Source organism: Schistocerca serialis, chromosome 7 (assembly GCF_023864345.2).
Source record: "Schistocerca serialis cubense isolate TAMUIC-IGC-003099 chromosome 7, iqSchSeri2.2, whole genome shotgun sequence".
NCBI lineage: Eukaryota > Metazoa > Arthropoda > Insecta > Orthoptera > Acrididae > Schistocerca > Schistocerca serialis.
This window is the reverse complement of record NC_064644.1, coordinates 18762413-18906591: the sequence shown is the minus strand read 5'-3', so window position 1 is coordinate 18906591 and position 144179 is coordinate 18762413. Positions and strand designations below refer to the sequence as shown.

Below are 144179 nucleotides of genomic sequence, written 5' to 3'. Positions count from 1 at the left end.
GATACGACTTGCACAAAACGCATCAATACCAACGGCAAAGAACACAAAAAACGCTCACCAATGCCATGGACCTACGAACTCGAGGGACTCAAAAAAGAGGCCAGACACAAGCGAAAATTGTATCAAAGGATGATACCACGTAAAGACAGACGTATATACTTGAAGTATATACGTTTGTCTTTATATGGTATCATAGTATATAGACATGCACGAGAATTATGAAGACAGACCCTACACAAGACGCGCAAACAAGAATGGGAAGGATTTGTAACAACACAAATAGAGAAAAATATATAGGAGGAATCACACAAAAAACTGACGGAGAAGGTAAGAACCCCACTAATTGTGGGAATGCTAAGGCAGTATGACGGCACGATGAAGAGGGGAAGGAGGAATACAGCGGAGCTTCATCTGTGTAAACTGTTCTCTGACGACGTCATCGATACAAACACACTAAGAGAAAACCTACACACGCCTTACAACACTGGAACGGTCACCAGTCCTCTCGCTCAAGAAGAGGCTACGCTGGCAATCTCAGAGCTCAAAAACAAAAACGCACCTGGACCAGACGACATCCACTTGGAATCACTGAAAAAACTAGCACTAATCCCCCTCGTAACAGTGTTACTAAACGATGCCTTACAGCGATATACGTATGGTATGGAAAGGCTCCAAAGCAGTCATTAAGAAATCAGCAGACAGGGATCCCTCTAATCCGAAGACTTACAGGCCAATACGCATAATAAACACCCTAGCAAAGATCCAGGAGAAGCTACTGTGTAAGCGCTTGCAAACCGACAGAGCTCTAAGGGACATGAGCCAACACCAATTCGGCTTCAGAACCGGCAAATCAATAAATGATGCCATCAACCATGCCCCACACATAGTCAATACTACAATCCAGAAACAGGCCACGGCAATAATGATTGATACTGCCGGCTCATTCGATGACGTCCGGTGGAAAGCAGCGTTTGAAACGTTAAGCCATCTGGAGGCACCGCAATCACTGTAAAAGTGTTTCCTAGACTACCGTAAAGACTGAGCTGTCGAAAGGCAGATAGACAGCCGGAAAGTAATTAAAAGATTAAGTGTAGATCTTCTGGGACATAACAAGAGAACCCCTCGTACAACTTCTAGATTGGGATGTCAGTTAGGATTGTTGCCCACCCATTGTTTGTAGTCACTGCTGACAAGAGCCTAGCTCGAAGAGAAAGCCTGTGGAACACCATTAAAAATTACACAATGGAGTCACAACAACAAACTTAGGATAGCTGAACACAAAAAGGAATCTTTCAGTTAAAATAAATGAGCACATGTTTCGCGCTATCTTCGGGTAGACATAGATGAGAAATTGAATTTCAATGCACACATAAGACTAACAACAGGCAAACCAGAAAAAAATTCATAAACTAAATAAATACTTCATAAAGTGAACGAACATTTTTGCTGTGACTGGCGGTCAACAGCTCAAAGAAAGTATTGTGAGGTATTCACCGCCAGTCAGAATCGGTGATGGCCCTAAAAAATCTTTACAAGTTTCTTAAAAAATATTCGTATTTCAACCTTAAATTATTGTTATTTTTAAAAAAAGTATTATTCTTTGTCAAATGTTGTAGATAAAAACGAAATAAAGAACTACGAAAAGATGACAGAAGAAAACTATAAAATGTAGGAGTTATTTTAAAACAACAGGTAACACATCTTTAATTTTTCAACAAACAAATAAACAATTCTTTACTGACTGCTTCCCCATAATATTCGTATGGACCGCGGCAGGAGCCTTGTTCTGGGCGAGGGTTGCACCCAATTCTCTGGGCAACGAGCTGTCTTCAAGAAGCTACGAGGACAATGAAGTATGCGACGGCACTTGTCTTCCTCACATGCGAGTCCATCTGGGAGGAATATGTATCTCCGGGCCAGCCGAGCAGGTGATGGCACGGTTGGAGCACAACCGATCGGCGCCGTGTGGCCGTTGACAGTGTTCTGACGCAGCTGTCGTCGACGCAGCCGGGATGCGAACCGATGACCATTGGCTGACGGCCTCGCCACCATGTCGCCTCGACTCCTCCACCGTCTCCACGAGACCGCGAGCCGCTGATCCTGGCGCCACGTCGACGCCCTAGGTACGAACTTAGGTGCCCCCAAGCACCGCGCAGCTGGGGTCCGACGGTGTCATACGCAGCGCCCCAACCGTCGGTCCCGGTTTCGTTGTCCCGCTAGGCTGCCCTGCTGCGGCCAGCCGCCATCCTGACCCAGCGACAACGGGCTGCTCGGAATGCGTGGCACCCAAGGCCACTCGTACCGGGCTGCCTCTGCGATGAGCGCTTAGAGCCGAGCGCCCATACCTGGCTGCAGGAATCGGCGCCCGTAGCCTCTGACCTGCTTAGGGCCCTACCGCCCTGGGATGCTATGGCGGCGCTGCTGGCAGAGACGCCAGACAGAAGCATGGGACGCAATGGAGCCTCCCGCACCGTCGTCTACCTGAGCGTGGTGGCTGTGCCGCGGGGTTCTGCCGGCGGCGCTGCCATTAGAACAGCGGCCTACGGCGGCTGCCGCGCCGAGGCGCCAGCACAGCCGCCCAGCGCCACTTACTGCCCACCCGTACCTACTTCTGTCCGCCCACGTGAGCGCTAAGGATAGTTTTGACATCGAGTCTTTTACCTGCGATATTCATTTGAATCAACAACTTGAGACACTACATCTCACAACTGTTCAAACAGCGGGAAAAAAAAGCGCTAAGGATAGTTTTGACACCGAATCTTTTATCTGCGATATTCATTTCAATCAGCAATTTGGGACACTCCATGTGAGAACTATTCAAACAGCGAAATGGAAAAAAAATGTGTTGGGAATTACGAGGGCCATAAATGAAGTTCAGTTCGAAGAATAAATCTCTCCACATTACAGTCACGTTCTAACTAATTACAATAACGCACTTTCTGGACTCTGGTTGGCTGGAGATCTTTGAAGTTATCGATCCTCAATTTCCTCAAAGCGTGTTCCAGATGCTCCACTCCAGTCACAACAGCTTTACAGCTCAGACCAAGCTCGTTTACTATCCGGGCTATGTAATTTTTCCTCGTAACCTACTTCCAGACCGAAATACTATAGCTTCCTCTCCTTCCTGCAGCAAGTGATGCTAATAGGCCAGATACAGACGCGCTAGAATTGTTTTAAGAAGAAAGATACGTACACAAATGAGACACGTTCCCCACTTCTTGTCTCAAACACTTGTAAATTTTCTTTCAGTTCGTAATAACATATTGTTCAAATAATCACTGAAAAGCACTTCTACCTATACTTCGCAGTTACGACTAAAACTGTAAATATCACTGCAGACAACATACAATTCGCTACCGTGTACACAGGTCACGAAAATATTTTTCACTGCTGAGATTACTTTTCTTAAAACGCTGACCTTTTTCGTCGGTTAATCTCGGTAGATCTCCACTAGCTCGTCAAATGACCAGAATGACATTCTCAGGATACTTGAAAACATAGCGCTGTGATTTCTTAAATCATTAAACGCGTGTCAAATAACGCGTTAATGTCACCATCAGCAATGAAGGGATGTACCCAGAATTTCTTGTTCTGCATTCCCTTTTCATTTAGAAATTGCACACAAAGCTTGTCGCTCTCGTTCTGAGCGGAGACTGAAGGCACTGCTCCGGTTTGTCTGCTGGCGTCTCGTACTGACAGACCTGAGCGCTGCCGGCAGACCAGCCGTGGCGCCTCAGTGTGGCAGGGCGCCCACTGCGGGCCCGCAGCACTACGTCTGTTTATGATTAAGGGGCGTAAGACGTCAAACGGGCCGACTTTGAGCAGGAGAGGCATCACAGGACATTTTAATTTCCACTGTCTATACTTTCACAAAAAAAAAATCATAAAACTTTGTCAGCATGACCAGGAAGGATTCAGAATTCACACTCATAGCAGTGGTAGATCCAAAACATAACAAAATAATTTTTTTTTTACGTGTGAAACTTCATCTTTTTTCACTTATTAAGAGCTTCATTTGTTGCTATAGGTACAGTTTTCTTCATAAGTTACAGAGATTCTTCGGTGAATTTTGCACAGCATACATACCATACTCACAGGTGTATGAAACTCTAGAATTTATTTAATTTATGAAAAAACGAATGAACTGTTATATTTTAAACTTCATGTTTAGGAAAAACAAAAATTTTATAGTTAATTACCTCTATTTTTACCACAGTTTTTAATAAATTGAGAAAATTCTAGAGTTGTATATACCTTTAAGTATGGTTTGTATGCTGTGCACAATTCATCGAAGAATCTCTCTTACTTATGAAAAAAAAGTGTACCTATAGCAACAAATATTGCCATTAGTAAGTGAAAAGAAAAATGATGAAATTTCACATGTAAAAAAAATTACTTCGTCATGTTTTCAAACTTCCTCTACTATGAGCGTGAATTCTGAATCCTTCCCGGTCATGCTGACAAAGTTCTATGAATTTATATGTAAAAGTATAGACAGTGGAAATTAAAATGTCCTGTGGTGCCTCTCCTGCTCCAAGTCGGCCCGTTCGACGTCCTACCCCCTTGGCTGACTACATCCTCTACTTCTCCACCCAACTCCAGTAGAGAAAGCACCGACCCAGTCCAGTTTTCCCGACATCATCACACCACCGATCCAATCATTTAATTTTGTTTCCGTTAACTGAGTTCATTTCAGTGAGCAGAACGCCGTGTCTCGAGAGTGGACCAGCACTCTGCGACGCAGCAGCGGCCGAACAGGCCGGTAGGCGGGCGTCACGGCCGCGAATAGCGCCGGCGATTGCCCAGTTCCGCCGGGCCGGCGGCGCTCGTTACCCCTGGCTCGGGGCGCCCAGCCCGCAGGAAATAACGCCCCGGCGACACAGACGCCCGCCTGCGGGCCAAATTGCTCCAGTCGAGCGCGGGCGGCCGCCGGTTGCGACGGCGAATCCCACGCACCGGCACCCACTCAGCGCAGACACGCCCTGCTGTCGTGTCGGCCAGTTTAACGGCTCTACGGGCCGGCCCACTCGTGCAAACAAAGGCGGGCACTTCTTTTGGTGGACTTCGACAATACGGAACAGAAGAAAACCACGTAACGACATCACACAGGGTCATCCCGCTTCTCTCATGCTGCACAGTACCAGCACATTTCGCCTTTTCCACATTGTAAGGCACGTCATGTGCATTGCCAACTACATATACAGGTTGTTACAAAAAGGTACGGCCAAACTTTCAGGAAACATTCCTCACACACAAAGAAAGAAAATATGTTATGTGGACATGTGTCCGGAAACGCTTAATTTCCATGTTAGAGCTCATTTTAGTTTCATTCCAACGTGATCAAATTGTAAATTTTCACAGTCAACATGTGTGGGCTGACGAGAATCCGCACGCAATTGTGCAATCACGTCATCAACACAGATTTTCTGTGAACGTTTGGGCAGGCATTGTTGGTGTTGTCTTGATTGGGCCCCATGTTCTTGCACCCACGCTCAATGGAGCACGTTATCATGATTTCATACGGGATACTCTACCTGTAATGCTAGAACACGTGCCTTTACAAGTACGGCACAACATGTGGTTCATGCACGATGGAGCTCCTGCACATTTCAGTCAAAGTGTTCATACGATTCTCAACAACAGATTCGGTGACCGATGGATTGGTAGAGGCGGACCAATTCCATGGCCTCCACGCTCTCCTGACCTCAACCCTCTCGACTTTCATTTATGGGGGCATTAGAAAGCTCTTGTCTACGCAACCCCGGTACCAAAAGTAGAGACTCTTTCGTGCTCGTGTTGTGGACGGCTGTGATACAATACGCCATTCTCCAGGGCTGCATCAGCGCATCAGGGATTCCATGCGACGGAGGGTGGATGCATGTATCCTCGCTAACGGAGGACATTTTGAACATTTCCTGTAACAAAGTGTTTGAAGTCACGCTGGTACGTTCTGTTGCTATGTGTTTCCATTCCATGATTAATGTGATTTGAAGATAAGTAATAAAATGAGTTCTAACATGGAAAGTAAGCGTTTCCGGACACATGTCCACATAACATATTTTCTTTCTTTGTGTGTGAGGAATGTTTCCTGAAAGTTTGGTCGTACCTTTTTGTAACACCCTGTATACTGCGTAAATCGCCTACAGCGCGTGGTGAAGGGTACAGCGTACCAATATTACCAATTTGCTTTCTAATTTCATTCGCTTATTGCGCCAGCCAAAACTGACTATATCCCTACGTACCTGCCTCTACACTGACCTGCCAGAACATTATGACCACCGACCTACTGTCAACAGAAACCCGCCGACGCGATAGCAACCCCGGCTGAAGAGGAATGACTGCTACTCAGACACACGCACGGTTCATGTAGAATCAGTGAGCATGCTGTCCGTGTGTAGAATGGGGAAGGCGCGCGATGTATCTGAGTCTGACGGAGGGCACACTGCCATGACTCGGAGGCTCGGCGCGAGCATTTCGGAAACTGCGCGACTTGTCGGGTGTTCGAGGAGTGCTGTGGTGAACGTCTTCAATAAGTGGGGAAGCAACGTCCGGGCATCGTCGGGTTGTGCGGCCACCCCCCATGACAGACGTCTGACATCGTAGAGTGGGCAGACTGTTTAAACAGGACTGGCGGCGAACAGTGGTGGAACTAACATCAAGGTTTCATGCTGGTCGGAGTAAAAGTGTGTGTCAATACACAGCGCACCGAACACTCCTAACGATCGGCCTCCGCAGCCAATGTTTACACCACGACGTCGGCAACTACGACTGAAATGTGGACGTGACCGTCGGCACTGGGCGTTGGCGCTGTGACAGAGCGTTGCATGCTCTCACGAATCTCAATACCTTAATCATCATGTTAATAGGAGGGCGCGAACCCGTCGTCTTCCACGGGAGTAGCTCCTTGACACCTGTACTGCGGGACGGAGACAAACTGACGGCGGCTCCCTTATGCTCTGGGGAACATTCACACGGGCATCCATGGGTCAAGTGGGGCTCGCGCAGGGCACCACGGCGGCCGGCACTGGTTGCAGACCACGTAACCCCTCCATGACGATCTCGTTTCCCCACGGCAGAGACATTTTTCAACAACACAATGCGCCATGTCACAATGTCAGGAGTGTGATGCAATGTTTCGAAGAACACAGTGTCGAGTTCCAATTGATGTGCTGGTCCCCCAGCTTGCTAGATCTGAACCCGATCCGAACACACGTGGGATGTGACAATGTGGCGTCGGAGCTCATCGCCCTTGTCCGCGAAATTTACGGGAATTAGGTGACCCGTGTGTGCCAGCTCCCTCCAGTGACCTATTGCTTCCCTCATTGCTTCCGTGCCACGGCGCGTCGCCGCTGCTGTCCGTGCCAAAGACTGACATTCCGGCTTTTAGCCAGGTGGTCATAATGTTCTGGCTGATCACTGGATTTCCATGATTCCTAACCGATTACACGATTTTTGTAGCTCAGCTGTCGTACGGTCTTCTTAAAAGTAGGGTCTCTGAATTTCCGCACATGGGTTTCGTAAGAACTGTGTCGTTTTTCTTGTGCGTATTCCCAACTTAGTTACCCGAGCTTTTATATCGGCTATAGAGACCTTCCACGTTCCTAGCAGCGCTCCTCTGAAATCGTTGTATACATGCTGTCACACATAGTTGACTCAAGAGTATACAACTGTTATATTTTCGTAAAAAATGCCTTATGCTTTTTGTGTCCCGCCTGGAAGGCGGCGCGTCGGTCTGCTCACGGAAAACTGAAAGGTTGGCCTAATGAAGGACGTCAGTAGGAGCAGGAAAAAGGTAACACACGTCGGTACTGCAGTATGAATTTAAATCAACTTCACTCTACCAAGAAGAATACATAACTTTGCAATGAGGTGCGAAGTGTCCCGGCCGTCTGCTCTTCATCAAATGGGCCGAATCTGCAGCGGAGCTCGTAGATCTGCACAGCACCGACTAGAGGACGCTGTCGTCGGTGTCTGCCGTAGTGCCAACCTAATAACTTGCCGTGGCATCGTTGCTATCGATACCTCAATGCTGATTGCATGTATGTACATATATTATTTCATGTAATATTATTATTACATCATTACTGCGAAACATCGTTATTAGCAAACGCTATGCATTACGTATAAGATACTGCCGATGATGGGCGAACGTACGAAAGTAGCCCGGTAAAATACACTACTACTAACAAGCAGCTTACGTCAAACAATTATTGTTAAATGAAAATTAAAAAAAAAAAAAAACATACAAAAGGCTTTTACTGCCTGAACCGCAATTTACATTGCACAATTAAAATTTGATGACTAGTTTCGGTTGTGTACAACAACTATCTTCAGCTCGTTCAAATCGTATGCAGATGAAAACGCATCGAACAACATCAACGGTGAACATCACGTAAACCATCCATTTGTATTAAAAAGAAAAGAACAACCATACTACGACAATACTGATCTTAACAGCATCATAAAGGCGAGTCAGGTCCGTAACCCATGATCTCGCGAAACGTAGGTCAAAAAATGGGGGTGCAGTTGTGTAAGTAAAATTTTATCACTCATCATAATATGCATTTGTAAAACGGCTAATGCAATGAGAAAGCTTTGTTCACTTGCGACAAGAATTAAAAACTGCTGTTACCATTTCATAAAGCTTTCTCACTGTATTACCCGCTTTAGAAATGCATGTAATGGATCATGTTTGGCGGCTGACAGCAAAGTAGCACATCGGATAAAAATTCACGCCCCCTCCTTAATGCCTTGAAACCACCGCCTGCAGCCTTCGCAATGGCCGCAATCTGACGAGTAATCTCTTCAGCTATGTCATACCCAGCGGACGCCACTGGTCGGTAATTATACCCGGAAAGCTACCACATTGCGGGTATGCTGACTGCCACGTTTCATCTGCTACTGCAAATAGTGCCAAGTAGTTTCTACTCCACTGACATCGGATGATTTCGCCAGATGCTGTAGGCGGCTTCAACGTTCGTTAAAAGAGGTATACACGCAGGCTGCCCAGCGAGCGCAGTTGTTGTCATCTAGAAAGACGGGGGTGTCGACAGCGTACTCATCATCAACGTGTGGAAGTAAGGGCTACACCTGGTCACCGAGTACCTTGAAATGAACATCATGATTAATGTTCAGGGTAACCTGAATAACTGAGCCTAAGCCGTGGTGTGAGAAACACCCCACTGGAGGCGAGCATCTTTATGTACGACTCAACAACAGCCTTTCGCGAGGCACTCGTCTAGAAGTGTCCACTAGACGTAGTCGATCGGAAGCTGTTTCAGATAGACCTACATTCCCCGTCAGCAGAAATTCCTGTCGGTTTTGAGACCAGTGGTCATTGACAAGGCCTGACACTCGCCTCTGGTCCCTAACAGCTACGACCTTCCTTTCCGACGACTGTTCTGAGGTCGTGTTACATGGCTGTGTGTGATACACTATTCCTTGTAGACAGGTTGGACATTCCATATTGATACAATACTAAATAGACTAACTTCACTAATGGAGTTATCACTAACAAGTCCTTACACGGTAACTACTTTCTGCTCTCCTGGCACGTTCCCACGACAACACATCTTATTGCGGCGATGGGTGAACGTATCAACCGTAACTCAGTCCGAAGCTCGTGGTCCGGCGGCTGGCGTTACTGCCTCTGGTTCACGAGGTCTCGGGTCCGTTTCCCGGACGGGATGGGGATTTTCTCTGCCTGGGGACTGGGTGTTTGTGTTGTTATCATCATCATCATCATCACCGTCATCACATCACCGTCATCACATCACCGTCATCACATCACCGTCATCACATCACCGTCATCACATCACCGTCATCACATCACCGTCATCACATCACCGTCATCACATCACCGTCATCACATCACCGTCATCACATCACCGTCATCACATCACCGTCATCACATCACCGTCATCGTCGTCCGTGACAGTGGCTGGACTGGCTTGTGAACAAATTGGACTGTTCCATCATCTTTCGGGCGTGCACTCGGGACAGCGACAATTCTTCTTGCGATATTTCGGCTAGAAACCTCCCAGCCATCTTCAAGGCGAGTCAGAGACTGAGTTCGTAGCGTTTGCGCGTGCCTATTTATACAGAGTCACGTGATAAATAGGCACGCGCAAACGCTACGAACGCAGTCTCTGACTCGCCTTGAAGATGGCTGGGAGGTTTCTAGCCGAAATATCGCAAGAAGAATTGTCGCTGTCCCGAGTGCACGCGCAAAAGATGATGGAACATTATGTCCGCCGGGAAAACTTCAAGAATCAAATTGGACTATGTTAAAACTGGGACTTTGTATGGGCGCTGATAACCGCGCAGTTGTGCATCCCACAAACCAAACATCACAGTATCATGACAGTGGAGTTTTACAGGAGGGTAGTTCCTAAGGGCGACGACCGCAGAGTGATGAAACTATGTGAAGCCAACGTTTAACTTCCGGCGTATCCCGGTTTAGAAGCCTTTTGTGTACTACACACTTTAACGGCTCAAAAATGAAGGATTAAAGCCTTCCACCACGCTCGGCCTTTTATAACAGAGGCGTGACAAAAAAGCTGACTGGCGCCACCCTTTGTCAGGCGGTATTCCTGGGGTCTCTGGGGTGGCTCTGTTGATGGACGAGGGGCGCACCGATATTCCCAGCGGCCGCAGCCCTGAAGCACGGCACACGCTTCAGCGAGAAAACCACTGGCAGAGGTTCCGTGTGGCGCATCAGGTAACAACAGCCTGGGTTAACTCGTCTCCCCTGCAGTATTTCTTTATGAACTAACTAATCTGTACAAGATAGTAACTGTTTCATTTTTAAAGGATTACAGATTCTTCTACAACTTCTTTCATGACAAGTTAACAACAACACGATCACTGTATAACGTTTCCACGTTCATTATCAAATGTTTTGGCATTATTGTTATAATTACTGTTTCGTTAGTCGGTTGTCTAAGGACCACGATAAGCTTTTCAAATCCTTAGGACACTTCTCGTTTGCTGGTGTCTCATTTCCTGATCCTCTCAATATCACCTAATTTAATTCGACCACATTCCATTATCCTCGTTTTGTTTTGTTGTTGATCTTGTACCCTCCTTTCAAGACACTGTCCGCTCGGTTCAACTGCTCTTCCACGTCCTCTGCTGTCTCTGACAGAATTACAACGTCATCGGCGAACCTCAAAGTTTTTATTTCTTCTCCATGGATTTTTATTTCTTCTCCATGGATTTTAATTTCTACTCCAAATTTTTCTTTTTTTTCCTTTATTGCTTGCTCAATATAAATATTGAATAACATCGGTCATAGGCTACAACTATGTCTTACTCCCTTCTCAATGACTGCTTCCCTTTCATGCCCCTCGACTCTTACAACTGCCACCTGGTTTCTATAGAAATTGTAAACTGCCTTTCGCGCCATGTATTTTAACCTTGTCACCTTTAGAATCTGCAAGAGAGTATTCCTGCCAACAATGTCAAAAGTTTTCTCTACGTCTACAAACGCTAGAAAAGTAGATTTGCCTTTCCTTAATCTATTTTCTATGAGAAGTCGTAGAGTCAGTATTGTCTCGCGTGTTCCTACATTTCTCCGGAATCCAAACTGATCTTCCCCGAGGTTGGGTTCTATCGGTATTTTTTCCATTCGTCTGTAAAGAATTCGTGTAGTATTTTGTAGCCGTGATTTATTAAACTGATAGTTCGGTAATTTTCACGCCTGCTTTCTTTGGAATAGCAACTGTTATATTCTTTTTGAGGTCTAAGGGGGTATTTCGCCTGTCTCGTACATATTGCTAACAGCAAGCATAAACGTTCACAAAACGAAGAAAAAACATTATAACAAGTACATGCAAAGATGCTACTGAGAAAAGAGAGATCACTGAAACTACAAAAAAGCATCCCGCTTCTGAGACAGATTGCGCGCACCATTTCCACTCATTTTGGTAAGGTGGAAAATCCACTATACCAGCAGATGCTGCACAATCGAGAAAGTAACGCTTGCAGGAAGAAAATATGCTTCATACCAATGAACATGTAAATAACTGCAGCCAACAGACCATGCTAGTAGTGCGACAGAGTTGTTAGCAATGGATATAATTATTTGCGCGTGATAGATGTCACACGCTGAATGTAACACAGAAACAGGTCGCGGACGACGCGTTATAGAGGGCTAGGACCTGCGGAAGGACACACAATCGATTCGTCTCAATGGGAAAAAAGTCTAGGATCCAGACAGCACAGTTAATCGATTAGCAAGCGAGTACTGTAGCATGCGACCTTCAATGCTCTAGGTTAACAAGTAGTGAGTGCAGCCGCTCTGCGCGTTACGAAGTAATAATTTCAGTGCTCTTCGCCTAGACGCAGATATTAAACACTCTACAGTATCAGAGTGAATAGGACGGAACGTACGACCGAGTAGCCCGAACCAAGAGCCACGGAATGCCGGCAAGTGACGTTGCGTTTCTTTCAGCGCTGAACACAGAGTTCAGCGTCAATAGGCAAACCGTAGACGTATGGTGCATTCAACGAAGAGGATTAATCCGGTGTTACTTGTTAGACACCGGCATTGCGCATGACTTCTGCAAGTGTCCTAAGGGATCAAATCACAGGTGTACATGGCCGTAATCCTGAGTTCTTTTTCTTTTGCTTCTGCGTGAGCGTCCCGATAAATCCCCCAACAAATAGAACTGCCAGTCCAAGCGCTGAGCGTTGAACGCGGTCCGATAAACTTCTTGCTTCTTGTTTTGGTATTTCTCTCTGCTGTGCGAGACTCTCGGCACTCCACCCTCCCTCCCCCTCCACCCGCCCCCCCCTTCCCCCACCACCGCTACGGCAAACAAACTCAGAAACCATCAACTACAAGAGGGTCCGCTGGAATGTAAACACTATAACAAGCTAATCCATCGTGTTAACTCTTACATGCCGAGGGTTTTTAAGCGGCCGTTAGCCATCTCGTTTTAAACCACCCACGTATTTGTTATGGAATTTGATTCCTTAACAATTTACTGCAGAAAGAAACAGCCAACATAGTCAGTTGTGCTCAATTTCGTTCATGACATGCAAGTAGCACATTGTGCTAGCACTCGGTATGGACCGAGATCAAGATGCTTGTTGAGAATTAGTAGAAGAAACATGTAAACAAATAATGGATATGAAATGAATGGCCTAGACTGTAGATGCATGGAAAACAAACTCAAGTTGGCAAGCTTGTAGTCAAGCGAATGGGTGGTAGCTTGACCAATGAAATTCTTGGATTGCAAGGGTCAACTAAATATCGGTATTATGATGATTATGTGGCTTGTGGAATGATCAGCTGTGCGTTCATCAGTGCCCGTACAAAGTCCCAATTTTTACTCAGTCCAATTTGTTATACAGTCCAATCTAACCACAGTCACGAACGATGATGATGGTGGTGGTGATGATGAAATGAGGAGGACAACACACACACCCAGTCACCGGGCACAGAAAATCCCCAACACACCCAGGATCGAACCCGGGACACTGTGATCCAGAGGCAGCAACGCTAGCCACTAGACCACGAGCTGCGGAGTGAATATCGATATGATGACCTGTTGGTACGCGGGCAAACGAGATTGCAAGACATGCTGGAGCAACATGGGGGCGTAAATGACTTCACAGGCTTTCCTGGTGTAATAATGCTTGGTACTCTCCTCGGGTTTGCTGGATGATCCTAAAAATCAACGTCACTCGATATTTCGGTGATACATCTGTCCGCCATCTTGCAGAGAACGTTGCTGCTGCGGCGTCTGGCTGAAAACAGCTGCCATGGGCGCAAATCGTCGCCCTATATAGGACTGCGTGCTGTAGACGGCGCATGCGCTATCCTCTACTGAGACCGTCTGGGGCCTTCGGTACCACCACAGCTGAAGCACTGTGTGTGGCACTTGGAGTATTCCCGATAGACCTCACAATAAGATACAGGGCGGCGGCGTACTGGCTAAAGATGGGGAGACAAAACCAGTTTCGGAAGATCACTACTGCACCAATACAAAAAATACGCCAACTAAAGACGTGGCGATTTGATACCTTGCAGGTTGAGTGGGACAACAGTGATAAGGTCCGGAGACTATATAATTTCTTCCCCAACATAAAGGAAAGACTAAAACTTCGACATATTGATCCCAGCAGCGGTATGGTACACTTCCTAACGGGACACCGCCCTTCTTCCATGCACTTGAACCACTAAGTCTCTGGCGGACACATAGGTGCACATGTGGCGAATAAAGTTCTCCTCAACATATCGTCTTTTTCTGCGGACAATACACAAACATAAGACACACACTACACATCGATACATCAAACATTGAACAAATAATCAAAGACATGATTTACAACGATGAACAATGGCCATCCATTAATAAACTGAGGACATCTCCAAAACCATACAGACAGAATACCTGATGACAAGACAACACAGTATATGCAATGACGACGTGAAGTTCACAGGTTGGACGGTGGCGAGGCTGCATCTGAAGACATCTCATCGGACAGTAGCGTAAACACTACTAGCGACTATACAATGTGTAAACCCATCTAGCTGCCTACCAGAAAGTCAACTGGTCCGGTCCCACCAGGTCAGCAGTCGGGAAGGGGCTTAATGCCAGGTAGCTCTTGGAGGGAGCTATGCCTCCTGGTAAGCAGCGTGGTGCAGCCTGGCCAAAAGGATCTTAATTGTGGTTCCTCTGTACAGAGCGCGGGAGTAGATCGGGGAAAACCACTGGACAGGCTGAGTTGTTTGCGCAGCTAGGAGGAGCTAACAACCGCATTTTTGCCCAGTGGCAGTAGTTCCTGTCGTAGTTTTGTAAATAGATTGGTATATATGTTAAGAGTAGAAGTTACATATAGTTTTGCTAGAGAATTAGCAAAGTCAAGGGTACGAACAGAAATTGGGAGCGGCCGTCACGGACATGAAGTCCTTCCGAGACCCTCACCGCCGCTCCAAATCTGTGATGGGACACTTTCTCTTCTCGTTTCTTTCCACTTCTCTCTATCCATCTTTGCTTCTCATAGTTAATAGAATTCTTGTTCATTGTTTTATGGTTTTCAATTTGTATTTGTTATGTTATAATTATTATTTGTTTCATGGTAATAGATTTGTATTTGTTTATCTATAATTGTTATTATTTGAAAAGTTTTCAGTGAGCTGAAAAAAAGAAAAAAGCCCGCCTCCACGTGGCGGGACACGGGCAACGGTGGTAGTGGAGTCGGGAGCCGAGGTAGTGCTACACTAACGCCTCGGATCCCAGAACCCAGTCACAGCGGCCAAGTGGCGTTCACAGACCCACCATAAGCTATCAGAGGGTGGGTCATTAAACAAAAGCAGCAAGGCAAAAAGAAAAAGTGTCCACTACAGGGTTCCTATGGAAAATGGTTACTCTGAGAAGCAGATTCGTGGGGCTATGCAATTTCGACAATCCCCGGAAGTGCACAAAGAGAAGCATAGATTTGTAACCTTTGTTTCTTATGCTGTGGACATGTCTTTCAACACTGGAAGAATTCTAGCGAGTTTTAACATTACGAATGTTCCGTCAACCTGCCTAGATTAGGACACTATCCGGCTCTGTCGAAGATAATTTGCAGCTTAGGAAGCCTAGCACATACAAACTTCCATGTAAATGAGGGAAGACTTACATCAGCTGTTCGGTTTGCAGAGATGTGCGGAACATCGCTGTCACACGCGGATACAACAGCCTGGACAATCAGCTGTAGCGGAACGTTTTTTAAACGGGGTACGGGATGAAATTTGACGAGACTGACAGCTGCCTGTACTTTCGTGTTTTGGGATAGTGTCTATAAAGTGGCAACTTACATCAGGTTGGCAGATAATTTTATTAATAAAGACAAAGAGTTTTCCCCTTACCAGGGCGTGGAACCCTGTGCCATCTCGCAACAAAACACAACGCTCTTTGGTGCGGCAGACCCGAGTGTTTGAAGACAGTCTTAAGAGTGCGCTAAATGGATGGCGCCGTTACCAGCCCAGACTTCGGGCAGCGACTGTGATGGATGGCGCATGCGCCGTGTACGGTTCGGAGGCCTATATAGGACGACGATTCGCAGGGTTGGCATCAGTTTTCAGCGGTACGCCGCAGTAGCAGCGTTCTCGAAAGTTCGAATCATGTTCATTTTAGGATCCGGGAGCAGACCCGAGGGAGACTATCACGGGAGCATATAGTTGGGGAGCGACGCATGCATGTCCAATGGCTGATAACGATGCTGTCGTAGTAGTAGTAGATGGCGGCACAGTCTTTGTGTTTTACATTTCTTGTTAGGCAGAACACTTCCACGCCGAAACCACATTGCTTGAAACTTGACGAAGTACGCCACTTCAGTATCTGCAATGAAATATTCGCGTCGATAATGTCAGGAAGTTCATTTTTGGCATTCAACTGTCCGAGCTTTATACCAGCCAATAAGCAGCCTGACCAACGCTACGAAATCAAATTTAGCGTCAGTAGGCAGTGAAGCGTAGAAACGATCATTCGAGTTTTCAGAATGGGCTTATGGGGATAACGTTTTATAAAGCGCGTGAGTTGTTAGGCGTCGGCGTGGCTTAACTGCTTTTTCGGGACGCTGAAAGCAGATTAAACATGCTGCCTGCATAAAGCGATGGACATGTAGCGAACGTGAATCATCCTGGCAGGCCCGATAGTCGTCTGACAAGAAGGATTAGCATTAGTGTGACTTAATTCTTTGATGTGGTCCAATACAAGAGAATGAGAAATGTTTATAATTTCCACAGATTATTTCAAAACCTCTACCAAACAAATTCATATTTAAAGTTTGAAAATTTTCCCTTTCAAAAACGTTTTTATTGCTATAGCCAATCTGCATTTTATGTCCCCTCTACTTCAGCCGCCATCATCAATTTTGCAACGCAAACCACAAACTTACAGACTGCTTCTCATCTCTCATTTCGTAGTTTATCAGGATCATCTGATTTAATTCGATTTCATTTGAATGTGCAACGGACACACGGAAGGTAAATTTATTGGAAGGAAGCAAAATTTACCCACAGGGGAGGTGGCTGACAAATATTTTAGTTATTATCAATTCTTGAATATTGCCGACAGTCTGGAACCCTTACGTGGTTGGATTAATGGGAGATACGGGGAAGACTCACACAAGGGTTACGCTATTGGTCACGAGTTTGTTTCACCAGCAGTGTAGCGGCACTGTGCAAGCATGTTACCCACTATAATCGCCGATATTGATGGTTACATCAGCGCATCTTGCTTCGCAATCGTTTGGCGCGCAATTGGTAACCGTTGGAGCCAAGTGAATGAAGACTTAGTTGGTGGTTGAGTGGCTCCAGCGACGGAACTGCCAAGGAATCGGATCGCGAAAAAAATGTTAATTTTGTAACAAAAATATATTCGCACATAACGTGACAGTAACGGTGATTCGCGGAATCTGCAAAGTCGAATCGGAAGGCAAGAAATCCGCGTGAATCTCCTGTGTCGTGTGAATGCAGTACTGGATTAAATAGCCTACACTGCCACGAACGCCGATCTTGGTGGATTACAGTGGATGTAACGTCAAGAAATGTCTATCATAGTGTGTGAGCAATGCAGCCTTGTGAAGAGTTGAAGTTAACAATATACTTAAGTTCTACCACATTCGTGTTTATACTAAAATTCTATCGCACTCGTATTAAGTCAAGTGGTTGTGTAGCACTCCTTTATCCCCTCTCTAGTTACCGGTTCATGGTATAAACATTTCAGCTTCGTTGCAGTGCAGTGGTACCAGGGAAGAAGCGAACGTCGACTGTGGGTGCAGGTGAGTGGTATCAGGTATGTATCTCCGCTCGCCCCACCCCAAGCTTATTTGTTCCTTTCCCACTGAAATAATCCACGCAAGTCAATGTGGGATACACAACAGGTAGTACTATTGGAGTCCAGACAAGCCTCACTTGTCGTGGCTCGAGCCGCGACTCGCCTCCTGATAAACCGTGTCTTCGTAAGTGTGAGGCGTGGCCGGTCTCACTGCTTCTGCCTGCATGTTCGCGGGGTGAAGTAAACTGACCGACTATTCACTCCATGAGGGATTCGAAATGTGCTGGTAGACTGGTAGTCAGTGTTCCGCAATAATGCAAGTTAACTAGGTATCACAACATGTTCCGAAAGTAAAGCTGGCAGATCAAATTGAAAAATTACCGAAAACTGCCTGGCGAAAGGATTTGCAGAGCTAATCGTGAACTCAACAAGACACATAGCAAACAATAAAAATATATTTATTATTGCTAGTTACAGCTTTTTGTTTTTGATAAAATTCGTTGCAAACTTGAAATTAAAACGAGTGCCTAATTCAGTTTTCATCATATCGACACTCAATTTGTTTCTAGCATCAAACTATGTATGTTCCACGTGACTGAATCCATCGAGGCATTGCTGCATGGACCTGCCATTATCCTCGTGATAATTTATTTTACATAAGCCGTTTCTTTTTCGTTTAAAAAAGTTACTCACGAAAAAGAGTACACGCTTAGCTTTGCAACTGGCTGGCAACAGCGCACCAAATGTTTATTGACTTGATTTTGTAAATGAAATAAATTACTGATATGAATGGAGTTCTAAGAATACCGAACCAGTCTTCTTTGGTGCTGAACACCGAATACAATGAAATATAGAACAGCTCGGTAAAAAACCGAACACCTGGCAACCCAGTATGAAAGACAAACTTCATTTTTACAGGAATTAAAACTAAATTAAGAATAAAACGTAACAGTATAGGAAAATGTCGAGCATGCTCCATGCTGACGGTCTCGCATCATTCTCGCAATTGTCGCTAATCTGTTGTCCGCACTCTCAAGCACAACTTTCTTTCTCCGCTTCCGGAATTTCGAAATCTTCGTCCTTTATGTGGTTCGACGCATTGTCCAGCACCATACACTATAAAATAACGAAAGGCACGCTGTGGCGAATAATTTTTGTTTGGTGGACTGGAAAACGCCGTTTCATCTTCCCGAAACAGCATTGAATTATAACGTTTTCCTTGCACTTGTAGGTGCCAGAAGCACTGTTGCAATTCCAGAACCCTGATCTCCGAGATGGAGTGCGTTTGCACAGCTGCCGGCTATAACTGTGTGTACATCGAAATTTCCATTATGCCTTGTCTCGTGTAGCGATGCACGCCGGTTTATGTTGACGCTAACGAACCATTCAGCTGAACTTCCGAAGTAAGAGTGATTTCAGGTGTGCCGCAGGGGAGTGTCGTAGGACCGTCGCTATTCACAATATACATAAATGACCTTGTGTGTAACATTGGAAGTTCACTGAGGCTTTTTGCGGATGATGCTGTAGAATATCGAGAGGTTGTAACAATGGAAAATTGGGGTGTAAAAGTAGACTGCCTCCAAGTGGTACACCCCGGGCAATGCCGAAAGGTAGCTAAAAGTCTACCACTATCGTGGCGCTGCAGTATGAGTGTGAGCTCATCTCGCGGCCTAAGAGTGCAAATGGAAGCAAACAATAAAATGAATGGGTTTTCTCAAAACCCAATGACAAGAGACCCCGGCCCATCAGTCCGAGTACTGCAAATTAAAATAGAAGGTATAAGTAGGACTAAATGTGATATCCTCTCAAGACTAGCTCGGAATAACAATATACATGTCATACTGGTCCAAGAAACGCACGTAAACCACGAGTCAGATCCCATGAAAAGGGGTCTCATAAGTGGATACACCGTTGCTGGAGCTATTCACCACGAAAACTATGAATCTGCTACATACGTGCGTAGTGACATTGATAACTGGGCTCCAATAAAAGTAAGTTCTTCGGATAACATATTTTTAATAGAAACACTAGTAATTAACCTCACAATAGTCAATGTATATAAGCCTCCTAACATCCAATGGCCAAAAGAAGCACTCCCTGAAACAAAATACCCTACCCTCTTAATGGGCGATTTCAACAGTCACCACAGTTTATGGGGCTATAGTGAAAACGATGATAATGGTCAAGCCCTACTTGAGTGGGCAGATATTGAAGACCTGCAACTAATATATAATGCTAAAGAGAGACACACCTTCTGGTCAGCTAGATGGCAACACGGTTTCAACCCAGACCTGTGCTTTGTTAGTAGAGACCACAAGGGTAAAGGTTACCCATCAAGCAGGAAAGTATTAACTAACTTCCCACACAGCCAGCATAGACCTGTCATTGCCCACATTGGAATACAAGTCCCTCTTATAAAATCAGCTCCAAAACCAAGATGGAATTTCGAAAAGGCTGATTGGGAGTCATACGCAAAACGTGCCGATGCCACTGTACGGTGGATAAAGCCAATTATTAACAACTATGAACAATTTAGTAAAGCTCTTACTGCATCAGCTAAGAAAACTATACCACGCGGTTTCAGGAAAGAATATACACCTGCCTGGAATGAAACAACTGAACGCCTCTATAACGAGTTCAAAGAACCGGGAAACAGGGAAGTAGCAGAGGAACTTATCGAGTCACTTGACAGCGCCCGAAGAGAAAAGTGGAAAAAAACCGTGGAAGGTATAGACTTTAGAAAGTCCAGTCGAAAAGCGTGGGCACTACTCAGGAAACTAGGATCTGGTGCATACAATCCCTGTGAAAGAGCAAAAACCACTCCCAATGCAATTGCAGGCCGTATAGCCAATATGTCCAGGGCACCTCTTGACAAAGAAATCGCCAGAAACATTAAGAAACTAATTAAAACACGGTGGAGACAAGCTACTGAAAGATCACATCCTGCAGCACCTTTCACAGTGGAAGAACTGAAAACGGCTATCTCGAACATCAAAACTAGGAAGGCAGCTGGGCCTGATGAGTTATACCCAGAATTTATTAAGTATAGTGGGAAAAATGTCATCAACTGGCTCGCGAACTTCTATAATAACATCCTTGAAGAAAGCCGAGTGCCTAAGATATTCAAAAGATCTAAAGTACTGCCAATATTAAAATCTGGGAAAACACCAGACAAGCCTGAACATTTTAGACCAATCTCTCTCCTGAGCACCTGCTTCAAACTCTTGGAGAGACTTTTGTATAATCGTATTGGGACGACTTTGAAAGAAAGAATCCCCATCGAGCAGGCTGGTTTTCGACCACAACGTAACTGTTGCGACCAAGTACTGGCTTTAACAACACATATCGAGAACAGTTATGAACGGAAACTTAGAACAGCTGTTGCTTTTGTAGATTTAACCGCTGCATACGATACCGCGTGGAGGCATGGTCTTCTTAGCACGATACTTGAGATTATCCCTTACCAGACCTTGTACAAATTACTAAGTGATATGCTCAGCAATTTGAAGTTCATCTAGAAGGAAAGAAGAGTCGAACCATTGTTTCAAACAACGGCTTACCACAGGGTTCTGTATTGGCACCATTACTTTTCAATGTGTACATAGGCGACATACCAACAACAAATGCGCGGAAGTTCTGTTACGCAGATGACATGGCACTGGCTGTGCAACATGAAAGTTTTGAACAGTGTGAAAACTCCCTCAACCAAGACCTCGGAGTAATGGGTAAATATTTCAGATCTTTGAGATTAATTCCTAACCCAATAAAGTCAGAAGTTACAGTGTTTCATTTAAACAACCAACAGGCAACCCGATCCCTTGACGTTACCTTTGCTGGTAGAAAGTTAAAGCATAACCCAAACCCAAAATATCTTGGTATTAAATTGGATAGATCGCTTACATTCAAACCACACCTAATAGATACTGCTGATAAGATACGTACAAGAAATAAAATTATTCAAAAGCTCGCCAATACTAGCTGGGGAACTGATGTACATACTCTGAAGATTTCTTCTGTAGCGCTGGTATACTCTATTGCGGAGTATTGCAGCCCTGTTTGGCTTAACAGCAGCCACACGTCTGAAGTTGATACTCAAGTAAACAATACCATGAGAACCATAACTGGGACCATTAAGTCCACCCCACTACCTTGGCTTCCTGTTCTCTGCAGTATAGCTCCACCACATCTTAGGCGGCAAACCGCCTTAGTTAAGGAATGGCGTAAAATCTCCTCCAATACCAACCTTCCAATCCATCAGGACATTGCCCCAAATCTTTCCCGACTAAGATCTAGAAGACCACCATGGAGAACAGCTCAAATCCTTATGGCTACGTCTTACGATGCTATGGATTCATGGAAAAATGAATGGTCTCAGACTGGACTATCTAAGAACTGCAATGAAATATCACCTGGTGGAAACCTACCTGGTACAGACCTGCCAAGAAGAACTTGGGTTATACTCAATAGACTCAGAACTGGTCATGGCAAAAGTGGCGAGATGCTCTGTAGATGGGGCATTCGAGATTCACCACAGAGCGATTGTGGACATCCAGAGCAAACGATCCAGCACATCATTCAGGAATGCCCTAAACGTGCGTTTAAAGCATCCATTCGAGAACTTTATACAGCCTCCCCTGCAGCCGTCGAGTGGATGGAAAACGTAGACATAGAACTTTAAAGAGACTCTATAGATTCCATATGTGTGATTGCTGAATGACCTTATAGCAACCATTTCTATATGATAATTTTATCTTATCTTTGACAAGATACCTTATTGTAACAACCTGTGTATGCCTACTTTATCCTTAACTGAATGTCCATAAGACGAGACATTATTTATGTGTTATAATGTATGTTGCCCCCCCCCCCCCCCCCCATGAACCATGGACCCTGCCGTTGGTGGGGAGGCTTGCGTGCCTCAGCGATACAGATAGCCGTACCGTAGGTGCAACCACAATGGAGGGGTATCTGTTGAGAGGCCAGACAAACGTGTGGTTCCTGAAGAGGGGCAGCAGCCTTTTCAGTAGTTGCAAGGGCAACAGTCTGGATGATTGACTGATCTGGCCTTGTAACAATAACCAAAACGGCCTTGCTGTGCTGGTACTGCGAACGGCTGAAAGCAAGGGGAAACTACAGCCGTAATTTTTCCCGAGGGCATGCAGCTTTACTGTATGATTACATGATGATGGCGTCCTCTTGGGTAAAATATTCCGGAGGTAAAATAGTCCCCCATTCGGATCTCCGGGCGGGGACTACTCAAGAGGATGTCGCTAGCAGGAGAAAGAAAACTGGCGTTCTACGGATCGGAGCGTGGAATGTCAGATCCCTTAATCGGGCAGGTAGGTTAGAAAATTTAAAAAGGGAAATGGATAGGTTAAAGTTAGATATAGTGGGAATTAGTGAAGTTCGGTGGCAGGAGGAAAAAGACTTCTGGTCAGGTGACTACAGGGTTATAAACACAAAATCAAATAGGGGTAATGCAGGAGTAGGTTTAATAATGAATAGGAAAATAGGAATGCGGGTAAGCTACTACAAACAGCATAGTGAACGCATTATTGTGGCCAAGATAGATACGAAGCCCACACCCACTACAGTAGTACAAGTTTATATGCCAACTAGCTCTGCAGATGACGAAGAAATTGAAGAAATGTATGATGAAATAAAAGAAATTATTCAGATTGTGAAGGGAGACGAAAATTTAATAGTCATGGGTGACTGGAATTCGAGTGTAGGAAAAGGGAGAGAAGGAAACATAGTAGGTGAATATGGATTGGTGGACAGAAATGAAAGAGGAAGCCGCCTGGTAGAATTTTGCACAGAGCACAACATAATCATAACTAACACTTGGTTTAAGAATCATGAAAGAAGGTTGTATACATGGAAGAACCCTGGAGATACTAAAAGGTATCAGATAGATTATATAATGGTAAGACAGAGATTTAGGAACCAGGTTTTAAATTGTAAGACATTTCCAGGGGCAGATGTGGACTCTGACCACAATCTATTGGTTATGACCCGTAGATTAAAACTGAAGAAACTGCAAAAAGGTGGGAATTTAAGGAAATGGGACCTGGATAAACTGAAAGAACCAGAGGTTGTACAGAGATTCAGGGAGAGCATAAGGGAGCAATTGACAGGAATGGGGGAAATAAATACAGTAGAAGAAGAATGGGTAGCTTTGAGGGATGAAGTAGTGAAGGCAGCAGAGGATCAAGTAGGTAAAAAGACGAGGGCTAGTAGAAATCCTTGGGTAACAGAAGAAATATTGAATTTAATTGATGAAAGGAGAAAATATAAAAATACAGTAAGTGAAACAGGCAAAAAGGAATACAAACGTCTCAAAAATGAGATCGACAGGAAGTGCAAAATGGCTAAGCAGGGATGGCTAGAGGAAAAATGTAAGGATGTAGAGGCCTATCTCACTAGGGGTAAGATAGATACCGCCTACAGGAAAATTAAAGAGACCTTTGGAGATAAGAGAACGACTGGTATGAATATCAAGAGCTCAGATGGAAACCCAGTTCTAAGCAAAGAAGGGAAAGCAGAAAGGTGGAAGGAGTATATTGAGGGTCTATACAAGGGCGAAGTACTTGAGGACAATATTATGGAAATGGAAGAGGATGTAGATGAAGATGAAATGGGAGATACGATACTGCGTGAAGAGTTTGACAGAGCACTGTAAGACCTGAGTCGAAACAAGGCCCCCGGAGTAGACAATATTCCATTGGAACTACTGACGGCCGTGGGAGAGCCAGTCCTGACAAAACTCTACCATCTGGTGAGCAAGATGTATGAAACAGGCGAAATACCCTCAGACTTCAAGAAGAATATAATAATTCCAATCCCAAAGAAAGCAGGTGTTGACAGATGTGAAAATTACCGAACTATCAGCTTAATAAGTCACAGCTGCAAAATACTAACACGAATTCTTTATAGACGAATGGAAAAACTAGTAGAAGCCAACCTCGGGGAAGATCAGTTTGGATTCCGTAGAAACACTGGAACGCGTGAGGCAATACTGACCTTACGACGTATCTTAGAAGAAAGATTAAGGAAAGGCAAACCTACGTTTCTAGCATTTGTAGACTTAGAGAAAGCTTTTGACAATGTTGACTGGAATACTCTCTTTCAAATTCTGAAGGTGGCAGGGGTAAAATACAGAGAGCGAAAGGCTATTTACAATTTGTACAGAAACCAGATGGCAGTTATAAGAGTCGAGGGACATGAAAGGGAAGCAGTGGTTGGGAAGGGAGTAAGACAGGGTTGTTGCCTCTCCCCGATGTTGTTCAATCTGTATATTGAGCAAGCAGTAAATGAAACAAAAGGAAAATTCGGGGTAGGTATTAAAATTCATGGAGAAGAAATAAAAACTTTGAGGTTCGCCGATGACATTGTGATTCTGTCAGAGACAGCAAAGGACTTGGAAGAGCAGTTGAATGGAATGGACAGTGTCTTGAAAGGAGGATATAAGATGAACATCAACAAAAGCAAAACAAGGATAATGGAATGTAGTCTAATTAAGTCGGGTGATGCTGAGGGAATTAGATTAGGAAATGAGGCACTTAAAGTAGTAAAGGAGTTTTGCTATTTGGGGAGCAAAATAACTGATGATGGTCGAAGTAGAGAGGATATAAAATGTAGGCTGGCAATGGCAAGGAAAGCGTTTCTGAAGAAGAGAAATTTGTTAACATCCAGTATTGATTTAAGTGTCAGGAAGTCATTTCTGAAAGTATTCGTATGGAGTGTAGCCATGTATGGAAGTGAAACATGGACGATAAATAGTTTGGACAAGAAGAGAATAGAAGCTTTCGAAATGTGGTGCTACAGAAGAATGCTGAAGATTAGATGGGTAGATCACATAACTAATTAGGAGGTATTGAATAGGATTGGGGAGAAGAGAAGTTTGTGGCACAACTTGACCAGAAGAAGGGATCGGTTGGTAGGACATGTTCTGAGGCATCAAGGGATCACCAATTTAGTATTGGAGGGCAGCGTGGAGGGTAAAAATCGTAGAGGGAGACCAAGAGATGAATACACTAAGCAGATTCAGAAGGATGTAGGTTGCAGTAGGTACTGGGAGATGAAAAAGCTTGCACAGGATAGAGTGGCATGGAGAGCTGCATCAAACCAGTCTCAGGACTGAAGACCACAACAACAACAACAACAATGTATGTTGATTTTATCTTTATCTGTCTGTATGTATTTAAACATGAAACCATTTGTACTTGAAAACCACATACGCTAAATAAATAAATAAATGGAAAATTGTACTGAAATGCAGGAGGATCTGCAACGAATTGACGCATGGTGCTGGGAATGGCAACTGAATCTCAGTGTAGACAAGTGTAATGTGCTGCGAATACATAGAAAGGAAGATCCTTTATCATTTAGCTACAATATAGCAGATCAGCAACTGGAAGCAGTTAATTCCATAAATTATCTGGGAGTAGACATTAGGAGTGATTTAAAATGGAATGATCATATAAAGTTGATCGTCGGTAAAGCAGATGCCAGACAGAGTCATTGGAAGAATCCGAAGGAAATGCAATCCGAAAACAAAGGAAGCAGGTTACAGTACGCTTGTTCGCCCACTGCTTGAACACTGCTCACCGGTGTGGGCTCCGTACCAGATATGGTTGATAGAAGAGATAGAGAAGATCCAACGGAGAGCAGCGCGCTTCGTTAGAGGATCATTCAGTAATCGCGAAAGTGTTACGGAGATGATAGATAAGCACCAGTGGAAGACTCTGCAAGAGAGACGCTCAGTAGCTCGGTACGGGCTTTTGTTGAAGTTTCGAGAACATACCTTCACCGTTGAGTCAAGCAGTATATTGCTCCCTCCTACGTATATCTCGCGAAGAGACCATGAGTATAAAATCAGAAAGATTAGAGCTCACACAGAGGCATACCGACAATCTTTCTTTCCACGAACAATGCGAGACTTGAACAGAAGGGAGAACCGATAGATGTACTTAAGGTACCCTCCGCCACACACCGTCAGGTGGCTTGCGGAGTATGTATGGATGTAGATGTAGAACTGCAAGTAGTTTGAAGGTTAGGTCTGGCAGTTCTTTTTCTGTGATGTATTCGCAGCCATGTACGTGCGGATTTTTTATGTTTTGCATTCAGTGTTCCCCATGTCGTTTCTGTTATTTAGACAAACAAATAATCTGGAAGTAATTTTATGTATTCTTTCGTTAACGAGTGTCGATACTTACGCTTTTGGGTTCCACAGTCGCGCCGTATTTCGTAACAATTTCTTCTTCGTGAAGGGAACACCATCACCTACTGTGCAATGACGCCCATGCACGCCAGCTCAAATTTCAGCAGCTTGTAGGCATGTCAGCTTGCGCCGATGCTGCAATCTGAACTGTTAACATTTGCCTACTTGCACAATGACAACGAGGGGGCTAATGTTTGCCGTCAAAACTGGACTACTGGCCCTTTCCTCTTACCAGGCCCATAGCGAGTGATAGCCTATGATGATGCTGAACGATGACTATTGCTTCAACGTAAGAAACTCGTTAGTTCGAGCTACTTTCTGGACAGAATCGCCTACTCGTCGTCCGTGCGCGTTACGTGCTTGCGTGTAAATCAACCGCCAATAAGTCGTGAATGGGGCATGACGTCAATGAGACACTACTGTGCGGTGTGTCGTGTTATAAAATGCTGAATATGGTACAGGCTGCGCATGTGCAGAAGCATGGGGCAAGTGGCATTATCTGTTAATAACAGAAAACCTATTCTAGTCGAGCTCACTTGTGTTACAGCATTGGCTTTTGTGACTTAATCTTTATTCTGTTGTTTGCTTGGTTTACGTGACACATTGAAAAGGTTGCACGAGGGCCTGATATTTTGTCTACTAGTATTCTCCCACAAGAGATGTGAAATATCTGAAAGTAAAAATGTATTTTCGTCTTAGAATACCTGCACGGAAAGAAATCCTACACCACGCATAAGTAATAAGTGAATTTATTTTAATGGAAATTGTTCGGAGAGTGAAAAATTATCTATTGAAGGCGAAAATAGTTTTCATTGTGACTATTTTAAATAAGATATCCACGATAAAGTAAAACGGCTCTATCTACAGCCCTCTTAATACTGTCTGATATTTCTGTATGTATGTAGTTTCTCTTACAGATAAATGTAGAAGTTCTGAAATGTTTGGACAAGAAGTCTTTCAGTTCTCAGGAGTACAGATAATTTATCTTGCGACCCTTGTCAAGAACATCTATCATGAATTTAGATTTGGTCTCTAATAAACTCTTATCGTTCCTTGTTCCTACATTGTGTTGGTATAGTTCGGTCTTTCGTAAAAAGATTAGTCCCTCGCAACTTCACCTTCACCTGCAACCTGCCAAACTGCATAGCAGCCAGAACTCACAACAGACGCAATTTTATGGGCTGGCGTCCAAACGAGAACTACACTCCTGACAGAAGACTCACAAGGAGACCATTACAATCTCATTTTTGTGATTTTTTAAAAATATTTCTGTTATATGAAGTTCAGAATTCAAATGTAAATTTCACGAACCAGTTCGATGCAACTCTCAAAAATTCTCGAGCAAATCTACTTTTTGAGTGTATTTAATACCGTAAATTAAGATAGAGTTTTCGTCAGGCTACATTTTTCTGCAGTAGAATGCTTTATTCCCATGTGGACAGCTCGGTACGATTCTTGGCTGTGGTAAAGTCTTTTAAACATGTGTGTGTTCTACGAGCATTTCCGTGAGCGTAAAATACGTATAGATGGAAAAATCGGTAGCCCTCGAGGCTGGTAATCGCTGATTGACTAGTGCGAGTCTCGCTTCGGTTTTTTTTTTTTTTTTTTTTCTCGTTCAGTTCGAATACCTATGTCATTTAAATTTACAATTCTTCAAATATATGCTATTTAATATATATATATATATATCGGACTATTCTGCAGCATGTTGTTTCACAGCATACTATTCAGTGTCATAGACACTGCTACAATCTAGAGATGTATTAAATACGTATGTAGAGGAAATGCCGCCTTTTGTTTATGTCCTACTCTCCCACAGGGGGAGGTCTCGTATTTATCATAATATGTGGAAGTTTAGGTCAGCGCGAGGGGCGTGCTCGGATAGCCGAAGTTGCTAAGGCGACCACTCGCTTAAAGCGGCAAATCCAGGTTCGAGTGAAAGCCAGGCACAAATTTTCACACGTCGCTAATACGTTGTGTAGCTGAAAACTAACCGTATTCGGAGTTCCGATTATGTTTCTTCTGTTATAAATGTCATTTTTATAAAAATGCACGATGTTACTCCTAACATCATATGACGCAAAAACTCAGTTCTGATTGCAATTCTAAATTCCTAATTATCGATCTTTTATAAAAAATTGTCAGTAAAGATAGTTAAATTAAAAAAACATTGAAAATTAAAAGTTTTTCATCTTTTGTATCTTGTGTTTAAAAAATGCACGTAGAACGTACACGTTTGTTTAAAAATTTACCACAGGGCATATTGAACATGGGCGGACCGCGATAGAAACATGCATTCTAGCACAGAGCCACGCTTCTTGTCGAAAACTCGTCCTTTCTTTAGGCCAGGCATGGGCAAACTTTCGTGGCCAAAGGGCCTAATTCATATATTTACTTATTGAATCTCGCGGGCAGCCTTGTCACGTGACGCAACAGCAGCGCTCTTAGCGGATGAAACCAACACTATGGTGTTCGTAACGCACCGATATTAACGACGCCCCTTTACCGACATGCCACACCAACAAATTATGCCTCAAACCGTGTGTTTCTGAGACTATGATCACTACATCTTCAGATGTTTACATTTATTTACGTGTTATGAAAATTGTTTCTTTACTTAGGAGATTTTATAATAGTTACAAAATTCTGAAGCGCCTAGCTCTCTCTCACACGAAATTCTTCCGCAGACCGGACTGAAACCAGTCACGGGCTGGACCGTGCTTCAGGGTACTAAAGGCGCTACGAAAAACTTCAAAAGTAGATGTTCTCGAGAATTTTTAGGATTTGCATCGCCATGCTTTGTGGAATGATATTTGAATTCTGAGCTTCACGTACCTCAAATTTAAAAACTTACGAAACTCCAATAGCCGTTTGGTCTCATTGCCAGTACAGGACAAGCACTCGACTGAGACACCAATGTCGCTCGTGTAAATGGGGTCTTGGGAAGACGGAACGGTACGCAGAAAGTTATGTCCGTAGCGCGAATATACACTGAAACGACAAAAGTCATGGGATATCGCCACACACACACACACACACACACACACACACACACACACACACACACACACACACCCATTGTCAGAAAAGTTCCAGGACAGGTTTCTTTTTATTTCTGAGTTTGAAATTCTTAAAAGAAACAAATATTTTTATGTTACACCGTATGTGTGCTTTCTTGATATGACCTTGCCATGTTTCCGCGCAAACTCGATATGTACTTTAAAGACGTCGTGTTTTCTAGTGGCAGAAACGGTTTCGCGAAGGCAGGGATTCAATGCAGGACGATCCCGGACCTGGTCGCCCGTCAACAGCACATACCGATGCAAACGTGGAGCATGTAAGACACTTATTGCAAGATGACCGTCATGTAACTGTGCGTGCGGTATCAGAAGAATCTAATTTGAATCGTGATGTGTCTCATAAGATTTTACGCGAAGATTTAGGGAATGGAAATTTAATGCAAAACTTGTCCCTCACACGCTAACAGGCGAACAGAAAGAGAGAAAACGAAAAATGTCTGCTCAACTACTGCTTAGACCCACACCCAAATCCACGTTTTTGTCAAAGATAAGGAGGATAAAAGTTTGTGCTACCAGTGTGGTCCTCACATGAAACGCCACAGTGTTCAATTGCAGATCCTGGATCACCAGCCTCGAAAAAAGTCAAACGACAACCTTAGAGAACAAATACAATGTTGATCGCATTCTTTGACAGTGAAGGATTAGTTCACTATGAGTATGTTCCTTCAGGTGAAGTAATGAACCAGACTCTTTACGGCGAAGTCTTGAAACGTTTGCGGCATGCAATTCGACGCCGCCGCCCTGATCTGTGGCGTTCTCAGGCCTTGTACTTACAGCATGACTACGCAAGACCCCATACTGCTCTATCTGTTACCAAGTATCTGGCCACACGTTCTGTTTTTGCATCCAGCATCCGCCATACTCGCCCGACCTCTCACCTTGCGATTTTTTCCAGTTTCCGCGAGTGAAAAGCGATTGAAAGGAACGCTTGATCAGCATATCGCAAGAAGCCAACGCGCTGTGACAAATGAGCTTAAAAGCATCGCAGTTGAAAATTTCCATGCTTGCTTTTAATACGTCCATAAACGTTGACAATTATGTACAGATAGCCAAGGGGACTACTTGATTGGAGCTGGATCATTACTTGGTAAGTGCACGTTTCTATTTTTTTTTCAACTTGTCTGGAAGTTTTGTGACAAAGGGGTATACAGATGGCGATAGTATCGCGTACACAAGGCATAAAAGGACAGTGAACTGGCGAAGCTTTCATTTGTATTCAGGACGACGTGAAACAGTTTCTAACGTGATTTGGCCGCACGACGGGATTTAACACACTTCGAAGGAGCAATGGTACTCGGAGCTACACGCATGGGACATTCCATTTTGGAAATCTTAGAGGAATTTAATACTCCGAGATCCACAGCATCAACTGCGTGCCGAAAATACCGAACTTCCGGCATTTCCTCTCAACGCGGACGGCGCAGTGTCAGACTGACTTCACTTAACGGCCAAGAGCAGCGCCGTTTTGCGTAGAGTTGCCAGTGGTAACGGACAAACAACAATGCGTGAAATGACAGCAGGAATCAGTGTGGGGGTACGACGAAAGAATCCTTTAGGGCAGTGCGGCGAAATTTGGCATTGATAGGCTATGACAAAAGACACCGACGCGAATGCCTCAGCTAACATCACGAGATCGCTGCAGCGCATTCCCCGGACTCGTGACCACACCGGTTGGACTCTAGACGACTGGAAAAAACGTATCCTGGTCAGATGGGCCCCGATTTCTATAAAGCCACGGGCCCTATTTGTCAACAAGGCGCTGTGCAAATTAGCAGCGGCTTCACAATGCTGTGGACTGTGTTTACGTGGAATGGACTAGGTCCTCTGGTCCAGCTGAATTGATCACTGAATGGAAACGGTTACGTTCGGCTACTTGGAGATCATTTGCTGGTTGCCCTTCATGGGCTTCATGTTCCCAAACAACACTGGGATTCATTGCTGCTGTTGTGCTCTTCAGTCAAGAGACTGGTTTGATGCAGCTCTCCTGTGCAAACTTCTTCATCTCCCAGTACCTACTGCAACCTACATCCTTCTGAATCTGTTTAGTGTATTCATCTCTTGGTCTCCCTCTACGATTTTTACCCTCCACGCTGCCCTCCAATACTATATTGGTGATCCCTCGATGTCTCAGAACATGTCCTACCAACCGATCCCTTCTTCTAGTCAAGTTGTGCCACAAACTTCTCTTCTCCCCAATTCTATTCAATACTTCCTCATTAGTTATGTGATCTACCCATCTAATCTTCAGCATTCTTCTGTAGCACCACATTTCGAAAGCTTCTATTCTCTTCTTGTCCAAACTATTTATCGTCCACGTTTCACTTCCATACACGGCCTCACTGCATACAAATACTTTCAGAAACGACTTCCTCACACTTACTACTGGATGTTAACAAATTTTGCTTTTGTTGATGTTCATCTTATATCCTTCTTTCAAGACTCTGTCCATTCTGTTCAACTGCTCTTCCAAGTCCTTTGCTGTCTCCGACAGAATTACAATGTCATCGGCGAACCTCAACGTTTTTATTTCTTCTCCATGAATTTTAATACCTACTCCGAATTTTTCTTTTGTTTCCTTTACTGCTTGCTCAATATACAAATTGAATAACATCGGGGATAGGCTACAACGCTTGCCTTCCCAACTACTGCTTCCGTTTCATGTCCCTCGACTCTTATAACTGCCATCTGGTTTCTGTACAAATTGTAAATAGCCTTTCGATCGCTGTATTTGACGCAACATTGCCAAAAGCTTTCTCTAAGTCTACAAATGCTAGAAACGTAGGTTTGCCCTTCCTTAATCTATTTTCTAAGATAAGTCGTAGGGTCAGTATTGCCTCCCGTGTTCCAGCATTTCTACGGAATCCAAAGTGATCTTACCTGAGGTCGGCTTCTACCAGTCTTTCCATTAATCTGTAAAGAATTCGTGTTAGTATTTTGCAACCGTGGCTCATTAAACAGATAGTTCGGTAATTTTCACATCTGACAACACCTGCTTTCTTTGGGATTGGAATTATTATATGGGTGACAATGTGCCATGTTACCTGGCCACATGATTGTTCTGAAGAACGTTCTGGTGAATTTAAGCGCGTGATTTCGCCACGCACATAGGCAGACATGAACCCCACCAAATATTTATGGGATATTATCTGAAGATCAGTTCGTACACGAAATCCTGCACCGGCAACACTTCCGCAATTATGGACGGCTATAGGGGCAACACGTCTCAACATTCCTCCAGGGGCCTTCGAAGGAATTGCCGAGTCGTTGCGACGACGCGTTGCTGCGCTACGCCGGACAAAAGGACGTCCGACACGGCATCAGGAGGTATCCCGTGGCTTTTGTCACCTCACCTCAGTGTATATTTGGTCGTCTATTACGCCACTTTGCTGCAGTGGCCTACTAGCCACCAGCCTACGTTATGGCGACTTAACGATCTCGGGCTGCGTGGTGAGGAATTATTGACGAGGCGCCACGTAAGCAGGTGGGACGGGGTCGGGGACAGGGACGGGTCAGGTGACGCAGCAGGCGAAGCCCGCGCGCTGCCGACACGTCAGGTGGCGTGGCGTGGCGTGGCGGCCTTTCCGCTTCCGGCACTCGCCAGCGCTGCGCACCCAGCCTGCCAGTCCAGCCATTCAGCGCGCCGTATCGCCCACGCGACCCGCCCGCGGCGCTGCAAGGCCGATAGCCGCGGCAACCTGCCGGCGCGGCGCCGTCCGCTCGCAGACTGCCTGCCGGGCTCTGAGCTCCGGCGGTTGTCTGCCCCGTGCACGGACTGCCACGCAAGTGCTCAGTCGGTCGCTATGTTTCCCCTAGACTGACGAGGGGACCCTCCATACTGTAAAAGGATTTTGATGCGCTTCAGATATGTTGGAGAGGCACTTACCCTAAGTACCTGGCTATCCGGTTTTTTAGCGACGGGCCTCGGTTTTTGAGAATTTCGATTTTGAAGTTCATTGCGTGCTTTGTATACCTGTAACATTACATACATTCCGAGCAAGTCAGCGTAGCGCAGCGGTAAAGGTTCACGGCTACCGCACTGGAGGTATCGTATTCGAATTCAGCTCATGTTTTTTTTTCAAAATCGACTGAATTTTTCAATTTTATTTCAAATAATATCAACAAACAATGTAAGGTGTTCGAAATTTTAAAGATATACTCAGTTATTGATTTTTGCAAGTATTCATTCTGTTTGTGGTTCGCAGATGCAGTTCCAAACGTCCGTACAACGGTTGCTTCGTGTATTACCTGAAATCGATCTCCGCCCATTATCGTCCCATCTCCCGTGAATACCGTTAGACGTAACCCAGCTCCTAGTTGCGGCCAATGAGGATGCGAGTTGCATTCCTTTACGTTCGCATCTAACTACAGCGTCAGTTGCTCGCAAAGAGTCTCTAGTGCCGTGTGTTAGAAAAATTCTGTGAAATGGGAGAACCAAGTGTTTCTGCAGTAGTGCAGCCAAAAGAAGATCCACAAGTAGTGGAGTTGAACGAAGAATCAAAAGGCGATATCATAAATGCCATTAGATACGCCGAAAATCTACTCCGGGAGCAGGATTCGAACACGGTACCTCCAGCGCGGTAGCCGTGAACCTTTACCGCTGCGCTACGCTGACTTGCTCGGAAGGAATGTAATGTTACAGGTATACAAAGCACGCAATGAACTTCAAAATCGATTTTCCCAAAAACCAAGGCCCGTAGCTACAAAACCGGATAGCCAGGTACTCAGGGTAAGTGCTTCTTCAACATATTCGAAGCGCATCAAGATCCGTGATTTACAGTATGGAGGGTTCCCTTGTGAGAGCCGCTCCAGTCTGTGTCCGGTATATGCGAACAATACTCTACTCAACTACGATATTATTGCACTTGGCCGTTATCGGAAACACGGGGTGACCGTACAGTACACAAGTTCAGTGGTGACTCAGGAAAACGTATTGCACTATCAACGGTTTCACGTCAGTTGCACATATACCAACAAGCCCGATTACTGACTCACGATAGGCCGACGGAAGAGCCCTCCCTCACTTCCAGGTTAGATAATACTGTGATCGACTAATACATGACGATTTACATCCATTATCCAATTAAAATTACTTCATAGTCGGCACTTGACGTGCTGGACCTAGTTTCCTCCAATCAGAGCGATCAACATCACGCCCGAGCCGTTCACCGTTACCTAATTGCCACAACAATTGCTCAGTTCACTTTCAATTCCTTTTCCGGCATTCCTTATTGATGTGTCTGGACCCCAAATTATGGGTCCGGCACTTTTATTTCGTATTTCATGACACATGATAACCACGTCACAAACAAACAAAAACACAGACACAACGATGCTAATGAAATACACACGTTTCAAACGTAGCTCAAACGAACACTACTAGATACTTCCGCACAAGGCGCGATTCAGTGTCACACGTAATCATAAACACAGAAAGAGTCTTACATTAGATAAGCTTCGCACGACGTTGCGTGATTCCGAATTTTCGAAGAGTGCAATTCACCGTTGCGATTAGGTCACAACAGTCATGGATGCAACTACACTCCTCGAAATTGAAATAAGAACACCGTGAATTCATTGTCCCAGGAAGGGGAAACTTTATTGACACATTCCTGGGGTCAGATACATCACATGATCACACTGACAGAACCACAGGCACATAGACACAGGCAACAGAGCATGCACAATGTCGGCACTAGTACAGTGTATATCCACCTTTCGCAGCAATGCAGGCTGCTATTCTCCCATGGAGACGATCGTAGAGATGCTGGATGTAGTCCTGTGGAACAGCTTGCCATGCCATTTCCACCTGGCGCCTCAGTTGGACCAGCGTTCGTGCTTGACTTGCAGACCGCGTGAGACGACGCTTCATCCAGTCCCACACATGCTCAATGGGGGACAGATCCGGAGATCTTGCTGGCCAGGGTAGTTGACTTACACCTTCTAGAGCACGTTGGGTGGCACGGGATACATGCGGACGTGCATTGTCCTGTTGGAACAGCAAGTTCCCTTGCCGGTCTAGGAATGGTAGAACGATGGGTTCGATGACGGTTTGGATGTACCGTGCACTATTCAGTGTCCCCTCGACGATCACCAGTGGTGTACGGCCAGTGTAGGAGATCGCTCCCCACACCATGATGCCGGGTGTTGGCCCTGTGTGCCTCGGTCGTATGCAGTCCTGATTGTGGCGCTCACCTGCACGGCGCCAAACACGCATACGACCACCATTGGCACCAAGGCAGAAGCGACTCTCATCGCTGAAGACGACACGTCTCCATTCGTCCCTCCATTCACGCCTGTCGCGACACCACTGGAGGCGGGCTGCACGATGTTGGGGCGTGAGCGGAAGACGGCCTAACGGTGTGCGGGACCGTAGCCCACCTTCATGGAGACGGTTGCGAATGGTCCTCGCCGATACCCCAGGAGCAACAGTGTCCCTAATTTGCTGGGAAGTGGCGGTGCGGTCCCCTACGGCACTGCGTAGGATCCTACGGTCTTGGCGTGCATCCGTGCGTCGCTGCGGTCCGGTCCCAGGTCGACGGGCACGTGCACCTTCCGCCGACCACTGGCGACAACATCGATGTACTGTGGAGACCTCACGCCCCACGTGTTGAGCAATTCGGCGGTACGTCCACCCGGCCTCCCGCATGCCCACTATACGCCCTCGCTCAAAGTCCGTCAACTGCACATACGGTTCACGTCCACGCTGTCGCGGCATGCTACCAGTGTTAAAGACTGCGATGGAGCCATTCGACGGCCAACACCGCGGTTCCTGGTGTGTCCGCTGTGCCGTGCGTGTGATCATTGCTTGTACAGCCCTCTCGCAGTGTCCGGAGCAAGTATGGTGGGTCTGACACACCGGTGTCAATGTGTTCTTTTTTCCATTTCCAGGAGTGTATTTAACTCAACATTTTGACATATCCCAATGGTTAGCGTACTAACACGGCGTGTAAAAAGGTGGTAGGTTCGAATCTCGTCAAATATTACTTATCTTCTTTTTAAATCTAGTCAAAAGAACTTCCAGCATGCTGTAGTAGCCCTGGGTCAGTAACTTCTGTTGATCAGTAGAACGAAACACCGGTCCAAAGCTGCAAATTTTACTTCTTTATTCACTCTATGACTGGTTTCGGGCCGAAACCTATTGTCAAATCATCGTACCATAGTCAAAAATGGAATTTCCGAAGATGTGAAAACGATGTCAGAAATGTGCAACGAACAGTCACAACGCAAACAAAGATCTGTTAGCGTTGTAACTATTCGTTGCACATTTTTGACAACATTGGACTTGTTTTTCGTTCTGCTAATCAAAAGAGTTATTTTTATTCAATTAATTGGTTTAAATATATTTTTTTTATTTCTAATTCTTTGCGTAGTCTTCATCATTATACTGACTTTTTTATTTGCTCTTATTTTTCTTCCGATCGTTCTTTTTTCGTTTGGAATCTGCCTGTGTTGCCTGTGATCTGTAACCAAGTGCCAACCACGACAGCTCATGGGTTCGTAAAAAGGCAGCTCGTGTGGCTAGTGAGTGGATAGTTTTAGGTAACCAATGAGAGGGAGAAATCACAGTTTGCTTTTACCGCTCAAACTGAACTTGTCCCGTCTTGACTTTGCTTGTAAAGGCTACCTTTAATTTCCGTGAACAAAGCAATGGTGATTTTAGTTCTGCCGCAACTGATGACCGCCGTTTTCTCGGATACATCCACATCACGAGATTGTGTTTAGCTTAGGACACGAGTTTAAAGTCAGGCCTACAAACCGAGTCGTCTGTCCCAGTTCAGTCACTGGTACTTACAATCAGCTGTCGGCAAAGCGTCTCGCATTTCCGACACACACCGCGGCGGCCTTCCAACACAGCATTTCCGAAGCGTCCCGCTGTGCTGGTGTATCACGTACAACCGAGCACCCGGCAGCCGATGTTGCAACACTGTATCGTCACGTGACACGTCACCTATCATGTAATTTTAAGCAGGATATACGTCTACACTCATACTCTGCAAAGTACTCTGAACCGCGAAGTGCTTGGCAGACGTTACTTTCCACAGTACCAGTCGCGGTCTCTTCACGTTCCATTCGCGTATGAAGCGCGGGAAGAATTATTGCTTCTGTGCATGCAGTAATTCTTATGATCTTATCCTCACGAACCCTATGTGAGCGATACGTATGGGGTCATCGTTTAAGGCTGATTCTTGGAACTCTGGTAATACAATTTCTCGGGATAGTTTACGTCTTTCTCAGATAGTCTTCCAGTTCAGTTCCTTCATTATCTCTCTGACACTTTCCCACGGCTCAAACAAACCTTGACCATACATGCTGCCCTTCTCTGTAAAACTACAATATCCCTTGTTAGTCCTATCTGGTATGGGTCCAATTTCTAGAACCGATCGCACACGTGATTTGTAAGCCTCCTTTATAGACTGAATGCACTTCCCCAGTATTCTACCAATGCAGTGAAGTCTACCACCTGCTTTACCCATGACAGAGTAAGTGATCATTCCATTTCGTATCCCTAAAAAGTGTTTTACATCCAGGTATTTGTATCAGTTGGCCTATTCCAACAGTGACTCACTGCTATTATAGGATACTACGTTTTTTTCGATTTGTGAAGTGCACAATTTTACACTTCTGAACATTTACAGTAAGCTGGCGAACTTTGCACCACTTTGACATATTATGAAGCTCTGACTGAACATTTGCACAATTTTTTTCAGACGATACTTCATTACTGGTAACTCCATCATATGCAAAACTCTGATGTTACTATTGTCTGCACGTTCATTAATATATAATATTAACAGCAAGGGCCTCAACACACTCCTCTTGGCAACACCCGAATTACTTCTACATCTGACGCTGACTCTCCATCCAAGATAAAATGACGCGCCCCCCCTACCAAAAAGTCCTGAATCCAGTCACAAATTTCACTTGGTATACCGTATGATCGTACTTTTGACAATAAGGGTAGGTGTGCTACTGAGTCGTATGCTGTTCGGAAATTGAGAAGTACTGCATCTACCTGACTGCCTTGATATTAAGCTTTCAGTGTGTCATGCGAGAAAAGTGCGAGTTGGGTTTCACATGATCGACGACTTCGAAATCCATGCTGGTTGGCATGGAAGAGGACATTCTGTTCGAGCTACCTCGTTACGTTTGAGCTCAGAATATTTTCTAAGATTCTACAACAAATCGATGTCAAGGATACTGGACAGTAGTTTTGTTGATCACTTCTTCTACCCATCTTGTAGATGGGAGATACCTGTGCCTCCTTCCAACTACTGAGTAAGATTTCTCTTCCCCGAGTGATCTATGACAGATTGTAACCAGAAGAGGGGCTAACTCAGCCGCAAATTAAACAAATAATCTGATAGGAATTTCATCAGACCCTGGAGCTTTGTTCAATTTTAACTATTTCAGATGTTTCTCAACACCACTGACACTAATCCTGATTTCAGTCATCTTTTCATTGGTACGAGGATTAAACTGGGGCAATTCTCCAGGGTTTTCCTTTCGAAAGGAACATTTCAGAACAGAGTTAAGCATTTCAGCTTTTGCTTTGGTATCTTCAATTTCAGTTCCCGTCTCATCGCCAGGGACTGCACGCTTACTTTGGTGCTACAAACAGCCTTTACATACGACCACAGTTTCTATGGGTTTTGATAATATTCTGTTATGGTAGTCACTGAAGGCTTCACGCGTTGCCCTCTTTACAACCACAGTTTCTATGGGTTTTGATAATATTCTGCTACGGTAGTCACTGAAGGCTTCACGCATTGCCCTCTTTACAACCAGGCATGTTTCATTCAGCATCTCTGTCTCTACTGTCCTATGCTTAGTTTTACACCTATTATGCATAGTCTCCGTTTCTTTAGAAATATCTTTACAGTGATTGTATACAATGGATTCGGGAACGAGTAGCACGCAACTGACCTACCGGCCTCTGCGCATACGTGGCGCGCGTTTGCGCAACTCGTTGGTGAAACTACACAATTTCGGCTTCTCCCAACTTTGGCGATAGCAGCAGCATTGCGGTTAGGTGTTTCGGTAGAGTGTAACCAAACTGAAATATGAATTGAGGAACGGAAGGAATTGTTCGCTTTTTGAATATCTGTGCTACGGGTGTTTGTGGACTCTTAATGGGTTGACAACAAAAACAAGCAGCGACATGTCACTGCACTTACGGCCGCCATATGCGATCTGAACATTGATGGGTCGGCAATATCTGAGCTGCACAGTAAAATTAATACAATTAGGAGTACATATACCAATTAACAAAGAAACATACAAGCAAGCAAAACATTTGGCTGTGGAACAGCCTACGTATGCAGGACTTGGCTGATTATTTCTGAAGGAAAATTGTCGACAGGAGGAATGATTACGAAGTCTGGAAAGCTGAATTCATTATTCAATATTCGTTTATTTAAAACGTCTATTCATTTATTTAAACGTCGTAGCAGTGCTCCCCATTCACACATTGTAGTACCCATGTCTGAAGTAACAGCTTAGTTCTTCCACTACAATTTCTTTCAGCGAGGTCGCTGAGCAGTCGAAAGACGACGTCTTTATCCATTCATTATGCAAAACACGTTTCTTACTGCTTTTGTTTTGTGCAGCGATTAACACCGCCATACTCGTGCAGTTTTCATTTTGGACAGGACTATGGCGCGCACACACAAAACGATGAAACTGAAATGTACACTGGACGAGCGGTTCTAGGCGCTACAGTCTGGAACCGCGCGACCGCTACGGTCGCATGTTCGAATCCTGCCTCGGGCATGGATGTGTGTGATGTCCTTAGGTTAGTTAGGTTTAAGTAGTTCTAAGTTCTAGGGGACTGATGACCTAAGATGTTAAGTCCCAAAGTGCTCAGAGCCATTTTTTTTTTTTAAGTGTACACTGGTGCGTAACTTGTTTCACTCAATGAGTGGCGCAACTCAGTGTCGCCGTGTGAACTAGCCTTCACCGTGTACTTTTTTCTACATCTAATCGTATGCGCAGGGTACTGTATTCCATATTTTGAGAGGTGGTCGTATATAACAAAACAAGACAAAAATGACCTGTAAACATGGACTCTAAAAAGCACACCTTCAGAGCTATGAGCATTTGTTCTTCTTCGCTAATGTGAAACACGTCTTTTCTACTGCAAAGTCTTTCCTATTACCAACGATATACAGAACGCCGTAAAGAAATGAGGACGCATTCCTCTGTTATTGTCCATGCAGCGTGAAAAGAACATCTGTTTTGTGTTTTGATACTTTGTGAAATTCTTTTACACTGTAGGTTTATCTTTCCACTAGCCGGCATAATGGAAAGCTATTATTCCAGACGGGAAATGGCCGACATGATTTTCTGTTGTTGTTGATGTGGTCTTCAGTCCTGAGACTGGTTTGATGCAGCTCTCCATGCTAATCTATCCTGTGCAAGCTCCTTCATCTCCCAGTACCTACTGCAACCTACATCCTTCTGAATCTGTTAAGTGTATTCGTCTCTTGGTCTCCCTCTACGATTTTTTCCCTCCAAGCTGCCCTCCAATGCTAAATTTGTGATCCTTTGATGCCTCAGGACATGTCTTCTAGTCAAGTTGTGCCACAAACTTCTCTTCTCCCCAATCCTATTCAATACCTCCTCATTAGTTACGTCATCTACCGACCTAATCTTCAACATTCTTCTGTAGCACCACATTTCGAAAGCTTCTATTCTCTTCTTGTCCAAACTAGTTATCGTCCATGTTTCACTTCCATACATGGCTATACTCCATACAAATACTTTCACAAACGACTTCCTGACATTTAAATCTATACTCGATGTTAACAAATTTCTCTTCTTCAGAACCGCTTTCCTTGACATTGCCAGTCTACATTTTATATCCTCTCTATTTCGACCATCATCAGTTACTTTGCTCCCCAAATAGCAAAACTCCTTTACTTCTTTCAGTGTCGCATTTCCTAATCTACTACCCTCAGCATCTCACGACTTAATTCGACTTCATTCCATTATCCTCGTTTTGCTTTTGTTGATGTTCATCTTATATCCTCCTTTCAAGACCCTGTCCATTCCGTTCAACTGCTCTTCCAAGTCTTTTGCTGCCTCTGACAGAATTACAATGTCATCGGCGAACCTCAAAGTTTTTATTTCTTCTCCCTGGATTTTAATACCTACTCCGAATTTTTCTTTTGTTTGCTTTACTGCTTGCTCAGTATACAGATTGAATAACATCGGGGAGAGGCTACAACCCTGTCTCACTCCCTTGCCAACCACTGCCTCCCTTTCATGCCCCTCGGCTCTTATAACTGCCATCTGGTTTCTGTACAAATTGTAAATAGCCATTCGCTCCCTGTATTTTACCCCTTCCACTTTTAGAATTTGAAACAGAGTATTCCAGTCAACATTATCAAAAGCTTTCTCTAAGTCTAAAAATGCTAGAAACGTAGGTTTTCCTTTCCTTAATCTTTCTTCTAAGATAAGTCGTAAGGTCAGTATTGGCACACGTGTTCCAACATTTCTACGGAATCCAAACTGATCTTCCACGAGGTCGGCTTCTACCAGTTTTTCCATTCGTCTGTAAATAATTCGTGTTAGTATTTTGCAGCTGTGGCTTATTAACTGATAGTTCGGTAATTTTCACATCTGTCAACACATGCTTTCTTTGTCATTAGAATTATTATATTCTTCTTGAAGTCTGAGGGTATTTCGCCTGTCTCGTACATCTTGCTCACCAGATGGTAGAGTTTTGTCAGGACTGGCTCTCCCAAGGCCGTCAGTAGTTCTAATGGAATGTTGTCTACTCCCGGGGCCTTGTTTCGACTCAGGTCTTTCAGTGCTCTGTCAAACTCTTCACGCAGTATCGTATCTCCCATTTCATCTTCATCTACATCCTCTTCCATTTCCATAATATTGTCCTCAAGTACATCGCCCTTGTATAGACCCTCTATATACTCCTTCCACCTTTCTGCTTACCCCTCTTTGCTTAGAACTGGGTTTCCATCTGAGCTCTTGATATTCATGCAAGTGGCTCCCTTTCCTACAAAGGTCTCTTTAATTTTCCTGTAGGCAGTATGTATCTTACCCCTAGTGAGATAAGCCTCCACATCCTTACATTTGTCCTCTAGCCATGCCTGCTTAGCCATTTTGCACTTCCTGTCGATCTCATTTTTGAGACGTTTGTATTCCTTTTTGCCTGCTTCATTTACTTCATTTTTATACTTTGTCCTTTCATCAATTAAATTCAATATTTCTTCTGTTACCCAAGGATTTCTACTAGCCCTCGTCTTTTTACCTACTTGATCCTCTGCTGCCTTCACTACTTCATCCCTCAGAGCTACCCATTCTTCTTCTACTGTATTTCTTTCCCCCATTCCTGTCAATTGTTCCCTTATGCTCTCCCTGAAACTCTGTACAACCTCTGGTTCTTTCAGTTTATCCAGGTCCCATCTCCTTAAATTCCCACCTTTTTGCAATTTCTTCAGTTTTAATCTACAGTTCATAACCAATACATTGTGGTCAGAGTCCACATCTGCCCCTGGAAATGTCCTACAATTTAAAACCTGGTTCCTAAATCTCTGTCTTACCATTACATAATCTGATACCTTTTAGTATTTTCTGTTATATTCTGGCAAATGTAAGCAACCGTCCACCTCGTGTCGCGTATGCTGAAACATATCCGAAACGAAGGGTATATAATACTACCTGCACAATTACTCAGCCGCCTTTTTCAGAGGCTAGTAGATTCTGGCTCCGTAGCTCCAACAACGGCGGATGGCTGACACACTCCGTAAGCATTCGTACTCCCGTTATGGGGACCCGTGCACAAATGACCCACACTAAATTCACGCATTGGTTGAGACTCAGAGAACTTAGTAACTTCCAACAAAGTTTACCCACATTTTCAAACCCTTTCTGAACTCTTTCTCGCTGAGGCCCCTTACAACATGGCGAAAGGAGAAAATTTTATCGCCTACTACATTTTCACTGTTTATTTTCTAAAAACTCAGCGCAAGCAACACGTTTTAACTTCGTATTTAGTATTTCGTTAATACTAACTGTATTCTCAATATATTTTGCAGGCGGTATACACACATACCACTGAATGTACCTGCAAAATTATATAGCACGATACATCGTTCAGGCGATATGACGCCACAAACACAGAGACGAATGCAAAACTGGCTTTTGCTTAAAACGGAGAGCAAATTATCCGAAGTATACTCATCTAGTGTTTGATAATGAGAGCACTTAGCGACTTTTAGCATACTTTAAACCTAATTTCAAAGCATGAGTACATGCATCAGGAGCTCAAGGATCATCAGTTAGGGGCTGGATACTTACAACGGGGAACTTCAGGATGCGGAAGAACAAAACGAAGATACAGATATGCCAGAATTTAAGAGTGTCACTGAAGCTTCCTTACAGTTCTGCAAAATTTTGTAGAAGTCTTTTTCTCTTGAATGTTACAACTGAAAACGATAATAAAGAATCTGCTTACTGTCACTGTAAACAACTCACTCACTCTCTCTCTCTCTCTCTCTCTCTCTCTCTCTCTCTCTGCACGCGCGCGCGGGTTTGTGCGTGTGTGTGTGTGTGTGTGTGTGTGTGTGTGTGTGTGTGTGTTTTCTTTCTCTGCAGCGGAGTACTCGCTGTTTTGAGACTAAACTGTGTGCCGAACCAGGACTCTAACCCGAATCTTGCCATTCGTGGGCAGCGGTCTAACGTACTGAGCTATCCAGGCACGGCTGTAACGTAGGGTTGTCGGTCGCGCCTGGGTAGCTCAATCGGAAAGAGCACTGCCCGCGAAACTTAAGGTCCGGGGTTCGTGTCCCGATCTCTAATCTGCAAGGAAGTTTCAGCTCATTTTATTTTGTTATTATTTTACCCACAGAGTTTATTTATTGATCTTAATTTAATAATGTTTAAACAGTTGATCATAAAATGCACTGACTGGAAAAAAAAACGCAGCACCAAGGAGGAGGTGTGCAACATAAATGGTATATGTTAGGCGTGTTTATACGTCTGAAAGATGATAGCTATTCAAATTTCGCACCAGTCTCTGAAGAGTGGCCGCTAGTTGCGTCACTACGTGGAGGCAAACCAGGTCTGCTTTAAATACACGCGTCGTGGCGTTAGTTAGCTTTGAGACTGGGCGTGGTGAGCTGATGTTAGTCAAGAATACCTTTAAGGTGACAAAGACGCCATTATCAACACGTCACTGAGTTTGAACGAGGTCCTTTAATAGGGCTACGAGAAGCTGGCGCAATACTGCGATACCGCAGAAAGACTTGGAAGGAATGTAACCAATGTACCTAAGGGTTGGCAGCGGTGGTCACGAGAGTGTACGCACGCAGAAAGACTGGGCTCCGAACGGCGACGTGGCAGTACCGAAAGGGCTCTGGTGCATCGTACTGCATTTGCAGTAGCAATTTGGGCATCAGTTGGCTTCACAATGGCACAACGGACTGTTACAAAGTGGAAGACGCCCTGTACCGAGCACTCCACTGACCCCAAACCACCGTCATTTGCGACCTCGGCAGTGTTAAGCGAGAGCTCACTGTAGGGCAGGAAAGAGGTCTGTTGTGTCTTCTGACGCAAGCTGGTTCTGCCGCAGTGGCAGTGATGGCTGTGTATTGGTTACAAGAACGCCAGTAGAGGGACTGCAACCAACCTGTCTACGTCTACATGCTAGACACACTGGACCTACACCTGGAGTTGTGGTCTGGGGTGCAATTTCGTACGACAGCAGGAGCACTCTCTTTGATATCCCACGCACCCTGACTGCAAATTTTTGCGTCAATATGGTTATTCGACCTACTGTGCTGCCATTCATGAACAGCATTCCAGGGGTGTTTTCCGAGAGGATAACGCTCGCCAACATGCCGCTGTTGTAAGGCAACATGCTCTGAAGTGTGTCGACATGTTGCCTCCGCCTGCTAGACCACCAGATCTGTCTCCAATCGAGCGCCTATGCGACAAGAACCCCAACGTCACCGTCAGGCAGCGTTAACCGTCCCTGTATTGGCCGACGGTGTGCAACAGGTATGGAATCCCACCCCACAAACATCAACCAATACCTGTACAACACAATGGATGCACATTTGCGTCCTTGCATTCAACATTCTGGCGATTACAACGGTTATTAATGTACCAGCTTACAACAGTTATTAATGTACCAGGATTGCATGTTTGCAATGGTTCACCTCGCACGTACATCAACCTATGATCCTGCAACGTTAATCGCTTAACTATCTTTTCTAGAGAAAATTTATTCCCAAAATTTCGTCGCCCTGCATTAATTATTTTTTGGTGTTGTGGTTTTTTCCCGTCAGTGTATCTCGATTCTGAATAGAACAGGTATTAGGTCTACCTCATACACACACTTGAATTCATCAGGTTATCTTCCATTCAGAAGGCTGTTGCGCTCAGCGACTGTTATATTGACTTGTAAATAGTAGATTTCAGCTATCAGTCGCCCTTCTTAACTTTTTTAAAAAATTTATTGGCAGTTCTAGATTTCAGCTAGAAACTGGTCCCATTATCAACGCACTATCTTTTTTTATCAATGCATGTCATGCCTGTTGGTCGCGCTTCATCCACAGTTCACTGAATATGCCAGATTACAAATACAAAGTTCTGGATTTCGATGACCGGTTAGTACTAGGAATTCTGAATTGTGACTTCTCGCTTCTTTCAGCCCTGGCAATGGTTAATGTGAAACGCTCCTAATTGCATCGAGATTGAAAGTCAGCTGCAGGTCCTTCTGTAACTGGATAGATAAGCAAATGTCTGAGGAAGACGAAGGCGTACCTCCTCTATTACAATCATACCTATATTGAAGCACTGCGGTGTTCTAAGCGACGTTCGAGTTGACGGCAGCTTTATTACCGTAAGACTCGTCGTATTCTCCAAGTATGGATCCATCGTGAGTTTCGTCAGAAGTGCCTCCCACATGCATAAATGGTTCTAGGCAATTCCGTCGAAACCCCCACCAATCCAATACGCTGCCTCCACTGTTTTCCGCCAACAGCTGTGAACTACTGCTCCCTCCGGTACGTCTCGCCGGTAACGCTAGCGTCCACCTATATTAGTTCGACTTGGTAGAGGAACACAAGCGTTCCTCAACCAGTAACAACTCCCAAACCTTTCCGTCAGGGCTACGTCGTCGCATCGATGCGGAACACCTCAAGTCTGTTTTCCCGAAATACCCTAAACAAACCGATTCGCTGAACTGATGACGAACTCACCAACCTGGCTGCCTCTGCATTATACATACAGCGAGCTGTTCGATTGTAGCCAGTCGATTTGGCCACACGCCATCTGGTCGTCGACGCCGCCGGACACCACTGCGACGGTTATTCGCAGTGCTCTCATTTGCCCACTGGCGGAGGCACGCTTGAATTCCGCCGTTTCAGAAAAAGACTGAACAACCCCCCCCCCCCCCCCCGCCCCTACCACGCCCTAATCGCGTACCGAGAACACCCACTTCTTGGAACGCAGGTGAATTTCTTCCCTTACCAGTGAGCTCCTTGCGTACCGAGACAGCCCTTTAGTACCCGTATCGGTTTACGCAACGGTTTCCTATGTGCGATAATTTCCCGCAACGTGCTGGGTAAAACGCGTGTGACGCAGCGCTCCCCACCTGCGCGACGCTAAACGCAGCAGGCCGCTTTCCTGGGGCGCGGGCAACGCAGTGGTGCTAGTGGAAACGCTTACATGCTGCGGGAGGAGTACGTCCCACACGTCGCAGCGATTTGCTTTGTTCGGGGAGTGGGGAAAGTCGAACTGAGCAGCAGCGACACAGTAGCTAATTCTTCAGATCTAATTACTGAAACAATTCGCTGACGGCTTCTCTGCTTCAGATGATCAGCAGCGTATCGAGTTGGTATCCAAACACCATATTTCGTGGAACATGGTTGACACCGAGCTTGAAATACCAAATGCAAAGGGGGTTAACTTGGGCAGAAATTGCAAGAAAAATGAATGAGACATGTAAAAAGAAATGTATTTGACTATGTCCAATGTAATACGTTGGTAAATATATTTGTACTGAGCCTTTAACAACAGACATCATGAGTTAGGGGTTGTTATTGTGGTCAGTAGTGTGAAAGACGATTAGAATTCGGCCCGTCGAAGTGCTCAGTAAATGGGCTTCTCTCACAGTGAATTCCCCAGCTTTGGCGTAACCGATGACACGAATCAAGGGTATCATTGGTTTCTGGCGTCTGAGTTATAAGGTCGCGGGAAGTGGCATTCCTCCGCATCGTCGAGCAATTGTTTTGTTACTCAAATGTTATACGCTCGTTCTTCTTCACGATGTAAGACCATTTGTGAGACTGCTTTGCGCTCCCTGAGTACTCCTTTCAATAAGATACAGTCTTCCTCCTCTTCCCTAACTTACGTGTACTTCCGGAGAGCCAAAATTGACAGGTTTTTAGACCGATCGCTGCGCTGCAAGTTCTCCCTTTGCTACCTTCAGTACTACTGCCACGGCCGCGCGGGATTAGTCGAGCGGTTTAAGGCGCTGCAGTCACGGACTGTGCGGCTGGTCCTTGCTGAGGTTCGAGTCCTCCCTCGGGCATGGGTGTGTGTGTGTGTTTTTTCTTAGGGTAATTTAGGTTAAGTACTGTGTAAGCTTAGGGACTGATGACCTTAGCAGTTAAGTCCCATAAGATATCACACACATTTGAACATTTTTTACTACTGTCACGCCGCACGTGCTTGGAACTCGCGTAGCGCCAATGAACCACACAACACTGTAGCACCCGACGACTTCCATCAAACCGAAAAAAATAAATTCAGACCTTTCCGAAACTTTTTGTCCCTGTGACCCCCACAAAAATGTAGAATAGAAAAAGTTTGTCGCTTACTACATGTCGGATATTGGTCTGCTAAAAGTTCGGTGTCATACATGAGACTTTAATTTATTACTTTACTGTTACTGACTTTGTTGGCTAGGAAGTTCGCACACGTTATCGACATGTACTACTGAAGCCAACTATAAAATTGTGTTGTACGATAGAGAGTTTAGCGGACACGGCGTGATACATATTTCGCAGCGCGAAAAATCAAGTTTTCTTTTAAAAGCTTAAACATTCCTCTATTTCAATACCACAAAATTTTCATTGAACTGAAACAAGGTGTCAGGAGGTAGTTCTCGTATCAGTCTAGCACGTACATTTGTCAAATTGTAAGAAAACACCACTTTCCTTTTACGGACGTTCTGCTGCGGCCCGCACCGCGCCTAGGAAAGCGTCCTGAGACCCGCATTGGTCAGCGAAAGACGCAATCGCATTCCGCAGCACGCTGCGATAAATTTCCGCACCTGGGAAAACGTAGCGTCAGTCACGCCGCCTTCCCGCCACCCCGCCTTACATTGCACTAATACCGCGTAATGCCGCCTCTAGCCTTGATAATGCCGTCAATTCGTCGAGGAATAGAGTACAAGTTTTTTCAGGCACGCCACATCAGGCTGTAGCCACACACTGATGAGTACATACCGCAGAACATACCGGGAATGACTACTGCTACCTGCCACCGGATGTTCCAAATAATCCCAGACATTTAACATCGGGTGAACCAGCGGGCCAGTCGAGGTATCACAGGGTGCCGGAGCGTTCCCGTAACAAGGTATGTCAGCCCTATGGCCACGGCTGTCATGATCTGGAAAGATGGGATTGACCAGTTCAAACTCATCATTGAAAAAGCAACACTTGGTCAACAAGAACGCTGAAATTATCATTCTCGTTTGACGTACACGCTAATTGGAACGAGATGGCTAAAGTCAAGATAGGAAGTCCATCACGGAACCACCTCTGGCCTGAATTCACTACACACGCTGTACGTTAAACGCCTCACGCTGTGATGACTGTGTACACTCGACGCATTGCATCATTTGAAAATCGCGACTCGCTGTTCCTCTTAAAACACTTCATATATAATGAGCAGCTCATTATAAAGTGCAATCGCGAAGGAGAATATGCAAGATCAAACACTATGGAGAAAAGCGCAATGGCATTCCCATGTTACATAATTACAGAAACAGCAAAGAATTCAGCACAATGTCAGAATGAAGTTTGAAATGTTGTCCATAGTGAAAGTTTTGAATGTGGGCATTTGCAAGGTTATCATCATAAACAAATTGCGACTAAAGTCTACATAATGAAAGAAGATTATGAGCATAATATCTGTGTTACTATTTTACGTAGCCAAGGGTTTCGTACTACAACCCATCATAAGAAAGGCCTATAAAACTCATTTTCTTACTACAATGTCAACCACTCTAATTTCGAAGTTGGACAAATCTATTAAATACTCTGCTTTAGTTTTAAACTCGGACAAATCCCACTGAAACAAGCACAGACAACTCCTAAATTTATTCACAAAAAATCTAGTACTGTTATTCTCTCAGTGACAAAAAATTAACTAAAATCTACTTGCTTGATAGGTTCTCGGGACTTACGCCGGATAACATTGTAGAAGCCGCACAATATTTCAGCGAGACAACTGCCCGCCATCTTCAGGTGCTACTCTCGCGTCGCTGAGAAACGCGCCAATTTATATGCTGGCTTTCTAGAACAGCGCAGGCGCTGTTCTAGAAAGCTAGAAATCTACTTTTAAGGCATCGTAATCACCACCGGAAAAAATTCAGTATATACACACATTCAGCAGATATACATGTCTATACATTAGTGTTTGGTTTCTCCTGTGAAAATTGGAGTTGTCTGACAACGAGCTCCATTATTCAGAAAGAATACACGTCAGTAAACGGCGGAGGGCACCTTCTCGGGCAACGCCGTCCCCCACCCCCGGAATGTGGAGGACAATTGATTCAATATAGAATTTTTAGAATTCTGACACACTATTCGACGTGATTGCCCGAGATTCTGATAAATATCTTGTTTAGCCAATATAGTATTACGTCACTGACAGCTCTCAGACAACACTGGGGCTTTAGCAACTACTGTATGCAATGGCACTTTTAGAGTTTTGCTCTCTCACCCCGCCATCAGCCTAAATTTCTGTGGATGTCCACGTCAGAAAGTCACTCGAATTTGTTTACAGCAAAACCTAATTAACTGAAGCAGTTTTGTTTGGCCACCGATGGGCGCCCCATTGAAGGTTAAGATCTGATAAGGTATTCAATTTGTATTTGTGGCGTCTGGGGGTGAAGGAATTTTAAAAACAGGTCACAAGAAAGATTAGCGGGATGCTTCTCCATGCAAATCGTTGTCGCCGTCCGTCTTCTTTAATATGTTTAGCGAGAACAAGAATGTAGTACACTGGATCCGCGCCAATATCATCAGTTTCGTTTTTCGCCTCATTCCTGGCGGCAGCGTGAAAGAATGGGTGTTGTAAATCTCCGGAGGTGACCTCATTCCTCTTATCTTGTCTTTACGATCCTTTGGAAGTATTGCACCACTAACGTAACCAAAGCCGCTTCTGTCTTCAGGAGCAACACAGCGTGCCCTAGACCCGTATCGAAATGCGGCGTATCCTGTGCTTAACCTACAATGCCACCGATGCGCCTTCCCCTGACTGGCGGCAACATACAGGCCGTGAAAACCTGATGGCGTCACACGCAGCGGACAGCGCGTTATGCTTATGTCTTCGCTTGAAGCACGTTGGCAACTGAAGAGAATTACTGAAAACTGAGTAGTGACGTTCAAAGCCAAACGCAAATATGTGCAGCGAAGTATCCACAAGCCACAATACACCCGCAAGATTATCATAAACAGAAACGGTTTGCATTGTCTCCGTGTTTATCTCGTAACAACGGGCAGCGGCGACAAAGTGTGGAATCATTCTCTAGGTCCAGTCACGAGGAAGAAGAAACAATGAAATACCACATCGCTGAAGCAAAACAGGAGAACATGCGTCACCCATTTACAACATGAAGCTTTCCCAATAGCTGTTCCTGTATTCTCATTATACCACGGATCGTGGCTACTGTGAGCGATGCGCTAAATCCATTAGACCCAGAGAGAAACTTAGTGATATCCTTGTTTGGCAAATTTGTAAAATACGGATATCTTTAGAGGTTTAACTGGAGAAAAAAACCTTTTATATCTGCGTACACACTGTCCTGTTCCATTTGCGTATTGGTCGACGGAAAGAAATACAGTCTATATGGCTCTTTAAGTGCCCTAATCTTGGTTATTCTCATTAGAGACGGGCAAAGTCGTTCATCCTTGGAAGCTAGTTCACTGCTGATCGCTCTTTTTTCGGAACCGTTCATTTTTACTCGTTCACCGTTCATTTGTGGTTGGTATATGGTTCTTATGAAAAACTGAAAATTAGTAGCATAGGTGACTGAAGATGGAATGCGCCAAGAGGGAGCACTTTCATCCCCCCCGGAGTACAGTGTTTTTATTCATAACAGAACTCTCACACACTTGTAATTTTCGTGATTCTGCAAAACATCTCGTTTAGCCAACTGTAGCGTTATGTGGCTGATCGCACTGAAATAATATAAGGTGGCGCACGAAAATCCGGCCCGAGTACAGACTGCTCGCGAATTACCCAAGATTTGTTGACCGCTACAAGTAGAATAGATAAAGATAGGCAGTGAAGAAATAACAAATAAGCTAATGCAAACAACTTCGAAACAATAGATGACGACTGGTAAGCGACAATGGGGAGTCTAGTACTCGGGGCCGATTTTTTTTGCGCCATCCTGTACCACTGAAATAATATTGGAGGCGTTATCATATTCTCTTTACAAAATGTGACACCATACACTCGATTACGAAGCACGGGCTTCATCCGATTGTTAGTCGGTCTGCCTTCCATAACAATGAACATGCTCTTTTACCTTGGATCAAAAAAAGACGGAAAATGGCCACTCGAGTGCGCCGTGCCGACTTCCTTTGGATGTGTAATAAGTAAAAAATCTTGCGTTTTTACAAGTACTTTTTTTGTTGTTCATCCAAATAGCGAAGTAAGCTGATATGCCGTTTTGTTACCTGAATTGATGTATATATTACATACTACGTAATTTTTATGTAATTTACGTAATTATAAAATACATTTTAATTACCGGTCGTAGACGCTGAATAGAATACGAAAAGAACCAGAAGTTAAGAGTTCAAAAAAAGTTTGAAACAGATCTAGAATGGGCGTGCAAAGCGAACGAAACGAGCAACTCGATACTGAACTACGAGCAGTCGGCAGTGGAATTGCGACGAGTGGCCACGCGGAGGCGGACGAGTCCGGCCCAGCGAGACCGAGACAGAGACAGACGGGAACGGGACCGGGACCGACCGTTTCCCGCTCCCGGGAACTAGAAGTAGAAGTAGAAAGCGGCGACCGAAGCGAACTATGAAAGACCGTTCCTTACAAGGGAACCTCCCCATCGAACCCCCCTTAGATTTGGTTATAAGTTGACACAGTGTATAGGTCTCGAAAAACTGAACACAGATCAAGCGAGAAAACAGGAAGAAGTTGTGTGGAACTATGAAAAAAATAAGCAAAATATACAAACTGAGTAGTCCATGCGCAAGATATGCAACATCAAGGATAAAATAAGCGCAGCAGCGCCGTGGTCCCGTGGTTAGCGTGAGCAGCTGTGGAACGAGAAGTCTTTGGTTCAAGTCTTCCCTTGAGCGAAAAGTTTAATTTTTTATTTTCAGACAATTATCAAAGTTCAGGCACTCACACATAATCAACTCGCTCTTCAGAATTCCAGGACATGTTCAGATTTGCTTGGACATACGCAGGATTTGACGGTCTACACACGTAAAAATTTGAAAACGTTAAAAACATATGTTTTGACAGAGCATAGGGAAAACTGTGCGACTGTGAAACTGTTGCATTCATTTGTTGCAGTTTATGTGACAAACTCTTATGTTTTCATCACTTTTTGGGAGTGATTATCACATCCACAAGAAAACCTAAATCGGGCAAGGTAGAAGAATCTTTTTACCCATTCGCCAAGTGTACAAGTTAGGTGGGTCGACAACATATTCCTGTCATGTGACGCACATGCCGTCACCAGTGTCGTATAGAATATATCACACGTGTTTTCCTGTGGAGGAATCGGTTGACCTATGACTTTGCGATCCAATGTTTTCGGTTCCCATTGGATAGGCACGTCCTTTCATCAACTAATCGAACGGTTTTGAGGTGCGGTCGCAAAACACAGACACTAAACTTATTACAGTGGACAGAGACGTCAATGAACGAACGGAAAGATCATAACTTTGCCAAAATAAAGAAAGTAAATTTTTCGAACGAGGGAGACTTGAACCAAGGACCTCTTCTTCCGCAGCTGCTCACGCTAACCACGAGACCACGGCGCTGCTGGGGTCACAGTATTCTTGACGTTGAATATCTTCTACATCGACTACTCAGATTGTATATTCTGTTTACTTTTTTCATAATTCCACACAACTTCTTCCTGTTTTCTTGATTGGTCTGTGTTCAGTTTTTCAAGGCCTACCCACTGTGCCAACTTATAACTAAATCTGAGGGGGGTGCGTGGGGAGGTTCCCTTGTTAGAAGTCGTTCCTGGCTCGTTCCGTTCATCTCGGTGAACCGTTCCTTTGGACCCGTTAGTTCGCGAACGACCCATCTCTAATTCTCATGATACCTCAGCGAGATATGGAATAGTGATAGCATGGCGGAGAAACAAGTCTTTTTCGGATACTGTGTCCCTAAATTACCACAACAGGTTTTCACGAGAAGTACGTGTTTTCTCCCAAGGGTTACAATTTGAGCTCCCCAAGCATTTCGGTTACTTTAGTAAGCTATAGCGATCTGTTACGACCCATCAACGCGTTTCTGAATCCATTTTTGTCTACTGTCATGCCTGCTTGATAATTGCTCCAAATATTGGAACCGACTCATACGAATATTTGCATACAAGGAACTGCCATTACTCTTCTGAGGCGATGGGTGTTGTCAGAACTTTGATTCCCAGAGCACATAACATCGCTCGCGAGGGCAGTCTGCAGGATGAGCTTCGATACTGTAATGGAATTCTTGAAGCAAACGAGTACGGTTCACGAGACATACGTTAAGTCATTACTGATAAAACCGAAGGTGAGCTCAAGGATTGAGGGAGATGACAGAAATTCAACTCCATGGCTACGTTACCATATGTGGGAAGCCCGTCATCAAAAATAGGTCATAACCCCACGAAGCACAAAATGAAAGTGATTTTTCGCCCTCCACAGAAGGCAGCAACCATTTTCTGGGTTTCGCAAAAGATGCAGCAATGCTCCGTACGGCTGAGGTTTACAAGATCCCTTGCAACTGTCATACATCAGACAAACAACACGCACTGTCCATGAAAGATGCATAGAACACCAAAAGTACACACGGCATGTACAGCCCAATAGATCGGCTGTGGCGGCGTGCTGTATCGACACCCGTCAATTAATGGCAATGGTTCCCGACCTACAGCTGGGTCGGCCTAAGCTGATCGCTGACATTTACTACGGGTCGGGCGCGGCAGCTTCGCGGTCCTACCTCAACCAGTAACGTCACGCGATTCCGTAAACGTCTCCACGGCAACGCCTCAGTGTTGTCACAACTCTGACGGCTACTGCCCCCAGCCGCTAGCGCTTAGCAGTTGACAGCTGGCAACATCGCTGAGTGCTGTTAGGAATCATATTACACAGTATGCCGTCTGCGCTATGGGGTAATTACCCCTAAGGGATAAAATGAAATGTTGTGACGGGTAAAACCAAAAGGCTTCAACTGAGTTTCACGAAACTAAATTATTTTTTAAAAATCACTATTTCCTGAGACTGTAATACTACTTACATAAATTGCCAATAACTACTTTTTTATTTCTAATACTAGTATTACCGCATGAAACCATATGATGGCGGTTACAGATTGTGAAACGAATGTATCAACATCTTCCTCATACAGACCACCCACTATGCACATATTTCGTACCATCCCTCCATGACAAAAAGATTAAGACGCATATATCACATGCGCTTTATATCTTTTGAAAATGGTTTCTCTGAGTTATAGACATCTCCCACAACAGGCCAGACATTGCTACATTATTCGCTTCGCAACAATTAACGAACTAAATGGCATTATTATTATTATTATTATTATTATTATTATTATTATTAGTGGCAGTGGTTCATTGAATCCTCTGCCAGACAATTGTGAATAGCAGAATAATCACGTAGAAGTAGAGTAGTCACACACAAAGCGTTGGCGGCCTGAAGTCCCAATTTCTGCCATTTCAGAAGTAAAGAGTCTAGCAATCAAGTGATTTACAAACAGTAGGAATACTGTACACATTTTAACTTGCTTGATTTTAAATGGTGATGCAAGTGTCGCTAGAAGAGGGGCGGTGCAGAGGGAGGATATTTTGTTAAAGCTCTCGACCGTCATCGTGGACAGTTAGCTTTCTTTTCTGAGGTGGGGTTGTGGGTAGCACTCATGATGCACTGAGGATTGCTTTTCTACCCTTTAAAAACAGATTATTAGAAGTAAGCAGTACCAATTTGTCTCACTGACTGCATTAGTTCGTGATTTAATGAAATAAAAGCAAAGTATCATTTATCTTCAGCGTTCTAAAAATAAAAATGTTGAAAGGAAATACTTTCTAGTTTTAAATCTAGTTCGGCGCTTATGTCGACGATAATGTGTGTTGAGGAACTGGGGGTGGGGGGCAGGGGGTACTGGTAATATCCGATTTCACTCAGGGGTAATGGGAGGCTGCGAACCACTGCTGTATGCGGTGCGACAGTGTCGATATTCGAGCGTCGCCTTAATCTTTTGGGATTCGGTGGTGAAGGAAATAGAAGAAATCCTTTTGGCGAAGAATGTTATTAACCGAGATAATAGTTTCATCTTTGACGAAGTATGGCATCTGCCGCTGTCTTCAATGAACTCTCAAGCCCGTCGCTACAGTGCAGCAACCAATGATACATCCATATCCCAGCACTGATCCATCAACTGCTGACAGGTTCAGTTTATGCAGCTTTACTACTAGACCTGATTCGTGTACCAGTCATAACTGGACAAGCTACGTCAAAAATACATAGGTGAGTCGTTTAAAGTTTTTCAGGTAATATATAAATACCATTGTTCACAGTAAGGACACACACTGATCCGCCAAACCATTATGACCATCTGCGTAATAACTTGTCTGTCCGTCTTCGGAACGAAATACATCACTGACTCTGCGTAGCAGGGATCCGACAGCTCGTTGGTAGGTATGTGGCATTAGATGTCAACGCACAGGTCATGTAATTTTCCTAAATAACGGGCCGCTGATTTGCATACACGGTATTGGCGCCCGATAGTGACCCAGATGGGTTCCACAGGATTTACACCAGGCGAATTTAGTTGCCGAGACATCAACGCGATTTCACTACAATTCTCCTCAAACCACTGTAGCACGGTTTTGGCTCCGAGACATGGGCAATTATGTTGCTGAAAGATGACGTCGACATTGGAGGAGACATCAAGCATGATGGGATGCAGGTGGCTGGCAGCTGCCAGCAAGCACACGAGAATGCGTCCCACAGGATACTGCTGCTCCCACCAGCCTGCGTCTGTGGCACACTGCATGTTACTAGCCGCCGTTGACCTAACGGCGTTTGTGAAAATGACGATAGACCTAGTGTGGCAAAAATGACATTCACCCGAAGAGCAGACACGTTTCTACTGATCGACAATCGAATCCCGGCGGTCCCGTGCCCACTGCAATCGTAATTGACGATGTCGTTGGGGCCGGCCAGAGCGGCCGAGCGGTTCTAGGCGCTACAGTCTGGAACCGCGCGACCGCTACGGTCGCAGATTCGAATCCTGCCTCGGGCATGAATGTGTGTGATGTCCTTAGGTTGTTAGATTTAAGTAGTTCTACGTTCTAGGGGACTGATGACCTTAGAAGTTGAGTCCCGTAATGCTCAAGAGCCATTTGAACCATTTGATGTCGTTGGGTCAACAAGTGAAGACGTAGGGATGGTCTGCTGCGGAGTTCCATGTTCAACAATGTACGATGAACAGTGTGTTCCGAAATGCTTGTGCGTGCACCTGCATTATGCTCTTTCGGCAGAGATGCCACACATCACCATGTGTCCTACCTCAGAAAGTAGACACACCTTCGAATCCAAAGTTCTGTGAAGAGTCATGGAAGTGTCCTCCTACCTCTTTCCATGGATGCTAACTACAGTAGCACGTGCACATTCAACCAGCTTCTCCGTTTTCGAGATACTCTTTCACAGGCTCTGCTTGATAATAAACTACCCTTTGTCAACGTCACTGATCTCCATAGATTTCCCCATTTGCAGCACGTATCTTCCCTAGGGCGATCCCTCGTCCGCCTCTGCTCCGCTTCCATAGCTTTGTTACCTTAAGCCCGCAGCGGCACTAGACGGCGTGCAACGTCGCGGTGGGCAGTGTCGTAATGTTTTGGCTTATGATTGTGTTGTTGTTGTTGTGGTCTTCAGTCCTGAGACTGGTTTGATGCAGCTCTCCATGCTACTCTATCCTGTGCAAGCATTTTCATCTCCCAGTACCTACTGCAACCTACATCCTTCTGAATATTTTTAGTGTATTCATCTCTTCGTCTCCCTCTACGATTTTTACCCTCCACGCTGCCCTCCAATACTAAATTGGTGATCCCTTGATGCCTCAGAACATGTCCTACAAACCGATCCCTTCTTCTGGTCACATTGTGCCACAAACTTCTCTTCTCCCCAATCCTATTCAATACCTCCTCATTAGTTATGTGATCTACCCATCTAATCTTCAGTATTCTTCTGTAGCACCACATTTCGAATGCTTCTAGTCTCTTCTTGTCTAAACTATTTATCATCCATGTTTCACTTCCACACATGGCTACACTCCATACAAATACTTTCAGAAACTACTTCCAGACACTTAAATCTATACTCGATGTTAACAAATTTCCCTTCTTCAGAAACGCTTTCCTTGCCATTGCCAGTCTACATTTTATATCCTCTCTACTTCGACCATTATCAGTTAATTTAATCCCCAAATATCAAAATTCCTTTACTATTTTAAGTGTCTCATTTCCTAATCTAATTCCCTCAGCATCACCCGACTTAATTCGACTACATTCCATTATCCTCGTTTTGCTTTTGTTGATGTTCATCTTATATCCTCCTTTCAAGACACTATCCATTCCGTTCAACTGCTCTTCCAAGTCCTTTGCTGTCTCTGACAGAATTACAATGTCATCGGCAAACCTCAAAGTTTTAATTTCTTCTCCATGGATTTTAATACCTACTCCAAATTTTTCTTATGTTTCCTTCACTGCTTCCTCAATATACAGATTGAATAACATCAGGGAGAGGCTACAACCCTGTCTTACTCCCTTCCCAACCACTGCTTCCCTTTCATGTCCCTCGACTCTTATAACTGCCATCTGGTTTCTGTACAAATTGTAAATAGCCTTTCGCTCCCTGTATTTTACCCCTGCCACCTTCAGAATTTGAAAGAGAGTATTCCAGCCAACATTGTCAAAAGCTTTCTCTAAGTCTACAAATGCTAGAAACGTAGGCTTGCCTTTCCTTAATCTTTCTTCTAAGATAAGTCGTAAGGTCAGTATTGCCTCACGTGTTCCAATATTTCTACGGAATCCAAACCGATCTTCCCTGAGGTCGGCTTCTACCAGTTTTTCTATTCGTCTGTAAAGAATTCGCGTTAGTATTTTGCATCCATGACTTATTAAACTGATAGTTCGGTAATTTTCACATCTGTCAGCACCTGCTTTCTTTGGGATTGGAATTATTATATTCTTCTTGAAGTCTGAGGGTATTTCACTTCCTCACCAGATGGTCGAGTTTTGTCAGAACTGGCTCTCCCAAGGCAGTCAGTAGTTGTAATGGAATGTTGTCTACTCCCGGGGACTTGTTTCGTCTCAGGTCTTTCAGTGCTCTGTCAAACTCTTCACGCAGTATCGTATCTCCCATTCATCTTCATCTACATCCTCTTCCATTTCCATAATATTGTCCTCAAGTACATCGCCCTTGTATAGACCCTCTATATACTCCTTCCATCTTTCTGCTTTCCCTTCTTTGCTTAGAACTGGGTTTCCATCTGAGCCCTGAATAATTTCTTTTATCTCATCATACATTTCATCAATTGCTTCATCATCTGCAGAGCTAGTTGGCATATAAACTTGTAGTACTGTAGTAGGCATGGGCTTCGTGTCTATCTTGGCCATAATAATGCGTTCACTATGCTGTTGGTAGTAGCTTACCCACATTCCTATTTTTTATTCATTATTAAACCTGCTCCTGCATTACCCCTATTTGATTTTGTATTTATAACCCTGTATTCACCTGACAAAAAGTCTTGTTCCTCCTGCCACCGTTGTTGTTGTTGTGGTCTTCAGTCCTCTTTTCTCCAAAGGTCTCTTTAATTTTCCTGTAAGCAGTATCTATCTTACCCCTAGTGGGATAAGCCTCTACATCCTTACATTTGTCCTCTAACCATCCCTGCTTAGCCACTTTGTACTTCCTGTCGATCTCATTTTTGAGACGTTTGTAGTCCTTTTTGACTGTTTCATTTACTGCATTTTTATATTTTCTCCTTTCATCAATTAAATTAAATATTTCTTCTGTTACCCAAGGATTTCTGCTAGTCCTCGTCTTTTTACCTATTTGATCCTCTGCTGCCTTCACTACTTCATCTCTCAAAGCTACCCATTCTTCTTCTACTGCATTTCTTTCCCCCATTCCTGTCAATTGTTCCCTTGTGCTCTCCCTGAAACTCTGTACAACCTCTGGTTCTTTCAGTTCATCCAGGTCCCATCTCCTTAAATTCCCACCTTTTCGCAGTTTCTTCAGTTTTAATCTACAGTTCATAACCAATAGATTGTGGTCAGAGTCCACATCTGCCCATGGAAATTTCTTACAATTTAAAACCTGGTTCCTAAATCTCTGTTTTACCATTATATAATCTATCTGAAACTTGTCATTATCTCCAGGCTTCTTCCATGTATACAACCTTCTTTTATGATTCTTGAACGAAGTGTTGGCTATGATTAAGTTATGCTCTGTGCAATATTCTACCAGGCGGCTTCCTCTTTCATTTCTTAACCCCAATCCATATTCACCTACTACGTTTCCTTCTCTCCCTTTTCCTACTGTCGAATTCCAGTCACCCATGACTATTTAATTTTCGTCTCCCTTCACTATCTGAATAATTTCTTTTATTTCATCATACATTTCTTCAATTTCTTCGTCATCTGCAGAGCTAGTTGGCATATAAACTTGTACTACTGTAGTAGGTGTGGGCTTCGTGTCTATCTTGGCCACAATAATGCGTTCACTATGCTGTTTGTAGTAGCTTACCCGTATCTTATTTTTTATTCATTATTAAACCTACTCCTGCATTACCCCTATTTGCTTTTGTATTTATAACCCTGTAATCACCTGACCAGAAGTCTTGTTCCTCCTGCCACCGAACTTCACTAATTCCCACTATATCTAACTTTAACCTATCCATTTCCCTTTTTAAATTTTCTAACCTACCTGCCCGATTAAGGGATCTGACATTCCACGCTCCGATCCGTAGAACGCCAGTTTTCTTTCTCCTGATAACGACATCCTCTTGAGTAGTCCCCGCCCGGAGATCCGAATGGGGGACTATTTTACCTCCGGAATATTTTACCCAAGAGGACGCCATCATCATTTAACCATACAGTAAAGCTGCATGCCCTCAGGATAAATTACAGCTGTAGTTTCCCCTTGCTTTCAGCCGTTCGCAGTACCAGCACAGCCAGGCCGTTTTGGTTAGTGTTACAAGGCCAGATCAGTCAATCATCCAGACTGTTGCCCCTACAACAACTGAAAAGGCTGCTGCCTCTGTTCAGGAATCACACGTTTGTCTGGCCTCTAAAGAGATACCCCTCCGTTGTGGTTGTACCTACGGTACGGCTATCTGTATCGCTGAGGCACGCAAGCCTCCCCACCAACGGCAAGGTCCATGGTTCTTGGGGGGGATGATTGTGTATACCACATTAAACCAATCAGATCACTTTGGTCACTCTTCAAAAATTGTTAATGGAGTATAACTGGTGCTGTTTCAAGTCCTATGCAATTTTCCATTTGAATAATCCTGGCAGCAGACGCTGCACTTCTGGAGGCAATGTGTTGCCCCCAGAACTTTTTTAGAGCACTCATAGGTCCTTGCCGCCGAACATCATCTCTGGTGGCTGTTAGTGTTGCAAGGCCAGATCAGTCAATCATCCAGACTGTTGCCCCTGCAACTACTGGAAAGGCTGCTGCCCCTGTTCAGGAACCACACGTTTGTCTGGCCTAAATGAACAGTGGCACGGTCGGCGGGTTTAAAAGGCCGGAGCGAGCGTTGTAGCTTCCTCCTCCGAGTTGTGGTGTAACCCTCAGTCTACGTGGTCCCGGTTGGCCCGCGTCGGAGTACGCTGCCGTCGTGTGGGGGAAAGCTGCTTCAGCCCGCACTAAGCTTGTCCAGACGGCTGCACAGTTTTTTTCCCCCCTACCCTACAGGTCGACGTGCACCTCCCGTACGACTACTGTATTTCACCAGCTTCACGTGGATGCCAGCATCCCCGTCCTGAACGAGCGCTTCCGTCAAACTGCCCGTCTTTTCTGACAACATATTCATTCGACAACTAGGAAATCGGGTTCATCTTTGGGTGATCCCGTGATGGCTAGACTTTTTGTGGGCGCGAGGACATGTGCAGCATCTGAGGAAAACTTCTTGAACGACTCCATACAGTGATGCCCATCCACAATGTGATGTCTCAAATGAACGTCCCACGCTGCCAGGACCGCAGGAACAGCACCGGACTGCTTACCCCGTGTAGCATCATTCCCGAGGAGGGCTTGCCCTCCCTCCCTACCTACCTTACCTACGTACCTACCAACCAACCTCCCTACCTACCTACTTACTTACTTTCCTTCCTTCGTGAGTGTAGTTTCCGTCACTCGATTCTATCCGAAGGTGGGCGAAAATATACGGCCGAAATATCAGGAGAAGAAATAATGTTTCAGCGGTTGCACGTCCGAAATCTTATTGGTCATTGGAACAATACTCTGGAATTTTTCGCACTAGAGCCTTGAATGGTATTTCCACTACAGATGCACTGTACTTTCCCAGAACCCTTCAAACAAAACCAAGTCTCCCATTCGCCAAATTAATGCAACTGTTTTTACATGATGGCCCCATTTCATGCCGCCTCTTGCATGAAAAGGTTCCCAGCGGTGGGATCGACTTTTTGAAAGCATCTATACAGAGACGTAGTTTAAGGTCCCACGTATCACAGCCTGCAGCCGTTCAACCTGGTGGACCCTCTTTTGCGAGTAATCAACGAAAATATTTCTACTCCATTGTGACTTCATTTTAACCACTGTATTGACTTTTTTATTTGGTCTCATTTTTCTTCCTATTGTATTTTCTTTGTTCAAGAGATTACAATTATTTTTATGTATTAATTTCGATTTAACTTCTTCCGTTCCATCATCTACTTTATTCCGTGTTACTGGATTAATTATTTTCATTCCTCATTTTGTTTGCATTTCGTTTTACTCTTAATTCCTTCTTTCGATTAAATGTTCATCTGCATTATTTTGATAATAGTGCAATAAAGAGTTCACGTTATAAATGTTTGTGTGGTGTCACCGCCAGACACCACACTTGCTAGGTGGTAGCCTTTAAATCGGCCGCGGTCCGGTAGTATACGTCGGACCCGCGTGTCGCCACTGTCAGTGATAGCAGACCGAGCGCCACCACACGGCAGGTCTAGAGAGACGTACTAGCACTCGCCCCAGTTGTACAGCCGACTTAGCTAGCCACAGTTCACTGACAAATAAGCTCTCAGTTGCCGAGACAATAGTTAGCACAGTCTTCAGCTAAGTTATTTGCTACGACCTAGCAAGGCGCCGTATTCAATTGATATTTCTTATATGAAGCATGTATGGTCAAGAGCGATGTTATACAATTATGGATTAAAGTTAAGTATTCCAGAAGCTACGTACTTTTCTTTATAGCATTCATTACGTAATCTGTTTCAGACCTCACGCCAGCCTGCGTGAGTTTAAGCGCGTGCCTTTCGGCTTCCTCTCATTTTGTCTAGGCTGTCTTGTCTAGACACAACAGTTTGTATGACGATTACAGTCCAAAAGATGTACGTCTTGTAACGAAAGACACATTTCTGACACTTCACAGTCAATATAAATAGATTGTGTCGTGTTTTGTTTTCTAACCGACAGATCGGCATTTTTAAATTTTTAAATATTATGATAAATAAATATTAATTAAAACAAATGTACAAAGATTCCACGTGGAAAGCGAATGACGAGAAGAAAAAATTAGAGCAACTGAAAAAGTTAACACGGTTATTAAAAGTGTAACAAAGGAACAAAACAAAAATACAATTACGACAATTAACTGAATAGAAGTAATAATGAAAGATTCGAGCCCACAACCTTCTGCATGTTAACCAGTACGCTTCACAACCAGTATACATCACGATATAGATGGTTTCCAAAAGTCGATCCCACCGCTGGGGACCTCTCCTCGTCAATACTATCCCTAAATACTTTCACTATGCGACGTGCTGAAGATGCTCACTACCGATCTTGTAGTCGGCTATTACACGGTTCTTTTACCCTGCTAGACACATTATCTTACATTTATCCTCATTTAAAGAGAGCTGTCACCCAATACACCACGTGCGAGTTTCGACCAGCTTACCATCGTCCAACGACGACGGTTCCCCGTAGACAAAAGCATGTCAGCGAACAGCCTTACAGCGCTTACGATTCCGTCTGATAAACTGTTTGTGGGTATTGGGAACATGGGAGATACTAAGAAGCATCCTTGGGGCCCCACAAGATGTTAATTTCGTTCCTGTGAAACATTCACCGTTCACTACACTTTGTTGGTGCCTATTAATCAAATAGTCATCGAGCCAATAACATGTTACTGAAGATACTCCTTGTGTTCCTGTCTTGGTTAACAGCACATTCTTTCACGGTAAAATCTCTCAAGAAATCCTGATGACCAGTCCTAGCTGAATACGAGCTATCCTCGCTGAAAACTCTGCTAACTTCCCGCCCGACAGCAACAATTAAGTTCTTGAGCAATCTTCGATGGATACTCAGCTAACTTCGCACCCGACAGCAATAATTTAGTCACGCAGAGTAGCAGTGGAAAAATTGATGTCGAGAATCTTGCTGAAATAAAGGTACTCGGTATGGTTTGGAAGAGTAACTTGCAAACATCTACTATGCTTGCAGTGTGTGAGCCCAGAAAACTTACTCGTGAGATTGAGAAGCGCCGGTCGTCATGTGACCAAGGACGCAGTCTGTCTGTCGGACAATTCCTCTACTAGTCAAAATATCTCAGCAGCGGGTTCGCTTTCAGTTCGCAGGCACTGCCGTAGGAGCCGATCGCCGCCTCCATCGGAAAGAGTGGAAAAAGAGAATGGAAGCAGGAAGCAGTTAGTGTCCGGTCGGCGAAGAACCCATTAAAACGGCGAGTCTCGTTGTACGCTGGTACAGCCACGTGTGACGTCACTGTGCTCGCTGTATCGACGACGACAGCGGCCGTTTACCGACCTTTGTGGTCGTTCGAGACGCTAAACTGCGGCAGCCATTTTGCAAACGAATTAAAGGAGCGGCGCACTATATCTTCAACTGGCATATTCACTGCAATTCTGGAAGCTATTGGTGTCTTCATTTTCTATGGAAGTATGAATGTGCCAATCATTGGATAAAAAGACCCCACAATAGGCTACCTAAAAGGGTATTAGCTGTTGTTCAAGTATGGTCAACGTGGCTCAGTCAGTTAATTTCAGATGTAAGGTGTCAGAGATCCCGTGGCCGAAACTACCGAGAAAATGACTTTTCTTTTTCAAAAACGAGAAAACTGGCGCCAAGCAGCAGCGTTGTACGGAGATTTTCAATGTCTGTCATCAGGGATAATACAGGTGACAGCCTGACTCATTCGCCGTGAGCGATCGGGGAAGTCATTAGCAACACCTAGTGTTAAATTTGACTTCTCATTTCGTTTCTGTGTACAAGATATGTGTAGCATTTTTGCTGAAAATATGTAACCAAAGAGCTTTTCTTTTTTGTAATGCCAATTACTCATCACAATCTTAAAATGACTAATGACAATGTATGTAAGCAAAGTAGTCTACTCTGAAAACGAAAAATAACGTCTCCTCTTTAGACGTAGAAGGGCACATCATGCCAGAGATTATTTTTCCAGGTAGTTTAATATCTTCGTCCTATTTTAGGACGAAGTCTACCTGTACAGAATTCTTCAATTCAGTACACATCAACATTTAGAAACTGCGATTGAAGTACTGTTGCAAATTTGAAATGTGTTTGAAGGGTCAGATGGGTATCGTTAACAAATCTTTGCATTTTACTGATGCAAAGAACTATTTGCAAATATTGTCAGCTTAGTACAATCACTTGAAATTGGCATTTGGGAAAAATGCTCCTTGTCACCTATTTTCAGCAAAAATGCTGTACCTATCATGTAAACAGAAACGAAATCAGAAGTTAAATTTAACATTAAATGTGACTAATAACTTCCCTGATGTCACACACCGAATACGTCAGCCCGGCACCTGTCTTTCTCCCTGGTGAGATCGAAAATCTCAGTGTATTTTTGGTAGTTTCGAACACGGGACCTCTGTCATCGTACATCTGCAATTAACTGAGCTCCAGTGACTATGCTGTGACAAAAAGCCAATTTTACCATTTACATAACCTACTGTGGGGTCTTTTTCCCAATGTTAGCAGGTACATACTTCCCAAGAAAATACCGACATCAATAGCTTTCAAAATTGCAGAGACTGTACCAGTTGAGGATATAATGAGTCCCTTCTTTAATTCGTCTGTAAAAATGATTTCCGCAGTTTGGCGTCTCGAAAGATCACGAAAGTTGTCTTCGACACAGTGTGTATATATCAACATCATAATAACGTCACAGGTGACTGCGCCAAGAATGGACAAGGTAACAAGTCGTATCCTTTCCAGAGGAACCATCCCGGCAGTGGTCTCATCGGTTTAGGCGAATCACGGAGAAACGAAGTCTGGCTTTCCGGATAGAGCTTTGAGCCTCGCGCCTTGTGAATGCATGTCCACTGACGCCTCGCTAAGGTAGCTTAATTTGAGGTCAACTGCCCGCTGTAATTTCTGGAGATACATATAGCTCCAGAAAAACTTCGCACTGCCTCCTGAAAAATCGAATCTGTATTATGTATGCCGGCCAAGTGTTTTCAAACAAACAGGTTAACAAACTGTAATACCGGAGCAAACAGAGATGCATTTTTAATCTTCTGGTTAACAGGTCAATTTTATACTACAACTGTACAGCAATTTTTTCGCGAAGAAAGTATCACTTATTACATTTTAAAAGTGGAACAACATACATTCTTGAACATGAAGCTGTTACGTAAGCCAACTCTGGTATTTTTCACTACACATAGTGAAACCTACACAAGAGACTTAGCAAGCTGCCACTGGTCTGTTGAGTTCACCACAAATGTGCCTTGACGAAACAGGGACAAGTTTACGACTACAGATCCGAAGGTTTGTGGTTCGACATGCTCCCTCCCCCCCTTCCCCCGTTGATCCTAGTATTCTTCCTGTAAATAATTACCTCTTGTAAGAAGCGTCTGCAGCTAGCTGGGTGGCCCAGTTACCAAGTCAGTGGGATTCTATGCCTAATAAAGCACTGTGATCTCTGCTTTTAGGGCTGTATTTTTTTTAATTACTTCGTAAATTACATTTCGGTATATGACCTGATTGACACGTATCTATATTGTTCATTCTTGACTTGCGCTTTATTTCAGTGGGGTATTTACGACACTATCGAAACTTTCAAGACAAACACGCTTAAGTTTAAGCACTTACTTTCGTAGTAAGACATTCCAATGACGCGTTAACACTGGTAACCACTGCGACGTGCAGTCAAAGAACAATATTCTGATGCTACTAATTTTATCACTGGCTTATTAACATTTGTTGGCAGTCATTCAAGTGTGTGCTTCACTCTCGTGCAAAATTAGCACTACGACACAAAGCTTTTCGCAGCGTATCGCTAACGGCTGTAAATGAGAGGGTTAATTTAAATTAAATTCATATTTCCAACACAGCTGACAGTTTTTGGAATTAATATTTCAGCTATTTTTAATTTAGTCATGAATACCACAGAGTTGCTGAACTCATCCAAATGTAATGTTTACAGCGAATAAAACTAAATAACGAGACGGGGTAGGGGAGAAGAGGTGCTCAAATGCATGTCGATATTCTCTAAAACCTGGCCTGTGAAGTTAACGACAAGTAATTTCTTTCTTTCTAGTGCCTGATTTGAACCCACAATTAGCGTTCTTTCTTTGAAAAACATATTTTAAATTAGAACTCTTCTAAAAGCCTGTTTGGCTCACCTCTTACGATCAATTTCAAGCAGAGCAATCACCATTCCAAAGATTTATTTACACTTCATTGCTCTACCAACCATGGTCATTCTGGAAGCGATATGTCCTTGTCTTCAGACAACCTGGGGACAGATGCACACACAGTTATGACGATCTATAGGCTAACGTGGAATCCGAACCACGGTGCAATTTATTATTCCGTCAAACACAAGGCGTTGGCACGGTACAAGGCGTTGGAGATGTTAATGGCTGGTGGAGCAGACTAGATATCGATACGTGAGCCGTTGGATATACACTCTAAAATTTAAAAAAAGAAATGGCGCATCACGAAGGAAATATCCGGATGGAACGGAAACTGATACATGTGATGTACATGTACAAACAAGTGACTGCGATTTTAGAAAAAGAAAAATGGAGTTATCCAAGAGTAAGAGCTTCAGAAACTGATCAAGCTAACAACGCCTTGGTCCGTTTCTGACCAGTATGCAAGCAGTTATTCGGTTTGTCAATGATTGATAGAGTTGCTGGATGCCCTCCTGAGGGATTTAGTGCAAAATTCTGTCCAATTGGTGCGTTTGATCGTCACAATACAGAGCTGGTTGGAGGGCTCTGTCCATAATGATCCAAATGTTCTCAACTGGGGACAGGTTCAGCGACCTTGCTGGCCGAGGCAGGGATCGACAAGGACGAACCCTGCCTTGGGTAGAAACTCTCGCCTTGTGCGCGTGGGTATTATCTTGCTGAAATGTACGCCCAGGATGGCAATGGAGGGCACCAAAACGGGGCGTAGAATATTGTCGACGTGCCGCTGTGCTGTAAGGGTCGCGGGTGACTACCAAATGGTTGCTGCTATGGAATAAAATGGCACCCCAGATGATCACCCTTACTTGTTGGGATTAATGACGGGCGACAACCCACCCGTGTCCAGGTCGTCTCCAGACACGTTTTCACTGGTCATCGGGGCTCAGTTCGAAGTGGGACACATCAGTAAAGACAATTCTACTCCAGTCTATAGGAATCCAGGCCGAATCTTTTCAGAGAAGGACCCCTTTGGTTGTCATCCACGGCACCCTTACAGCGCAACGGTACGTCGGCGATATTCTACGTCCCGTTTCCTTGCCCATCGTGGCCAGCCACCCTGGGCTTACATTTCAGCAAGATAATACCCACCCGCACAAGGAAAGAGCTTCTACTGCTTGTCTTTGTGCTTGCCAAGGCAAAGAAATATGAACCCATCATCTTGAACCGCAAACAAAAAGGCAATCCATGGAGTGGCGGCACAGTACTTCCCTTCCGAAGTTCAAAGCCGCCATCTCAGCCGGCAACGTCATGGCGAAGGTCTTCTGGATCTCTGAAGGGTCATTCTGTTTGATGACCTCTCTCGTAGTGCAACGATCAATTCTGAAGTGTCATGTGCTGCCCTCAGGAAACTGAAGAAACGACTTCAGGCTGTCCGTTGCCACAAAAATGGAAGCGAACTTCTCCATTACAACGCAAGGCCTCGCCCAAGTCTGCGCACACAAGAGAAGCTCATGAAACTTCATTGGGCTGTTCTTCCTCATCCACCCTACAGCCTGGATCTCGCACCTTCCGACTTACATGTGTTTGGCCCAATGAACGATGCACTCCGCGGAAAGCAGTACGTTGATGATGCGGAGGTTTTGATTCGGCAAGACACTGGCTCCGACATCGATCAGTAGTGGGGTACCATGCGGGCATACGGGCCCTCTTGTTAGGTGAATTAAGACCGTAGCACTGAACGGAGATTATGTTGAAAAATAGGGTTTTGTAGCCAATAATACGATGTGTTGCAATCCTGAATAAAACCAACCTGCTTTCATGTTTTAACTTCCCGCATGGCACCATCGGTTACGTCGAATGTGCCAGGTATTCCCCGCGGCTAGATTTACGCACAACTAAGGGACGCCAAGATAAATAAAGACACTTTTCATTGCGCAAGCAAAGACCGTGAGCTATCTCTTTATCTACAGAGATAAATTGAAAGGTGCAACTCCGGTTACGATTTACAACATTCTTGTAGATACATATCAACACAGTGGAAACTAATCTTAAAAAAGATAAAAAATGGAAGAATTTAGTATGTCTGAAAAACCAAATTATGCATAATCGAAGTAGAACCACTTGATGAGGTATTTGATTTTCAAAACTAAGCTACAGAAGTAAGATGGCAAGTTTGCAGTCTAGGTGTACCAGGTGTGAGAGAAAAGTAATAAGACTAATTCTTTTATCTACCAAAGTAGTAGTTTTTTGTTTTTGTTTTTTTCAACCAACAATATCGTCCTCTTCAAAGTTCTTCACTTTGGCATCTATACGCCGGCAGAGTCTTAGTTACCACTCTTGGTAGCAGCGCTGAAAGGCTTCAATTGGTAGGGTGTTCAACAGGTCAGTCACATTGTTGTGAATGTTCTCCAGAGTCCCAAAATGTACATACTTTTAGAACATTTTTCAATTTAGGAAAAGAAAAAAGTTACAAGGACTCAGGTCTCAGATGAAGAGGGGGCCGTGTGACAACAGGAATGCCTTCTGAGGTCAAAAATTTTGTGATCGAAGAGGCCGTGTGACATGGGGCGTTGTCAAGATGAAGCATCCACTCGTCTGCAATGTCCGATCTCACTCGATTCACACTGTCCCTGCTTCTTTCACCGTCTTCTTTGTAAAACACTTGGCTGACAGTCTGTCCTGGAGGTACAAGATCTGTATGCACCATACCCCTACTGTCAAAAAGTAAATCAACTTTGTTTTGATCTCCGTTAGCGAGTTTCATCAGCTACGTGTTCTCGGCCTTCCAAAAATACTTTGTGCCAGCGAAAAACTTTTTCTCTTGATAAGGAGTCGTCCCCATTGGCCTGCTTCAACTTTTGAAAGGTTACACTAATGGATTCCTCGAGTTTAACACAAAACCTGATCGCATAACGTTGTTCTAAATTTCGCTGTTCCATTCTCGTAACAAACAACAAAAACACTACTCACTGGTGGCTCTCTAAAAATTATTTTATTGCTGCACGGAGATAAAACTCCGATTGAGCATCTGGAAGGGATGAACACACCCGTCTACCAAGCAGAACACCACAGCGTTGCCCGCTCGCTCTCAGCGTTGTTAGTCTCATTACCTTTCTCTACATCTCGTATGACAAGTTTTGGCTTATGATAGTGAGACATGGACTTTTAGTGTGAAACTATTGAAATTAAGGGTCTCCAGAGAGCGAATGGAGAGATGCATGTTGGGACTGACAGGGAGAGGGGGGAGAGAGAGAGAGAGAGAGAGAGAGAGAGAGAGAGAGAGAGAGAGAGAGAGAGAGAGAGAAACAAACAAACGGATCAGGGACAGATACAGAAGCAGTGTACTAATTACCTCGCACACACTATGTATATCAACATCAGTTTTTTTGCAAATGATGCAGTTACCTGTGATGAAGTACCGTCTGAAAACCTGCGCAAATATTCAACGGGACCTTGATAAGATTTCGAAGTTCTTCAGAGAGTGGCAACTTGCTTTAAATGTGCGGCAAAGTGCAACTGTGTGATTCACATAGACTCAATCGTAGGTGAAGCAGGTGGTGGACTTCAGTCCATTGGTAAGATACTGGGAGAATGTACACAGTCTTGCAAAATTCGTGTGACATACATCCAACAGTATTGTTTTAGTGTGCGTGCCTCATTCCGAATACAAATAACAGGGGATATTGCAGGTACTAATACCCAAAGAAGGGCAGCACGAATGGTCAATCTTTTGTTTCATTCCATACGTGAATGGAACAGGAACAAGTCCTAATAACTGGTGAAATTATTAGTAACCGCTGTCATACACTTCACAGTGATTTGGAACGTCTATATATTGGACTGAAAGACTTACACTGATGAACCAAAACATTATGTCTACTGCCCACAGCGAGGTTGAATGCCACCTGGCGGTGTTGTGGCCACGTGACGCAGTAAGGAAAGGGGAGGGTTGGGCAGTCATTATAGCGAAGATACGGGCCGCAAATGCGGAAATCCACTGATATAAGCGGTGTTCACACAGGGCACGTCACTGTGACGCTGCGGCTGGAAACGAGAATCTCTGAAACGGTGAAGGTGGTCGGATCACGTCTCGTCACGAAACATAGAGGTCGAAGGATCCCCCATTGTATAAACCACGATAGGACGCGACCTGTGGCAGATCTGACGACGGAGAACAATGCTGGTGCAGATACAAGTGTTTCGGACCACACCATCCAACGGCCACTGCTGAACATGGGGAGCTCCGCATTGCAAGACCCCTACGTGTTCTTGCGTTGAGCCAACGACGTCGTCAGTTATGACTGCAGCGGGCACAGCTTCGTGTATTTTCATCGTTGATCGATAGAAACTTGTCGCCCGTCGAATGAATCGCATTTCTTATTACACCACGTCGATGGTTGGATCCTTACACAACTTCATCCAAGTGAAGGGTTACACAAAACATGCACCGTGCCACAGACGCAGGCCAGTGAGGGCAGAATTGTGCTTTGGGGTACACTGAGTTGGGCTTCCATGGTACCTGTTGTGGAAATCGCAGGCATCGTGACAGCAGTGAACTGCGTGAACATTATTGCGGACCACCTGCATCGCTTCATCCTTGAAGTCTCCACTACGGCGATGACATCTCCCAGCAGAATAACTGTCCGCGGTGCAAGGGCAGAATCGTGCTACAGTGCTTTGATGGACATTGTTGTGAACTCAGACTGATGTCTTGGGCAGCAAAAGTGCCTGACGTGTGCCCACTGGAACATAATGGACGCCAGCTGCGTGCCCGTAAACCACCACTCCGTAATTTGCGGGAATTGGTTGACCTGTGTGAAGACATCTCTTACCACATACTTCTCGAAGATATCGAATTGTCCCCAATGACCGGGATGATCGGAAATGGGTCTTAATCCTCCGAGTCCAGATTAATAAGAGTTTTCGAAGCGGAGAAAAGATATGGATATATAAAATAAGCTGTTGCTATCTTCACTTAATGTGTTTATTAACAAAGTTACAATCCGGGAAAAAGACGAAGTGTTAAGCCTGGAAAGGCCTTAGTGCATTCTGGAAATAATGATGCCCAGAACGCCTTTGCACCTCATATAGTGTGACTAGCGAACCCGGCAATGCTTCGCAACTGCTGAACGTTTATGGGAGTTCGATATACATCCTAATCTCCTTCCCTCCTTCTCTCTGCCAATCTCCTGCTCCCCTATCTATTGGTCCATGTCCACCCCCCCCCTCCCTCCCTCCCTCTCTCTCTCTCTCTCTCTCTCTCTCTCTCTCTCTCTCTCTCTCTCTCTCTCTCTCTCTCTCTCTCTCTCTCTCTCTCCATTTACTCCCACCCATCCACACCCTCTCTTACCCCCTCTCTGACGTTGAGTCTTATTTATTCTGAGAGCAAAGAAACCTTCATTGGGAATTGAGATAGCTTAAAATGGATGGGTAAAATATACGAAATCAGTATGTCGTTGTAAACCTGTTTTACTGTCATTGTAATAGTACACTATGGTACATTACAAACTGCGCGCGTATCTTGGCGAACTCTGAGCCATTGTGCGGAGCAGGCTTTCGAACACGTGAAGACATTGCCGCAGCCCTGACGCGTGAGATCCGACGATTCGCTCATGGTGACGCCACGGGTATTCGGCGTCTTCCACAGCGTTGGCAGTGTGTGGCGGCTTCGTTGGGAGACAATTTCGAGGGACTATAAGGCGCCAGAGGTCCGCGTTCCTGCCTTGTACTGTTACTACTGAGTACTGTTGCAATTGACAGTTGAAAATGTGTGAACCGAGTAAATTTGTTTCGTCTTATCCTCGTGCTGTATCTTTATGGCCGTGCGTTCATCCATTTTCCTACACGTAAAGTTTGCATATGAACTAACGCCAATAACTGCCATGATTTTTGCAACGACCCTCGTATATTACATATATTATCTATTTTAAAAATATATAGCCTACGTCCGTCCGAATGTTGATCAGAGTACAGTATAAAAATGTGAAGTACATTTGTTTGGAACTTGTCGAGATTTTTGGCAGACTTTGAATGTGGAATGGTAGTTGGTGCTAGACGTATTGGCCATTCCATTACGGAAATCGTTATAAAATTCAATATTACGAGATCTGCAGTGTCAACATCGTGCAGAGAACACCGCAGTTCAGGCATTACCTGTCACTACAGAAAACGCAATGGCTGACGGCCTTCACTTAACGACCGAGAGCAGCGGCATTTGCGTAGCGTTGGCAGTGCTAACAGACAAGCAACGCTGCGTGAAATAACCACAGAAATCAGTGTGGGTCATTAGACGTATGTATCCGTATCCGTTAGGGCAATGCTGCGAAATCCGGCGTTAATGACGAGACAACCGACGCGAGTTGCTAACAGTACGACATCGCCTGCAGCGCCTCTGTTGGGCTCGTGACCATATCGGTTGGACCCTAGACGACTGGAAAACAGTGGCTTGGTGAGAGGAGTTCCGATTTCAGTTGGTAGGAGTTGATGGTAAGGTTCACGTATAGCACAGACCCCACGAAACCACGGACCCAATTTGCCAAAAAGGAACTGTGCAAGCTGGTGTCGGCCCCATAATGGTGTGGGCTGCGTGTTTACATGGAATGGACTGGACACCCTGATCCAACTGAACCGATCATTGACTGGAAATGGTTATGTCTAGCTACCTCGAGACCATTTGCAGCCATTCATGGAATTTTTATTGATGACAATGCACCACATTACAGGGTCATAATTGTTCGCAATTGGTTTGAAGAACATCCTGAGCAATTCGAGCTAATGGTCGGACATAATCGAGTGGTCAGTTAGTGCACAAAAATTCTGCACCGGTAACACTTTCACAACAATGGACGACTACAGAGCAGCACGGCTCAATATTTCTGCAGGGGACTTGCAACAACGACCTGTGGTGTCGATGCCACGTCGAGCTGCTGCCTACTCTCGGCAATGGGAGGTACGACACGATACTAGGAAGTATCCCGTGACTTCTGTCACCCCAGCGTACAGCAGGATAGCACTAGATCTGACGACAGAGTATAAGCCACACGTGATCCGAAGCACATCGATTGGCGCACGTTGATGAATATCAGGCACTGCAGCAGATGACCCCTATGTAGTCCCATGGTGACCCAACAACAGTGTCAATTACGATTGCAGCGGGCACGGGATCATTGAGTTAGGCTGTGGAACATCGGAAATGTGCCGCCTGATAGCATGAATCACGTTTCTTGTCACAGCAGGTCGATGGTCGCGATAGAACAGGCCACCAGCCGGGCGAGCGGCTGCTCGAAACATGGACTTCACCACAGACACAAGCCGCTGAGGGTAGGAAGTATTATGCTGTGGGGCACATTCACCTGGGCTGACAAAGCACCGATAGTAGTAATCGCAGACACCCTGCAGCTGTGTACTACGCGTCCCTTAACGGTCCTGCCCACGCACCAACCGACCGACCAATTGGACGTGTTTTGTCCGACCGACTGACGAACTTATCGTGGTAGGACGTCGGGCGACTAGGACCACCCAACAGCTTCCCCCTCCACCTCCACTCCACCCAACAAATTATGTCGCGTCGTGTGAGTGGGGGGGGGGGGGGGGGGGGGGGGGCGAGGGGGCGCGCTGCCGTGCCAACAGCCCGACACAAGTTCATGTTTTGTTACTGTGCAGGATTAAATGCTGTACTGATGTACATGAGAGGGTGCGAGGCGGCCGAAACTGTAAGGGCGGAGTTTAGCACTAGAGACGCATTTGAACAAAAGTCCGTCGACTTTCTGCATTTCGGGTTTTACGTACGCATTTGAACGAAAGTCCATCGACTTTCTGCATTTCGGGTTTTACGTTTCACTTCGTATACTTATCGGAATGAAATCTAAAAACCGAAAGATCGACATTCCATGGACGCTAATGCATAAAATCTACTTGCTTCATCGTTATAAGCGTTCAAGAAAGTCCAACCAACACTACTGGCCATTAAAATTGCTACACCACGAAGACGACGTACTACAGACGCGAAATTTAACCGACAGCAAGAAGATGCTGTGATATGCAAATGATTAGCTTTTCGGAGCATTCACACAGGGTTGGCGCCGGTGGCGACACCTACAATGTGCTGACATGAAGAAAGTTTCCAACCGATTTCTCATACAAAAACAGCAGTTGACCGGCGATGCCTGGTGAAACGTTGTTGTGATGCCTCGTGTAAGGAGGAGAAATGTGTACCATCAAGTTTCCGACTTTGATAAAGGTCGGATTGTAGCCTATCGCGATTGCGGTTTATCGTATCGCGACATTGCTGCTCTCGTTGGTCGAGATCCAATGACTGTTTTCAGAACATCGAATCGGTGGGTTCAGGAGGGTAATACCGAACGCCGTGCTGGATCCCAACGACCTCTTATCACTAGCAGTAGAGATGACAGGCATCTTATCCGCACGGCTGTAACGGATCGTGCAGCCACGTCTCGATCCCTGAGTCAACAGATGGGGACGTTTACAAGACAACAACCATTGAACGAACAGTTCGACGACGTTTGCAGCAACATGGACTATCAGCTCGGAGACCATGGCTGCGGTTGCCCTTGGCGCTGCATCACAGACAGGAGCGCCTGCGATGGTGTACTCAACGACGAACCTGGGTGCACGAATGGGAAAACGCCATTATTTTTTTTGGATGAATCGAGGTTCTGTTTACAGCATCACGATGGTCGCATCCGTGTTTGGCGACATCGCGGTGAACGCACATTGGAAGCGTGTATTCGTCATCGCCATACTTGCACATCACCCGGCGTGATGGTATGGTGTGCCATTGGTTACACGTCTCGGTCACGTCTTGTTCGCATTGATGGCACTTTGAACAGTGGACGTTACATTTCAGATGTGTTACGACCCGTGGCTCTACCCTTCATTCGATCCCTGCGAAACCCTACATTTCAGCAGGCTAATGCATGACCGCATGTTGCAGGTCCTGTACGGGCCTTTCTGAATACAGAAAATGTTCGACTGCTGCCCTGGCCAGCACATTCTCCAGATCTCTCACCAATTGAAAACGTCTGGTCAATGGTGGCCGAGCAACTGACTCGTCACGATACGCCAGTCACTACTCTTGATGAAGTGTGGTATCGTGTTGAAGCTGCATGGGTAGATGTACCTTTGCACGCCATCCAAGCTCTGTTTGACTCAATGCCCAGGCGTATCAAGGCCGTTACTACGGTCAGAGGTGGTTGTTCTGGGTACTGATTTCTCAGGATCTATGCACCTAAATTGCATTAAAATGTAATCACATGTCAGTTCTAATATAATATATTTGTCCAATGAATACCCGTTTATCATCTGCATTTCTTCGTGGTGTAGCAATTTTAATGGCCAGTAGTGTATATCCACGCCCTCTGCTGTGGAGAGCGAAGTATTGGTTTTCCTTTTCTGTTGCTAAATGATCCAAATGCTTCATTTATTACGTATCTGATGTGAGCCACCACCACTTATTCTTCGAATTTGAAATGAGGTTGTTAAACTTACATATCATTTTTTATGCTACATCCGTAAATAAGTTAATAACGTTTTCATGTACCTCTTTTGTTTCATTTATTTTGCTTTGCCACGATGTATTTCCTCAGTCCACTACAAATCACGTAGCAGGGTTCAAGAATCAATTTAGTTAATAACTATGGGGATAGGACAGCAATGAATGTAAGGTTCTCGTAACTTCTGCCAGTGGCTACTTATCGTGAAGTAGCTAAAAGCCTCTCTTCGCGGCTTACAGCCTTTCCCATGACTGCATTCTTTTTTATTGAGAGTTGTTTTATGATGTTCACCAACTCCAAAATGCATGATTCACACATTCTTAAATAATTACGAAAACCATCGGCTCCCAGATGCTTAAGTAACAAAACGCGGATGAATTTCTTTCCTTGCATGGGCCACTTCTTTGCCCACAGCTTTCTCTTGTGTTTTTTTTTCTACCTTACTATCTTTGAAAACAGCCAACACAAACCCCCGTTTTTGTATCTGAGTAAAACCAAAGGGATTTCGTAATACATAAACAGAGCGCAGTCGGTCTGGACGCGTGCAGGATGCCACGAAATTGGTCGCTCAGTCTGCCGATAAACTGGCGCATGTGTGGAGGCCTTAGTGTTTGACGTCTTCTCCGACGGCGGTGTCATCTTCCAGTTACACAATTGTCAAAGTCACACGGTAATAATCGTGCAACAATGGTTTGAGGAGCATGCGAGTAAACTCACATTGAATTCTTGGTCACAAAATTAGCTGGTCTGTAGCCGGTGCAACACATCTGAGACGCTATCGGGCCCTAGCTCCGTGTCCACAAACCGCCGGCCAGTTATTTATGGCACAAACGTCTGGTGCCACATACCTCCAGAAATCAACCAATGACTTGAAGACTCCATGATACACAGAATCACTGCCGTATCTCGTTCCCAAGGTGGGCCAACACGCTATTAAGAAGGTGGCCGTATTGTGTGTCATCTCACGAGTTATTTCCCTCGAGAGGACAAAAGGAAGTACCGCTGCAGTTTATAATATTCAACTTCATCTGCTTACCGCCGAAGCTTAGCACGGTCAAGATCTGCTCTCATAATGAGGAATCAGAGGCAGTTTGAAAATAATGGAATTCATAAACACAACAGGAACAAATATGGACGTGTCTATCCACAACTCAACCATACCCTTGCACAGAAATTAGCGAAGTATTCATACATAAAAATTTAGTACATATCGCGTTCGGTGTGAGTTACAGATGCTAACACATAATGAAGCTTATAAAAACAAACTGAAATAAATTCAGCTTGCCATACCGGCCTAGGAAATTTTGTTGCATCAGAAAATCAGGTGTGTAAATGGACAGTGTGTGGCCATGTTTCTACAGAGAAAACCTAATTTCTAATCCTACTGGCGCGTTCTGCATTATAATGAGCTGTTGCAATTACGGTCTACTGACACGCAAAAAACTAAACTTTAGCTCCTATCAAGTACGACATTGTATTGCCTCCTGTAGCAAGCAACTCCTGAGTTGTTCCAATAACAGCACAGCAGACGAGAACTATTTCCAGGAGATCGTTTTCATTTTGGACGGGCATCTCGTAACCAATAATTCTAACATGATCCCGTACTAAGAAATCAAACCAGGCGGACGATATGGCAGCGAAACTAAATGACCTTTATACTACACGCCTTTCTGACATCTCCCGAGCGAGATACGTAAAGTAAAATGCATTGCCCTCATGCTGGAGCCTTGTAAGTCTATTAAGACCAAGTAAGACAACTTGGGAAATATCACTCATAGAAAAAAATCATACAGGCTTACATTGGTGCAATTCAGTCGGCGGAGAACGGGGTGTTTATAGGGGATGCGTAGATACAGGGCTATTAACCATTAACTGATTATGTAACCCACCCTCCCCTCGCAAGTTCTCTGCAAATCTGTTGATGGCTTTACTTCATAATTTTATAATGGACAACAGCAGCCTATAAACGACTATTGCGACTACTAAACATTTGATCTCAGGTGGAACTAGCTTCATCCGAAAAAAACTTAGACATGCAGGAAAGTGAGGGTCAAGCACACACCGTTGCAGCCCTCATTGGCTTAATCCTGTTGAGCATGTTTTTCACTGCAGTGGATAGAATGCTCACTTCTCTGGTATTTTCAATCAGTCACGACGCTGCGAATGCATGCAAGGTGCATCATCAATAGCGTGTGCACACTGCAGTGGACTGAGTGCATTTGCAGCCTCGGGGCTGACTGAAAATTCCGAAGACGCGACCATCGATAGCTGTCTACTGTAGTAGACTCTATACGCCACACGGTTAACACGACATAACAATAGTCTTGTAAATACAAGACTTGTGCTGAATGTCTCCTAAGAAGATACTTGTCCCGACACAACTTTTCAAGTTTCCTGACATTTTCGTTCTGCTTGTTTGTCAACGAAAATCGCACCTGCTTATTCCGCCGCTACACTTCAACCTTTACTACGGAGCTGCTTGTCACGACAATACATCACGCCATCTGCTATGCATTAGAAGAATCCTGCCCACAAACTTCATGATGTACCCTTACATGTTGGTCAGGTTTGCTTCGCCAACAACGTTAGCAATTATGCGCATAATAAACCAGTTTATCACATGTTAAAAATAGCGATTCGTAGGCTATCTTATTCCACGCGCTGATTTATCCCAGAACACGTTTTTACAACTTTCGACTAAGTCGGTTTCAGCATTTGTTTCTTTACTTCAAACTGCTCTTTATCAACCCATTACTCGCACCATGTTTATGACATTAAGCTTGAAGCTATATAGTGCAGCAGTCTGCATGCAGACTAAAAGGTGTATCTTCTACGCGGCCTAGTGGAACACGAAAGGCGTAATCATGGCAAGTGTCGTTTCAAGGAACGTGTGTAGAAGAAAGTCCATGAAAACGAAACAGCTAACTACAAAACCCTACATCATTAACAATTAATGTTTGTTTTCGCCGCATTTCACTGACCCACTAACTCACACACTAGTACGTAGATGCCGTTATCTACACGCTACTGCGATGAATCACTCGCAGAAAGGTAAGAAAACAGGTTACTAGACACTCACGAGGACTCGAGGAAAACTAGATTATGAGTGCTGTATGAAACTGCAATGTCACTTGTATTCAAATTTACTGTGGGTTGTGAGAGGAGGGGCTGGTATGAGTAAAAGTAACACTTACGAAATGTGAGCTACCGTGGATTGTAGACGTGTAAATGAAATTATATAACAAAAGCTGTAGAACTGTGTAAATTCGAAAGCAGCACTTGTAACATGACGTACTAATAGAACGTTCGCGGACTGTAGAACGCGAGCAGTAATGGATGTAAACTGCACACAACCCGTAGAACAACTAGGTACTATTGACACCAGAAAAGGTAAATGTTGACAACTCAAAATAACAAGATGAACTACATTATCATGTAGATGAACGCCAAAGTTGTTATGCTCAGACCACTAAGAACTATTGTTTCATACAGCTTTCAGCAGTCATTTTCGGAATAATTTATGTTGCTTCTCCCTGTTCCTTCACGGGTAAACAAAACCGCAATAAACAATCGTTAAGACTGCAGTAGCGCTTTACTATAGCGGTTCAGTATGTAAGCGGGCTATACTCGTACTTTGGGTGGAAAGCTACGGGTTCTCTTTTAATCTTACATGAAGTATACGAGAAGTCAAGTACGTGTGTTTCTAGGTTATACATACGCTTCGCGACTCACTTTCCATTTTATTAGCGATCAATGTATTTTCTTGATTTCCTGTTCGGAAAACCTCTTACTGCTAAAAAAAGGAGATTATGTATGGACATTAGATCCAGTGACCAACCATCTCTGTGTAATCTTTCATCTATTGTTTCTCTATTGCTGCGAAACCTTCTATAAAAGCAAGGCAATTTTACTAAGTCTCTTTATAAATAAGATGAAAACTGACACTGTTATTGCTCGCATAAAGATCATGTTTATAAGACAAAAATAAAAATCACTTCATACGTTCGTAAGTGCTTAAACGACCACACTTTCGGCAGTAAATATGTGAGATATCTGTTCTAAAACAAGCTTGAAACGACGATCGGAAATACTTAAGAGCAGAAGAGCGTCGCATGAAATGTCAGCGCACCGGCACTCAAGTGACAACCATTTGATGTTAAGGTGTGCTTGACATTCTTTCTACGTCCACCGAAAGAAATTGTAATTGCAAATCCAAAATGTAGTATACAACGGTCTACTCACCAGATGAAGCACGGTGTTGACAACTTCTCTGTTAGACACCTGGCCAACTTCTATTAAGCCGATGAGGACGGCGAACTTCAAGCTGTCGTTCATAGCCATCCTAACTACTTCTTCAGGTCTTTTGATGTCACTAAATGGCGGACTCTGAAGGTCCGCCATGATTCTAGGTTTACTTTCTATTGTTCACCGATCAAAATACACGACACGTACACATGGAATTGTAGTTAAACAGCGTTTCCGTCACATCACATGATACTACAACATTAGCAGATCTGCCATGTTGGAAACTGATGCAGCAGGTTTGCCAACAGTATATGTTCAAATTTTAAGGTAATGTGTTACAAGTATAATTTTCCTTATATATAAAGCTCAGTGTGGCGTTACTTAGATAAAAGCTAAAAATTTATGCCTCTAAACCGCTAACAACAGGATAGGTTACAATATATAAACAAAAGTATTAGTGCAGTAAAGTAATCAGTAATAGTAGCGATAAACGTTATGGGTTTACTCATTATTTTTGTTTTTTTTGTTCTCTGTAAAATATGTATAGTCACTTCCATTAATTACTAAGTTGTAGACGTCCTGTTACTTTTAATTAGATAGGTTGGTAGAACTCTTTTATATGTTTGCTTATTGGACCAAAGAAATTAACAAGCGCACTGACAGCACACAGCAGTTTATCGTTGGCACGATGGCAGCGGTTGATGTTGAGAGGGTCGGTAATAGTTTAAACGTAAATTTCGTTCCATATTAATTATTTTTCTCAGTTTATTTGTCTCAAAATATAATGTTTATAAACATATTGCCTTGTGTAGTTCACAATACTGCAGACTGTCGGAAACGCTAGCGCAGTAACCTTTAGTCCAAAGGGCGTTGCAGTTAGGCGTGACCTTTTAACCATAACTGTCTGTACAGTTACAGTATTGCATGTGCCTTAAATGCTGTAATAAAACAATGAATGCATATGTATTTCAGGTGGAGCAGGGTGTTAGAAACCTGAAGCTTGCAGGTCATGTTGGTTTCGATAGTCTCCCAGATCAGCTTGTGAACAAATCTGTACAGAATGGGTTTGTGTTCAATATACTGTGTATTGGTAAGTTCGTACCGAGATAGACCTTACATAAATGTGTTGAAATCAATTTTTATTGATAACATTCAAAGCCAGTCAAAGAAAATTTATAATATGCTGTCGCGGGTTTCCAAACTGCACCCCACAATTCCGTACTACATAGTCATTGCCATACCAGAAACGTGTTCTTAATCAAGAAGAAATGTGTCGTACTCTGGTACTACAGTAATATCCATTGTATCAAGAGGTATCATTCTATTATTGACATGACAAATCTTTGTTACTGTAATAACGTAATCTGTTACTTTCATCACTTCATTACCTCCATTGATCTGACCGCAATAAAATAAACTCGTAGCGCCCCCCCCCCCCCCCCTTCCTCCTGTTACAGGTTGTTTCACATCAGGTGGCCTCAACTGAAGTTGCTTCGAGCTTGACCATCAACACTTTTGTTGAAGATTGTAGAAAATGAATTTCCATCAAGTTTCAGCTCGATCTGTAACTTTGTGTAGTAGTAGAGCCATTTTCACGAGGCCCACTTCCTTCAGAAATGAAAAGGTGCAAAACAGTCCTAAAGCTCAACAAGTCATTGTTGCTGACGTAATATATTAAGATAAAAAAAACTGACCATGGTACACCTTCAAATTTGCTGTAAGAGCATAGCATGTGAAATTTTCCTCAGTATTTTGGTAATAGGTAGTGAATAAAGGGTAATGAAAACTTTCCTACTGGCTTCTGAATACCAAATTTTGCATACTAAAACACTGTTCATCCTAAAAATGAAATCTCCAATTTTATAATTGCTTGATGTGAGAGAGAAGAGCATATTTAAGCACCAGTGTAACTCCAGTTAAGGTGCAAACATTTGACTTTTTTTGGGGGGGAGGGGGGGCACATGACATTTGAAAGTTAAACTTACCTTTGCTACTTTTGGTTAATAGTTCTCATGTACCCTCCCATTTACAAATAGTTATTGGAACTAATACAGTTTGGATATTCACTAATGGCAAGTTAAAAAGTTTGTTTAAATATATAAAATAAATTAGTTTCCACCTGTTGCACATTTAACAGAGAAGAGGCATGGAATAACATCTTTTTGGTTATGTGGAAAAATCTTATGAAGCTTTTTACAAATTTGATGCATAATATTTTGATGATAGCTAGAGCCTTTAATTATGATTTCTTGGTAATAACACTTTTCTGTGTTTCTACTACGTGTACTTTAGGGATGTGGCTCTTAGGCATGTGAGACTTTGTCCATTGGAAATTTGATGACCATAGAGCTTAAAAATTGCTAAAATATACCAAAAGAAAATGATAAAACTACGATAAAGGTTTATTTATTTTATGAATTTTAACAGGTAACAGCTTGATGATGACTGCACTTTGGTACAAAATATTGTTGGTGTGATATCCACAATTACTAATTAGCCTAAATTCATAAACAAACATTAAATATCAAACAAGGCAAAGGTACATCCAAACCAACTTCTACTACACACATTGTATCCAGAAAACCCGACAGCAAAAAGCAGTTCCATCACTCCTGCAAGGTGTTGGTTCAAGTGAAATGGACAATGTGTACCATTACTTAGTGTCTTCAGCTGGGACATCTGGCCAAACTAAAATGGTGTTGTCTACTTCAGTTTTATGTTTCCTTGTAAATTTGCCATGTGTGATGCTGGTAATCTGACCACCATAATGATTCAGAGGTGTTTTTTTCTCTCTATAACAACTCAGATACCAAATTAGGCCTGTATTAGCTATATTACTCTAAGAGTTTATACTTCCATGCGTACAATGATAAACATACAAAGTGATGTTTCCTGTAAATGGTGAATTTGAACTAAAACAGATGTGGTGAGATATTTCAGTGCACTTCATATAGTGCAAGTATATTGATCCTAACCCTTTCTTCAGATCTTTCCCTTGTTCCTCGAAACTAATAGTAAGCTGGACAATTTCTTATGTAGGAACATACAAAATGCATAGTTATCTCACAACTTTGGATGCAGTTCCTGCAAATGTTTCTACACAGATAAAATGTTCCCATGCAGTATGCTGCACCATACCATCCTCTTCATGTCACCTCCAATTCCATCAACTGCACTCTTTCTGTGAGCTGTAACAAAGAAGATACATTCAGCTGGAAATCATCCATGTTGCAGAAGATTCTCAAAAATTCATGTTTTTTTAACTGAGATGGTGCTGCTCAATCACTTTAGTAATGAAAGAAAGTAAATCAGTTAAAATAGCCTTTCAGAAGGCGGGCAGCAACATAATTTTCATGATTTGTACAGTGAGACAAAACACCATATGAAGCTGCCTCAATTCATTACTATCAGGACATTGGTAGTGTATCACAGCTGTGAATAATGACAGTTTTAAAACTGCAGTGAGATTGCATTTTTTTGTTTTCGAAACTTGATGGATGATGCAGAATTGTTTCACCATACTCCAAAATTGCCTTAAGTGTTTGAAGTCTCTGTGCTGTCTAATTCTGTTGTAGATGTGGAGAGAGATCAGTATTTCAGAAACTTTTTTTTTTTTTAAAAAAGCGCAGATGCTTCTGTGATGGCCATCGGTTGAGTCATCTTCATTGGAGCTGGTTTTCCACAAACCCACTGGAGGAATATAATGTTTTTGGTAACGCCAAATTCAGAAAGAAATTTTTCCATAGAGTTTACTCCACAGTTTTGGCATTCTCACTTTATGCACATAATATCTGCATTGTTTGTAAATTATAGTATCTTGTGAGGCAGTTTATGCACAAGTAACTGCACCCTCTCATGATATACATCTTCATCTTTCTCTGTTGTAAGAAGTACATGAGGAGGTCAAATAAGAATGTTGCTGTGTAAATAATTTTTAAGCTTCTTTGATATGTGAAAAATGTCATATTAATACATGGAGCTGCTGGTAAAATACTTTATTTATACAACTAGTTTCAGTCATCTGACCACCATCAGGTTCACAAAAGTATTAACAACATCATGTTAGACAAAATATAAAGTTGTGATTGTAAGATGGTAAAACCATGAATAATACACTTTTATCATATCACAATATAAATAATGTCACCAGTCTATAAAAACTGTGCTAGGGAGGGTACATACTCATAGTAAAACTGTAAGTGGCAATAACAGTGTGAGCAGTCATACCACACAGAACATAAATGTGTACACACTCTAGCACAGTTTTTATAGACTGACAATGTAATTCATGTTATAGTGTAATTCATTATTTTATCATTTGATGGTGGTGATTATGATTTTATGTTTCACCTAACATGATGCTGTGAACATTTTTATGAACTTAAGGATGGTCAGATGATTGAAACTGGTTGCATAAATAAAGTATTTTACCGGCAGCTCAACAGGCTAATATGACATTTTTCAAACATATGAGAGCTGTGGAGCACAACCTTCTGAAAATATACTCTTTTAATATGCATGTTAAGGTCCCTTTTCTGCATGAGAACTCTTTTTACCAGCTTATATGGATTTGACACCCTTTGTGCTGGGAAACATCCTGCTAATATCATCACAGACGTGGGAACATTTAATCCCATCACAGATTGTTCAATTGTAGATCACTCCTCGCAAGGTGTTTCACAAACAACTATCTCTCTTCATGTTAGTGACCAGTGCATTTTTAGCTCAGCAGACTACTTTTACAATGCTTGAGGAGAAATTTTATGAACATTTCTGTCCTGTTGCTATTTTTGAAGTTGTTCCTGCTCTTGCTGACATTTCCATTTTGCAGCCCTTTTGCCTTGGTCTTCATTACTTCTCTTTTGGGGACACTCTCTGCCTATCAGTTGTTTCTTTACTTCATAATTTTTTTCTTCAACTGTTAGCTTCTTCCTCCAATTATGCACTCTAACCTTCCCAGGTGTGTGAGATGTGACTAAGAGATTTAGCAGATACTGAAACGAGCAATCTTGTCACTTGCGTAACAAAATGACACACACTGAATCCTACCTCACATTTCAGAAACACGTATAATTACATGAGATTTGATCATTCTAATTTGGTAATGAAATTAGAGCAAATCAATTGAAAAGCCATTGCCTCACAACTTCAGCACAGAAAAATTTGCTTATATTGTTAGTCATGTGGTTATGATGATATGTGCAAACAGATTGTTTGCAACCAGTTTGAATAATTTTAGCTTTGTTGTTAGATATGATTCACAGGTACTAGGTGCAACTGTTAAAAGAAAGAAAAAAAAGAAGAAAAAATCTTTCCTTTGTCTCTGGCAAGGAAAAAAAAATCACATGTATAACTGGAATTTTGTAGTTTGCATGTTTACTGTCACGCAGTCTTGGTGCACGATTAATACGTACAATTATGTTTCATTTCAAATGTCATTTTCACTAGTTTCTTAAAAGTTGAAACACTAATATCTTGTCCAAAGTAATGTGATATGCCCCATGTACTCAAATGGAGAAAGTCAAACAGTGGAAAATCCAGGATGGACTAATGACAATATTATGAAAAAAAAAAAATTGATTGTGACCCACCATAAAGTGAAGATGCTGAATCACAGACAGGCACTATAGCTGCAGTCTTTTTGTTGTCTCTTTCTGCTATTCAGTGTCTCCACTGTATGACGAGTAGCAATCTATCCTTTTCATAATATTGTCAACTGGAAGAAGTCTTTTTTTGTCTGGACAAACGTGACAAAATTGTTGATTTTCAAACATTTCCATGACCTTTTGTTTCAAGTTTTGTTAAAGTTTCTTTCCATCCTTTTTCGGTTGGATGGTATTCCTTTTTCTGTGTCGACCTCATTACTAATCTTACCATTCTTTCTGAAAAACAGACTTCTTCCATAGTCTTTACAGTGGGCTGTATGTGAGGAATTAAAGACCAACTTTGAAATTCCCCCCCCCCCCCCCACTATTAGGTTTCACTATTGGTTATGTTCAACATTTCTTTCATTTCTTTGATCATCTGGTTGTAATCTAAACATGTAAGACTTAGATGTATTTATACTTTAGCTCATCAGAGGGTGCCTTACCAAAGCCAGCAAATTTTTCATTCCCTTTTGTGTTTGCCTGTTGGTAGTTCAACACTTCTGCTGCCTAGTGAATGGCTTCCTGTACTTCTACATTATTGGCATTAAAGACACAGCTTGCATTACATTGCTTCAGTTCATCAGGTTCACCAACTATTGTAGAGGTCCTAATAATTGCTTCTTCAACCTGATGCATCTTTCACTTTAAATAGTCTTTTTACCTCTTGAAGCATTTTTTTGAAATTTCAGTGGTGGTGTTGTGACAGATCTAGGGCTATATTACAGATCAGTATGTCATTACATGCAAGATTTGGTGTTGGGCCATTCCATACTTAGTACCCACGTGACCATCAGTGATTTTGCTGAAATTTTGTGTGAACATTCACTCATCTTCTAATGAAGATTAGTAAAATTTTACTTTCGCCAATATAATACTTTTAAAGATACAGCCACTTGTGTGATCCGGTAGTGCAGCTATTGAAAGTGTGCCCCAGAATTTTCATCAACTTTGAGATGTAATATCTCTGGCACTATTTTTGTGAAACAAACAAAACTAGACCATCTTATACAACTTTCTGCCCTCTGCTAAGCAAAGTGATTTAAAAAAATCTTGAGCAATTGTTATGTGTATAATTCAAAGCAAAAAAAGTAAGTGTAGTCATTTATATCTCCAGAAGTAATTGCAGGATAAACCTGAAGCTTTGTATGTAATAACTTATCAGTACAAGGTTTTAGAATATAAAGTTTCATTCTCCCACTGCTTTCCAATATTTAAAAAATTGAGGGCAAAATTGATAATTTTCGTAAAAATACCAAAAATGGTAATTTTTAGCCCTCTTCCACAAAAAAGTCTTCTCCAAAGCCTTTTAAACCATTTGCATTAGAAAAACTGTGTTCTAAACCACCTAAAAAAATTTGGGTTTTGCAATGCAAACATATAAGATGCTATAAAATGACGGCGAAGTGGAGATACATTTGAAATACAGTCCTATACCTATTTTCCCCAAATTGAACCTGACTTTTTTTTATGTTCTACAATTGTTTAATACTCTCTGGGAAAGGTAATATTGAAAGTCCTGCTGACTGGGAAGTGAGAAAGAGTCAGAACAACTGAAAAACTTGAAAAGCGTGAGCAGGGGGGGGGGGGGGGGGCATGTATCTCTTGTCACAACTCATCATGGCATACTTCAGCCGTTTTTCTGCTCTGATAACCACAGAATCAAACTGGTTATAAACTTCAAAAAGTTAGCTCTGCTTTACCACGGCACTGGACATCGAGGTATTAAAATAGTTGTGTAACAGCTGCAACACACATAATTTAAACTGCCTTCAAGTTTTACACCATTGTCACATTATGTAACCTTTGGGGAAGTTCATAGCAGTCTACCTGACATTTTGTGGAAAGGATTCTGAGTATGACTCTTCATTGTATGATGCTATTGACATCATAGTTTAATTCCAGTTTGAAGTATAGCATATTTTGGTTTTGCTTGTTTTTGCTTAGTTAACTGTGTATTTGAACCAATAAAAAAATGTGTTGCTATGGTCCATGGTGGCTTAACCACTGCTGGTTTCTTGTGAAGTGAGAAAACCAGCATCTCCATTGCTGCAGGGCCCATACCTGATAGATGTTCAATAGCAGACACAAGTGGGTTTTTTACCACAGGTTCCTAAGTGTGATAGAGATTTTTTTACGCAGGTGCCCAAGCCTGATGGTAAATTTTTTAAGTGTCAGAGGACAAAGCTAGAAGAGGTCTCTTTAGGACCCTAAGTGTATGTTGTCTTGAAGCTGCTTGAATTTGTTATGTTTCATTAATTTGCTATATGCTGTCCCGACAAAAATTGTATTGCTGGCCACATAATGTCACAGAGAGTGCTGCAATAACTGCAACAATGAGCCATTCGGGAACCCAATACTTGTTACTCCTCGATAGCTAATAAAAAGGATTTTCTGGGCCATGTTGCTGCATAAAGCTTATTAAAGCATACATCTTCTTAGCGTAAGTCTCACAGATATTAAGTTTGTCACATGTTACTGATCCACCCAACCCACCACCACTCTTTTTTTTCCCATAAACACATGCTGCATATTGCCCTGACTGGTTGTCCAGTGTTAAAATATCAACAGTGTAGGAAAAGATAAATAGCTGATTACCATAAAGAATGCATATTAACTTGCAGACAAGCACAGTTAAGACACATACATAAAGCTTTCGACCACAGCCTTTAGCGACAAAAGAGAAACACAGACAGAGTTGCCGGAGTTCGTGGTCATGTGCACATGAGGTATGCTTTCTTGTGTGTATGAATCTTGTCCTTTTGTCTTTTGCTAATGAAGGTGGTTCTGAACGCATTATGTAATATTAATAGTGCATGTCTCCAATTTAATATGTCTTCTTGATGGTAAGTAGAAATCTATCTTTTACTACATTGTTGACATTCCTACCTGGAGTTGATTTGAAAATCCCCTGGCCTGAATAGTTGTTTCATTAATTGGCAAAAAAAGTTATATTCTCTGCTTCCTGCTACAGTATGTCCATGGTAAAAAACCACTCTTCTTTTAATGTTTTATTTCCTTCCATTTCTTCTTTACTGATGAAAGCAAGTTTATTGCCATTAATGCTGTCAGTGCAAAAGCAAGAAGGACCAGACCTCCAGTTAGAACAATATGCTGCATGCATTTTTGAAAAAGAGTTATGGATAGGAAATATCTGAGAGACCAATTTCGAATAATGACTGCCATCAGCTGTAGAATGGAATGTTGACAATGAAAATTTGTGCCGGACCGGGAGAAGAACCCAGATTTCCTGTTAATTTTCATTGTTGTCATTCCATTCTACAGCTGATGGTCGTCATTATTCGCAATTGTGAATTCATGTGATTTGTTCAGTAACGGCTGTGGTCGCTGCAGTACATTATCATCAGAATAACACTGGCTCTGCAATATCATATATACAGGGCTATTACAAATGATTGAAGCGATTTCATAAACTCACTGTAGCTCCATTCATTGACATTTGGTCACGAGACACTACAGATACGTTGAAAAACTCATAAAGTTTTGTTCGGCTGAAGCCGCACTTCAGGTTTCTGCCGCCAGAGCGCTTGAGAGCGCAGTGAGACAAAATGGCGACAGGAGCCGAGAAAGCGTATGTCGTGCTTGAAATGCACTCACGTCAGTCAGTCATAACAGTGCAACGACACTTCAGAATGAAGTTCAACAAAGATCCACCAACTGCTAACTCCATTTGGCGATGGTATGCGCAGTTTAAAGTTTCTGGATGCCTCTGTAAGGGGAAATCAATGGGTCGGCCTGCAGTGAGCGAAGAAACGGTTGAACACGTGCGGGCAAGTTTCACGCGTAGCCCACGGAAGTCGACAAATAAAGCAAGCAGGGAGCTAAGTGTACCACAGCCGACACGTTGGAAAATCTTACGGAAAAGGCTAAAGCAGAAGCCGTACCGTTTACAATTGCTACAAGCCCTGACACCCAATGACAAAGTCAAACGCTTTGAATTTTTGGCACGGTTGCAACAGCTCATGGAAGAGGATGCGTTCAGTGCGAAACTTGTTTTCAGTGATGAAGCAACATTTTTTTCTTAATGGTGAAGTGAACAGACAATGTGCGAATCTGGGCGGTAGAGAATTCTCACGCATTCGTGCAGCAAATTCGCAATTCACCAAAAGTTAACGTGTTTTGTGCAATCTCACGGTTTAAAGTTTATGGCCCCTTTTTCTTCTGCAAAAAAAAATGTTACAGGACAGGTGTATCTGGACATGTTGGAAAATTGGCTCATGCCACAACTGGAGACCGACAGCACCGACTTCATCTTTCAACAGGATGGTGCTCCACCCCACTTCCATCATGATGTTCGGCATATCTTAAACAGGAGATTGGAAAACCGATGGATCGGTCTTGGTGGAGATCATGATCAGCAATTCATGTCATGGCCTCCACGCTCTCCCAACTTAACCCTATGCGATTTCTTTCTGTGGAGTTATGTGAAAGATTCAGTGTTTAAACCTCCTCTACCAAGAAACGTGCCAAAACTGCGAACTTGCATCAACGATGCTTTCGAACTCATTGATGGGGACATGTTGCGCCGAGTGTGGGAGGAACTTGATTATCGGCTTGATGTCTGCCGAATCTCTAAAGGGGCACATATCGAACATTTGTGAATGCCTAAAAAAACTTTTTGAGTTTTTGTATGTGTGTGCAAAGCATTGTGAAAATATCTCAAATAATAAAGTTATTGTAGAGCTGTGAAATCGCTTCAGTCATTTGTAATAACCCTGTATCTACAAGACTTCCGTTAAGGAGAAGGATGCTGTAATAAACTTTATGCACCCACGTGGCCTGGAAAATTCATTTTTTTGGCTGTCAAGGAGTGACAACTGATGGATTCTGGAATAGCTCATTGTTGCAGTTATTCCAGCACTGTCAGTGACACGTGGCTAGCAGTACAGTTTTTGTAATGACAGTGTACAGCAAACTAATGAAATCTATAACAAATTTAAGTAGCTTCTAAGAAACATCAACATAAGATCCTAGAGAGACCTCTTCTTTGTACTCTGACACTCAAAGGAATTCATCATCAGGCTTGGACACTTGTGGTAAAAGAACCCTCTGGTGGCTGTTGTTGCGCAGCTATTGGGCGTGGTCCCAATGGCAATGGCGATGCTGGTTTTTTCATTGCACAACAGACCAGCAGTGGTAAGGCACCGTGGACCATTTACACAGTTTTTCATCAGTTCACAGAAAACTTTGTACTGGTAAGTTATTACGTGCAAAATGTCAGGTTTGTCCTGCAGTTGCTTCTGAAGATACAAATGGGTAAATTCTTTTTCAAGCATCTGTTTCTTTAGCTGACTTTGCTTCAGACCATTTATACGAAAATTGCTCTCCTTTTTTACTATTTGTGCAAAAACTTGTGCGAGATGGCCTAGTTTTATTTATTTCAAGAAAATATTATGAGAGATGATGTGTCTCGGAGCATATGAAAACTCAGGGGTGCACGTTCAGTAGTTGCCCAATGGGGTCAAACAAATGACTATATCTCTGGAATTGAAACTAAAACATAGCCAAAGTTAATTGGGGACATTTGTGAATGTTCGCACAAAAAAATCAGCAAATTGGACTCATGGTAACCTCTAAACCACTTAGTATAGAATGTTATTAACTCTTGCACAATGTTTTGTCAGTAATCTCTGTCTTCGTTATTACCCTATCTTCCACCTTTAAGCTTTGGTTTTCAAATCTCATTTGGTGCAGTCCCCAATAATCAGTCTTTTCGTATCATACTGTCCAGTAAGTCTCCCCTGACCTAGGGTTCTGGGCAACTTTTCCGCAACTCTCCCCATTTTTTAAACCTCGCCAGTCCTTTCCCTTCATTCCTCTTCCTTCCTCTTCCTTCCTCTTCAACCCTTCTGCCAGAAGAAGGTGCCACTGACTCCAAAAGCTTGTACATTTCCTTAGCTTTCATGTGTTTTTTCTCCTGCTGCCATTTGGTGAGTAGATTTTTTATCTACGAAATTCTTCTCATAGTATTGTAAATCCCATCTTACTTCAGTTTCTTCATGAGGCACTGTTGTAGCTTCTCAGTGATATCACTCAGTATGTACATTTAACAAGCAGTAAAGGAAATAAAGCAGAAATTTAATCAGGTGACTGCGAGGAAATTAGATTACAAAAGAGACACTAAAAGTACTTGATTTTTGCTATTTGTATAGCAGTATAACTGGTGATGGCAGAAGTAGACGACATAAAAGGCGTACTGGTATTGAAGGTGGAAGCTTTTCTCAAGAAGAGAAATTCGTTGCCTTCAAATATAAATTTTAAGTGTTAGGAAGCCTTTGCTAAAGGTATTTCTGTTAAGTGTAGACTTTTAAGAAAGTAAAATGTCGACAGTTAACAGTTCGGAAAAAAGGAAACAGAAGTTTTTGAAATCTGATGCTACAGAACAATACTGAAAATTAGACAAGTAGATCAGATAACTAATGAGGAAGTAGTGAATCATGTTGGAGAAAACAGAAATTTGTGGCACAACTTGCCGTCAAGGAATTGTCAGTTTGGTAATAGAGGGAGTTGTAGGGGGTACAAATTGTCGAGGGAGACCAAGGCTTGAATAGAGTAAGCAGGTTGAAATGGATGTAGGGTGCAGCAGTTACACAGACATGAAGAGGCTTGCACACGATAGACTAGCATGGACAGCTGCATTGAATCTGACTTCAGACTGCAGGCGGCAGCGACTACTACTACACTGCTGGCCATTAAAATTGCTACACCAAGAAGAAACGCAGGTGATAAACAGGTATTCATTGGACAAATATATTATACTAGAACTGATATGTGATTACATTTTAATGCAATTTAGGTGCATAGATCCTGAGAAATCAGTACCCAGAACAACCACCTCTGGCCGTATTAACGGCCTTGATACGCATGGGCATTGAGTCAAACAGAGCTTGGAGATGGCGTTTACAGGTACAGCTGCCCATGCAGCTTCAACACGATACCACAGTTCATCAAGAGCGGTGACCGGCATATTGTGACGAGCCAATTGCTCGGCCACCATTGACCAGACGTTTTCAATTGGTGAGAGATCTGGAGAATGTGCTGGCCAGGGCAGCAGTCAAACATTTCCTGTATCTAGAAAGGCCCATACAGGACCTGCAACATGCGGTCGTTAATTAGCCTGCTGAAATGTAGGGTTTCACAGGGATTGAATGAAGGGTAGAGCCACGGGTCGTAACACATCTGAAATGTAACGTCCACTGTTCAAAGTGCCATCAATGCGAACAAGAGGTGACCGAGACGTGTTACCAATGGCACCCCATACCATCACACCGGGTAATACGCCAGTGTGGCGATGACGAATACATGTTTCCAATGTGTGTTCACCGTGATGTCGCCAAAGACGGATGCGACCAGCATGATGCTGTAAACAGAACCTGGATTCATCCGAAAAAATGACGTTTTGCTATTCGTGCACCCAGGTTCGTTGTTGAGTACACCATCGCAGGCGCTCCTGTCTGTGATGCAGCGTCAAGGGTAACCGCAGCCGTGGTCCCCGAGCTGATAGTCCATGTTGCTGCAAACGTCGTCGAACTGTTCGTGCAGATGGTTGTTGTCTTGCAAACGTCCCCATCTGTTGACTCAGGGATCGAGACATGGCTGCACTACCGTTACATCCATGCGGATAAGATGCCTGTCATCTCGACTGCTGGTGATACAAGGCCGTTGGGATCCAGCATGGCATTCCGTATTACCCTCCTGAACCCACCGATTCCATATTCTGCTAACAGTCCTTGGACCTCGATCAGCGCAAGCAGCAGTGTCGCGATACGATAAACTGCAATCGCAATAGGCTACAATCCGACCTTTATCAAAGTCGGAAATGTGATGGTATGCATTCCTCCTCCTTACACGAGGCATCACAACAACGTTTCACCAAACAATGCCGGTCAACTGCTGTTTGTGTATGAGAAATCTGTTGGAAATTTTCCTTGTGTCAGCACGTTGTAGGTGTCGCCACCGGCACCAACCTTGTGTGAATGCTCTGAAAAGTTAATCATTTGCGTATCACAGGATCTTTTTGCTGTCTGTTAAATTTTGCGTCTGTAGCAAGCCATCTTTGTGTGTAGCAATTTTAATGGCCAGTAGTGTACTCCTCCTCCTCCTCCTCCTCCCTCCCCCCTCCCCCCTTCCCGCCCCCCCCCCCTCCCCCACCTCTGTTTTGTATTGTGACGTTTGTGTTTGTGTAATTTGTGTTACGGAAATTGGATGTAGCTCCATGATTGAAGTATGGTAGTGCCCATTACCTCCTATATACTCCCTCAGTATATTGGTTTGCTGACTCCTACACCACCTATGTGTAAACCCAATTTGTAGCATTTTAAGGTTACCTGGATGCTTTATTCCTCCCTGGCAACCTTCACCAAACAGCATTTCTCCATTTGTGATGCCCAGGTAGAATACTTTACAAACATTATCCTTATTGCCACATAACATTCCATTCCTCACACTTCCTCTTTACCATGGCATGTCTCGATCCCTTGGTGGACTGAGGCATGCCGTGAAGACATTTGGTTACAGAGACAAATTCTCCGTGTTCTTCACCGTCATCCTACAGTTGCATTCTCAGTGTCATCACATTCTTTGGGATAGCAAAAAAGCCAGCTGGATTTTATTTACTAGTTCTTTTAACAGTTCCGCTCCCTTGTTCGTTGTGTGGGCCAATCTCTGGCAGGCCTTTGGGACCAAGGTCCATTCCCCAGTTTCTGGCCTGACCATAGCAGATGATGTCATTGTGGATCCCATTGCTGTCTCCAATACCTTATGCTCGCTATTTTGCAGAGATTTCGAGCTCCAGTCACAATCTTTCTGCCTTCCTCCATCGGAGACAAGTTGAGGTGGTTCAGATGATAGCCTTCTCCTCTCAGGATTGTGAATGCTGCAATGCCGCCTTAAAAAAAAAAAAAAAAAAATCTGTGAGGTAGCTCGATCATGCTCTCACTTCATCCTGATCTTTCACTTCAGGGATGGACGATGTTCACATTCGGATGTTGCAGCACGTCTCTCTTGTGGGCACGTAATTCTCCTTCATATGTACAGTCGCATTTGGCCAGAGATCATGTTCTCCAGACACTGGTCTGAGCCACTTTCTTACCCATACCTAGGCCCACTAAGGACAAACACCTTCCTTTTAGCTACCACCCCACTTCTTTCACCAGCTGTGTTTTCAAGGTGATGTATGATTTATGCCCAGCTGGTAGGTGGTTCGAGTCTTGCAATTTACTAACCACTGCACAATGTGGATTTCTTCAAGTGCGCTGTTCTGCAGTCGACCATCTTGTCACTTTGTCAAACCATGTAAGAAGTCTAAGGCACCTGCTGGAGGACCAGTATCCTCTGTACACTCTACATATTGGGCTTCCGATACTGCCTGCCCCATTTCCATCAGGAATTTTTAAAAGACAGAGTTTTCAGGGTACATGTGGGTTGTGCCTTGTCTGACACCTTTATCCAGGAAAACAGGGCACCTCAGGGTTCCGTCCTGACTGTTGTCCTCTTTGCTATAGCCAGTAACCATATTACGGCCTGTCTCCCACCACCCATATCTGGGTCTCTTTTTGTTGACAATTTTGTGGTCTGTTGCAGTTCTCCCTTTGACTTATGTCCTTGAACAGCATCTTCAGCGATGCCTCAATCGCCTTTACTTGTGGAGCATCGGCAGTGGCTTTAAATTTTCCATTGACAAAACCATTTGTGTGAATTTCTGATGGTGCAATTGGTTTCTTTCACCATCTTCACATCTTGGGCCTGTTGCTCTTCTGTTTGTGTGAACTACAAAACTCCTTGGGCTTGTACTTGATAGGAAGCTCTGTTGGTCCTCTCATGTGTCTTACCTGGCTGCCTGCTGTACCCGATCCCTTAGTGTCCTACGTGTCCTAAGCGGTACTTCCTGGGGAGTGGATTGGACCACTCTCCAACGTTTGTACTGATCCCCTGTTCATTCGAAGCTAGGCTATGGCTGTTTTGTTTATACACCTTCACGTCTCGATTTTTATATGCCTTCTAAATACAATCCACCATCATGGAATCTGTTTGGCCACTGGGACCTTTTACACTAGCGCAGTTGAAAGTCTCTAAGCAGAAGCTGCCGAATGATTGCTGTCATCTAATGTGATGCTCTACTCAGTGGATATGCATGCCGTTTGTCTGCCATGTCCAGCCACCAATCCTATGCCGCCTCCTTTTCAACGTATGCGGCAGTATGGGGCACATCCTTCATCTCTGTTACCTTCTGGAATTTGCTTTCGGCTATTGATCCAGCAGCTGAACTCCACGCTGTGTGCCACTTTCGTGACGGTTGTGAACCCTTCACCTCTTTGGCTTCATGCGGCAGCCTGTGTTCACCTTGGACTTCATTTACTTCCTAAGGTAACTACTCCAGATTCGACCTGTCATTGTAAGTTTCTTGACCCTAGCTCGGAACTTAGTGATTGTATCTTTGTGTACACTGAAGGTTCTTAGACTGACCATGGTGTCGGGTGTGCCTTCTTCATTGGCAACAACGATTTTTGGTATCGGCTTCCGGAACACTTGATAGTGTTTATAGCAGAGGTTTTCACCTTGTATCAGGCCACTTAGTACATCTGGCGACACAGGCTTTTCAATTGTGTCATATGCTCCGATTCTCTCAGTGACCTTCAGAGCCTCTGTGTGCTTTTAGTGCAATGGGACCAAGAAAGCTTCTACTTTCTCACTCTTGAGGAAGCTCACGTCGGTCTGATGGGAAATGAGGCTGCTGATGCTGCTGCCACGGCTGCACTCCTCCTTCTTCAGCCCGCTAGTTCTTCCATTCCTTCTGATGAGCTCAGTGTTGCCATCCATTAGCAGATGGTGTCACTTTGGCATCACCAGCGGTCTTCCCTTCATGGGAACAAGCTCTGGTGAGTTAAACCTCTCCCAGCAGCTTGGCAGATCTCTTCTCGACCCTCTCGCCGCAAGAAGAGAATTTTAGCTAGGTTATGTATTGGGCACTGTCGTTTTAGCTATCGCCAGTTGTTAAGTGCTGACCCCCACTACTTTGTGTTCATTGTCATCAACCTTTGACGGTTCACCATTTTCTGACCAGATGTTCTTTTTCTAACTATTTATGTTCTAATGTATGTTTGCCATATGAATTATAGGCCGTTTTAGCAAACGATGCGGGCTGTCCACCACATTTTCTTTTTATCCATCATAGCAATATTGTGAACCACAGTTAATTTTTAGTTTGGAACCTCCGTTGTCTCTAAAGCATATTTTGTCGATCTTTCTTCAGGAGGAAGTCCTTGTTTTTAGCTCTCTTTCCTTCCATCAATTGGGCTTAGCGTATAGTAATTTTTAACTCCTTTTTCCTATGGGCACATATGACCTTACTAGTTTTTGCACCCTAAAACAAAACAGTCAGTCAGTATCTTGCTTGCACCAACAAATTGATCTGCAGTGTAGCTCAGGGGTCTACACTTGTCATTGGTGGTGCTTCCTCCACTTTCAGTACACATAATTGTGATGACCTGTGTAACCTGTTTTGGGAAAATTTGAACATGCCATTATCACATATTTGCTTTGATCTGTGATATCATAAAAATGATGAAAAAACCCTTTCATACAGTCCCAGTATGTGTAGAATATGTACCATAATGAGGATTATAGTTACACTGATGACATCAAGTTTTGTACCTTCGCCAACTCAACCAAGCTGCGACTCCGCAACGTCATCTAGATTGTAGCAAACAATACAGATCAGTGTGTTACCAGATCCAATTTTACGTTCACATTCTTGGCTTCACTAACTCACAATTGAACTGTCACCTCTCAACCAAATCTGGTATATGAGCTACCCAGCAGACCAGTCTGTCACCACAATCTTCACTCCAAAAGGGAATATAGAAGCAAAATAAGTATTGCCAGTGCCCTTTCTCTCTTTCAGCAACATATGATCCCACACACTACTTCATCTTTATGTTGTGAGTCAAACTGATGTCTGGTTGGTAGATACAACCAACCACTGTTTTGTGAGTGGTTCAGCCACTTCAGATATTGGTATAAACATGTCGTAGCTGCACTTCTAATGTTGGTATAAATATTTCACAGCTGATATTCATTTCATGTTTAATTCGTGTTTCTGTATAAATGGCTAAAACTGCGAGGAAAATTCAGAAACACTGTACTGCATAGCAGGTGACTCTCAAATTGTGAATAGTGCAGAAGGGGATTTGTTGGGGTGTTGGAGAGAGCACTGAATAACTTCTACCAAATGCAATATCTGTGTAATGAAGTAATAATAATAATTTTTGTGTGTCTAGTTGTTTGTTCACAGTTGATGGTTATTTGTTCATGACTGCACAGAATTATGACTGTATTTTTTGTATAGTGGTGATGTACTGCTGATAGTAGATGTGGTTCTTCACTGTTTTTGTCTGATGTTTGGTAGTTCAGTATGATAGAATCTAAATTATGTGTGTGTCATGTGATTTATGGCATCTCTTTTTTGTGGATTACATGGATCCAGACATGTGCAATGACATTTCCAGCACTTTCTCAGAAAAGAATATTGGGGACCTTTTTTCTACGGTTCTTGATTGTGAATAGCTTCTGAACTGTACAAGGGTAATTCAATAATTAAAGAGACAAATTGGTCTGGGGAAAAAAACTGTTAGTAGGGCAAGTTTGGTACTTTTATAGCTTTAAGTTGCCATCACTGCAATGAGCCCTGATCAGCTGATGTATCAACAATGTTTTGTTTAAAGCCTCAAAAATACATTTCGAGGAGGCGAGTCTGATTGAAATGTCCACATTAGTTGAACAATGTTCTGTTGTTTGTTTTTTACTTGCTGAAGGCAAGAAACCAGTGAATATATACTGTATAGAATGTTTAAAGTTGAAGTGGAGGTCGTATGAATCGTGCAAATTTTTACAAGTGGATAGAGCAGTTCAAAACTGGTTGCGACTCGGTGACTGACGAACACCGTTCTGGCCAACCAGTTGCAGTTTCAACTCCCTCACTTGAAAGTCGAATTGTGATGACATTATTTGTGCCGACCGCCATGTGAGGGTGGAAATGATAATTGATAAGGTTTGAGTTGGTACTGGTACAGTTCATAACATTATCTGCAACAAGCTGAAGTACCGCAAAACGTGCTAGGTGGGTCCCAAAGGAGTTGACGAGTTAGTACTGGTACAGTTCATAACATTATCTGCAACAAGATGAAGTACTGCAAAACATGTGCTAGGTGGATACCAAAGGGGTTGACGTGGCTACACAAGGAAACAAGGTTGAGAATGTGCACAGAGCTAAAGGAACATTATGAAAGAGAAGGTGAGCACTTCCTCAACAAAATTTTAACTTGTGATGAAACTTGGGTTCACTATTATGAGCCAGAATCAAAAAGACAAAGAAAAGCATGGAGTGGAAGCACACCAACTCACCTGTCAAGAAAAAATTCAAAACCCAAGCATCAGCAGGAAAAGTCATGTTGATGGTGTTTTGGGATGCTGAATGTCCAGTTTTTTGTGATTATCTCAAAGTGTAGTGGACAATGAACAGCTAATACTACTCGGATTTGCTTTTAAACAGAGTGAAACTAGCCATGAGAGAGAGAGAGAGAGACGTCATGGATCTCAAAAAGAGGGGTGTGATTCTCCAGCAAGACAACGCAAGTCCTGATATTGCTCAACAAACCCGTGAAACCATTGACAAAATGGGTGGAAAGTACTGCCTCTTCCCCCTTAAAGTCCTGATTTAGCACCTAGTGATTTCCATTTGTTTGGTGCACTGAAGAAGGCATTACGTGGGATGAGGTTCCAGTACAATTAGGGCATGAAAAAGTTTGTGGGAAATTGGTTCAAACATCAAGATAAAGAGTTCCTTGCATCCAGAATAAAAAAGCTTGTAGCCTGTTGGAACAAGTGCATAAATTGTCAAGGGGATTATGTTGAAAAGTAGAAAAAGTATTGTTTTTTAAAAGTAAATGCTAGTAAACGCTTTTCCTGCATACCAATTTGTCTCTTTAGTTATTGATTGACCCCATATTTTACAGAATAAACCTTTAAGAAATCATTATAATAAATAATGTACATAGTAGTTTTGTGCCTTTATAAGTTGAATTGCTTTTTCTCTGTTGATCCCAATGTCTGTTCATGACCGCTGTATGACCTTACCAGAATATCTGGAGGAGGGTCTCTGGTAGAGTTTTCTTGCTGTATGGGTGAATTGTGATTGATTATATACCACATTCTGTTGCATGGGTATGTAAGAAAAATTTCATATTCACTTGGTGTGGCTGCATTTTCAATATTTCATGTTAAATGAGCAGCAGTATTGTTTAAAGAAGTGAGAGTGCAACAAAATTAAGATATAGGGACAGAATATATCAATAATTTGTAGTAGAGAATATTATGCTGTAGTGCTCACCAATGAAATTGTGCAGTAGTGCTCAACAGTGAAAAAAATTGTAATATTTAATAAATGGAACATAATAGACTTAATGGCAGACACTGTATCTTCATTGTTTTCAGTGCAACAATGTGTATAAAAAAAAAGTTTCTCACTATCAGGAAAATTGGTTACAACTTTTGTAAAGGAGCATAACTTTAAACTTATTTTAGAGGTTATGAAAAAAATATGAATGTGCAGACGTTTTAACAGTTCTTCAGAGTGACATATTTACATTTTTTAATATTTAAATGAAACTGTATAAGTACTGCAAAATGCATAAACTACCGTACAGACGGTTGTATCTTCATCTGATGGCCCAGGAATAAATTTGAGAACTTGGACACTGTTGTAGCTTCTCATCTGTCATACACATCTTGGAAAAGATAATATTTATCTGTTCTTATGAATTGCTGTATTAATAAGTAATTGTTTTAATATACTAATAATGAGAGTTGCTTATTTTGTGTGTTTCTCCAGGTGAGACTGGTCTTGGAAAATCAACCTTGATGGACTCATTATTTAATACAAATTTTGAATCTACTCCGAGCCCTCATAATCTCCCATCTGTTAAATTGAAAGCTCACACATATGAACTACATGAGAGCAATGTAAGATTGAAGGTGAGTAAGAAATACCTTAAATGAAAATTTGGTGATGTGAGGATATCAGATAATGTGTCACATAATTTTCAGCTCACTATATGTGACACTGTTGGTTATGGTGACCAAATTAACAAGGAAGACAGCTTTAAAGCTGTTGTTGATTACATAGATGCACAGTTTGAAGCATATTTACAAGAAGAGCTCAAGATAAAAAGATCCCTTTCGACTTACCACGATGGCAGGACTCATGTTTGCCTCTATTTCATCTGCCCTACAGGCCATGGGTATGTCCAAGTGAAATATGGTGTGGCGATTTTATTACATTGTAATATGTGTTCATAAATATATTAATATTTCTTTTTTCTAGATTGAAATCTATTGATCTTGTATGCATGAAAAAACTAGACACAAAAGTTAATATTATCCCAATTATTGCTAAGGCAGATACGATCTCAAAGACTGAACTGCAGAAATTTAAGGTATTGTAGCAGTGTTAGTAAGGAAACGGAAAGTATGTTTACACATCATTATCCACTTCAGACTTATTTTCAAATTTTCAGCAAAAAATTATGTCAGAGTTGACAAACAATGGGGTACACATTTACCAGTTTCCTGTAGATGATGAGTCTGTGGCAGAAATTAACACAACAATGAATGCTCACGTCCCATTTGCTGTTGTTGGCAGTACTGATTTTGTGCGTGTAGGCAACAAGATGATGCGTTCCAGACAATATCCTTGGGGTACAGTGCAAGGTAAGCAATAAATAATTCAGAATTCTTTGTTCACAAGTTACTCTTTCGTATTGTCACACTAATGAACTATTAATTTTTTTGGAGTAATGTATTAGTGATTTAAACTAAGACAACTCTTTAATTAAAAAAGGAGCAAAGTGATGGAGTGGTTAGCACTCTGGACTGTTCAAATCCAAGATGTTCATTGTGATTTAAATTGTCTGTGGTTTCACGTGATCACTTAAGGCAAATGCTGGGATAATTCTTCAAAAAGGGCAGTTCACTAATCGAGTTTGTGCTCTGTCTCTAATGACCTCATTTTTACCATTTGAAAGTGAGATTTTGTGAACTAGATGGAAAGTGTATTCTGTATTTTTCTTTGAAAGTAGAGTTATGTAACCACTACAAAAAGGCTTTTCAGAGACCCCCCCTACCAATCACATAGTTTGTTCACTTAGGCTAATTAAGACATTTAATGAATCAAAATGTTTTGAGGTGCAAACCTTATCTTTAGGCTACTGTGGCTGTATAAAAGCATTTAACAAATGTACATACAGATATTAATGATCTGTACAGTCGTAACATATGTTGTGGTCATTCTGCAGAGAAGAAAAACCTAATGAATGAATATTCACTTTATTGGTCTGCTGTTCACATAAACATTATTGGATAATGATTCACTTTCTTTATATGAAATGACCATTATCTTTTGGTGTGTTTTTATGGCTTCTTGGATTCTGTTAACCGCTGCTCATAAACTTGCAAGGGACACTCAAAACACTACATGACAATAAACTGTTTTCTGCACTAGGGACAGGATGGGTAAAACAAAGCTTGTTTCTTTTCATCAGGGATGTGTCGATCCTGGTGTTATAAATTACTTGTAGTATCTTGTGCGCATCTTGCTGTCACACTCTAATTTTGGTTAATGAAATAATTTATAAAATTACTTTAACAGTTTGGTGTTATAAAATTATGACAGTATAAAAATGATTTTAAAGAATTGCAAAGGTTTTACCATTGGAACCCAGATTCATATATATTTTTAATTATATTTTCCATTTTAACAGTACTGAATTTTTGTTGGTGTAGAATTGAAGAGTTCTAGAAATCTGTAACTGGATTGAGGGTCTCGATTGTTCCTCTTTTAGCCATGGATGAGCATTTTCATTTCCTCCGAGATGTCCGTTTCCCAGCTGTTTTCTAAATTCAACTTTGTCTGGTCCACACATGTGAGAATTTTCTCTCCAACATATCCTACAGAGCTGGATAGTTCAGTGGTTGTCACACATGTGATACAGCCCATACGAGCAAACCAGTTGCATCTTTACCGTAGGTTACAGAGCTGTGCCTAGCTGTTTAAAAAGAACAGCTTCGTGTAGTCATAGGATAGGGCCGCACACGTCTGCTTTAATGCTCCGTAGCTGATTCGCTGCAAATAATAAAATGTAGCTGTGATCTTGCAGTAAAATAGTCTGTGCATTGGCTAGAATTGCAAGTTAATAAAATATGCAGAAATACAAAATAAATAATTGAATAACAAAGGTTCTGTTGTTGTATCTGTAATTGGTGTAGGCAGCAGTGAGTTACGTTGAGTAATGTTTATTCAAGAAAGGTTGTCTCACACAAACAGGAAGTGGTCTTACGATATTCAGATAAAATACAGACAGAAAGTGTCATTTTCAGATGGATTAAAGTTATGTTGAGAGTGTTACAAGAATTATCAAAATTCCCAAACTAAATAGTCATCAAAGATATGAGAAAAACTAGGCCCATTTTGTAATCACAATGCACAGTCACCACCTCAAAATAGTTCAGAATTAAACATGTTGATCTACGAATTAACACTCATGCTCAGAGAATAGTCAGCTGTACTCTGTCTGTTCTCAGTTCTGTATTACAAGCAGAAAAAGTTCGAGTCCTACGGTGGAGCACATGTAAACCTCTCAAAATATAAAGTCCTGTCGGAAGTTAAAGTATAGTAGCAACTGTTTACGTGCTCAGACTTCGTCATTCACTCGATCAAATATCACCTATACTACAGGCAGATCTGCCTTCTTCCAGCACAAACATCCAAGTGTCCAGAATCATTCCCTTGATCTCTTCATTTGAAAACTCCCAGTCTCCACTTGACTCCAGTAGTGTTCTGTTGGCTGCTGTCTATTTTTCATTTGACTGAAGGCCATCCCCACCAAAATATATCATCCCCAAGTTCTACAGACATAATTTGACAGCCATGACCACTCACTGGGCTAAACTAATGTATTGCAGCAATATTTAAAGAAAGAAATGTTATAAATATTTTGCTCACATTTACATAATTCACAATAATTACAAGTAAAGGTTTGATCATAAATAAATAAGCTAGTATTCTTGCACAAGTCTACTCATATTAAATGACACTGAATTTTCATTGCATTTTGTTTACACAATTATTTATGCTTTCATGACAGAAGCGTCTTTTGGTTCTCTTCTCAATTGTGATGTCTGCGAACACATGCGATTAACCACTTTTAAGTTCACACAGTTTCTTAATAGAACTTGTAATCAACTTTTAAGTAAAGTTATTGGCAAAATAATAAACTGTTCATTAATAATAAAAAACTAAAAAAATAAATAAAAAAACAGAAGTAGGACAAAATTCGAGGTATCAGTGCTGTGTTGATTTGCTGTGGTAATGTGGAGAATACTATGTTCTGACAAACATTTGCGTAATAAAAATAATAAAAGATGTAATAAATCAATAAATAAAATGGACATATATATTTAGCTTTTATAGACAACAGTTATAGTGCATTACTATCAAATGAGATAACGTTTGTTGAAGCTGTGTGAAGCAATTAAGTTGTTGATTCAGAGGGTCATTGTAATACATTTATTCAGTGTGAGCTATTAACTCCTGTAGTCATGAGATGTACCTCATTTTTATGAGATTGTAGATGTATTCAAATTTGCATTAATATCTGATTGTAAATTATTTTAGACCCTTAAAGCACTGTAAGAAGCCATATTTCTGTTTATCTGACACTCCACCATTTCTTGGAGCATTAGCTCCTGCACAAAGGCTGTCTACATTCCCAGATTTTGGATTTACCCATTTTCGGAGACTGGTCGTCTCTGCAACTGGCTGGCCAGAAGGTGCAGCCTACCCTGAGTCCCAGGCCTGCAAGCATTCAGCCATACATTAGGTACGCCTTGCCTCGTAGCAGTTTTGGGCAGCCAGTTAGCTCACCGAAATACACGTAACGGCACACACTGAACTCGCGTTCAGGATGACGACAGTTTAATGAAACCTGCGGCTGACCATCCAGGTACAGGTTTTCCATGATTTCCCTAAATCACTTAAGACAAATGTCAGGATGTTTCCCGTGATAGTGGCATAATCCAAGCTTGTGGTCTGACTATGACTTCACTGTCGAACACTAATCACCTCCTCCTCCCCGTCCTCCCCCTCCCCCAGTATGTCCTGCACTTTCACAATCCTCTGGCCTAAACAACCCAGTGCCTCACCTTGCCTTTACCCTTCTCTCTTCTGTCCACACCACTCCTTCCCCATCCAGATCATGCACTGCCTTCTCCCACCATTCCCCGCCCCCATCCACCACCCAGGCGAACACACTCTCCCTCTCCCTCTCCCTCTCGCCATCCCCCTCCCTCCTCTCCTTTTCAACACCTCTCCCTCTTTCTACATATCTTTTTGCTCTACCCCCTTTTTGTCTTGTTGTGCAGCCACTGAGTCTTCTGTTCAAAGACGTGCCTCTTTCTGCTGCACCCTCCTTGTGTCTTTCGTTTCTGCTTCTGGTCAGCCATAAGCTCAGGCAACTGCTTTCAGTAATAGAGTATCTATAAGCAGTCTTCCTGTGGCCACAGGAGAGCAGGTTTGGGTGCCTGTGTGTTTGCATGTGCGAATGTGTGTACATACATAAGCATTTACTCATTGACGAGTATGAAATATCTGTTGATAACATTATCTGTGGATTCTTTGGTGGCTAAATACTCCTATTCTGAAGCTACGATTCTCTCACAGTATTAGCATACCCAGTTGGTGTTGGCTCTATGGTGTAACAGGTTTGATCCTCTCAAGAGCTCTTGTTCTCTTCTGTGATCTCTCTTCCTATTCACCTGCAATTGTCTCTGCTTTTCAAAATTAAGTGTTCCTTGGTGAACAGTTTGTCGCTATTTGGGTCTGTCTAGGGCTGCAGTTTCCCAATTGTTTGTGTTTGACGTTTTGTCATATTTGACTTGAGGCTATTTCTATATCATGTTGTTTGCCCTCCATGATTGCATTGGTCATTCTTCAATAGGGAGAATACGATTTGCTTAGGGAGACGGGAGTTTGGCATGCAGACAATACAAGCCCAGTGAAGTTGGTATATGACAGTTTTTGCTTCAATCCTGGTGGAGTTTGTTAGTTTCTTCAAAAATGCTGTTGTTTGTTCACTGATCCTGCCACTTTACCTACAACATTCTCCTTAGGCAGCATTGGTGGTGTTTTTTTAAGGGCTTCAAGTGACACCTGTAGGTGGTTCAGGTTTCACAGCCATAAGGAGGTGTAGGCATGATAATGGTATTATAGAATGAAAGCGTAGTGTTAACACTCAAATCCTGGTTATCAAACACTTTTTTCAATAGACAATCATATGCAGTACTTGCACACTGTAGTCGGTGTTGAATTTCTGCATCCGTGTTTGAATTTGCAGAAAGATAGCTTCCAAGGTATGGAAAATACTTTACCATCTCTAGAGGTGTTCCATCAACTGTGATAACTGGAGCTGCTGCAATGGAATTTGAGGCTGGCTGACAGAGGACTTTTGTGTTGTCTGTGTTAAACTCTAGACCAACGGATTTGTTTGCAAGACAATGCATTTAGGGTAGTTTTTAGATCCTGCTCTGTGTTTGCCAAGATAACGTTATCATCAGCATACTGAAGATTGATGACAGCTGTTGTAGTTATTTTGCTTTTAACTCGGAGTTTGCTAAGGTTGGATAGCTTATCATCAGTCCTATAAGCTGTTTCAGTACCCAATGGTAGGTCTTCGTTAACAAGGTGAAGTATGGTTCCCACAAATATCGATAATAGGCTAGGTGCAAATAACACATCCCTGCTTGACCCCTGTGGTAATCTTAAAAGTTTCTCCGTGTCCATTGCTGACAAGGACAGTGGCATTCATGTTGTCATGTAGAAGCCGGTGCTGTAGGCCTTTCTTTTTTATCTAATGTGCTTTGAATTTCGTCATCATTTTCAGTAAACCAGTATTGATGTTTTCTTTCAATGATTCCAGTTCATTCGTGGTAAGCCAAAAACGTGATGGTTTTCGGTATTGACCAGTGTTCTTCAACATTGTCAGGATACTCAGCAGGCTACTTTTGCTTCACAGTGTTCTGGAAATTCTTTTGGGCCTGTTTATCTTTTAGTCATTCAAGTTTTAGCAGATGTTTTGCTTGTTTCTTTTGCTTCCACCGTTTGGGTGGCACTTGTAGAGCCATTACTGAATGGACCATTTGACGATCTTTCCAGCAGTCACTAGCCTGAGCTGCAGTTCTTGTGATCCTCACATCACGTTGATCCCTAGACTGCACAATCACATAATCTGTGAGATGCCAGTGTTTTGATCTGAGATTTTGCCATGTGGTTTTAAACTTATTTTTTGTTGAAAGAGAGAGTTTGTAATGACGAGATTGTGTTCTGAGCATTTAGTCAGAAGAAGGGTTCTATTGGAGTTGCCATTGCCTATACTCTCCTCACCAGTGATACCTTTCCACAGGTTGTAGTTTCTGCAAACTCGTGCATTGAAATCACCTAGTAGAATAATTTTGTCGTGATGGGGGTATGGTTCATAAGAGTCACTCTAGTTGGTTGTAGAGCTCTTCCTTTTTATCATCCTATGAGTGTAGGGTTGGTGCGCATGCACTAATTATAGTAGCTTTTTTTGTTGTTCGCAAGTTTGAGACGGAGGGTCGTAAGTCTTTCATTTATTCCAGAGGGTGGTTCATCTAGATCATCGACAAGTTCAATCCTCACACCAAACCCTACCCCATGGTTATATGAGGCTCATTTTTGTTTTTCCCTTTCCAGTATAAAGTGTGGCCTCCACCTTGTTCTTTTAGTTGACCCTTGCCTGCAAGTATTGTTTCACTGAGGGCAGCAACATCCATGTTATATCTTTTTAGATCATATGCCGTGCTAGCTGTTATCCATTGTGGTCAGTTGCTTTTGTCTGAGTCAATGAGAATTTGAACATACTGTGTGTACTGTTAAACAAAATGAGCAAGAACTTGAAAGCTCATGTTAACTGTTTCCTGTTATGTGTTTATAGGCTTCATGCACATTGCTCTTCTATTAAGAGTGGTTGCCTCACCTCTTGGGTCATTCCATGTCAAATCAACACTCTTCTGAAACGAATTTTAACTCACCATCTCAGATCTTGATGAAACTTTACACAAAGCAAGCGTACATATAGATTAAGAGAAATAACCAATTTTATTAAAATCTGTTGACCCATTTTGAAAATGTGGCAATGTGAAGTTGTCAAAAATCACCAAAAAATACTTCACTGCCATAATTTCAAATTGCTGTGGCAGCTCTCCTATTTAAGCTAAAATGGTGGGGGTGAGGTGTCATTTTGCAGCATTTTTCATGAGCTTTCCTATGACATACAGCACAATATGGGTTCGAGATGAATTATTTTATTTTAAATTTAAATGGAAATTTAAATTTTTAATTTCTCAAAAATCCCATCTTCAAAAATGTTCAAACTTTAAATATAATGCTTCACATTATTGTTAATTAATTCACTAAGAATGAAAGTGGGACTGTCATGGGTTCACACCAATAAAAAAAATTAAGAAATTCACATCTCACTAAAAAATGATATTTTTGTAAAATTTGTATATTTATTGGACATATCCGTAATTTAATGGTAAATAAATTTACACTTTTTCATAAATTTATTTGTAATACCTTTAAAATGTCACTAGTCACTGTGATGAGTGATTATTGTACCAGAAGTACTAAAACTAAGCTTTTTAATACAGTTGTAATCTGTAACTGTAAGTATTAAGATTTGATTACTGTATGTAAGTAGAATAAACTGGGATAGAAATTCCGATTGTTGATTCTAATAATCATAAATAACTAACTGCAATGGTTGTAGATGTCCAGGTCAGTTCAGGGTCAAGCCGTCTGTAGCTGAGAGTCTGGAGCTCTTACGATTCAGTTACTTTAACCAATAAGACTGAGTGGCAGTTGGATTTGAATGTTGCTCGTGATTAATGTGGTTAATGTTTTGTAAAGTGTTGATTTGCAAACAAAATCATTACCTAAGTCATTACTCATTATTTCAGTATATTTTCATAGTGTTCTGGCAGGAACATTTATAAACTTTAACTGCAGATGGTATTATAAGGAGAAAAATATAGACACTACAATGTTGCAGTCCTTTAAAAAACACTCATTCAGTGAAAAACATAATGTGCCTGAAGCAATGTGCAATATGTTTGCTGATACCCCAAAGATATAAGAAAATTGTGATAATTTTAGAAAGCAGATTGGTTCATTGAAAAATATTCAAGAAAATAATGATTGTAGAAAATCTTCGGATGATGATGAAACAAGCTATGTTCCTCCAACTTCATCTGTTCTAGAGACACTAATACGTCTCTTCAAGAATTAGGAGAGACCCCTGTACATTGTACAGAACTTCAGATGAAGCAGTATTCCACCAAAAAATTAAAAACTATTGATTTAGCACTTAAAAAACAATTTTTTGCTAATGCAGAGGATTTCTCTGAAAATGAATGTGTCATTGGAACAGTCTGTAATAAGTAACCTAATAGCTAGTAGTTGTTCAAGTAGTTGGAAAAAAACGTAATGCTACTAACTTGTTTGCCTGAATCTTGGAGTGATTATTTTTATGAAAATGACGAAATAAGCAGAGTAATGCCAGGGAAGTAAGATTGTGTAACAGTGAGGGTGGAAGATGGAGATAGATCAGTATACATAAAATACTTATTTTGTTCAATTTAAAAGAAGCATATAAAAGTTTCAAAGCTAAATTTCCAGCAATGAAGATCGGGTTTTCTAAATTTGCAGAACTGCACACAAAACAAATGTGTTTTATTTGTTCATAGTGGACCACAGCCAGTATATAACTGCATTACACATCAGTATGTCAAACTAATGATAGAAAATGCTAAGCTCCATATCTTAACCAATGGAGAATTGGCCTCTTATAAACACTGTTTAGCAAAAGTGCTGTGGAACCCAGTATCATTCCACTACATCATGGGAACCTGTGTTGCTTCATTCAGCTTTTGTTTGTCAGCTGAGTTCTGACTTTCCTTGAATCTGAGATGAAGCTCTTTTTATTTACAGAGCAGTTTTCTAACACAGCTATTAAACCACAGTGGGTCCTTCCCACCCCTTAAGACCTTGCTTGGAACATGCTTGTCTTAGGTATGTTGAACAACGCTTTCTAACTTTCGCCATTTGTTTTCCACAGCTTTGTCCTCATAACTGAATATTTGATGTTGAATACACAGATACTCAGCAGTTTGTATCCCATCACTGCTGCTAAGCTAAAGTATCTTGCAACCGTATTTAATATTCTTACGTCACATTTATGAGAATCAAAGGATATGAAGGGAAGGAAGTAATTGAGCAGGGAGTGAGACAATCTTGTAGATTATCCCTGATGTTACTCAGTCTGGACATTGAGCAAGCTGTGAAGGAAACCAGGAGAAATTTTGAAAGGTAATTAAATTTCAAAGGAAAGAAATAAGAACTGTGACGTTTGTTGACAACATTGTAATTTTATCCAAGATGGCAAAGAACTTGGAAGATCAGTTGAATAGGAAGGATAGTGTCTGGGAAAGGTGTTTGAATATCAGCAAAATAGCATGGATAGGACAGCAGTTTAGCATGGATAGGGACTGCGACTGCTGTGTTCGGATGCGGGCTGAGTTGGCATCCCTTCGCTCCCAGCTTCAGGCAGTGTTGGCTTCGGTCACACAGCTTGAGGCTGTTGCCAATGGGCACCACTGTGGGGGTCCGGATGGGGGTTTGTCGGGGACGGCCAGCTCGTCCCACGCATCCCCCAATCGGACTACGGCTGTGGCTGCCCCGGATACTGCCCACATTGAGGCTGACCCCTCACCCGTGGTAAAGTGTAAGGTCATCTCGAGGTGTGGCAGGGGGCAAAAGACATTCTGGAGGGCTGAGCGGAAGGCCTCTCCAGTTTGTCTGATGAACCGGTTTTAGGCTATGTCTCTGTCTGATAATGTTCTTCGGCCGGACATGGCTGCTTGTCCTGTTCCAGAGGTTGCCCCCTCAGTCTGCAAGATCCGGGCGGTCGCTGAGGGTGGGCTTACTGGTAGTTGGGAGCTCCTTCGTCAGGCGCGTAATGGGGCCCCTTAGGGGTATGGCAGCAAGAGAGAGGAAGAAAACCAATGTGCACTCCATGTGCATATCAGGGTGAGTCATTCCAGATGTGGAAGGGGTCGTTTCGGATGACATGAAGGGTACAGGGTGCACCCATCTTCAGGTGGTCGCTCATGTCGGCACCAATGATGTGTGTCGCTATGGATCGGAGGAAATCCTCTCTGGCTTCCGGCGGCTATCTGATTTGGTGAAGACTGCCAGTCTCGCTAGCAGGATGAAAGCAGAGCTCACCATCTGCAGCATCGTCGACAGGACTGGCTGCAGACCTATGATACAGAGCTGAGTGGAGGGTCTGAATCAGAGGCTGAGACGGTTCTGCGACCATGTGGGCTTGCAGATTCCTCGACTTGCACCGTAGGGTGGTGGGGTTTCGGGTTCCGCTGGATAGGTCAGGAGTCCACTACACACAGCAGGCGGCTACACGGGTAGCAGGGGGTTGTGTGGTGTGGACTGGCCGTTTTTGTAGGTTAGATGGCCTCGGGCAAGTACAGAAAGGACAACAGCCTCGAAGGCTGCGGGGCAAAGTCAGGACATGCGGGGACCAAGCAGCAGTCGGTATTGTAATTGTAAACTGTCGAAGCTGCGTTGGTAAAGTACCGGAACTTCAAGCGCTGATAGAAAGCACCGAAGCTGAAATCGTTATATGTACGGAAAGCTGATGCAAGAGATAAATTCTGCTGAAATTTTTACAAAGGCACAGACGGTGTTTAGAAAGGATAGATTGCATGCAACCGGTGGTGGCGTGTTTGTCGCTGTCGATGTGTTGTAGAATTTTAGAACACGTTTTTTGCTCGAGTATCATGTCGTTTTTGGAAACCCAGAATCTACTATGTAGGAATCAACATGGATTCCGGAAAAAGCGATCGTGTGAGACCCAACTCGCTTTATTTGTTCATGAGACCCAGAAAATATTAGATACAGGCTCCCAGGTAGATGCTATTTTTCTTGACTTCCGGAAGGCGTTCGATACAGTTCCACACTGATAAACAAAGTAAGAGCCTACGGAATATCAGACCAGCTGTGTGGCTGGATTGAAGAGTTTTTAGCAAACAGAACACAGCATGTTGTTCTCAATGGGGAGATGTCTACAGATGTTAAAGTAACCTCTGGCGTGCCACAGGGGAATGTTATGGGACCATTGCTTTTCACAGTATATATAAATGACCTAGTAGATAGTGTCGGAAGTTCCATGCGGCTTTTCGCAGATGATGCTGTAGTATACAGAGAAGTTGCAGCATTAGAAAATTGCAGCAAAATGCAGGAAGATCTGCAGCGGATAGGCACTTGGTGCAGGGAGTGGCAACTGACACATGTAATGTTTTGCGAATACATAGAAAGAAGGATCCTTTATTGTGTGATTATATGATAGCGGAACAAACACTGGTAGCAGTTACTTCTGTAAAATATCTGGGAGTATGTGTGCAGAACAATTTGGAGTGGAATGATCATATAAAATTAATTGTTGGTAAGGTGGGTGCCAGGTTGAGATTCATTGGGAGAGTCCTTAGAAAATGTAGTCCATCAACAAAGGAGGTGGCTTACAAAACACTCGTTCGACCTATACTTGAGTATTGCTCATCAGTGTGGGATCCGTACTAGGTCGGGTTGACAGAGGAGATAGAGAAGATCCAAAGAAGAGCGAGGCGTTTCGTCACAGGGTTATTTGGTAAGCGTGATAGCGTTACGGAGATGTTTAGCAAACTGAAGTGGCAGACTCTGCAAGAGAGGCGCTCTGCATCGCAGTGTAGGTTGCTGTCCAGGTTTCGAGAGGGTGCGTTTCTGGGTGAGGTATCGAATATATTGCTTCCCCCTACTTATACCTCCTGAGGAGATCACTAATGTAAAATTAGATAGATTCGAGCGCTCACGGAGGCTTTCCGGCAGTCGTTCTTCCCGCGAACCATAGGCGACTGGAACAGGAAAGGGAGGTAATGACAGTGGCACGTAAAGTGCCCTCCGCCACACACCGTTGGGTGGCTTGCAGAGTGTAAATGTAGATGTAGATGTAGAAAATTAAAGCAAAGATGTTGCAATTCAGTCAAACTAAGTTACATGATACTGAGGGATGTAGAGTAAGAAATGAGATACTAAAGGTGATAGATGTTTCCCTATTTAGACAGCACTATAACCAATGATTGCAGAAGTCCAGAATGTATAAAATGAAGAGTGGCAATAGCAAAGGAACACTTTCTGGAGAGAAAAAGATTGTGAACATTGAATGTAAATTTTTATTTTAGAAGGTCTTCTCTGAAAGTATTGGTTGGATTGTAGCCTTATGGTGAAGTGAATTGTAAGAGGCAACTAATGCTCACCTGTTAAGTAGATTCAAATTGGTGTACGCCGCACTAGTTACTGTGAGATAGAGAGACTTAGGCTGTATAGATTAGCATGGAGAGCTGCATCAAATGTTTCCAGACACACTCATGACACTGAAAAGCAACAGATGTTTGGAAAGGGTCCAGATCCAGGGAAGAGAGCATTGTGGGGGCCACCCATAGAACCCTTTACAAAGAGCATTAGTACTTTTACAGATTGGTTTACAAGTATCTTAGCAAACATTTGGAAAATAAAGCCTTAAAACTGGCAAGAAATTCTAGAAAATTACGAACTATGATCAGTAATGTACTTGAAAATGGGATTACAACTCGAAACCTAGGTTGTGCACTGACATCAATAATAAAATAGTGAAACAAGGCAAAAAACAGTGTTTGTTTAGTTAACTATGATTAGTTTGCAGTACCTTTCAGTTGCTTGCTTGCGGGTGGGGAGGGATGGGGTTGGGAGGGGGCTGATGCATTTGCAGCCTGATTAGCTGCAGAGAATTTTCCAGCCAGAAAAAGATACCTATTTACAGGCTAAGTGTACCTGCTGCCAACAAAAAGTATGATGCACCTCATGAGTCGTGCGGAAATGGAAACAACTGAAAGAAACAGTATATCCCCACTCCCCCATTTACATGATCCCAATGTCTGCAGACTTTTCATTATGACACCGCTAACTGAAATATTTGTCAGGGTGAATGAGAATGAAGTTGAGAGAGATTCAGTATAGTTATGAAGGTTTAATCATTGTTTGCACAATTTTTGGAAATTTTAATCACATTTGTTCCTACTAGTTTTCATATGCACACCATGCAGTTGAGCACCCGTGAGACGCGCGCGCGCACACACACACACACACACACACACACACACACACACACACACACACACACACACTGAGATACTAGTAATTGCGAGTGCACACTTTGATTTTATATTGTACAAATCATGACTTTGCCAAAGTTGTGAGACTTTCTTGTTATTATTGTTCTTAAAGCAATTCAATGACACACAAACCAAGTTTTCACAGAAATGCCTTTAAAAGCATATATTTTTTTAAACTGAAATTTCTTGCTAGTTAAATGAAAGCAGTTTACGGAGAACTAGCATAAAATTTATCATTATTATTATTATTATTATTATTATTATGTTAAAACATTTTATATTAATATTACTGAAGTTATGAAAAGCCTAAGAACCTTTGGCACATTAAAGCAAATTACATTGAGATTGGAAGATTGTGGGTGGAGGGGGTGGAGAAGTAAAAAAACTGTGACCGCTGAGCCCAACCCTGGATCCGCACCAATCGTCAGTATGTCATAACAAGAAGCTGTCATCACTTGGCCTATACTAGTTAGTAGGATAGATAAATGTGACTGTTTTGAAGACCAAGTAAAGTTTCAATCTACATCTTCCGAATTTGGAAAAATACCTGTAAATAAACTCAAGACACTTTTTACAAGGAGAGATTTATGTCTGCAAATTAGAGGGGCAACATCATCATCATCATCATCATCATTTAAGACTGATTATGCCTTTCAGCGTTCAGTCTGGAGCATAGCCCCCCTTATACAGTTCCTCCATGATCCCCTGTTCAGTGCTAACATTGGTGCCTCTTCTGATGTTAAACCTATTACTTCAAAATCATTCTTAACCGAATCCAGGTACCTTCTCCTCGGTCTGCCCCGACTCCTCCTACCCTCTACTGCTGAACCCATGAGTCTCTTGGGTAACCTTGCTTCTCCCATGCGTGTAACATGACCCCACCATCTAAGCCTGTTCGCCCTGACTGCTACATCTAAACAGTTCATTCCCAGTTTTTCTTTAAAAGAGGGGCAACAGAGAGGAAAAAATGTGAATTACACAGTAACACTTTACTCCAATAGTTCAGTGGTCAACATGACAGTTGCATTCATATAGGAAGTCCAGTTTTGTGGAATACACCTTGGAGTGTAAATAAATGATAGTTAGACAGTGGCATGCATTTGTAACTTTTTCAAGTAGGTGGAAAACTCATTTGTGTGAATATTTGTACCTATTTACACTTGAACTCTTGTAAAGTGTTCCAAAACAGCTCTCATTAGCCTGAAAATTTAAAATGCTCATACTACTCGCATTTCTTGTAGTGGAGACATTAATTTACAAATTAGAATAATCACCTTGATAATCAAAAAAACACTGATGTATTGATTACACTGAGAAAGTTCGACTTTGTAGTTTTTGATTGTGAGAAACCTTTCATAGACAGCATATTTGAAAACAAATATCTTAATGAAAGCAGTTATAGCTTGCAGGGGAAATGGTGACTGTAGAAATTAAGTTTTTCAGGACAGTCACAGGTCACACTCAGTATGTTCTATAAACCAGGTTTGTTCTTTAACTTAAGAACACCCCCATCAGGAACTCTGGAATTTACGGTTATAAGTAAAGTAGTTGGCTGCGTACATTGCTGGCAGTGTTATCAGCTGACTGCTGTATTTAAAACTGTAAATTCCCGAGTTTCTGATGGTACTGTTGTTAAATTAGAGGCAAACCGGTTTTAAAATATACTGAGTTTGACTCGTGGCTGCCCTTAAATCTTAATCCCTTGCTATGTGGTATAAACTCCATAAAAAGTGCTTGATCACGATGAAAATCTTCTTTTGGCAAAAATAAGTGTCCATTGGATTCAGAACAATTTGGAAAGAGGAATTGGGTGGAAGAATTTGGATGGGTGAGAGAGGTGGGGCAGAAGATCTCAGCAAATATAAAGGAAAAACATGTCGGGGAGGTTGTTTTTGTCATCGTCATTGTTGTTGTGCTCTTCACTCTGAAGATTGGTTTGATGCGGCTCTCTACGCTAGGCTAACTTGTGCAGGCCCCTTCATCTACGAATAAATACTGCAATCTGCAGGGGTTGGACATAAATATGGAAACACCACGTGAAACACGTTTTCAAACATAAATGCGAATACTAGCGAAGGTTCAGTTGGGGCTGTTGTATTTGAGCACAAGCAGCACCATCCAGTGCTCTCAGTATGTTGCAAGTGTCTGTTGTGGTCAGAACAGTGCTCTGTGTAGTTATGAGTGCATTATGTTGACAGTAAGTGAATTTGAATATAGGTAAATTATTGATGATTGTATGGTGGGTGCTTCAATAACTAAGGATAGCCGAAATGTTTGGTGTCTGTAGAGGGGACATGTGAAAAGCGGAAAAACATCATTCACTAAGCCACAGTGCAAACAAAAGTGTGTGTGTTGAGTGATATGATAACTGCAAAAGTCAGTGCAGAACTGAATAATGCACTCGTGAACCCTGTGTGCATCGATACAACATGAAGGGAGCTCCATAAGTAGGGAATTGCAGGGCGAACTGGAATTCCAAAACCACTCATAGTGATGCAAATGCCCATAACGGGAAAACGTGATGTCAAAGCCATAAAACCTGGACTTTAAAGCAATGGAAGAAAGTCATTTTGTCGGATGAGTTTTGTTGTTCAACATTTCAAACTTCTGTCCAAGTTTATGTCCCAAGCTTGACACATGGTGGTGGTTCGGTGATGGTTTGGCCAGCCATATCACGGAATTCTGTGGGCCCTGTGGAAAGGTCGCATAACTGCCAAGGTTTGTGAGACCATTTTGACTGATCAAGTCCATCCCATGGTCCATTGTTTATTCTCCAGTGGTAATGCTGTGTTCAAAGAGGACAGGAAACTAGTTTACATGTCGCGCATCATCCAGGGCTGGTTTTGTGAGCACAAAGGCCATCACAGTCACCAAATCTTGATATGATTGAGCCCTTGTGGTCTACTTCAGAGAGAAGGGTGCACAATCGCTACCTACATCCATCATAGTAAATTGAACTTGCCACTATTTTGCCTCCCTTTCCCCACTCTCCCACTCCCCTCCTTTCCCCACACTCCCACTCCCCCTATCTCCGTCTCCCTCTCCCCCCTTCTCTCTCCCTCTCCCCCCTTCTCTCTCCCTCTCCCCCCTTCTCTCCCCCTCTCCCCCCTTCTCTCCCCCTCTCCCCCCTTCTCTCTCCCACTCACCCCTGTCTCTCTCTCCCACTCACCCCTGTCTCTCTCTCCCACTCACCCCTGTCTCTCTCTCTTTCCCACTCACCCCTGGCTCTCTCTCCCACTCACCCGTGTCTCTCTCTCCCACTCACCCGTGTCTCTCTCTCCCACTCACCCGTCTCTCTCTCTCCCACTCACCACTGTCTCTCTCTTCCACTCACCACTGTCTCTCTCACTCCCAATGTCTCTCCCACCCCAACCCCGTCTCTACCACGCCACCCACCGCCTCTCTCCCACACCCACACCCCACCCCCTCTCTCCAACCCCCACCCCTCTCTCCCATCCCCTTTCTCCCTAGCCCCTCTCCTCCTGCCCCCTTATTTACTATTCTTTAAAAACTGCTTTTGTTCACTGCTTGGTTCTAATTGTATATTTGATGAATAAATTTTTTGTGCCATCACACTGATACATGTATATTTTTACATGAGTGAAATGTTAACATTTTTCTTTGCAGTGGAAAATGAATCTCATTGTGACTTTGTGAAACTTCGTGAAATGTTAATAAGAACTAATATGGAAGATATGCGAGAGAAGACACATATGAGACACTATGAATTGTACAGAAAAAAGCGCCTGGAACAGGTATGCTAAATTTATTTTCCCTTCACTAGGTCAATTACTGAGAGAATAAAGCAGTAAGTTGACTTTGAATCTTGCTGTTAAATTAATCAAGTTTACAAATTTAATCACCATGTTGGATTGACACCCTATGTTTGTGGGCATGGTTTCTTTTTCACTACCCCCATGTTCATTTTTTTGATGAGGAGGTCCTACAGTTAAATTACTGTTAAGACAAATCATTATTGACAGCAGCAGTGCAAACTGTTTGAGTTGCAAAGAGAAGAAAAAGGGGAGAAATTTTGAGCTGGGTGCAATAAGTACAATCAGTATGCACTCTTGGTACAAATACTTACAGAATTATAGTTTGCTTTCGGACTTAGGCCTATGTATAGTGTTCAGTTAAAATGAGCATTGGTAAGTAAAATACTGGTTGTAGTGATTTGCAATAACAGATTAAAATGCCCTATTTTTCAGTGGTGGTTTTATTTCAATCTCAGTGAACACCATTGTGTGTCTTGCTGAGTGTCACAGATTCCACAGTGACTTACATACTTTCTAAAGTAATCTTTGAAATCTTTCTGAGAGCTTTTTGGTTCTTACTTCCTTTTTCTATTTTGATGACTGCTTTATTTGCGTTTTATGTAGTGACTGCAATTGAATATTTAAGCTGAAATTTCCTAGACAACTTTGTTAGCTAATTTATAACAAACATGAACAGTAAATAAGCCTGAAAAGTCCCAAGACCCTCTTCAATGGAGAATTATTAGAAGTAGTGACGACTGAAAAACGAAAGGCCTGATAAACAACTTGGTTTCTAGAAAAGTTAGTTCTTTGATAATTAACAGCAGCCTGTTCATTTGCACAATATTATAATTCTCAATACAGTTACCCAGTGGAAACTTCACTTCTTTTAACCATTTGTGTGTACGGATGGTATGTTTATGCAGAATGGTTGAATGGGTAACTTAGAATGAAAGGACTCCCAAAAGATTAGTTTTCATTCCAATTGAAAGTATTTTGGCCTCTTCCTAGTTGGAGATGATCGTGGATGATTGATTTTATAGTGTGGCTAGAGTTGGTTAGTGAACAGTGGGAAGATAATTTACAGGATGAGTCGAAAAGGACTTCACAACTTTGGAGATTCATTGTGATAATGTACAGAATCTGTAGACGTGTTACTTTGTAGGAAATAACTTAAACTTTGACTCATGTTGTGCACCATTACCCCGTCCACCACCAGGAGACCTGGCATAATGCACAGTTAAAATAGCTACTTTCACTGGTCCGAAGCATGCTCGCTGTTTGTTTTGGCTTCATGAAACAGACTCTGCAACAACGGTTTGGTGGAAATTAATCACCGAATATGCTAAAGCACCTCAAAGTGTCCCTACAATTTACTTGGCACGAGAACTTTGTTGAGTTGGGTTTTTCATTGCGATATGATAAATCACGATGTCGCCCGCATGTTCTTGATTGTCAAAAATGTTAGGGAGAACTTTGCCCGTAGTACACAAAAGTCTGCATGACTTGCATCTCACAAGACTGGCATTCCACAGATAACTATTTGGTGAGTACTGTGTAGACGTTTACACTTGAAACTATACAGATTCTCAATGGCACAGCACAGTAGTGATGCATATAAGGTTACCTGTGGGGAATTCTTTGTGGAAATGATGCATGAGAGAGAGGACAATGAGACATTCCTGAATACAATAATCTTCAGTGACGAGACACCGTTTCGTATCACTGGCAGAATATGGGGCAGCGAATATCTGCAAGCAACCATGGAACACATTAGTGACAGCCCTGAAGTTAATGTGTTTTGTGTGCTTAGCAATTTGAAAGTGTAAGGCCCTTTCTTCTTCATGGAGAAAACTGTCACTGGTATTGTGTCTCTGGATATGCTTGAAAACTTTTTAATTCCACAGATTGGTAAACGTGACTAAGATCAGATGGTTTACTACCAGCAAGACGGTGCGCCACCTCATTTCTTCACAGAAGTTCAGAAGCTCAGGGTTTTCTTGATAATTGCTTCTCAGGTCAGTGGATTGGCAGTGAAGGGTCAGTCGAATGGCTACCTTGCTCCCCAGTATTGACACCACTGGAGCTCTTTCTCTGTGGTTTCATTAAAGACTGTGTGTATGTTCCTCTCCTACCAAACAGTTTAGCTGACGTGAAAAATGAAATCTAAGCTGCCGTTTCACAAGTTACACCTCATTTGTCGCAACGAGTGTGAGAAGAAATTGATTACCCATGGGATGTTTGCCGCATCACAAATGGTAGTCTCATCAAACTAAAATGACCCTTGGACTGTGGTGTAAAACTTGAGGTGGTTTGCTATAAAATGACACATCTACCGATTCTGTAAGTCATCTCAATACATTTCTATACCACTCCAAAGTTGTAAACTCCTTTTTGACTTGCCCTGTGCTATTAGTAGTAAAGAAGTGAGCCAACTGTAAATTTGATGCTTAATTTATACCTAAAGCTCTTTTGTTACTTTTCAGTTCTTATTTAGGAAACTACATTGTGTTATGGTGAAACAAGTCTATCTCTTCTATTTCCAGAAAATGACTGCTCTTCCACAGCTACACCTTATTTCTCTATTTATTCAGTCACAGCTAGTTTCCAGGGTTAAGTCTCACTATTAAATGTTCATGCATGCAAATCTCAGTGAGCATGAATGCTTCATAATGAGACTTCAGCATTAAAATTGATACCGACTAAGTATATAAAGAAGTAATGTGTAGCTCTAGCTATGGAAGAGTTCTTTCCTCAAACATTATCAGCAAAAAATGGAAGTGATTATGAATAATTACATGAGCTACGTTCTCCAGAGTTTCGTTCATGGTTTGTCGGTAATGGATCCCTTTCAGTTTAAGGGTCATTCAATAATTAAATAGGCAAATAGCTATACAGCAAACATGGTTTGTTAAATCAACACACTTTTGTCTATTTTTCCTCATAATTCACACAAACTTCTCTGTACTTGTTCCATCTTCTTATGTGTCTTCCTGTCCCCTCAGAGCAACTTTTTTTTACTCCAGTCTTGTACTTTTTCCTTAATCTGTTTGTTGCTGTTCCACTCTAAATCCTACACAAAAACTTCCTTCATTAAATTAAATCAATAAAAATCCAAAGGTGGAAGGTCATGGCGATAAGAATGATGAGGTAGTAGCTCCCAAACAAATTTGCCAATAGTTCCCAGTATCAGTTGTGCCACGTGAGGTTTAGTGGTTTATTTATTTATTTGTTTGAAGAAGTGTGTTTCCTTTGCCGTCATGGACATCCGCTCCTCAGTGCAGGCTTGATCATCATCTTGGTTGTGCTTTGTTAGTATAGGTTGTTGATAGGGTCACTTAAAAAAAACAGTATATATATATATATATATATATATATATATATATATATATATATATATATATATATATATATATATATTAGGCTCTCCTGTAGGTGGTTAACGTATCAGCAGCAAATTATTGCATTTTGATTTTCTTGTGGACAGCCAATTCATGGTGCTTTCCCTACGTCCTTTCATGATTGGACTCTCACACAAAATGGTTTATCCAAGTTTCATCACGAGTTAAAACCCTCTTCAGAAAATGCTTTACCTTGACTTTTGAAGTGATTTTTGATCTCAGTGCAAATGTGGAATCTGTGTTCTTTGTGAAGAATGGCAAGTTCAAGTCTTAACAGTAGTTGTCTTTGTTCACAGTGGTGGAATGAGTTGTGCTAACATTTGTTAGCAGTTTGTTCAGTTGTAAGTTACTGGTCTTCTTGGATAAGCGAATTTATAAGTGCTTGCAATGCCATGGTTGATACGCTTAACAGATGTTCAGAATAGTGTTTTTCAATTGTCCTTTTGTGACTACTTTTAAACTTTTCCACCTACACATAATAACTCAGATGGGTCATTCCATGTCAATTCAACCAACTTGAGAAAATGTTCCAGCTGATAGTCTCAGATTTGGCTGAAATTTAGCACACCAGTGCTACCAAGTGTGGAACACTCATGTACAAAATTTTAAGTTCCCCTGCCAATTAGTTCAGAATTATGGCTTGTGAAAGAAGGTGGCGTGACCCGGAAATTGCAACCCGCATCTGGCAATCAATCTTCAGACCAAACTTCAGGTCTTAATAACTTTGGAACTATTCCGCACAGTCCAGTGAAATTTTTACAACCCAGAAACATTTACTTAGAGAACACACTTTATGAATCAAAACACCAACAATATATTTCTGAGGGAAAATAAAAAATTCCAAAATGTGATTAAAAAAATGTAATACCTTAAGAGGTACATATTGTAGGTGCCCTCTATGCCAAATATAATTCACTCAAAAAGGGTATAAATTTTTTTTGTTTTAAGCTTAATGTGGCCTAAACACACACAGAACTCATATTGCCCATATCAGTCTCACAAACAGCACACGAAAACACAAAAATTTGAAAAATTACCTGAAAAACACGGATTTCCTAAGTGTGGTAGCACAAAAGGGACAAGTGATATCCAAGCCAAATTTTAAACACTGCATAAGTAGACCATAGTACAATATGTGGCAAAATTTCAACTTGTTATTGCAAGGCATTTGTGTACAAAAAAAAGTTGACAGAAATGTATTTGGTTATGTCTTTTTTAACATAATTTAGCAAGTAATACTGATGATGCAGACAGCTTGTTTCAGATAAAGCTGCAGCAATTGTTGGGGACCATTACGTAACAGAAAGTCAAACAATGGTAGTTTTCAGGGACAGAATGAGTCATTGTTAGGCAGGAACAACAAAGGAAACAAGCAACAAGTACAGGTTACTCATGTTTTTAAGATTCTTTTTCAGACTGGTCAGTACTGTTGTGGAAAGTCAGTATGGAGACAGAAGAGTGTACTAATGGTGCTTTTGTTCAAACAAGTTGCAGTATTGGTAGAGCACAAGCATCTGAATGTCATAAAACAACATATGGAACAAAATGTGGCATTCGCTTTGTACTGTATGATCTGGATGAATCGGACCAAGATTTGTTGCTATGGAGACCCAGGATACACCCTGTGGCCACAAGAAGTACAGTACCAGGAAACTTTAGTGTTTGTTATCATCATATGAAAGTGTTTCTGGATAAGTATTCTTTCCTACAAAGAAGTTGTTTTGATCCATTTCGGATTGATAAGAAGACAGTGATGTGTAGCAGTATTGAAAGTGAATAAGTGCATGAGGTTTAACTTGAAACCAGGACAAAAGCTATGTTCCAGGTGTGTTACACTGCTAAAAAAAATGAAGAATATTCTGATAATTTACATGACAGTGACAAAGAGTATCAGCCACCTACAACCACAGCGGACGAGCAATTAAATACTTCAGTGAGTGCTCTTGGTTTGTCTCCCATGAAGGCACACAAAGTTGGGAAAAGAAGAAAACTACAAGAAGCTCAAATGGAATTAAAACACAAAATAGCTGACACACTAATGGTGGAAGAGGAAGAACTATCTGCTCCAAAGGAACAGAAATCATGCCAGAGATGCTCTGATTTGGACAAAACTGTGCATGATTTGAAAGAAAAGTGCGCTATATCCACACGCCAGGAAAAAAGTAGCTATTATTACCCTTGCACCTTCCAGCTGGTCTATTGACTACACTGCAAAGGAATTCATTGTTTCTACATATATGGTAAAGCAAGCTAGGAAAATAAAAGCAACCCTAGGAGTGCTTCCACAACTTCAGCAGGCTCAGGGTAAGCAATCGAGTTCAGAAATAAAGGTGCTAGTGTCGGAGTTTTATGAAAATAATGACAACAGCTGAATAATGCCTGGAAAAAAAGAGACTATGTAACGGTGAAAATGAGAAATGTACGTGTACATATGCAAAAAAGACTGTTGCGATGCAACATATCAGAACTATATGTAGAATTCAAGGAAACGTATCCCAATACCAAAGTAGGTTTTTCATCTTTCTTCAATCTTCGACCAAAATGGGTTGTGCGTGTAAGTGCAAGAGGCACACACAATGTTTGTGTATGTGAGGCCCATCAAAATGCTAAGCTGATGTTTGCTGCTATAAAGGATTCTGGTCTGGATTACAAAGGTGCAATGAAGTTGCTAGTGTGTGACATCAGTTCCTACCAGTGCATGACACACAGGTGTGAAAAGTGTCCTGGTAAAGCAAATCTTGCAGAACACATGAATAACAAACTTTATGGTGAACTCCTTATGGATGACGATGAACTTGTTTCTTATGAACAATGGACACACATGGATTTCACAAGTCTTGAAACAAAGCAAAGTACAGTGGACGATTGTGTTGAAATGTTTTGTCAGAAAACGGTCACACTGACCCACACACAGCTTCACAGCAACAGCACAATCGGCTTATCTCCAGTTTTGTAAGGATGATTTGAAACAAGATGAAATTATAGTAATACTAGACTTTTCTGAAAATTATGCATTTATAGTTCAATATGCCATCCAAGGATATCACTGGGACAACAGTCAAACAACACTCCAGCCATTTGCGATTTGCTATAGAGGTGAATCAGGTGATGTGTCTGTCATGAACCTGTTTTTAGTGACTGTTTAATTCATGCTGCCATTGCAATTCATGCCCACATTTGCACTGTCATGGCATATGTGAAAAACAATCTGCCTCACATACATTTTGCGAAATATTCAGTGATGGGGCAGCTAGTCAGTACAAAAACTGAAAAATCTCAAAAATTTATGCATGCATTACCATGATTTTCAGATTCACGCAGAATGGAATTTTTTCGCAAGTCATGGTAAAAATGTATGTGATGGTATTGGTGCTACCATTAAGCGCATGGCATCATGAGTTAGTCTGCAGCACCCTACAGAAAGTCACATTCTAACACCTCTTCAATTATTTACCTGGGTAAAGAAAAATATCTCTGGGATACGCTCATTCTATGTTTCGAAAGATGCGGTGAAATCAGGCAAAGAGTTGCTAAAAAGCAGACTAGAACATGTTAAAACTGGTGCAGGCACAAGGAGCCATCATCACTTCTCTCCAGCGGGCTCTGAGAATGTGCAGATGAGCAGACTGTCTGGTTATAACTATAGGCTCATGCACAACATGTGTCTTCATAGTGTGTCTGACTCAGGATTCAGAAGCAAAAGCAGCAACATACAACCAAGTTGATATGTTACTGCTGTTTATGATGACAAATGGTACTTAGGATGTGTTGCAGAGTGCTGTGAAGCAGAAGGTGATGTATTTGTGAACTTCATAGCACCAGCAAGACCAGCAAGATGATTTCATTCGCCATGTTTGGCAGACAGGTGTTGGATTCCTTTTGAACATATTCTTATAACTGTTCCAGTTCCTACCACAGTGTCAGGAAGACAGTACAATTTGCCACTCAGTGTACAGAGTACAGTAGCTAAAGTGTGGGAGAACTGTTCGAAGCACAATCAACTGGTTTTTAGCAGTTAAGGTGCAGTAAACATTGATGAAAGATTGTGTTAGTCTTTCTATATGTTCTTGCTTAGTGATTAAACAGTCGTGGGAGAGGATAAGAAGAGGCAGGACAGTTTACGATATGTTTTTACAAAACTGTGTTGTGGAACAATGACCACATCACCAAATACATCTGTCAACTTCAATTGCACACAAATGTCATGCAATAACATGCTGAAATTTTGAGATATATATCATTATGGTCTACTTATGCAGTGTGTGAAATTTGGCTTGGATACCACTTGTCCCTTTAGTGCTACCACACTTCGAAAATCGATGTTTTTCAGGTAATTTTTCAAATTTTTGTATTTTCATGTTCATGTAACTCAGTTTTTGTGACTGATATGGGCATGATGAGATCTGTGTGTGTTTAGGCCACATTAAGCTTACCACAAAAAAAAATGTATACCATTTTGAGTGAATTATATTTGGCGTAGAGGGCACCTTCAATATGTACCTTTTAAGGTATTACATTTTTTTAATCACATTTTGGAATTTTTTATTTTCCCTCAGAAATATGTTGATGGTGTTTTGATTCAGGGAGTGTGTTCTCTAAATGGATGTTATTTGGTTTTAAAAATTTCACTCGACTGTGTGGAACAGTTCCAAAGTTATTAAGACCTGAAGCTGGGTCTGAAGATAGATTGCCAGATGCGGGTTGCAGTTTCCGGGTCACGCCACCTTCTTTCAAAAGTCATAATTCTGGAACTAATTGGCAGGGGAAACTAATACTTTGTACATGAGTGTTCCACATATGGTAGAATTAGTGTACTGAATTTCAGTCAAATCTGAGACTTTGAGCTGGAACCCCTGGTTGAACTGACATGGAATGACCCAGATGGTTCGTGCAGCTAGCACCATATTGTTCCTTCATCTGAGAAAATATTTGTAACTGTTGTACACCTTCCAAAAATAAAAATCTGATCATCGAACATGGTCCTTCAAAAGTACTTTTTTCAGACACATCATCATAACTAAGAGCTTAGACATTATGTTTATGTAAGTTTTAATCAAACAAGATTTGCAACTTATTCTTACAAAAGTTTCAGTACTTTGCTTTTGGTATTGCCTTAACTATATGTTTTCGTCTTTTCAACAATATTCTGAAAGGTTATTACCCACCGTAAAGATGACCTTTTGAGTTGCAGACAAGTTCAGTGAGAAGACTGTTACATAAAAGCTTTCAGCGAAAGCCTTCTTTGGCAAAGAAAAATGCGCACACATTCACACAAGTAAGCACATCTCCCACCTACATGACCGATATATCGGCCACTCTGGTCAGAATGGGAGCAACAATCTGGAGTGGGACTAGGAAGGGACAGGGATAGTAGAATGTTGGTGGGGGAAGAGGAATCAACACTGCATACGGGGACTTGAGGTAGCACAACAGGGCTGCTAGGTTCTGTATCGTGAGGCTGTGGGGGAAGTGGAGGGGGAGGCTGGGGAGTGGAGAGGAGAGGACCAGACAAGGGGAAAAGCCCAGTGGGTTCACAAGCAGAGAGCAGTGCACAGTGAGGGTGATGGGAGGTGAATTGCGAGGTGGTGCCAGGACAGAGAGATTGGAACTGTTGGGTGGAGGCTGTTGAGACAGTATGTTATCACAGGTTGAGGCCGGAATGGTTTTGGGAGCAGAGAATGTCTTATAAGGATGACTCCCATCTGCGCACTACAGAAAAGGTAATTGTAGAAGGGAGGATACAGATGGCCTGGGTTGTGAACCAGCCATTAAAATCAAGCATATTATGTTCAGCTGCATGTTGTGGCACAGGATGGTCCCCTTTGTTCCTGGCTCATTTTTGGCAGTGGCTGTTCATCCTGATGGACAGGTGGTTGGTAGTCATACCAATATAAAAAGCTGAGCAATGATTGCAGTATAGCTGGTTCGACATGGCTGCTTTTCACAGGTCACCCAGCCTTTGATGGTGCTGCCCTCTGCCAGTGTATTCCCCTTCTGTGTACCTCTCCTTCCTTTCCACTCACCCCCCCCCCCCCTCCTGATACTGTCTATGGCAGCCATGTTCTGCCTCCTCTAGCCCCCCCCCCCCCCCCCTCTGTCGGTGACCCTCCCATTCCCTTGCCCACTCCAGATTGTTGCTCACATTTGATACATTTGAGTTGCATTCTGGCTGGAGATAGTGGTCATCTTTGTGCAAAGTGTGCTTGCTTGAGTGAGTATGTGTGCATTTTTCTTTTCTGAAGAAGATTGTGGGTGAAAGCTTATATATAACAGCCTTCTTGTTGTGCCTTTCTGCAGCTCAAACATGTCATCTTTATGGTGAGTAGCAATATATCTTTTCGTAATATCTTTGCTATTCCAAAATGGATTTCACACTGTTTGTTTTTATCTATTTCATTATTGAATGACCCTTGCATTTCCTTTTCTCTTTCACTTTTCTTCAGTAGCTATAAATCCAATTATTCCTGAAGAATTCACAGTGCAATATAAAATAACAAATTCTGTCATGATTCCAGATGGGCTTTAGTGATGTTGATTCTGACAACAAGCCTGTAAGTTTCCAGCAAACATTTGAAACAAAACGCAGCACTCACCTTCAAGAACTACAACAAAAAGAGGATGAAATGAGACAGATGTTTGTGGTACGTGTAAAGGAGAAGGAGGCAGAATTGAGAGAGGCAGAAAAGGAGGTATGCAACAAATCTTTTGCACTATGCTAGACATTTCTTAATTGCCTGCCATGTAAAATCTAGGACCTTGCCGTATTTATCTCCTTGCAAACCTCTAAGTTACGACTGTTAACTTATTTTCCAACTTTGTAATAATGCAGAGTTATACACCTTATACACAGGTATATATGGGAGCAATTGGGTTAGTGACGGTGTTTTGCAAGTAGGTCCAGATTTTGACTAATCATGCCACTCATTCATTTTAATAACAAAACTGAGCATCTGCTTTCCAAAATGAAGTTTATCATATAAAAAAATTGTGTACTTAATATTTCTAAGATATTTCAGTGCATCAAAAGTTGTCCAGACTTCATCCATTTAATTTGGAACTGCCAAATATTTTTGTTTTGTTTCATCATCACAGGGTCATCTGCCTTCTGGGGGCTTATATTTTTTTTATACTTCTCTACCCTGTGCTTTCCTCTTCATTCTGTAGCAGTGTCCTTCTCATGTCATCCAGCATTTTCTTCTGTCCTTCCCTTTATTCCCCAGAGTGAAACCTTCAGTTGCCTTTATCAGACGGTAATCTTGTCCCAAATTATGTGCTATTTAGTTTAGTTTCCTGTTTTTCATTGTTAGCGACACCCTCCAACTGTTCTCTGTGGCTCTTCATTCCTGACTTCATCAGTCGAGCTGATCTAAACGATTCTGCACCACATCCACGTTTCACAAGCTTCAGTTTTCCTCTTGTTCTGCTTTCTCAGTGTCCATGTTTCTACTCCATGCCACACTCCACCTCCGGCATTTCCCTCGTCACTTTCTTAATTTGGTATTCAAACTGCTAAGAGTCTTTTCTTCTTCTGAAATGCCTCTTTAACCAATGCCATTCTGACTTTGATGTCCTGTTTACAATGCATGTCTTTCGTAATCCAACTTCAAAATACTTGAATACTCTCATCTGTTCTTTGGTTTCACACAGTCGACAACAAGCTGTACTTGTGTAACAATTTTTACTGTTTCCATTGAGGACTTTATTCCTTATTTTGATTTGAGCTCTTTTGCTCATCATGTATGTTTACAGTTTTAACATAATGCAGTTTATGTAACTTCCTTCTGAAGAAGATAATCTTAGTGGTACTGAAACCTGGTCAAGGTCTTTTACATTAAACTTACGCAGCCGGGTAGTTGTATACTTCTTGCATTGAAAAACAAGCAGTGGAAAATGCAGGAGGAAATGTAACAATATTGTGAAAAGGATAGTTTCTACTCACCATATAGCGGAGATGCTGAGTTGCAGATAGGCACAACAAAAATACTTTCACAAGAGCTTTCGACCATCAAGACCTTTGTCGAAACACACACACGCACACACACAGACACGTGCGCACGCGCAAATGTAACTCGCACACACATGACCACAGTCGCTAGCAGCTGAAGCAAGATGATGAGCAGTAGTGCGTGATGGGAGAGGCAACTGGCTGGGGGTAAGGAGGAGGCTGGGGTGGGGACAGGGAGGCATAGCAGGGTGCTGCTCTCCCCCCCCCCCCCCCTCCCCACCCCAGCCTCCTCCTTACTCCCACCCACTTGTCTCTCCCATCATACGCTGCTGCTCGTAGTCTGGCTTCAGCTGTGAGAGATTGTGGTGGTAGTGTGTGTGTGCGCGTGCGCGTGCGTGTGCGCGTGCGCGCGCGCGCGCGCGTGCGGTTTGCCTTCTTTCAACAAAGGTCTTGGTAGCCAAAAGCTCTTTTGTCAGTCTTTTTGTCATGCTTATCTGCAACTCAGCACCTCCACCGTATGATGAGTAGCAACTACCTTTTCATTATATTGTTATATATTGAAAATTTATTTACAGTTATGGGTGTAAGCCATGTTTAAAATTGTATTCTAACTCACTTTATTGTATTCCCCTTTGGCAAATGTATGCAACGATGGTTCAATTCACCTGATACAAAAGGTTTTTAAAACCAGTGTGTTTAGCTTCAAAGAACATTGTCCAAAAGGTCAGCACCATTTCCAGTCTTGTTTGTGAGCCTGCTAAACAATGGCTCAGTGCCTCAGCTATATGAGGTATAGTCACCTTTACTTGTTCCGTTACTTGTGTTTCATCCAGGACTTACCAGTACAGTATTAACATGTAAAGTGACATCTATACTTAGCAGCCTAATGGAAGATTCTCATACTTCATCATCCACTGGTTAAATCAGTCAAACAAGAAAAGTCGTTATTGGGTTGAGCAGCTCTGAGCAGCATTCCTGGTGATCTGCTTCATTCTGTACTTAGAAGTATCTTCCAGAATGACAGTGTTCTTGATATCCTGTAAGTATCAGTAGTTGACTGCAAAACTCATCAGTGGTACAGTTAGTGGGAAAAAGACAAAAACAAGAACTGGAAGCAGATATCAAGATGAAAATGAAATTAACATTACACTTTCCAGTGACGTTTTAAAATGTGTCTCAAATGTGACCGTAAACAGTGAATGTAAAATTTATTAGTCCATTTGTGGGATGGATTATCTGTAAAGAAAACTTTGTTAACAAGAAGAAAATTTCTTGATATATTTGTCAGAAAATGGGATGCGGAAGAAAAGAGAACAATATAACACCAGGGAAAAAACCAGAAGATTAATAACAAAGTCTACCACCCATTTCTTCATCAGTAAAAGAGGAAATAAAAAAACAGATCAGTCATTAAACATTTTACAAACCTAGTAGACATTCATAGCTGCCTTTTACATGTGGATTATAGTAATTAGCAAGTTTGAACACCACACATCAGCTTTGAACTAATTTACAGCTTTAGCATTTGCTATGGTTCAGTTATCATTTTGTCGGGTAAAGCCATTTTTCTGTAATTTCTCTTTTTAATGCTTCATATCATTATACGGTGTCTGTATTACCTTATACGGTGTCTGTATTACCTCATATGGTAAACTACACATTTGTAACTTACAAGGGAAACTCCCTATCACGCCCCATTCAGATTTAATGGTAAGATAGCCCAGTGGATCCTCCTCCCGTGAACCATGGACCTCACTGTTGTTGGGGAGGTTTGGGTGCCTCAGCGATACAGATAGCCGTACCTTAGGTCAACAATAATGGGGAGGGGCGTTATCTGTTTAGAGGCTAGACAAACATGTTTTTCCTGAAGAAGGACAGCAGCCTTTTCAGTAGTTGCAGAGGCAACAGTCTGGATGATTGACTGATCTGGCCATGTAACATCAACCAAAACAGTCTTGCTGTGCTGGACTGCGAACAGCTGAAAGCAAGGGGAAACTACAGCTGTAATTTTTCCTGAAGGCATGCAGCTTTACTGTATGGTTAAATGATGATGGAGTCATCTTGGGTAAAATATTCTGGAGGTGAAATAGTCCTCCATTCGGATTTCCAGGCAGGGACTACTCAGAAGGACATCGTTACCAGGCGAAAGAAAACAGACACTTTACAGATCAGAGCGTGGAATGTCACATCCCTTAATCGGGCAGGTAGTTTAGAAAATTTAAAAAGGGGAAATGGATAGGTTAAAGCTGTGTAGTGAAGTTCAGTGGCAGGAGGAACAAGACTTCTGGTTCAGGTGAATACAGGGTTATAAATATAAAATCAAATAGGGGTAATGCAGGAGTAGATTTAATAATGAATAAGGAAATAGGCACACGGGTAAGCTGCTATGAACAGCATAGTGAACACATTATTGTAATCAAATAGAGACGAAGCCCACGCCTACCACAGTTGTACAAGTTTATATGGCAGCTAGCTCAGCAGATGATGAAGAGATTGAAGAAATGTATGACGAGATAAATATATTTTCATATAGTGAAGGGAGATGAAAATTTAATAGTCATTGGGGACTGGAATTCAATAGTAGGAAAAGGAAGAGAAGGAAAAGTAGTGGGTGGGGATAAGGAATGAAAGAGGAAGCCAACTGGTAGAATTTTGCACAGAGCATAACTTAATCATAGCTAACACTTGGTTTAAGAATCATGAAAGAAGGTTGTATACGTGGAAGAGGCCTGAAGACACTGGTAGGTTTCAGATAGATTATATAATCGTAAGACAGAGATTTAGGAACCAGGCTATAAATTGTAAGACATTTCCAGGGGCAGATGTGGACTGTCTACAATCTGTTGGTTATGAACTGTAGATTAAAATTGAAGAAACTGCAAAAAGGTGGAAGTTAAGGAAATGGTACCTCGATAAACTGAAAGAACTAGAGGTTGTAGAGAGTTTGAGAGAGAGCATTAGAAAACGATTGACAAGAACAGGGGAAATACAGTTAAAGAAGAATGGGTAGCTTTGAGAAATGAAATAGTGGAGGCAGCAGAGCATCAAGTAGGTAGAAAGACGAGGGCTAGTAGAAATCCGTGAGTAACAGAAGAGAGATTGAATTTAATTGATGAAAAGAGAAGAGATAAAAATGCAGTAAATGAAGCAGGCAGAAAGCAATACAAACTTCTCAAAAATGAGATCGACAGGAAGTGCAAAATCTGTACAAGGGCGATGTACTTGAGGGTAATATTATTAAAATGGAAGAGGACGTAGATGAAGTTCAGATGGGAGATACGATACTGCATGAAGAGTTTGACAGAGAACTGAAAGACCTAAGTCGAAACAAGGCCCCAGGAGTAAACACCATTCCATTAGAACTACTGATAGCCTTGGGAGAGCCAGCCCTGAGAAAACTCTACCACCTGGTGAGTAAGATGTATGAGACAGGCAAAATACCTTCAGACTTCAAGAAGAATATATTAATTTTAATCCCAAAGAAAGCAAGTGTTGACAGATCAGAAAATTACGAAACTATGAGTTTAATAAGTCACAGCTGCAAAATGCTAACACAAATTCTGTACAGATGAATGGAAAAACTGGCAGAAGCCGAACTGGGGGAAGATCAGTTTGGGTTCCATAGAAATGTTGGAACACGTGGGGCAATACCGACCCTGCGACTTATCGTAAAAGATACATTAAGGAATGACAAACCTATGTTGCTAACATTTCTAGACTTAGAGAAAGCTTTTGACAGTATTGACTGGAATACTCTCTTTTAAATTCTGAAGGTGCTAGGGGTAAAATACAGGGAGAGCAAAAGGCTATTTACGATTTGTACAGAAACCAGGTGGATGAGAGTCAAGGGTAGAGAAGGGAGTGAGACAGGGTTGTAGCCTATCTCCGATGTTATTCAATTTGTATATTGAGCAAGCAGTAAAGGAAACAAAAGAAAAAATTGGTGTGGGAATTAAAATCCATGGAGAAGAAATAAAAACTTTGAGGTTTGCTGACGACATTGTAATTTTGTCAGAGACTGCAAAGGACCTGGAAGAGCAGTTGAACGGAATGGACAGTGTCTTGAAACGAGGATATAAGATGAACATCAACAAAAGCAAAACGAGGATAATGGTGTAATCAAATTAAATCAAATGATGCTGAAAAATGGGATTAGAAAATGGGACATTTAAAGTAGTAGATGGGTTTTGCTATTTTGGAAGCAAAATTGATGGTCGAAGTAGAGAGGATATAAAATGTAGACTGGCTTTGGCAAGGAAAGTGTTTCTGAAGAACAGAAATTCGTTAACATTGAGTTTTGATTTATGTGTCAGGAAGTCTGTTGTGAATGTATTTGTGTGGAGTGCAGCCATGTGTGGAAGTGAAACATGGGCGATAAATAGTTTTGACAAGAAGAGAATAGAAGCTTTGGAAATGTGTTGCTACAGAAGATCACTGAAGATTAGATGGGTAGATCATGTAACTAATGAGGAGGTACTGAATAGAATTGGGGAGAAGAGAAACGTGTGGCACAACTTGACTAGAAGAAGATATCGGTTAATAGGACATGTTATGAGGTATCAAGGGATCATCAATTTAGTGTTGGAGGGAAGCGTGGAGTGTAAAAATCGTGGAGGGAGAATACAAGGCATGAATACGCTAAACAGTTTCAGAAGGATGTAGGTTGCAGTATTTACATGGAGATGACGAAGCCCAGTGGATAGTCCATCAAAAACTGAACACAGATCAAACATGAAAACAGGAAGAAGGTGTACTGAACTGTGAAAAAAAAAATGAAAAGAAACAGTGAAGAGGCCAAAATTTACAAATCCAATATTGAGAGGCATTGCACAGCAGTGGCATCATGGTCATGTTGTCATGTTGTTGGTCTGCAAAGCGGACGAGCTGTGTTCACAACTCCCTTGAACCATGTATTTTTATTTTATTTATTTATTTTTTTCACAACATTAGGAATAGTGCATCCAATCATTGAAATGTTTGTTCTCTTTCTGTAGTCTTGGCAGTTGTCATACTATACGTTGGTTATAAAGTATGAGTCGTGGTAAGAATATGTTATTGTCCCTAGTAAATGAGATGAATAGTGAAAGCGGGCGAGGTACCAAATATATGTCTCACGGAAATGAAAACAACAAATAAACAGGTTTGAACTATATTACAGCAAAAGAATTCAAGATTCAAAGCTTTCAAAATGGAACACAATGTCAAAAACATTAGAAACGTGTGCTTTGAAAGAGTGCAGAGAAACTCTGTGATTGTGAAACTTTTGCGTTCATTTATTGCAGCGTATGTGACAAACTGTTATTTTTTCATCATTTCCGTGGGAGTGATCATATTCACATTCGTACAAACACTGAAATCTGGCAAGGAGGCATATCTCACTCACTTTACCAGGCGTACGAATTAGGTGCATCAGTAAGAGATTCCTATCATATGACACATGTACTGCCCCTAATGCAGTGTATGATACAGCTGACATGTTTCCATTGGAGGATTCAGTTGACTTGTCACCTTGTCATCAAATGTTTGTGGTTCTTATTTGAAAGCCACTTCCTTTCGGCTACTAATAGAGTAGTTGTGCAGAATAATTATAGGTCCCTTCCGTATACTTCGCTGTTGCAAACGGACATTACATTGTGACACAGCCACAAATTTGGGGGGGGGGGGGGGGAGATTGACACGAGGGAGCTTTAAAAGGGCTCATCCCGCATGGCGGTTCAGCACCGTGACTGCTTAAGCACGGTGCCGTAGCTCTTGCATGCTGCCCTATGTTGCATGCTTGCTCTTGGACCGTTCACTGTTTTTAAGTTTTTTTTACAGTTCCGTACACCTTCTTCCTGTTTTCATGCTTGATCTGTGTTCTGTTTTTGATGTGCTGTCCACTGGGTTCTCTTACCACTAAATGTTTCCCTTGTTAGTGTTGTGAAATTTGAGTTGTCTGTATCAGTAACAACTATTTTCAGTTTTGTTAGGTAGAATTTACATCTTCATAGTATTGTGAATATAAATCAAATACGAACTGGCTTTCATCTTTCACCCTGTGACAAAGATGAAATTTTGTTTATCATGACAAAATTGTCCAGTACCTGCTCCTAAACAACCTTTATTGTTTGATGTCATACCTTTACTTACTTGTAACTATTATTTATGCTTGCATAATTTTCAGTATACTTCTTGCAGGTGTATCACAATATCTCTCTTGTCTAGGTGGGAGAATTCATTTCATGCATTGTGAATATCATGCATACAGAATTCGTGGTGTTAATGTCTATAGTCAGTAGTATAGTAGTACTAAGAGCTGCGCGGACAAAAGACATGGACATAGAAATTTGGTCATATTGAAAGAGATTCTACAATGCACTATTACAAATTATTTGTTTCTTATGTGTTTCTTAACTGCCTCTGCTCTCATGTAAAGAATTGTATTGGTGATTTTGTGCCTTGTTTAAACTGACTGTAAAATCCATTGTGGAAAAGTATACTTCTACTACAACTTATAGAAATGGAAATATAACGTCTCCTTTGAGTGTGTGTCACAGTTATAGCAAGTGTTTCATCCAGATATTTGAATTACTGGCATTACCCCTTAAGGAAGCTTGAGTGCAATTTTGCTATCCTCAGATGTCTAGACTAAACACTGAGTGCACCATATGTATAATATATTGGCTGAATTTATTGCTGCGTCAGCTGCGTCATCACCAGCTGCATCACCACTGTTAATCTTCAAATTTTTGTTATGTGGTATAATCCAGTGGATGAAGGAGACCCACACCTTGAAGTATCCTTCGCACATTTCTTTATAATGAACAAATTTACCAAAGCTGTTGCAGAGAATTTTTAAATGTAGAGTTTTAATTTTATTTCCTCTATCCCTATATTTCAGGCACATGATTACAAGTAAGTAATTCTTGAAGTGGACTATGGAATAAATAATTCTTCATATATTTTCATATTGCTAGAGAATGATGAATATATAGCAGGCTTCTGGTGTGTCATTCTAGTTGCAACTCTTCAATTTCTTCAGTGCTCATTTCCACTGGTCTGATAGTCTTATAGTTTGTTTTCCATTAATTTTGGTCCATTTCCTCACCCTTTGTACCTGTTCCCTGTGTGCATTTTATTTCCAGTATTCTGTTCAACATCAGACACTGGAACTACTGTAGGTAAACATTACAAAAGATACAGAGTCGGGTGGTGAATTAAGTACTTAACATCAGTTTTTCGTAATTGAATGTGTAAAGTATCAGACTTAATAAGACACAATGCAGAAAATATATGATAAGGTCACTATTTGCGTACTTTTTCCATTTAAGCACACCCATAATTCTTAACAGTGTTTAGTATCCTTTGATGGAAATATATCTTTGATTTATATGGTGTATTTTATTAAGTTATCAGCTAATACATTTCACTTTACATTGTTAAATACTTTTTTTCCTTTATGTTTTAGCTTCATGCAAAATTTGATAAGTTGAAGAAGGAACATGGTGAAGAAAAGAGGAAACTGGATGAAACCAGAAAGAAGCTGGAAGATGAAATAATTGAGTTTAACCGGAGGAAGCAGCAGTATCAGCAGCAGATGTCTTCCAGTCACCACACCCTGACTCTTGGGAAAAGCAAGAAGAAATAAGTTACATTACACATTACCTACAATTTTATAGCATATACAATGATTTATTTATGCAGAGATATTTATATGTGGAATTTATGAATTAGAGTTATTTTATTAACATCAGTAGTTTTATATGGATATTGTATTGCCTACTTCTTCAAATTGCACTCGGAAATAAGTGCACATCATTTATAATATAAATTTCTATTCAAACATTGCACATTCAGTATTTTCATACTAATTTCTTTGCCTACCTATCTGTGATATCTGCATAGAAGTTATCATTTTATCATTCCAGGTGATTATTTATTGAACTGTAACAGTATTTTATTCTGATGTCATTTTCTGTAGTATTTACTATTATGTTACTGAAAAAAGTTGTTCATTTTTACCTTTATATCAGTCTCAAATAAAGTCGTAATTTGCAGCTGTAGAAATAGTGTACCTAACTACAAATTTCATTGTGTTGGTAATAGATTTTTGGAGGGAGGGGTAGGAATTCTGTATGCAAATCTTCTTGACCACAATGAACAGAATGACACAAATTTAAAACTATTTATCAAGGAACTATTGTCTAAGTGTAAGGAAATATCATGCAAGTGTGTACTAGCAATGGGACAAAATACTGTGACTACAATATAAACTGTGTCTATCAAAGACACCCTGAAACTGCTGGCCTGGCAATCAGTGCACACCAAAATAGTTACCAATAGAATTTTATGGCATTCTTCTCAAAGGAAGCTATCCGGTTCCTTGCTAGTTCCTGAGAGGGGGTAAAGAAGTGTAAATTACCATATTTACCCAAGTATAAGGTGGCTCTTATTATAAGACAACTCTCTCTCTCTCTCTCTCTCTCTTTTTTAAGAGACTTCTGGAGAAAAATTGGTTTTTGACATATTCTGACTAATAAAAATGACAAACTGTTTTATTGACATATGGGGGACATTTGAAAAGTCTGTGCAAGAATAAAAACTACTTACGTGTTTGAGGTAAACCTTTTTTATTTTTTGACATATTCTCATTTCAGATTTGTACACTTCATCCAATGCTGTTCTAATTTGTTAATCCCTTCTGAAAATAGGAATTGCCAAAGTTTCCAAAATAGCTATTACTTGCTGCAATCACCACCTCGTTTGAATAAAATCTTTGTCCAACCAGCCATTTCTTCAAATTGGGAATAAATATTAGTCTGAGGGAGCCAAGTCTGGAGAATAGGGGGGACGTGAAATGAGTTGGAATCCTATTTCTAATAATTTTGTGACCACAGCTGCTGAAGTGTGTGTTGGTGCATTGTCATGATGGAAAAGGACTTTTTTTGTGGTCCAATCGCCGGCGTTTTTCTTCCAGCTCGGTTTTCAAACACTCCAGTAATGGTGAATAATAGGCACCTATAATAGTTTTACCCATTTCCAGATAGTTGATGAGGGTTATCCCTTGCAAATCCCAAAAGACAGTCACCATAACCTTTCCGGCCGAAGGAATGGTCTTCACCTTTTTTGGTGCAGATTCTCCCTTGATAACCCATTGTTTACGTTGTTGTTTGGTCTCAGGAGTATAGTAATGTATCCATGTTCCATCTACAGTGATGAAACGTCACTTAAAGTCCTGCAGATTCTTCCAGAACAGCTGCAAACTATCCTTACAACGCTCCACACGATTCAGTTTTTGGTCAAGTGTGAGCAGTCACAGAACACATCTTGAGGATAGCTTTCTCATATCCAAATGTTTATGCAAAATATTATGTACCCATTCATTCGAGATGCACACAGCACTAGCAGTCTCACACACCTTAACTCTTCTGTCACCCATCACCATACCATGGATTTTATCAATGATTTCTGGAGTCGTAACCTCCAAAGGGCGTCCAGAATGTTCAGCATCACTTGTGCCCATGTGGCTACTCGGAAAATTTTGAAACCACTTGTAAACTGTTCTAATCGGAGGTGCAGTCTCTCTTGATACATTTTGCATTTCATAAAGTAATGTTTAATCACCACACGAATTTCTTTTTTGTCCTTTTTTTTTTATAATCGCTCGACTTCCTTGATTCACACAAATGCCAAACAAAAAGAAACAGACTAATATGGCTGAACATTGGTGTGCGTTTTTTCCAAAGATGCTACTAACTAAACATGTCCTTCGATACGTGACGGACTTTGCACGGACTTTTCAAATTCCCCTCGTAAAGTATCTGCCTAAAAAGTTTGCATTATACCTATTCTAAATTTGTCTACATTTTGATAAGACAAGAAGAAATAAAATAAACAAATGAAAATAGTTTACATTATTTTGCAGATTGTTTTCTTTTCTAAATTTTTTGCTTATTAACCATGTTATATGTGGAGTCACTATTTTTAACAATAATAATAATAATAATAATAATAATGGCACAGCTGAGAAATTTACATCTTTGTTGCTACAAATATTTGGCTGTTTCTTGCGACAATTTTGTGATTTCTGGGGTCGTGGTTACCACAGGACCTGAGAATGCAGCTATTTTTATGCGAATACGTATCGGATTTTACTTCTATACTAATGTGAGAATGTTTCAATGTCACCTGCTTCCAAACATATTGTCTTCCTGCCGCTCTGTCATTGGCTCTGTACAACAGTCTCTTTTTTTTTTTTCCCCATCACGTCACAATGAACATTGACAACATTGTAGCACAAAATAATGACGTACGCCACTGCCCCTATAAAGATTTTTACTGTTTCCTGCAGAAAGGAATACTACTGTTGAATATTTAATCAATTTTGAAGCCAGTTCCATTCTGACTACAAATGGAGTCAGGCAAATTGCAGTTTAAATGTGGTAGATGTTACTAAAAATACAAAGTGGCGAGTATGCATTCCCATTGCTGGCAACATGATGTAATTTTCTACCAGTTCACTATTGCCCTCCCCACTCTCATTTAGTTGTCAGCCAAGCTGGTATCACTGTTCCTTCTCCAACCCTTCCATAGTGTGTTGCTAGAACAACTGTGAAACACGGATTGCAATATCTTCCAGGGTACAAGTCATGAGACAACAGCAACAAATACATAAATAAAAGATTGCAATCATGATTTAGTCTGATTCTCGAACATTTGCTCGTCCTGTTGTGACGTTCACTTGTTTTATTTCTTCGATGATAGTCCTAGATGTCAATGTACTGCGTTGTTATACTGGGAGGGGAGGAAAAATAGGGGAGGGAGGGTGGAAGTTCAATACTGACTACTTTAAATTATGTAGCCGACAGTTGCACAGTTGCATTTCACAGTTTTGTACTTTCACAAACATCAGCATACTGCTACAATAGTTTACCGTTGAATATCTATGAACAGTAAAAACTTAACTGCACAGTTTACAGTCCTTGCAGAATAATACTTTTAAGTATTGAACAGATACTGTCATTGTTTTAACACACGGCCTATTGTGTTACACTCATTCCACTACTAAGTTGATGCATTATTGTTGTTCTAACCAGCACAGATTCCTCGTCTGAAAATCTGCTGTGGACTGACTGACTTGAACCCAAAAATAAGGCGTTTATATATCATCACAATAATATGTTCTGAAACTATACTTTGTTTAATACTAAAGTTACAGAAATTACAATTAAAATGTACCTCATTCAATTAACTGAATACATTGAAAAATTCTTTCTTTCTAACAGTTTCTTCTACTGCAAGGGCTAAGCCAAATTATTTGTTTAAATGATGAAATTAACAGATATAGTTACACAAACAATACTTTTGACAAACCTGGTAATTACTTTGGAATTAAGTAAGGGCTGACTTTGCTAACATCCTTTAGGAATACTATTAGTTGTTCCTCCAAATGTTTATAATTAGTACAGAATTTATATTTGTTTGTAAGTCAACAATAGAATTTATGTTACGAAACACTTACTGATTTCACCTTATAACAAAAGTATTAACTAGGAATAATCAAAGTAAATTAGAAAATCAATTACATACATAAAACTAAGCACAGAATTAGATCTGGTGGTATATTCTTTAAGACTGAGGCCCAACCTTTCCCTTTTATGAAAATGCAGATTATACTCACGTATGTTAATGGTAATTAGTTAAAAAATGAATTTAAGGAGGCAAAAGGTAAAAAGGAGAGGAAGTAAAAAGATCCCAGCTTGCTTCATCACACCCTGATCTACTGACATCTGCTGGTACTATCTTCATGAGTTTTGCAACTGTAATTTATTCTCACAACAGTTACAATCATTTTAATATGGATGTTTTGATTTGTTAGACATTTCATACTGGATTTATGTCTCTTCTAGTTTCATGTGACTGTCACCATTATGTTCTAAAGCTGATTAAGAGCCGGGAATATTTTTACCCAGTATTCCAATACATATGTGAACGACTACTGTATTTCTCATTTGCAACCTGCTTAATAAATCATTACAGTCCCTCATAATCAAATAAAATATTGATCTGGGTTCAGACTCAAGTAATGTATTTTGAAGAACGACATTTCCACTATGGGATGTGTCTTTATTTAAAAAGCAGCATTAATAATCCATACAGGTATGAGAATTTTGTTGCAAAACTACTCAGATCCAACAACCACTTGTAAGGTGATAGAATATAGTGCTGTTTCCATCTGTTTTTCAAAACTGTCAAATTTTAAGCAGATCAGTAGAGTACTGTTATGGCTAATTCATAGTTTATTGAATATCTCTCATGCACTAGTGTTACATGAGTCAAATGTCGTGTGATTGTTCAAGCAATGCTAATACTGTACGGAGCACTTAGGTGTATCGGAAAATCTTGAACCTGTTCGAATGCAAGTATTATTTGCCCGGCTCTGCCCTTCTAAATTTTTCAAAATAAATCTCCATGTAAGATCAGTATCCAAAGCCTCATATGAATACGAACGATAACCCGTACTTGCTATGTTAAACAAAGTACAAATATTAACCTTGGTGGCAAGAGTTTAATTTGCGAATATAAGACAACCCTGTATTTTTCGAATGACAAATTTGGGAAAAGAAAACTCGTCTTGTAGGTGGATAAATATATGGTAATTGTGGAGGCCAGAGAAGACATTGTGTAATTCTCTCTCTCATCAGTCCAGCTTAGGCCAGTTATAGCTCTATGTCCTTAGGTTATTCAGTTCATTGCTGGGAAGAATTGCTGTGCAGTTGAGTGAAGGTGAACATGGTCACCTAAAATTGTTTGGTTATCTT

General features: G+C 42.1%; 1 protein-coding gene across 2 annotated transcripts; it reads left to right on the top strand.

The window, feature by feature from the left end:
• The first annotated feature begins 82879 nt into the window (after positions 1-82879).
• On the top strand, positions 82880-139425 carry LOC126412621 (septin-2). Of its 2 annotated transcripts, none has more exons than XM_050082291.1 (9): positions 82880-82953; positions 83196-83313; positions 102777-102919; positions 102992-103185; positions 103269-103380; positions 103462-103654; positions 119906-120033; positions 129950-130123; positions 138827-139425. In XM_050082291.1, exons 1-9 carry the CDS (start codon positions 82912-82914, stop codon positions 139004-139006), a joined length of 1284 nt encoding a protein of 427 aa, XP_049938248.1. In that variant the 5' UTR covers positions 82880-82911; the 3' UTR covers positions 139007-139425. The 2 variants fall into 2 exon arrangements, with proteins under 2 accessions (XP_049938248.1, XP_049938249.1); XM_050082292.1 differs by having other exon boundaries at positions 82896-82935.
• Positions 139426-144179: the final 4754 nt, after the last annotated feature.

What these genes read in the sequence shown, in the direction of transcription:
- LOC126412621 (XM_050082291.1), top strand. Translation starts at nt 82,912, where the DNA reads ATGGCAGCGGTTGATGTTGAGAGGGTCGGTAATAGTTTAAAC. An exon ending in CTGAACTGCAGAAATTTAAG is followed by an intron (nt 103,381 to 103,461) that starts GTATTGTAGCAG and finishes TCAAATTTTCAG; the next exon opens with CAAAAAATTATGTCAGAGTT. An exon ending in TGAGAGAGGCAGAAAAGGAG is followed by an intron (nt 130,124 to 138,826) that starts GTATGCAACAAA and finishes TTTATGTTTTAG; the next exon opens with CTTCATGCAAAATTTGATAA.